The 144179-nt window shown below is 42.6% G+C and overlaps 3 protein-coding genes and 2 pseudogenes across 4 annotated transcripts; 3 read left to right on the top strand and 2 right to left on the bottom strand.

Moving 5' to 3' along the window:
* Positions 1-14477: 14477 nt before the first annotated feature.
* LOC122229472 (ATP synthase subunit ATP5MJ, mitochondrial-like) lies at positions 14478-14649 on the bottom strand. The gene is given in 2 exon segments (XM_042954627.1): positions 14478-14604; positions 14606-14649. Coding segments are annotated over 2 exon segments (171 nt in total).
* A 40613-nt stretch (positions 14650-55262) lies between these two features.
* Positions 55263-56778, bottom strand: LOC122229692 (annotated as a pseudogene).
* Positions 56779-59028: 2250 nt separating this feature from the next.
* On the top strand, positions 59029-61924 carry LOC122198411 (annotated as a pseudogene).
* Positions 61925-72109: 10185 nt separating this feature from the next.
* On the top strand, positions 72110-139555 carry MRPS6 (mitochondrial ribosomal protein S6). 2 transcript variants are annotated; one of them, XM_042903204.1, is made up of 3 exons: positions 72110-72269; positions 123744-123883; positions 138939-139555. In XM_042903204.1, exons 1-3 carry the CDS (start codon positions 72228-72230, stop codon positions 139126-139128), a joined length of 372 nt encoding a protein of 123 aa, XP_042759138.1. In that variant the 5' UTR covers positions 72110-72227; the 3' UTR covers positions 139129-139555. The 2 variants fall into 2 exon arrangements, with proteins under 2 accessions (XP_042759138.1, XP_042759137.1); XM_042903203.1 differs by lacking the exon at positions 72110-72269 and adding an exon at positions 72645-72718.
* On the top strand, positions 72643-110068 carry SLC5A3 (solute carrier family 5 member 3). Its single transcript, XM_042903202.1, has 2 exons — positions 72643-72718; positions 95677-110068. The coding sequence occupies exon 2, from the start codon at positions 96014-96016 to the stop codon at positions 98168-98170; it is 2157 nt and encodes a 718-aa protein (XP_042759136.1). The 5' UTR covers positions 72643-72718; positions 95677-96013; the 3' UTR covers positions 98171-110068.
* Positions 139556-144179: the final 4624 nt, after the last annotated feature.

Here is a 144179-nt window from a genome sequence, read left to right as displayed (position 1 = left end):
GAAATCCTTTGTCCACAGACCATTCTGGCTGACAGCAAGAAATTAAACATTGCCCTAATTGGGAAGGAAATTATTAATGGCTGCTACTTACTTGTCGCGATTTATTGCCAGTCTCTGGGGAGGAGTTGGGGTTGGGGGGAGACGCAGAGAGGTGCAGGTGCAATGGCTTTGACGAGCATCAGTGACACCCCGCCTTTCTCTTTTCTCTTCTCCCCTTGCCTTTTCCAAAGTGGACTGGAGAAACTAGACTCCACACCCAGGTGAGCTGAGGGAGGAGCAGGGAGCTGTGGGAGATGGGACAAGAAGAGCAGTTCAAATTCTTTATGTGAATTCTGTGTGTGTTGGTATAGTTTTACCCCCGTTTTACCTTTTTACACCTTTTGATTGAGTGAGCGTGGAGCCCGGAAGCCTCTGTGGGATATTGCCTCAGAGCCTTGGTTCTAGCTTCAGCAGCCATCAGAATCCCTCAAACAAGAGCTTGAAAATTGCACCTCCCTGGCCCCCTGCCACCCCCTGTCCTGGGCATTCTGTTTACCCACATGTGGAGGGGAAATACAAAATCTGTATTTTGTAAAGTTCCACAGGAGTTTCGGATGGCTCACCTGGGTTGAGGCGTTGACTTGGGGGCTCATGTGTGTTCTCTGGGCTTCTATTTTATTTATTTATTTCTTAAATGTTTATTTTTGAGAGAGAGAGAGAGAGAGAGACAGCGAGAGCACGCACACACCGGGTAAGGTCAGAGAGAGAGGGAGACAGAGGATCCCAAGCGGCTTTGTGCTGACAGCAGACACCCTGATGTGGGGCTTGAACTCACAAACTATGAGATTGTGAGCTGAGCCAAAGTCCAACCCTTAACCGACTGTCCAACACTTAACCGACAGAGCTACCCAGGTGCCCCTGGGGTTCTATTTTAAAGATTTTTTAATTTTATATTTTTTAAAGTGTTAAAAAAATGTTTAGTTTTGAGAGAGACAGAGAGATATGCAATGTGGGTGAGGGGCAGAGAGAGAGAGGGGGACAGAGGATAGGAAGCAGGCTCTGCACTGACAGCAGACGGCCCGACGTGGGGCTTGAACTCACACACTGTGAAATCATAACCTGGAGCCGAAGTTTGACAGAGACTGAGCCAACCAGGCACCCCTGGGGTTCTATCTTAAACTGTAAATAGCCCTGGGAAGGTCGAGTTGCTCTGGACTTTTCATGGCTTTGAGCGAACCGCTTTGAACAGGCTGCCTTTCCAGACATGCAGTACGATTGGTGTGCCTTTATGGTGTGGGGTGTGGGAGTTCAGGGGAAGGCTCTGAACGAATGTTCTAGAAGGGGGTTGGAGCATGGCCTCATTGGATGCCTTGAGGCAATTAAGAAGGGTACAAGGTAGAGAAGACCTAGGTGTTAAGAGAGGCTGCCAGGAGAGAGAAGAGAAGGCACGAACGCCTCCAGCTTCTGCGGCTTTGCTGTGCAGGACCACGCCCTGGCGTGGAGCTCGCTTATCTCCAGCCTCTCCCCTTCCCTGTGGTGGGTGGGGCATACCAGCCTGCTGAGGAAATACCTAGAAATGACCTATGGGGCAACTGTTAAGACTGGTACTTTTCCACTCCATATGTTGATGTGTGCTTCTAAGATCCCCAATATGTACTCCTGCATAGTCTTGAGGAGTGCTGGGGCTCCCCAGAGGGACGTTCAAGCTCGGGCTGCATCCCGTAATGGTGGTTCTTTGACTCTGTAGAGGTCACCACAGAAGGGTTTCTTTGTCATTTGCCATCGCCATTTCTCCTCAGTCTAGTGTCTGCCCCTCTTGGGCGATTTCTGATGGTGGGATATGTTTTCCACTGGGGCCTACGCTTACCACCTGCCTCCCAGTTTTCCCGTCGCCTTCAGAAGCTAGTTATTTTTACAAAGGAGCACTCCTCCCTCCAACCCAATCTTAAATACAGTTTTGGAACAAGGAGCCTGCCTCCTCTAAGGTAACGGCCGCTCTCCTGTACCAGCTGCTGTCACTTCCTTCACATGAGTGGACACGTGTTTCCTCTCCTGGTTCCTCTTTATTTCTCTGCCCTTCCCCCTCTGTGGGGATGAGGGCAGGCAGGGCTCCTCGCACCAGGTGCTGTGTATCTGATCAGTGCCCTAGAACCGACTGGCAGAAGATTCTGACCAGGTCTTCCTACAAAGTCTCCACCAGCATCTGGAGGTTTGGGCTGCAGGACAAAGGCTGGTTCCCCATCCATCAGCTTTCTCGATGTCTTCTCTTCCTGGGGTCAGACTGGAATGTACTGCTTTAGTTTTGGACAATTCCAGACGTAGCCTGTGCCAGGGGTCTGGAGGGAGACAAAAGGAAAAGGGACGCCCACTTCAGGAAGAGATTTAAACAAGATAAAATTTTCTCTTTCTCACGGAATTATCTGAGAATAAGCAGTCTAACGGCCCTTAGCGTCAGGGACGGAACCCAAGATGTGGCCTACACGAAGCCGGAGGTTTGGCCCTGCTGCAACACCGTCCCCTCAGGGAGCACCGTTGGCTGCTGTCTCGGCCTCAGTTTAAAGCTCTGTTGGCTCGCCCCGACCTGAGTCCTAGGTATTTTGTGCCTGCTCCTTCTCTAGACTGGGATGTCCTTGAAAGAGGCCACCACAGCCCTCTGCTTTCCTTCTGGCCCCTTCCCCCATCCATCCCCAGCAGAAGCCGTTGTGAACCTCGGAAAGCCTAAGCGACGTTACTCACAATTCACATTACTCCCCTGCTCTGTGCCCTCCCATGGCTTTGCCTGAGGCCTCGAGTAAAATCCATACTTGTCACCGTAGGGCCCCTAATGACTCCCAACATCATTCCTTCCTACTTTCCCCTCCCCTCACTCACCACTCTCCGGCCATGTTGGCCTCTCCCATCCCGCCAAGCTCACTCTGCCTTGGCTGTTCTTCTGCTTAACACGCTCTTCCCTGGACCTCCATGTGGCCTGCTGCTCCTTGTTATTCATTCCACAGTCCCAACGTTACCTCTTCTGAAAAGCCTTCCAGACCACCTTTCTAAGTGGACTTCCCCATCCCAGCATAATTCTGTGCCCTGTTACCCTGTTTGAATGTCTTCATAGCATTTAGGATTATTAGAATGATCTGTTTGATTTGTTTTCCTGTTTGCCTGCTGTCCGTTCATTACCCACCCCCACCTCCCACCCACTAGACTGTAAACTCTACAAGACACTCTATGATTGAGTCACCTTGTGTCTCCAGTACCTAGAACTCCAGCGTGCAGGGATGGGAGGCACTTGGCTATGAACCAGGTGAATCCTGAATGTTTCACAGCACTAAGCTCAGTTTGCTCATTTAACAAAGCTTTCGAAATGATTCTTATTTCAACCAAAATGTGAATACAGTTTTGGGTCTTCTCCAGAAAAACTAACTCACGGAGCAGCCTTACAAAAACATGACACGTTTGACAGAAATAGCTGGACCCCAGATTGCACGTGTAGGGGCGCAGGCGGGGTCCTGGGCTATGGGAATGTTTGCCAGTCCAATTTAAGGTGTGCGTAAAGAGTGCAGAATAAGCTTTTGCTTGTGCCCCCTGTACCAACGTCCTCTCTGGTGCCTAGTGGCAAGCTGGCAAGAAGCAGCCTATGAGGGCATGGGGCAGAAAAACGTCAGTCCTGGATTTTTGCCTTGCTCCAGCCTCCTAATACCCATGAGGAGATAGCAGCTCTCAGCACCTGGCCCAGGCTCTCCATGAAATCCTGGCATGGCAACCAGATGTGGGATGCCAGGCCGCCACACAGGGAGGCGAGAGAGCTTCAGTGAAGGAGACCGGTGCTGACAGAGGGGAACAGAAGCACGCCAGGGAACAGCTGGGGCCCGGGACGGAGGCAGCGGGGAACAGACCTTGGTCTCCATCAAGGTTTCAAGCCATCCACTGACATCGCTCGTCAGGGATTTTACCGCTCTCCCAGGTCTGTGTGATTCACCACGATCCAGCTGGCAAGGTGAAGGGGCAAGGGGGTGTTTCCCCCATACTACATCTTCACCAGGCTCACAAGGTGGTCCCGGGGCTCCTCTGGGTGGTCTTTGGCGGGTAGAGGTTAGTGTCCAAGTCCCAAGGCAGACCGAGTCTACTTTCAGGGCGCATTTTCCACCGATGGTGTACATTTCCATTAAAAAGCCCTAAGTGAGCATTGAAACAGAGCCATGATGAAGGTTATTCGCCCAGACACAAACTCCTAAGATATATTTTGTGTGCTGGGGAAGGAGCGGCCCCCAAAGGCTGAACAAATGCAACTCAGGAGCTCAGCATGTAGGTGGTTTTTGTGGTTTTGGCTTCACCGAAAGTTCCAGAGACGGAGAGGTTTGGCGATGACTATGAGGGCATCTGGTGTGGATCACTCTCTTGGTCCAGTTGAATTGAATCCACCAAGTAGGAGGCATGTACCTGCGCCGTGCCAAGCACCGTGTTAGGTGTTGTTGGTGGACAGGAGGCCTGTCAAAGTCTGTCCTCCTGGACCTTATTATTCGGTGCGGGATGCAAACAAGAGTTGCCCTGGTAGCGATGTGATCACAGAGGGCGGCAGCTGCCTCTTTCTCGTCCGGACCCAGAGATTTGGAGTCCCGAGGCCCAGTTCAAGTTCCCAACCCACCAACCTCTAGCTGTTGAACTTTGGGCCACTTACTTAATATTTTTAAGCCTTAGCTTGCTCGGCTATAATATTAGGAAATGACATCTGCCCTGTCCACGTCATGGGTTGTTAGGAGGGCCTGATGAGATAATTTATCTGCAAGTCTTTTTGAGCTCATAAGGAGACCTTTGAATTGTTATTGGGACGACCAAGAACTTGGTTTCGGGGGGCGCCTGGGTGGCGCAGTCGGTTAAGCGTCCGACTTCAGCCAGGTCACGATCTCGCGGTCCGTGAGTTCGAGCCCCGCGTCAGGCTCTGGGCTGATGGCTCGGCTGATGTGTCTCCCTCTCTCTCTGCCCCTCCCCCGTTCATGCTCTGTCTCTCTCTGTCCCAAAAATAAATAAAAAACATTGAAAAAAAAAAAAGAACTTGGTTTCGGAAGATTTCAACACTATTCTCTCACTGTTCACTGTTACGTTATTAACACTACTTATTATTAATAAGATGTGAAAATCTGAAAAAGCTATCAATATGCATTGTCCAGGATAGGAGCCACTGGCCACACGTGGCCTTTGAGCACCTGAAATAAGGCGAGTCTGAATGTGAACTTGGTTAAAAAAAAAAAAGAGAGAGAGAGAGAGAAGAATGTAAGCTATCTCATAATTTTTTATATTGATTACATGTTCACATGATAATATTTTGAATATATTGGGTTCAACTAAATAGGTGATTAGAATTAATTTAATTCCTTTTTTAGTGCAGCTACTAGAAAGTTTAAAAAAAATTTTTTTTTAATGTTTATTTATTTTTGAGACAGAGAGAGACAGAGCATGAACAAGGGAGGGGCAGAGAGAGAGAGAGAGAGAGGGAGACACAGAATCTGAAACAGGCTCCAGGCTCTGAGCTGTCAGCACAGAGCCCGACGCGGGGCTCGAACTCACGGACCGTGAGATCATGACCTGAGCCGAAGTTGGACGCTTAACCGACTGAGCCACCCAGGTGCCCCAAAAGTTTTAAATGACATACATGGCTCCCATTATATTTTTACAGGACGTGCAGCTATCGAGGCTCTCTTTGGAAACTTTGTTCTGCCCACAAGTACTCATGGACATTCACATGCTTTCAGAGGTCGTGTAGACGCCCTTAAAATCCCATTTGTGACTATTTTAAAGGTCGCTTTTTATTTACACCGAAAATACGTATAAGAACTGTTTCTGTGAAATTAGGTCACAGTCAGCGAGAACCAAGAGACTTACATTCCTCTGTGCAGGAAACAGTTTCATCATCACTGCCATCAAAGACGCTGCATGGAAGGTCAGCTCTGGACTGTGTGTAGAGCGCTCCGATCGAGATCGTTAGATCTCTGCAGATAGGCGGCGAACGCGTCACTACAAATGTGGGTAGAAGGAGGACACCCTAAAGTTTCACGAATGAAGAGGTTTTCTGAGGATCAAGCCAACGGCCACGCTTCCCTCCCATCCCCGGATCTGTCCCCGCCCACCGCAAAAAGGCAAAAGGAAAAGGAAGAGCCATCCTTTTGCTGTGCCTCTCTCGCTGAGTTCCCCTTCACATTCTCTGAGGAATTATCTATGCCTATTTTATCAGTGGAGAAAAGGAGGCTCAGAACGGCCCAGAAACTTGCCAGCCGTCACGTGGGTAGAAGCAAACTGAGAAGCAAATGCTTTCCAGAGTTGGGCCGCGTCTGGGAAGTACTACCTTTAAACATGGAGTCGACTGCGACCTAACGAGACCCAAGGAGTCTGCTGGCCGGCCTGGTCCCCAAGCAGAAGCAGATCACTGCCCAACTTCTACGTGTGGGACGACCCGTGGCAACATAAAGGGCAAACACACAAGGAAGTCTTTCTTTCTGAGAATGTTTCCACTGCAGTTAGGTTAGAAAATGATCCGGGGAAGATATAAACTAGCTCTTTCATTTAGCAAAATAAAATGCCTCTCCACTTGGTAATCTGGGTGGTGGAAGTCCCAGCCAGAGTCTTGGTTTTTAAAGGTTTTGTTTAATTTGCCACCCCCACACCTCTCCTCCCACCGCCTAGCATCAGGCTGGACAAGAAGAAAGGGGACAGTGGCCTGGCAGATGCCTCCATGTGGTATGTCCTTGCAGAATAGCTTCAGCAGCACTTTATATCAAATAACCAGGGGAAAAAAGGGAAGTGGAGGTGATGGGAAGTGTCTGCATTTCCTGGGGTTTTGTTCCAGTTTTAATGAATAAGGATAATGCATAGAGTGTCTCCATTTCCAGAGCTGTGTTTTTTCCTTAAACACTGCCGCTCTTCATGGGGAAAGAATGAGACATTCCTGACACATGATTTGGCAGGTCTCAATCATAAATGATCCAATATTGGCTTTCAGAATCCCGTTCCAGATTTGGCCCAGACTCCAAACCCTGTCCAGGCACCAGCTAGATGAGTACCTCTGGGCCTGGGCGGGGTGCCAGCCACACTTTGAATAACATTTGTGGAATCTCCCCAGGGGTTCTGGTGAGGAAGGCAGTGATTTGTTGTCCGGATAGCTTTTCCCTCCTTGGAAAAGAGCACACGGAATGAAAGTGCATGAAGGACATCAGGTGTCCCCACAAGAGTTTCATAAAAGCAAAGATGCGGAGGAGCCACCATGCAGGGACCAAGTGAGGAACGTTTTGTCCCCGCCCTAAGGTACTTGCCCTCAATCAGCTAATCCCACTATGGTACAGCTGGTGGCACCTGTCAAGTTAAAAAGTGAAATCTACCAAACTTATTTGTCTTTGGGGGTGGGGCTGTGTCTTTTCCTGAGTGGTGCCCCGTCCGGCATTTCTCGAAACATGATCTAGAGACTCTTCTGCATTAGAATCGAGGGGATCTAGTTCAACGGTGGATTTTTGGTCTCCTAATCACCTACCAAGTATGTGCGAACTAGAGCCAAGAATTTGCTTCACAGCAACCTTCCAGGCAATCCTGATACACCCCGAAGTTGTGAGCCATTGGCTATAAAAAATCCTTCACGTATTTTTAATCCATCGCAGCACCTCGTGGCGGTGGAGAGTAAGACTGGCTTCGTTTTGCTGATGGCCATGTGAATTTGTTTCACTGCGTGTCTATTTACTGTAGGGAAAGTTTGAACTGCTAAAGACAGGGGCTACTTTAAGCCTTTGCTCTTGCCAATTGATACATGTGTCTTGTCCTTTTGCAGTTATGGTTATCATCTGCCCACTAACAGTATTTCTAAGAAGCTGCTTCTCTGTGTCTTCTGGGAAGAATGTATCCTTCAATATATGTGATTGCAGCCTGTTGATAAAAGCAAAAGAAAAATAATAAAACCCACTTTGTTGAACTTCTCATTTTTCCGAGGCCAACAATTTTTAAGTGATAAAAAAGCAGTTTAGTGAAACTGTTTAAAATCTTCCATGAGTATATATGTACTTGTGTATTCATATACTGATTCCTGTGTATTTGATCACTCAAGAGTTGCCCGGTCCTCAATGATAATGCTTTCTGGAATTTACACTGTGCATAAATCTGGACTGATGTCTGTTGCTGAAAGGACACTGATATTAGATCAGTGTAGCAAGGAGTCAGAGTACTGATCATTTTTGGATAAATTTGGGTGGATCCAAATTGCTTTATTTTAGGATCAAGTGAAGTTTTTAGTTTTAAACTTCCTAGTTTAAAACTATCTGGTTAACTTAGGCAAAATCTATTACATTGGACAGCAGTAAAAGCAAACCCACTCCCAAAGTAACAAGTGGACCTTAAACCAAATAGTCCTTAGTTACTATAAAACCACCCTAGCTCTCTAAATGCCCTAAGCCACTGCATCTAGGGACCACATGGAGTCAGTTAGACCAGATGCAGATGCCAATATTAATTGACAGCCACAATATCTTTCTTTTTATGAACATTGGCATCTTTTAGCCATCAAGGAAGCTCTCTTTGTAGTTCATCTAGTTAACCTAGAGATACCAGGATGACCCATGACACATCATAGTGAGCAAAGGTCATTGCTTCTTTCACTGTGCGGGCATGGAGAGCCTTCAAAGTGTGTAGCCAAAAAATTTGTTTTAGAGGAGATTCATATAATGATTTTGCTGGTGCTGTCAGGCCTGAAGGTCATATGAAGTTCAGCTGAGCTTCTCTGGATCATTCTCTCAGGTCCCCTTAAGACTTCCCTACTCGATCACAGAAATAGGGATCCACCTTGCTCAGCAACTTGCTCCTAATAAACACTAACTGTTATGATATAAAATAAGGAGAAAATATGCAAAGCGCTTTCAAAGCATACGTGTGTGAGTGTGAGGGGATGCATGTGTGTGTCCTTTTCTTGATCTGGATGGGAATGAAAGCAACTCAGGTCTTAAGACATTGCAGGGTTTAATCCAGAAATCAAAATCCACTCAAAGTATTTTAAACAGAGGATATTTAATAGAGGAAATTGGTTAAGCAGCTGATGAAATCTCCAAGAAGCCAAACAGAGGGCAGCGAAGGAATCCAAAAGTCAGCAACAGTGGGAAGCCACTAATTCCTTAGACTGGGGAGTCGGAGGGAGGAGGGGTGTTACCAGAGCTGAGAGTTTGGTCACCCAACAACCCTGGTGGGCATGGCTGGTGGGCGCTGGGAGCCAGGCAGGAGATGGAGTCCTCGCTGAGATGCCCCGTGAGGCAGACAGAGAAGGGGAGAGATACTCTGGTTTCTCCCTTCTTCCCACTCTTCAATCTCCTGCCAATGCTGCCCCTTGGCTAAACTCGCCTGGAACCCTGGAAAACACAATCTGCAGGGGTCAGTTTCTCTGTGATCAGTGCAAGGCAAGGAGGAAGGATGGGTTTCACCCACACACTGCCTCATTAGAAATAGGACTGACTCCTTGCTGTCAAATATGGAACTCATGGAAGTATGGAAATTTTGGCTGATTGCCTTGACCACCTACTGTAGGGCATCTTTTCACCTGAACTCTATAGTTGCTTGAGTGTGATAAGCCATGATCATCAAAACACAGATAAGGCAGGGCGCCTGGGTGGCTGAGTCGGTTAAGCATCCGACTTCAGCTCAGGTCATGATCTAGTGGTCCATGAGTTCGAGCCCCACGTCAGGCTCTGTGCTGACAGCTCAGAGCCTGGAGCCTGTTTAGATTCTGTGTCTCCCTCTCTCTCTTACCCTCCCCTGTTCATGCTGTCTCTCCCTGTCTCAAAATAAATAAACATTAAAAAAAAATTTAAAAAAAAAACACAGATAAGGCAAGTGTAGACCTTTATTAGAAACCCTTGTGCTTGGCCATCTACCTGTTGTGACTGCCTGGGGCAGTGTAGGGATTCTGATAGAGGTTAGAAATGGAACTAGAAGCCCTTTGAAAGCCACGAAGAAGGGAACAATACCTTCCAGAATTCCTCCTCTGGAATGGTCTTGTGAAACTAGATGGAGACTCTTTATTAAGCTATCCTGGTTCCTTCTAAGGAAAAATCCATGTATTTGAATAGTTGTGCTATCCTATACCATGCAGCTAATAGATTGATTCACTATGGCCACGAGAATATAAACATCATTATTAGAATAACAATCCATGAATAAAATGCATCCTTAATGGGAAGACCATTCATGCTGAGAACTGTAAGTAGCTTTGTTGTGCTTTCCATTTTCTATATGGCTCCCCTCGTCTGCCTACATACAGTAATCAATCTGGAATCCCACCTACTTAATGGCATGATTTGGCCTTTTCAAAACATAAACTTTATGTTTTAAAGTAGTTTTAGATTTACAGAGAAATTGTAAAGGTTGGACAGAGAGGTCCCATATACCCCACACCCACTTCTGTCTCTTATTACATCTTTTGTTAATATGATACATTTGTTACAATTAATAAACCAATACGGATAGATTATTAATAATTAAAGTCTATACTTTATTAAGATTTTCTGGATTTTTTTCTGATGTCTTTTTTTTGTCTTCCAGGATTCAATCCAGGATACCACATTTAGTCATTGTGTCTCCCTAGGCTCTTCTTGGCTGTGACAGTTTCTCAAACTTCCTTGGTTTTTGATGACCTTGACAGTTTTGAGAATACTTGTCAGTTATTTTGTAGAATGCTCCTCAATTGGAATTTACCTGATGTTTTTTTCTCATGATTAGACTGGGACCGTGGGCTTTGGGGAGGAAGAACACAAAGGTGAAGTGTCATTTTTACCAAGTCGTATCCAGGGCACGTAGCATTGACTTGACTTATCTTGTTGGTGTTGACCTCAATCACCTGACTGGGAGAGTATTTGTCAGATTTCACCGTAAAAGTTATTTTTTCCCCTCTCTCTCCATGTTGTCCTCTCTGGAAGGAAGTCACTATGTAAAGCCCACTCTTAAGGAGGAGGAAGTTATGCCCTACAGCCTTGAGAGTTGGAATATCTACACAATTGATATGAGATTCTTCTGCTTTGGAGATTTGTCTGTTCTTTCTATTTATTTATTCAATCAGTTATTAATATCACAATGAGCTCATGGATATTGATTTTATTTTTTGGATTATAATCCAATACTACTTTATTTTGTTGCTCAAATTGCTCTAGTTTTAATCAATGGAAACTTTTCCCGTTGGATCCTGTGTCCCTTTGACAAACCCCCCTTCATTGTGAAGTTGTTTTTCTTCTTTTCTAGGGGAGCACTTCCTTAGTTTCTGGCACTACAATATGTCTCAGGTTCATCTTGTATATTTTCTGCTCCAGTCCTAGAATCAGCCATTTCTCCGAGCATCACTGGATCCTTATATTGGAGTACAGTTTAAGAAACCAAGATCTAGGTGCTAGATATGCTCAGTTTGACTGGTTTTCATCCATCCGCCCTTTTCCTAAACGTACGCTTTTTTCCCAGTGCCAACTTTGGACAAGACTGGATCAGATGAGACAAATGAAATACAAATAATTCTCTTAATCCATGGTCCAAGAGAGGTGCTGCCTAAGGGGTATGAATAGAGCTCCATGGTAACTTGAAGGTGGAAGGAGACTTCCAACTGGAGATATGTATCACAAACGTCTTTGTTCTTGATTCTAGACTTTATCTCCTGTCTTGTAGGTCCATATCTTAGTAGCTCTGCTCATATCTACCTTCCTATATGAGGGTCTGTAATATTAGCCTGACCTGAGTTTGAATTCTGGCTCTGCCACTTATTAGCTGTATGACCTGGAGTGAGTGTCTCAACTGCACTGAACCTCAACCTCAGTTTCTTCATCTGCAAATTGGGGATGGTGATGCTAACAGGAAGAGGCCTTTGGGAAGACTAAGGAGAAGACATGCGGCACAGTCAGGCCTAGAAAATGCTGGCAAACAAAATAGAAATGACAGCTAGTGTCTTCCTAGGGTAACATTGTCTTGGAATAGCAGCTGGTTCCTAGGCCAGAGGTGCAGAAGAGGCTGTATTTAATGTAACCTGTAAAGGGTAGAACCAAAGAAGGATCTGTGGAATGGCCTGGCTCTGGGGGTAATAGTCAGGCATGTCCTGCAGATGACATCGCTTTTGCGAAGTAAACCATAAACAATCAGGGTCTTGGGGCCACCTGGTATTTGGTAGCTCAGCACAAGCTCTAGCATGAGGAGGCATCTGCTGCTGCAAAAACAAAAACAAAAACAAACCAAAAAAAAAAAAAACCCCAACATGAGTCATGCTCATCAAAATGCATTAGCACAGCCTCTGACAACGACATCTGCCTGATGTTCCAGAAGGGATCCTCATGCTAGGCTTCCCCACTATAGAGCTGCTCCCTTAGTGACAATGCACCTAACAAATGGTTTTCTGTTCTGTTCTCCTATAGGAATTAAACTAAACCCCCTCAGAGAGGCTTGAGATCTTTTAAAGGCAGACGAAACACAGATGTCATGAACTTTCCCATGGGTTAGGTGCATCTCAGAAGTCCTAAAACAGAGCCTAATGTGAAGGTTGTAGTTGTCCCGTTTGGCAGGGTTTTTTCTGATGCCCAAGGTGGGTGTGGCAGTCCCATCTGACAGTTTTCTTCCACGTGAGAAGCAGTGATGCTCAAGGTGTGGTCCCTGGACCAACAGCAGCAGCAACAGCATCCAGAAACTTGTTAGGAACACAAATTCTTGGGTCCCATCCCAGATCTACTGAATCGGAAACTCTGGAGGTGAGCCCTGCCTCCCCCCTTTGCCCATTACAATCTATGTTTTAACAAGCTCTCCAAGTGATTCAGATGCCAACTAAAGTTTAAGAACTATTGATCAAAAGGAGGCGGAACTTTTCAAAACTTTCCACTTTCAACCTACAGGTATTCTGAACTCTAAGCAACTTAAGAGACTGAGTGTCTCTGTGTATGGCATTAATTAGGTGCAGATTGAATATTTATTGGATGAACCAGCTATAAACTACCGACATTGACAGGACCAAGTGCTGGCCAGAATGCGGAGCGATAGAAACTCTCATTTATTGCTGGTTGCAATGCAAAATGGTACGGCAGTTTTGGAAGTCAGTTTGACAGTTTCTTATAAAACTAATATACTCTTGCCATACAACCCAGCAATTGTGCTCCTTGGCGTTTCCCCAAAGTTGAAAACATGTTCATATAATAACCTGCACATGGGTGTTTATAGCAGCTTTATTCATAATTGCCAAAAAGTAGAAGCAAGCAAGATATCCTTCAGTAGTTGAATGGATAAGTAAACTGTGGTGCATATAGACAGTAGAATATATTCAGTGATAAAAAGAAATGAGCTATTAAGCCATGAAAAGACAGAAAAAACTTAAATGCATATTGCTAAGTCAAGAAAGTCAATCTGAGAAGGCTACATACTGACTCCAACTGTGTGACATTCTGGAAAAGGCAAAACTATGGAGGCAGTAAAACGGTTGTCAAGAGTTTGGGAGAGAGGGGAGGAGTCAGATGGAACACAGGGGATTTTTAGGGCAGTTAAACTACTTTGTATGATACTATATTGGTGGATATATGTCATTATACATTTGTTCAAACCCATAGAATGTACTACACAAAGAATGAATCCTAATGTAAAGTATGGACTTCAGTTAATAATAATGTGTAAATATTGGCTCATCAATCATAACAAATGTACCACCCCAATGCGAGATGCTACCACTCAGCCTTATTAACCCACACATTGGGGTCAGCCCACTAGGTACATGTGTAAACTGATTTAAAAGTATCTTGTTTCCTTGGAAGTGTAAGCTCTTCTGTCCCTTCTTGAAAGAAGAGGGGTCTTCTTTCCAAGAAGAAAGAGGAAGAAGAGGGGTCTTTCTAGCTCCTACATGTAGTGGTGCAAAGACCTCTGGATGGGATTGTTACTGTCCCTTTTGTGAAATTCCAGATCCTTGAGGAATGACTTGGGAAATTGGTGGATGCATTTTGATAGTTGGATTGTTTTGGCAGATGAAAGTCTTGGATACTGCTCCTCGTGGAGTGACTCAGCTGTCCTGAAGAAGTTTGGTGTTTCCCTTAAAACGACGAGGAGAAGCTTCTCTATGACATAACCACACTTCACATGCGTAGAAACCTTCCAAGAATATTAACCATGTGGCTCTTCTAATCTTTTTTCCCCCTGTTTAACAGATATTGATTGAATGTCAGAAGTGTGGCTGCCTAGCTCTGATCCCCAACACCTATGATAATCGAGATATTCATTCTTCAGTTCCTTAGGCTTTCCAATGAGGAGATGGCTCGGTGAGATTCTGACTGTACCTGCTATGTCACAAAGATCTATTCACAGTAGGACAGGCACACGGGGGGCGCTGACAGAGGAACATGGGCACAGGCAGTGGTGCCTCCCCCAGGTGCATGTATTCATGTCGCCTTCTACAAGTGTACCGCAATGCCCATTCCCATCTCACAGAGCTTGCGGAAATTTACAGCCAGGCTGACGGTCCGCCCGATGTGCGCTCCAGGGAAAGCTGGTTAATGACGACCTAGAGCAGGTGCATGACTCAAAGCTTTCAAAGCTTTACTTCTTTTATCAGCAGTCCTGATTTTAAAAACAACAAAGCCCGTCAACCCCATTCCTACCCAAATCTCCTCGCAAACTTGGCCTCGTGGGAGTCCAAACATTTTAAACAAGACTTTGAAGCATCTCGACACAAGACCGCTAGCTCAGGCCGCCCGGACCTGCCTGGCCAACGACTCGGAAAGCTGGCTCTTCTGATCTTAAAGAATGCATACTGCCTTAGCAGTTTTGGCAAAGAGGTTCGCTAGAGAAACAGTGGAAAGTGCGGCATCATTTTTTTTTTTTTTTTAGGATTGAAATGGATCCAGCCCAAATTCTATATTTTTAGCCCGAGTTGATCCTATGGCAGTTCTGGCTAATGAGATGAACGTAGATGTGGTGAGGTGGGGCTTCCAGGAAAGCTCTTTAAAAGGTGGAGTGAGGGGAATAAATTAGCATGTACCTTGGTCCTCTGTCCTTCCCTGTTTTCTGCTTGGAATGCCGATACAGTGCTGGAGGTAGCGTTGACATCTTGTAGCCACGAGGTAACAACGAACCAAGGATAGGGAAGCAGAAAGACAGAAGAAACTGCAGTTCTAGACGGTGTGGTGCAGTTATCTACCAGTCCTGAACTTCTCACCACTGGATTTTTCACACTAGAAAAAAAACCCCCACTTAATTTGTTTAAGTTGATATTTTGGGAGTTTCTGTTACTTGCAGTCAAATGAGACATCTAACTGAATCGCGGATATTTTCAGTCTCTCCCAGTGGTAGAGGTTTGGCAGCCCTAGTGATATTTTCTGCTCAGTGACCTTGGATATACTGCCTTACAAACTTTGGACACAACGATAATTCCTACCGATGTATTGTTTTAAGGATTACTTGAAATAATACATTTTAGCATAGTGCCTGGTACATATTAAGAACCGAAAACATGGTGATACAAAACTAGATTGCCTCTCACTACAGACACAGGGCTCATGGTCATGTGCAAGAACTTTTGAAAACAGAGTGGGATATGGCAATGTTGTGCCTTGGACGCTTTGAATATTATATTATACTCCTGGATTTCACTGTCACATCAAAGTCAAGGTCACTTCTGGCACCTAGGTGGCTCAGTCGGTTAAGCATCTGACTTCGGCTTGTGAGTTTGAGCCCCGCGTCAGTCTCTGTGCTGACAGCTCAGAGTCTAGAGCCTGCTTCGGATTCTCTCTCTGCCCCTCCCCCGCTCTCCCCCAACTCTCTCTCTCAAATATAAATAAACATTTAAAAAAAAAAAAAAAGTCATGGCCACCCGATACCAAGTGAATCTGCCCAGGCCTAACCACAGACCATTATTCAGTGCCTTGGCCCCCTTGTAGGGGATGATGCCCACAGGACACTCTAGGGAAACTACCCCCACCCAACATACAGCCCCTCACAGAGCCGGACTGTTATATGGACAGAATAGGCTATGATTCGTGCCCTGGAGGCCATCCCCTTGGACTCTGGCGATTGCACCAGAAGTAGACAAACAACCTGAAAGGACTCATTCCGTAGGCTGGCCAGAGGCCTAGCGAGGATCCTAGTGGGAAAACTCTTCCCAGGAGGGGCAGTGGCTGGAGAAACATGCCAGCCTGCTGGCTGGTCACCCCCCATAAGGGACCTCAGCACCGCTTGGCAAGCTGATTCTGTGTCGCAGATCCCTACAGTCTCCCACCCTTGGAGATGACCGTTCTGAATGTTCTTATCTCTCCTCAGAACTTCCTCCCCTTCTTGTTATCATCTGCAGATAGTGCTTCTGATTTGAGTGGGGGAAAAAAAAAAAGGACTGTATCATTCTCCCGGAACTGAATCTGTATCCTTTGCTCTGTCTTCCTTCCTGTTACCAGGGGTGAACCGCACCTGCTCCTGGCAGAGGCCCGCCCTCAGCTGGGTACTGGGGACCCTGCCCTCTTGCCAGTCTGGAACATCGCCCGAGAACACCACTTCTCCTTCTCACCTGTGTCATAACATCCCACTGTCCCTCTCTTCTGGATCATTCTCTGTGCAGGCATGCTTGGATCGCCTCATTTTTAGAACAGCAGCAGCAACAACAACCCCCTTCCTTGAGCCTGAGTCCGAGTCCCCTCCACCTACCACTTCGCTTCTGTGCTTCTCCTCCCCCCCTGTCCACATGGTTCCCACCCACTTGCCTCCTGTCCATCTTGAGTTCACTCCAGTCAGGCTTCTGTCCCCACCATTCCATGGAAACTGCTCTTATCACCTGATGACCTCTTTGTCGCCAAATCCAATGGCCAATTCCCAGTTCTCAGCTTATCCAAACGGTTAACAGCATCTTACACAAATGATCCCTCCCTTTTTGGAAAACTGTCTTTACTTGGTCGCTTCATTGTGGGAAATAGACAGTAACAAATGCTTTTTAAATATGACTTGAGCTCGGTTTTGGCAAGGGCTTTGTTTCATTGACAGCTGTATCCCCAGCACTTAGGACGGTGCCTGTCACATACGAGGTGCACAGTATGTATTTGCTGAGTGGCTAGATTAAGATCAGGGGGCCAGCAAAGTAACAGATCACAGGACAATTCCAGCCCACTGCCTGTCTTTTGTAAATAAAGTTTTATTGGAACGCAGCCATTTTCATGCATTTACAAATTGTCTAAGGCTGCTTTCATGCTATGACAGCAGAGTTGAGTAATCGTGACAGAGATCGTATGGCTGGCAAAGCCAAAAGTATTTACTACCTGGTATAGAAAAAGCTTTCGGACCCCTGATTTAGACAATTATTTTGACTTCTACTATGTGCTGTGTGTTTAAGACCCTGACCGCAAATGATCAAAGAGAGAAAGTCCATAGAGAGAGAACATAGCAACGTTTCTCGCCCGTAAGTATTATCAGGGTTTGCCTGTGGTCGAGGCTAAGGATTCTCCATGGTAAATAATGAAGTGGTGGTGGCTGGCGGTGGGGGGCAGGGGGGAGTGGAGGAGCTGAAAGTCAAGGAAAAAAGAAAATTAACCATTATTAATAAGAAAAACATTTCCTGAGCAATTATTTTACACCATGCACTTGGCATATTTTATTTCACTAACTCATAGAATCCCGTGAGGCAGGCACTGCTGTCTCCTTTTTACAGATGGGGAAACTGATGCACATACAAGTTCAGGATCTTGCTGAAGGTCACACAGAGCTATGAAGTATCAGAAGGGGGTTGTTGATGCCAGGAGCTGGGATGGACCCCGGCCCATGTAGCAGCAATGATAACTGCAAACACATACTTACGACATTCAGGCCCTGTTCTCAGTCCAACCCATCAGCTGGGGAAACTAAGGCAGGAGAAGACTGACTAGCCCAAGGCCCCATCACCCTGGTGAAGGGCAGGGCTGGACTTGACCTGGTAGTCTGGCTCTAGTCTCTGAATCTCACCACTTTACCATAATGCATAGTTGGCCCTCAATGAATAGTCACTGAGCTAATGAATTTGCCCCGGATCTCCTGAATCCCAGCCCGGTTCCTTTGCCGCTGTCCTACAGCATCCCCACTTTTGAGGGCTGTGCAGCAATTTGCTTAGGGTAGGGCTGGCAAAGAGGCAGAACCATGGCCATCAACCTCATTTCCGCAGAAATTACTAGAATGTCTCAGGATTTACTCATCCTCTGTCTACATTTTTATCTCTCTTGGGACACTGCCCACTCCCTGGGGAAATGATGTTAATAACTGATGATAACATCTGTCTTCAGACTTGTGAATCATTTGCAGAAATGCTTGTCAAGAGAGCACTGAACCTTCTAGTTTCAAGGAGTTTTTTGTTTTTGTTTTCGTTTTTTTTTTTTTTTTTCACAAAAGTCATTGACATAGATTTCTCACTTAAACCTGCCTAAAGGTTTGAATTGTGCAGCAAAACATGTTCCCCAACTAACTGGTGGGTGAAGCATGCCTCTCCAATGGGAGGTGAAGGTTTTTCCCCATTTGGAAGTTACTTACCCTGAAAAATAGGATTGGATGTATTTCTTTCAAAATGAGATGAAACCAATTCTTCGTTTTATGCACACTTGACCGTCTCTCAAGGCTAGGACAGGGCATTCTCTGTCCTTGAAGGCACATTTTTAAATTTTCTGGTCGCAGGGAAAGAAAAAAATGGCGTCTTATTCTCTGTCTTCATCATTTCAGGCTCCCACAACCAGGTACTACAGTTTGGGTGACTTAAATGACAACAAAAATTATTTCTCGGTTCTGGAGCCTGGGAATTCCAAGAGTCAGGTGCTGGCTGATTCTGTTTCCGGTGAGAACTCTCTTCCTGGCTTGTGGACGGCTGCCTTCTTGCTTTACCTTCACGTGGCTTTTCAAGTTCAAATTCCTTGGTGCCCTTGGAGAAAGAGACCTCTCTCTCCTCCTCTTCTTAGAAGACCACTGATCCTTATCATAATAGGATCCCACCCGTGTGACTTAATTTATTTTGCCTCCTAAAAGCCCTGTCTCCAAATATACTTACACTGGAGGGGTAGGGCTTCCACATATAAATTGGAGGATGGGCAAAATCCGGTCCATGGTACTCTCTCCCCATCCCTGAGCACTGTGCTATGTGAGCTGACACCATGAAAGTTTGCCAGCGGACTTTGCGAATACTGTTTCATCTGGGTTTTAGCCCAGGTTGAACACGCTTCCACACGGGAATACCTTGAACTGCGTCCTTTAGCATCAAGTCTTTGCACATACGGGGAAACGTTCATTGTGTGTGTTGTGCAACCGTTAGTCATTTTTCTGACGCTATACTAAGCAGTTTGTATCTCTAAGCATTTTATCTTTTAATCTGCTCAACACATTGTGATGGATGAGGCAGTACTATTACTATTCCCATTCTACAGAGGCGAGAACTCGGGGTAGAGAAGTTGAGTAATTTGTCCAAAGCATACTGGACTAGGAAATGACTCGGCCTGGATTTGAACCCAGCGCGCAAATCTGCGGCATTCTGCCCTCGCCCCTGCTCCCCCATTCCCGAGGTGAGGACACCTACACTTCCAGAGACTTTGTCCACAATCACCAGGAATGATGGTTCAGTACAACCCTTGAGATTCATCTCTAGCCAAGGTCAGTAATTCACTTTCGTCCACTTCTTTCTTTCACACAGATTTATCTTACTTGCATGTTTTTGGTTAGTCACACTTGAGGCAAAGGGATACTTTCCTGAAAAGCCACTCATAACTTAAAACATTTTGTTTTTATTAGATGTTTTAATAGTTTCTGGAAAAAAAAAAAAACCTCCTGAAAAGAGACAGCGGAGTATCGTAATGGTTTCTCATTCTCTAATTTATTTTATCTTAATGGCTGTCTTCCCTCATCTATGTTGAGTTCATCCTCAGACAACTTTATGGCTTTTTTTTTTTTCCTGAAAACTTTCCTCACTTTTCAGAAACCCAAAGGAAGAATGATCACAGAAAATGGTTTTTTTTTTTTTTTTCTCTCAGCTCTGTTTGCAAGTAATATGTTTTCGTCATGATGAAAGTCATTTTTTTCAAAGGCGTCCAGCTGTTGAAGCCATCTGCATCGGATGTGGGAGAGGGATTGAAGGGTTAACAATTTTCCTCCTTGAGAGGGAACAGGAGTAGAGCATAAGCAGCAGGAACCTTCCACAAGGGCAGGGGTGAAGGTGAGAACATGTGAGCCATTCAGTTCTCCCTAGTTACTAGAATTAGGGCACTTGTCTCTGTTCTCCCCTAAATGATTGCACTTACAGAAGAATTTTCCAGCTTTCCTAACAGAACCGTACTCCCCCTAGAAAGATGAGTGTTTATCCTTCTCACTATCTATTCAACTGCAAGGAAGTACTTCAGGGCGGAAATAAGCCCTTCGATGACAAAGCCCCTTCGATGACAAAGCGGCTCATTTCAAAGCATCCTGGCTCACTCTTGTGTGTGCCTACTCACCCTGGGAACCATGTCTCAAACAGTTAACTCTCCCCCACTCCCCACGGCCCTCAAGAATGAGAGGGAGCAAGGAAACCACCAGTACAAAGTCACATGGCAACGACAACCGTTCGGCCTGTTTCGAGGTGCTTAGGCAGAAAGAAGCACAAGAAAACAAAAGGGAAGGGTATGTGAACTTGTAACCCTCATCCCCACATGCCACTGGGTTGGTGGGTGGCATGAGCAAGCGTTCAAGTTCCCCGAAGTGGGCGTTTTTTTATGGGGCCAAGTGACAAAGAACCAAAGAGGGTAAGAACTTGTGAGCAGCAAGTGGAAAACTACCAAGAACTGTCCCACCCCGCCTGCAACTCACGTCACCACGTGGAAGGGAGGGAAACTTGCGTTCACTTCCCCATTAGGTGATCCTTCAGTCCTTGGAGACTCAATCACTGCTCTTTGGGGCCCACCCGCCTGCCCTTCTCCCAGTGTAGAGTTTTGGTTAAATGGTAATTTTTTTTTTTTTTTGCCCAATCCCCCTCTCTGTTCTTTGTGTCCAAATGGAGAGACACTTTATCAGTGGGGTGGCAGGCCATGAATAGAGGATATGAATTATTGCTAATTGACTCCTGCCTGCAATTCTGCCTGCAGCTTTTATGAACCCCACATGTTTTAATTAACACGTCAAAAAGGCAACGTCAGCTCCAAAGTGCCAGAGAAGAGAGTACTTCAATTGATCCCCGCTCTGTGGTTGTCCAAATGGATCTGCTTAATGTGTACTTGGAGAAGGACAGTAAACATTCTGGAAAACAGTGTGAGAATGGGGCATACCAGGCAGTGGCTACATAAAGGAATCCTAGAGGGTTTTACCTTTGGGTTGATGTGTTGGCTTTGGCCATTTGGCGAGCGTTTTCTCGGGAGATGGGAATATGGGAAGCCGGGGAGGAGCAGAGATCTTTTCATGATAAAAATTGAATGTACTTTGGCTGAGGATGGCTAATGCACTTGAATTAGTGGCTTGTGTTTTCACAGAACATGATTCAAGAATGCAGTGGTTTTTGTTTTTGTTTTTGTTTTTCTGGAAAGCCCATTGGTTCTAGAGATGTAAGAGGTCAGATTGAACTGGAGTTTCCTCTTATTGTGGCATCTTGGGCAAGAAACGTAATCTTTCCGAGTTGCTGCTAAAAGGGGACAAAGACAATGATAACTGCCTGTCTGAGGTGAGACGGCAGGTGAGAAACCACTCTGTCAAATGCAACATGACTATAAATACTATATAAATTCTTCACATGACTCGTAAATGATGTGACTGTCAATTCATCTATTGGCTCAAGACACATGTAATGAACATCCACAAGAAGCTGGTGAGATACAATATATACAGACTCATTCCCTGCCCCCACACTTTGCAGCTGATACTCCCAAATCGACTGGAAAATATAGCATGTTAAGTGCTGTGATGGAGCTAGAGACTGCATGGAAGCTCATAAAAATGGCACTTAACCTGGACTTGGAAAATTTCCAGAAGGCTTACTGGAGGAAGCAAGGTACGTGCAGAGCTTAAATGTCGTCTTCTCGGCGAGGACTCTCATGCCCACCTTATTGAAAAACCTAACCGCCACCCTCTCATACACCCTATCCCCAGAGCCTGCTGAATTTTTTTACAGCACGTACCACCATCTGACACACTCTACATGTTTGCTTGTTTATGCTTCATGTCTGCCCCCCTCAACCATAAATTTAGATTCTTTTCTCTTTTTTTTCCTACTCTGTCCTCAGTGCCTGAAATAGTTCATGGCACATGGTAGGTACTCGATAGATATTTACCGAATGAACAGGAAACATTAAGTGTGATGTGGGCAGCCAAAAGGGCAGGAGAGAATATTCCAGGCGAGGGATAAGCATAAACAAAGACCAGGGGGCAAAGTGCAGATGGTTTTGCAGTCTTTGTCCACTCAGGTTGCCATGACAGAATATCATAGGCTGGGTGGCACGCAAAAAACAGACATTTATTTTTCACAGTTCTGGTGGCTGGAAGTCCAAGGTCAAGGTGCTAGCACTTTTGGTGAATGGTGAGTACAGCTTCCTGGTTCAAGGCTGGCTGTCTTCTTTTGGTGTCCTCACATGGCAGCAAGGCAGGGAGCTCTCTGGGGTCCCTTTTATAAGGTCACCAATCCCATTCATGAGGGCTCCAGCTTCATGGCCTAATCACCTCCTAAAGACCTCATAGCCAAACACCATCACACTGGGGATGAGGTATAAACATATGACTTTGGTGTTGGGAGGGACACAAACATTCAGTCTGTGGCATTTGTATCAGCCAGAGTACACACATATGAGAGTAGAATATGGAGAGATGAGTCTAGGGGTAGGGAGAGCCGGATCATGGAGGGCCTTATAAGGCAAGTTAAAGAGTTTGGAATTTATTCTGAGGGTGATAAGGACAATCAAAGTATTTAATGTGAAAGTATTGATAAGAGCCGAGGACAGGGAGACTATGAGAAATCTCTTATAGAACCGTTGCCGTGTGGGGAGAGGTATTTGGGAGATAGACTCGACAGGCCTCGATGGCAGTGGGGAGTGATAGAGGGGGAAGGCTCAGTGATCAGGAATGGAGGCCCGTTCAGGAGACCGCATGCATGGTGGAGCCAGTTGGATGAAAACGATGGATCTTTGGTGTGGGACCTTCAACCGAACATGTTTTGGCTTTGTGAGCTTTTGTACGTGTGGGTCAGTCTGCAAGTGGTCATTGGAGCCACAGGATTGGTTGGGATTTTCCAGGTAAGTTAGAAAAGGAAGGGGCCTATGGAAAGCCCCGAGAGACACCAATGTCAGAAGGGTAGACAGAGGAAGAGAAGACCAAGAAGGAATGTGAGAAACAGATTTCACAGAGGTCCAAGGAAGACCAGGAATAGATGATGTCTCAAGGAGAGAAGAAACAGGGCCAGGTCAAGTTAGATATGAAAGTGCTGTGGGTTTGAATTGTGCCCCCCCCCGCCCCCCGCAAATATCTTGAGGACTTAACCCCCTGTGAATTGACCTTATTTGGAAGTAGAGTCTTTGTAGATATAGTCAGGTTAAGATGCCGTCCTACTAGATTTTAGGGTGGGCCCTAATCCAATGGCTAGTGTCCTTCTTTTTTTTTTTTTTTTAAATGTTTATTTATTTTTGAGACAGAGAGAGACAGAGCATGAATGGGGGAGGGGCAGAGAGAGAGGGAGACACAGAATCAGAAGCAGGCTCCAGGCTCTGGGCCATCAGCCCAGAGCCCGACGCGGGGCTTGAACTCACAGACCGCGAGATCGTGACCTGAGCTGAAGTCGGACGCTTAACTGACTGAGCCACCCAGGCGCCCCGGCTAGTGTCCTTCTAAGAAAAGGGAAATTTGTGTACCAAGAAACACAAGGAAGGCTATATGGATACGGAGACAGAGATTGGAGTGATGCAGCTACTAGCCAAGCACCAAAAAGTGCTGGCAACTACCAAAAGCTAGAAGAGACAAGGAAGGATCTTTTTCCAGAGCCTTCGGAAGAGCATGGCCCTGCTGACACTTTGATTTTGGACTTCTGGCCTCCAGAGCTGTGAGAGATTAAATTCCTGTTGTTTTAAGACACCCGTTATTCGTGGCAATTTGTTACGGCAGCCCTACAAAACTGATACAAGAAGGGGATGTGCCCACTGGATTTAGTGACAAGGCAATCATAAGAAATTGTAGTGACAGAGATCAGGTTGGGTATAACAATGATGAGGCCCCAGGCTACAGGGGGCAGTGGAGCTAATGACAGGAGGGAGTGGAGACTGAGCATAGGCAACTCTTTCAAAAAATCTGGTATGGAAGGAAGGGAAAAAGAGGGCAGTGGCTACACGTTGTTCAGGAGATTTTATTTTTAATATGAGAATGTGATCATGTTTAAGTGCTGATGGAAATAGTCAGTAGTGAGGAAAATCGTTTCTGAAACTACAGGAAAGGGAAGATTTTGTTAGAGCAGGGTCTCTAAAAGGGGGAGGTAGGGGATCCAGGATGGAGGGCCAGTGAGCTCAGGGAAGACATGGGTGGGGCTGGAGGTTTGGCTGCAGAAAGCCAAGTGAATCTGGTAGGCAGCCCCCTGCGGGCCAGAGTGCAGGGCCATCCTGAGGGTGGGCAGGCAGGGCCAATGGGAGGTTTGAGAAGTGAGAACAAGGCTGGCAACAGTCCGTGGGCAGACCCAGAGGACTGACGAGGGACACAGGGAATTCTTAGGTACCATAAAGAGTCCAGCTGGAAGTGGAGTCTAGCAGAGGTTGTGATTGCTTCTCCCACTCATCCCCTTTTCCTTGCTGACTGAGCCCCTATGTCAGGAACCCATCACTCAGGGAAGATACCCCCTCTCTCCTTCTGCTGGATATTACTAAGTCTGCAGGAAGGTCAGGATAGTTCCTATAATGAACCAGTCCAAGACTTCAGTGGCCTAGCCTCATATACCTTTACATCTTGTTTAGCAAGTCAGAGGCTCTCCTCAAGTGCAGACTCAGGGATCCAGGTTCCTTCCCACTTGTGATGCTGCCACATCTATTCCTTGGAGAAGGGGAAGCAAGAGGGTGGGCAGTTGCACAAACTCAGTCCTTTGGTCCATATCCCATTGGCCAGAATCTAGTCATATGCCCTCAACTAACAACATGGGAAACTGGGAAATGTAGTCTTTCTGTGTACCCAGGTAGAAGAATGCAACTGGTCCTCACGTAGCAAGTCTCTGCCCCAGTGTGTGATGCCTGGAATTATGGCAGCCATGCTACAACCATGAGGGCCATTAGTCTGACATGTTGAGGATAAAAGGGAGGAAGAGGTAAGGAATTTAGATGCTTGATGACATCATGAAGAGGCCAATTGAACCAGCCCGGGGCTGTGCTTTCTCTAGATATTTTTCTAAATGAGAGATAATAAATGTTTCCTATTATCAAACATTTTTGAATTGGTGATATGCATTTTTTGTTACTGGTAACCAAAAACTCCCCATTCAGAAATCATGAATTTAATTACGTTATTTAAACAAGTGATTACCCTTAGGTGATTATAATTCATTTTAGGCAAGGAGGTGGAACACAAACTGGTCTAGGTTTCAGGAAAGTCACCTTATTTAATCCTTTTCTTTTCTTTTCTTTTTTTTTTTTTGCAGCCCCATTGGGAAATGAGAATCAACATACTTTTTCATACTTTTTTTGTCTCAGATTTAGAGTAGGGTTGAATAGTTGCATGGAATTCACATTCTGTAAGAAACAATCAGGAACGTAACTATGCCGATTGGCATTTAAGCAGTCTATCATTGACGTAAGGATGTGAGCTTCCTCTCTAAGAGGATTCGTTCCCTCATTTATCAAATATTTATGTATGACCTACTATGTGTGATTGATCCTCCGTGCTAGAATGGTCTAATAATCACAAGTGATATTTCTTTTATTTATTTTCATGCCCTTGTTACCTAGCAAACACGATTTGATAAGTGGAAGGCACATAAATGAATATTTGTTGAATAAAATTTGATCTCATTTTCCTAGTAGAGTTGAAAACACGTGGGTTTCCACTTCAGGCCATGCTGGAATGGAATCTTGACTTTGATCTAATTGGGTGACCTTGGGAAAGTTACTTAATCCAGCCGAGCCTCAGATGCCTATTTAGTGGGGATAAAAACCCACGAGGGAGAATAGTGAAGTCTGGTTTATTGCCTGGCACGGAATAGGCACATTGTAAATAGCCATTCTCTCCTTCTTCCTCCTTCTTCTGGTATGATCAAGCCACTCTCTATGTTCCAATTGATAAATATTCTAGAAACAAGTTTTATGGTAAACAGAATTAAGAAGATGAATCCACTGCCAGAAAATTATGTAAAGCACTTGCAAATTATTTTTTGCATTAGTTTCTATTTTGTAGGATCTGTGACAGGGTTTTCTGCTATTAGTACAGTAACAGAGAGCCAACAACCTTGTATTTTAACGCCACGTGCCCAGAGCATCTCCCAAGCACACAAATGCAAAGAAAAGTACCTTCTCTCCATTTTTCAGGGGTATTTCTCTTTTTTTCGCTGAGTTAGAGTGGCTTAAATTCTGAGCTCAATGTAACATTACAGGCTTTGACCAACTGTTCTTTATTTGTTTGTTACTTCCGTCATGGTTGACCTGGGAGACAATTTTATGACAAGTTTAGACAGGAAAAAATTTGTCCCTGTTGGTGCTTGCTGTGTAGGCAGAGCAGAGTGGAGCTTGTACTTACTTGGTTTGAACTGAAAAGTGCTGCACACGGTCAGAAGCCCTGAGTTTGAGTCTCTGCTCTGTGACTTAGGTGCAACGTGGCATTGGCATTTCATTTGCCCTGGCCTCGCTCAGTTTCCCCTTCCGCAAAACTGGGATTTTAGATCAGATAATTCTGGAGGTTCCTTGAGCTCTAAATCCTGGGCTAGTGGTTTCTTTGCTGTTCCTCGCTCCTCTTCTTGATTTCTTATTTCAATATTCACTTCTTAAATAATTCAAAAGAAGAACAAAGGCAATCAGTGCTCTATTATTTTTCCGTAGGAAAAAAATGAAAAAGCCTAGATGTTCAATAAGAAAGAAAAGGCTAAGTGAATTCTTTGGTGAAAACTTAACCAACTCAGTGAACTATTATCATCCAATGATCAAAAGCTATGCTTATTGAAGTCTCTCTAGCAAAACGGGAACATGTTCTTGTATGATGTTAAATGAAAAAAGGCAGAAGATAAATGATCCCTCTGCTATGAGAACAACAATGTGAAAGGAATCTGTACAAATTCTAGAAGGGAGTGCAAAAAGTGAAAGCAGTTGATATGTAAAAAATAAGGTTACTTTCTCACTTCCTGTGAGAGGAAGGAAGGGTTCAACATATTTTCGGTTTTCCATTGGGTGTCTTGACTTACAAATTTTTCTAAAGTAGACTAATGGCTTTGGGTGTCATATATGCTTAGAAGGAGCTGGAGCGTGGCTGACCTTCCTCCTCTGTGTCCCAGCTCTTTCCGTGACAGGGAGCTTGTCCTGGGGATAATGAGGGAGGAAATGTGTTCCCTACTTAGACCAGGTTTTGTTTCTCTGTCCCTGTCCACCTTCTTTGTTTTTGTTCCTTGTTGTTATCTACTTTCCCTCAATACTACTTTCTTTTGAAGAACAATTTAGATACAATTAAATGCACAGATCTAAAGTATATAGTTCCATGCATTTTGATAAATGTGTACATCTGTGTAATCAACTCTCCAGTCAAGATATAGAACATTTTCATCACCTCCGAAAGTTCTCTGTGTCCATATCTCCTTGCTTCCCAGTGACCATTGTTCTGATATCTATTGACATAAGTTAGTTTTGTCTGTTCTGGAACTTCATGAAATGGAATCATACAGATGTCCTTTCTCTCTCTCTCTCTCTCTCTCTCTCTCTCTCTCTGTCTTGTTTCTTTTACCCAACAGATGTTTTTCAAGATTCATCCATGTTGTGTATATCAGCATCTCATCCCTTTTTGTTTCTAGGTGGTATAGCCCTGTGATAGACTGAGTAATGGCCTCCAACATATCCATGTCTTAATCTCCAAAACCTATGAATCTTACTTTATGTTGCAGAAGAGACTTTGTCATTGTGATTAAGCTAAGGATCTTGAGATGGGAGGATTAGCTTGGATGATCCAGGTGGATCCTAAATGTAATCACTGGAAAAGGGACAAGGAGGGAGATTTAACTACAGAGGAGGAGAAGGCAACATGATAGAGGCATAGATCAAAGTGGTGCCAAGGAATCATGAGCCAAGGGTCACGAGCCAAGGAATACAGGAGGCCACCAGAAACTGACAAAGGCAAGGAAACAGATTCCCTCCTGGAGCCTCTAGGAGGAACCAGCCCTACCCACATCTTGACTTTAGCCCAGGAGAACTGATTTTAGCCTTTTGCCCTCCAGAACGGTAAAAGGATAAATGTGTGCTGTTTTAAGCCACTACATTTGTGGTAGTTTGTTATAGTGACACTAGGCAACTCATGTAATTCCATCATATGGATATACCACCATTTGTTTATCCATTTACCTCTTGATGAATTTGGGGTGTTTGTTGTTTGAGGCTATTCTGGAAAAAGCTGCTAGGAAAATTCTTATATAAACCCTTGTGTGGACATATGTTTTTATTTATCTTGGGTAAATACACCTAGGCATGGAATTGCTGGGGCATAGAGTAGCTGTGTGTTTAACTATATAAGAAACTTCCAGTTTTCTCAAGTGATTTGTACCATTTTACACCAATAAAGCATGAGGCCTTGTCTTCTTAAAACAAATAAACAAGAAGGCTAAAGTCATTCACCCTAAATGGTAAGGGATTGGTGGGTGCAATTCGTGGGTCCTTTTTGGATGGTTCCAGACCCTGATTGTATTTCCAGAGTCCTCACAATGAGCTCTAATTCAGATTTATGCCTGCATTTTTTTCTTTATTGTCTTTTCTTGGAAAAGAAATAGTTCACCTGCCTAATTGCCCCCATTTTCTCTTCCATCTGTCCCTGTGCTCCCCATTAGCACACACTGTACTTTCTCTGTGGGTGGGAGTCACAACCCAGAGGCCTGGACAACCCAGGGAGCAGGAGCCAGCAAGTCTAGACCTCAGGGTCCTGAGAGGGACACAGGAAACAAGAACGCAGTATGCCGAATGCCTTTCCCATTGGGGCAGTCAACCATATTATTCTTCAGTTAATGGAATTTTCTTACTCCTGTAAGTAGAAAAACACCAGTAGCCCAGATGCCGCCCACTCCAGTAGTTGATAAAACACTCAAAGAAAAGGGATCAGGGAAGGGGAAGGGAAAAGGGAAAACCCTGCTGGATCTGTTGCCCTGTTTTATCTGGGGACGCAGTGGCGGGGGTGGGGGGCTATTTTGTTATTTTGTTCTTTGTTTTTTTAACCTAAGGAAAATGTGCCAGGCCCACTGCCAACCCCGATCCTTCTAGATTCCAGAAGGCTTCTGACGTTTAGCTCAAGAACAAAGAGGTGGTTGTTCTCCAGATATGGTCTCGATGAGCCAAATTTTGACACTTGAAAGAGGATCTGGAATTTGGGGGTCAGTTGGTTTATCCCCCACGATCTTCATACTTGTTCAGATCATGGATCTTTAAAAAATGGTTCGTCAGCTTGCCAAAACTCTTCTCTTGTCTCTTCTCATTTGTAATACCCACGTAGTGATACCTGCATAGCACATAAACTTCCAAACACACACCCTCCACGTGAGCCCATGTTGCATTCTAGCATATCGTTGGAATTGCTGAATTTATATCTGCATAAATCTTGGTCTGCTGGCCATACTGAAAATGTTGAGAACTCAAGATCTTGCCTATCATTTGTGACCCTTTGAGGGCCAAGGAGAGTCTTGTATATAATATCAGTAGGGTGGACCCATCCCAAACATTAGTCCTGGAGCTCAGAGATGGTCCCTTGGCAGTGACTGGTTATGATGCCAGGCTCAGCTAGATGTTGACCTGGGAGCCCTCTTTGCATATGGTGGTACAAGCCCTCTCCCTACCATGCAACTGTAATACCTCTGGAATGTGAGACCAGCGTATGGTATGGACATGAATTTGCATAGAAGCAGAAGCCCCATGGGAGGTGTGGTGCACAGCTTTGCCAAGGAAGGTATTTGGACAGGCCCCCAGTCTTAACGCCAAGGGAGAGGTGGAACCACTCAGCAAACTCACTTTGGTGTGGAAAATGCTACACGGGGTTTTGATGAGACTTTCCTCCCAGAGCATCTTCTATATTGGACTCATAACATCAGCCATTTGTTGTGCCGGATGTAACAATACACGCTTGACCTACATCATCTCTTTACCTTCTCACCCTACCTGGAAGTTAGGTTCAGAAACAGTTGAACGACTCCTTCCAGCTACCTTCATTTCACCATCTCCTTCCAAGCTAGGCATGCTGAGAACCTGCACCCTGTGGTCCTGGAATGTGAGAGCAGTGTGGATTATGGGTACATGCTTGTCCTCTTCAGGTTGAATGGAATCATATACTCTTGCTGAGTCCTCATGTCCTCATCTGTAAACTGGAGGATGCCATTCTCACCTCTTCCCAGTGTGGTGGTGAGGGGCAAAGGAGACTTTGTGAATGACAATGTTTGGTCACCTGTTGAGGCCATACCTGTAAGTGATTATTGTTCTTGGTGGGGGAGGGAAGGCTCACTTAGGCAACATGAGGGAGTACAGATCTTCCTTGACTTAAAAGGAGGTTTCATCCTGATAAACACATCGTACGTTGAAATCCTAAGTTGAAAATACATTTAATACATCCAACCTACCAAACATTTTAGCTTAGCCTGGCTACCTTACATGTACTCAGAATACTTACATTAGCCTGAAGTTGGCAAAAACATCTAGCACAAAGCCTATTTTATAACAGAGTGTTGACTACCTCATGCAATTTACTGACTATTTGCACCCAAAGTGAAAAAGTGGTTGTCAGTGTATCAGTTGATGACCCTTGGGATTGTGATCATGTGGCTGCTGTTGGCCAGCGTCATGAGAGATGATGGGCCTGCATATCCCTAGTCTGGAAAAAAGAGGATAATTCAAAATTTGACATATGACGTCTACTGAATGCATTTTGCTTTTGCGTCATCATAAAGTCAAAAAATCGGCAAGTCAAAACATCTAACTCTGAGACTGTCTGGACTTGTCTTTGGCAGAAAATGGCACCCAATGAGATTAGCACCTGGAAATCAGGATAGTACCCAGAGGGGAGGTTAGTACTCAGGGAGGATGGTGGACCTGGCCAAGTACTGAGAAGGTCCTTACTCAGAGAGGGGGATGATACCCAAGGGGAGGTGGGACCCAGAGGGGAGATTTTGGGCCTTGGAGATGCTCCTCACCTGATTTAGCCTATAAAGGGGCCTGATGGCCAAGGTCAGATGAGATGCAAAGAGACTGCTTGTGCACTTCTTTATTTCTTTTTGTATCGAAATAAGGAGCAACAGCACGTCCTAAACCTTTAGTGCTCTGCCCACAGTTAGGTGTTTTAGAACGTCCATTTGTCCACAATGGTTTTAGATTTCTGCCCAAGGAACACTAGTTAAAGTCAACATTACTGTGATCAAACTGATCTCATATTTCTCCTGCCTGGAAATACCTACAATTCCTTAAAACAATGTTTCAATTTACCACAAGTCCGGTGGCATTTTAAAGTGAAATAAAAAACCCACCCTCCTTTTCCTGTCTCCCACTCCTAGTGTTTTGGAGACAGCAGCACACACACGGACTTTCAATCAAGGGGAGGCTGTTTGTCGTTTATTCTGTGCACCTCTATCTTTGCTGAAGCGGAGGCTGTGATAATCCTACGGACACTGGTGACTCAGGTTGGACCATGGGAAGGAAGTGGGCGAGTCCTAGTTGAATGACTTTGCCGTGTGCTTTCACATCCACCCGACGTGTTCCGGAGCTTGAGTGAGAAGGATCATTAAGTCAGTTTGGGTTAGGAGCTCTTCATTCACCTAGTGAGCTCCGTGACCTGCCTTCCCTCCATTGTGCCTGCATTTGCACCTGTGGTCAGGTGCAATCTCAATTTGGCAGGTGCATCTCAATCTGTTAAATTAGTGAACTGCTTTCATGCTGGTTGCCACATAACCACTACCTGGACACTTCCCGACCTCCCCAAGGACCTGTGTCTAATTGGTAGATGCCTGTTATTGCATGGATCGTTTAATAGCTGTCACTTCCGCTTATAGGGCAATTAAAATAAATTCCCACCCACATAGGTGGTGGAAGGTGCCATGCCTTCCCTTGTCTGCAAAAGTCTCTGTGGTTTTTTCAGGATGAGAAGATTTTTGTTTAGGTGATTGAGAAAACCAGATTTAGAGAAGACACTCCATCCTCACGATGCAAGGATCTGAATTTATGTCTGCTGCTTTTTTCTTTTTTTGGTACCAAAAAAGTCACGGGAATAATTCAACCAGATAAAATAGCAGACATGTGGCCTAAAATAAGATGAAGTTTGCACAACAAGGCAGATGCCATCTGGCCTGGTAGCAATTCGATGAAGGTGGATTCATTCTCTTTAATGTCAGAACTACCTGGGGTTGTTGCCTATGTGTAGAATCTTGGGAAACGTTGGAGGCAAAATTGAGAAAGCAATTCTAATTGAGAGTTGAATCCTGTACTGCAGTTGATCACCATAAGGCACGCCCATACTGTAAATCTGTCCTTAATTTTCATATATTTATCCCTCCCATTCCCTGGTAATATGCAATCATTGTAAAAACAATTAGAATACTCGAAAGTACATATTTTCCCCCATTCCAGCTACTGCCAACCCTTCCCTTCTCCCCACAAAGAGTCTCAATGTTTTTTTTTAAACTTTTTTTATTTATTTGAGAGAAAAAGAGAGAGAGCGAGTGGGGGAGGGGCAGAGATTGAGATGGGGAGAGAGAGAATCCCAAGCAGGCTCCATGCTGCGAGCATAGAGCCCAATGTGGGGCTTGATCTTACGAACCATGAGATCATGAGCCGAGCCAAAATCAAGAGTCGGATCCTTAACTGACTGAGCCACCCAGGTGCCCCTCTCTTAATGGTTTGATGTGTACCTTTCCTAACCTTTCTTTTTTTTTCTTAAAGTTTACTTATTTTTGAGAGAAAGAGACAGAGCGTGTGCAGGAGATGGGCAGAGACAGAGGGAGTCACAGAACCGGAAGCAGGCTCCAGGCTCTGAGCTGTCAGCACAGAGCCCAACGCAGGGCTGGAACTCATGAGCGGTGAGATCATGACCTGAGCTGAAGTCAGACGCTTAACAAACTGAGCCACCCAGGTGCCCCTCTAATACCTGCATATAAACATGTATTTTTAATGTTTAGCATATCAAGCATACTATCTATAACCCACTTTTTTTCCACTTAATTTAGTGGATGGAAGGGCATGCTCCCCAGATCCTGTCTTAGAGTTGAGGCACTCATTTCCCCAGCTGTCAGGAAATGGATCGGTGACAGATCACAGGCTAGGCTTTGCCCTTGATCAAAATGACACCTTCTCCCAGGCGGCAGCTCCCATCCAGGGGTCCTTCAGTGCAGGGTACAGAGGCTCAGCTTTTACTCTGAAAAGCCTTCCCAGCTTCAGAGTTTCCTTTGGGATCAGCTAGGGCCCCTGTTCCAAACACATCTCCGTTCAACTTCTTCTGTCCCCTCCTACTTTGTTCATTCCTACGCAGGTGTTGTACCTGAGGGCATTTCCCAGTAAAACTCCAGCCTTCAAACCTCCATCCAAGCTGAGAGCTCTGAGGGACAACGCTTCATCTTTCCAATGTCTGTATTCTATTCAGATCTAACAAACAAATAGGCTTAGTCTCATTCTATTTCATCATGGTTTATATTTTCTGTTTATTATTCTTACTGCTTGCTTCTAATTTTTAATATATTTTATTTTACTAGCTTACTATGTGTTTTTTTGTACTTTTTTTCTTTCTAGACAAACACTGTCTGACAGAAATGTAATGAGAGCCACATATGTAATTTAAAATTTTCTAGCAGCCACAGAGGCATGATGCTGGGGGTCATCTAAGAATTCTGACAACCACACACATTAAAAAGGTAAAAAAAAAAGTGAAATTAATTTTAATAAAAATGTTATTTAATGCAAGATAGCTGAAATATTATCATATCAATATATTCAAAGTAAAAATTATTAGAAAATGTTTAAATTTTTTGTTGTTGTATTGTCTTTGAATTCCAGTATGTATTTTACAGGTACAACACATCTCAATTTGCAGTAGCCATATTTCAAAGGTTCAATAACCACATGTAGCTAGCACACTTCTAGAGGTTTGAAAATCTCCATCAAAATTATATTCTAGGACATTAGTAAAAATGAAGGACCTCCAAAAATTCCCTCTTCCAGAAACGCCACAAGAACCTTGGCAAATAATTTCAGAATTGACTTTTTCAGAACTCTGGAAACTAACCAAAGCCTTGCAGCAATCTGCAGAGCATCTATTCAAGAAAAATAGCTGAATCCTGGTAAGAACAATGAGCTTTGTGTCACTTTAACTTGCCCTCTTTCCATATCCCCTCCCCAGCACTGCCGCAGCCCGGAAAGCCAAGAGCCTGCAGTCACAGTGAAAATGGGCAGCCTGGTCGCCCCTGGGGAGTGGGGGGTACAGAATGGGGCTGGAGCTCCTTGAAAGCCCCATGCTTAGAGAATTGTCATTATTTGACCTGTCTGATGGTTCCTTGGAAGACCCCATTTGCAAAGCTGTCTTTATTTGATCTGACTCTGAGCTCATCTAGCACAAACAGCCTCTTCCCCAGGGGTGTGTGTTGAAAAGAATCAGAGGCAATTATTGAACATCACAGCTCCTTGAGGTGGCAGAAAACAGTTGGGACAAACAATAGGCTAACCAAAAGGCTTAAAAGGAAAAGCCGAAGAATGGATGTCCATAGGGGGCTTTGAAAATCTCCGAAGTATCCCTGGGAACTCAGAAGACCATGCAAATGTGTAGGACTCTGAGCCTGCGCAGGGCTGTTATGTGTGTTTAGGAAAGACCTGAGAAGTCCCTAGCTCTCCCCACTGGTTAGGATGGAGTTGTAGGTATTTGGCTAAATGTCTTGGCAAGGACTGGGAGCCTTATTGGTTCCAGTCATCTAAGGAAGTCTCTGTTGCATCATTAACAGACCACTAAGTTAACTGATCAGGGACTTCAGTGGCCTCATACAGTAAAGAATATACATTTTACAGAATCAGTGCAGAAAACTCAATAAACAAACAAACACAAAACAAACAAGAAGCCTGGGATGAGATTTGATTTCCAGAGCTGCTACATTATATTATTCAAAATGCCCAGTCTTCAACAAAAAATTATGAGACATGAAAAGAAAGTAGGTCCCATACACAACAAGAAAAGAGTCACTAGAAACAGTCTCTGAGGAGACACAAATTGAACTTCTTATACAAAGTAAATCAGCTTTGTTAAGTATGTTTAAAAAGATGCAACTAAAGGGAACCATGACAAAAGAAAGAAATGGGAAAAAAGTCATATATATAAAATCTTCAGGAATTCACAAAAAAGAAAAAATCAGTATAAAAAAAATCAGTTGCATTCCTACACACTAGCAATGGAAAATCCAAAAATGAAATTAAGAAAATAATCCCAGGTATAATAGCACCCACAAAATACCTAAGAATAAATTTAACAAAAAAAGCACAAGGCTTGCATGCTGAAAACTGTAAAACCTCGGTAGAAGAACCCACAGAAGACCTACACAAATGGGAAGACATCCTGCGTTCTGGATCAGAGAAAGGCAATATCACCTACATTGATTTTCAGGTTCACCACAATCCCTATCAAAATTCCAGCTGCTGCTCTTTGCAGAAGTTGACAAGTTGATCCTAAAATGCATATAGAAATACAAGGGATGAGTGAAAGCCAAAGCAATTCTGGAAAAAAAAAAAAAAGAAAGAAAAGAAAAGAAGAAAGTTTGAGGATTCACATTTTCCAATTTCAAAACTTAAAGCTGTGTAATCAAGATGGTGTGGTGCTGGCATACAGATAGACTAGACAATGGAACAGAACTGAAAATCCAAGGATAAACCCGTACATTTAGGGACATGCATTTATTTTCAACAAGACTGTGAAGACAATTCAATGAGGAAAAGTAATCTTTTTAACAAATGGTGCTGGGACAACTGGATATCCACATGTGTAAAAAATGAAAGTGGACGCTTTAGCTCACACCAGTTTTAAAATTTAACTCAAAATGGATCAAAGACCTAAATGTAAGAGCTAAAACTATAAAGCTCTTAGAAGAAAACATAGGTATGAAAGACTATCATACTGCATATTTCTAGTCCAGGAAAAGATTAAAATTAGAAATCTGAGGTTATGGTTTCTATTGGACGCATATCACTTTCATACCATTGTAAAGCCCAAAACTCATAAATCAAACCATTGTAAGTTGGGGACCATTTATACCCTGTCAGGAAAGTGAAAAGAGCCACAGAAGAGGAGAAAATATTTGTAGATAATTTATTTGATAAAGATATGGTATACAGAATATATAAAGAACTATCGTAATTCAACAATAAAAAGACAACCCAATTTAAAAATGGGCAAAGAATTGAACAGACATTTCCCCAATGCAGATATGCAAATGGGTAACAAGCACATGGAAATATGCTCAATACCATTAGTCACTAGGGAAATGCAAATCAAACACACAATAAAATACTTTACACTCACTAGGATGGCTATAATCAGAGACAGATAGTAATAGGTGTTGACAAGGATGTGGAAAAACTGACCCCTCATACATTACTGATAGGAATGTAAAATAAATTGTGCAGTCGCTCTGGAAAAAAGTTGGACAGTTTCTCAAAAAGTTAAACACAGCGTTTCCATATGACCCAGAAATTCCTCTCCCAGGTACATACCCAAGAAATGATAACGTATGTTCACACAAAGACTTGTACGTGAATGTTCATAGCAGCGTTATTCATAGTTTCCAGAAAAGTGAAAACAGCACAAATTCTATCAGTTGATGAGCTGAGAAACAAAATGTGGTATATCCATATAATGGACTATTACTCAGCCGTTAAATGGAGTGAAGTATTGATTTGAGGTACCACATGGATAAACCTTAACAACATCATGCTAAATGAAAGAGGTCAGATATCGAAGGCCACAAATTGTTTGATTCCATTAGTATGAAATGTCCAGAACAGGCAAATCTGTAGAGATAGAAAGTACAATTGTGGTTGCCGGGGGCTAGGGTTGGGGGAGGGAGAAATGGGGCATGATTGTCAATGGAAACGAAGGTTCTTTTTGTGGAAATTGTTACTCAACATTATGAATATACTAAAATATAATGAACACTTTAAAAAGGTGAATTTTATGCTGCTTTGTAAATTATGTCTCAATCTAAAAAATAAAAGTGATTTTTAAAAAAGAGATGCAAGAAAAAAATTCATTCTGTTAGATAGTCTTACATTTTCAACAAATCTATTTTAACCTACATTTATCTATCAACATCAAGAATTAAATAGCATTTATAACTCCTCTTCCTTTCTATTATCTCCACAACCTGAGAAATTTGCTTCACTCTTGCTCTCCCTACTCAACTCTGTACATCCTAGATTTTGTTGTTGATGATGATAATGGAAATCATATAATTATTGCTTGTTGAGTGCTGAGTGCTAAGTGCCAAGTACCATATTTGTTTCATATGCGTCGTCTCGTTTTTCCCAAGCTCTTAACTACTACCTCGAAGCACCCCTCAGACTGTTTAGGGATTTTTTTTAAACATTGTTTTCCTCCAACGTTTTGTAACATTATTTTAAGTCTCCTTTACAAAATTTTAAATTAAATGATATAAGAACACTGTAATTATTTTTTGCATTGGTTTCTTTTTTTAACATTTATTTATTTCTTTATTGTTTATTTATTTTAATATAATTTATTGTCAAATTGGCTAACATACAGTGTGTAAAGTGTGCTCTTGGTTTTTGGGGTAGATTCCCATAGTTGATCGCTTGTATACAACACCCAGGGCTCATCCCAACAAGTGCCCTCCTCAATGCCCATCACCCATTTTCCCCTCTCCCCCACCCCCTAATCCACCCTCAGTTTGTTCTCTTTATTTAAGAGTCTCTTATGATTAGCCTCCCCCCTCTCTATTTGTAACTATTTTTTCCCCTTCCCCTCCCCCATGGTCTTCTGTTTCTCAAAATCCACATGAGGGAAAACATATGCTATCTTTCTCTGACTGACTTATTTCATTCAGCATAATACCTTCCAGTTCCATCTACGTTGCTGCGAATGGCATAACATTTATTTATTTTTTGACAGAGACAGAGTGTGAGTGGGGGAGGGGCAGTGAGAGAGAGAGAGGGAGACACAGAATCCGAAGCAGGCTCCAAGCTGTCAGCACAGAGCCCGATGTGGGGCTGGAACCCACAAACCATGAGATCTGACCTGAGCCAAAGTCGGATGCTTAACTGACTGAGCCACCCAGGTGCCCCTGCATTGGTTTCTTTAAGCTACTTTCCTTCTGTGGCTTCTATGACACCACATACTCCCAGTATTCTCTTATCTCTAGAAGACTCCCTCTCATTCTCTTTTGCTTGATTCTCCTCTTTTTCCTGACTTCTACATAATGGAGTATGCCAAGACGGAGTCCTCAGACCTCTTCTGTCTTCACTTACCACATACTTGGGGTGATCTCACCTGGTCCCGTGTCTTTACACACCATCTTTCACAGATAATTCTCAAATCTGTGCCTCCAATCTTGACCTCTAAACTCCACTCGCCAATTTGACATCTCCCCCCTTGGATGTCCAGTAGGGATGTCAAAAACTAACATGTCCGAAACGAAACTCTTTGTTCTCTCCCCAGATTTGGTCTTCCTCGGGTATTCTCCACCTCTGTGAATGGCATCCTATTAACCCTCTTACTCAGGTCAAACATGCCCAAATCAAACTGGAACAGCCGCTTTCTCTCATACCCCTCACATTCAATCTCCTAGGAAATTCTGTTGGGTCTATCTTCAAAGCACATCTCCAGTTCCTCTACTAATGTCATTCTGGTCCAAAGCAACATCACATCTCTCCTGGGTTATCACAATAGATTCTTAACTGTCCTGATTCTTTCCCTTTGCCTTTCTACAATCTTGCCTCCAAACCAAAGAAAGAGTGATTTTTTCCCCCTATTGTTTATCATCACATTAGAATATAATCCAAAGTCCTTTCCATTGTACACAGACCTTAGGATACCTGGTTTCTTGGTACCTCCGCCCTTCCACCTCCCACTATTCTCCTTACATTCACTTGACTCCAGCCACACCTGCCTCCTATTGTTTCTTGAGTTTTCCAAGACTACATCTGCCTTTTCGGTGCTTGGAACACTTCCCCTCCACATCCTCATGGCAGCCTTCCTCACCTCATTTGGTCTTTGATCCAGTGTCTCCTCAGAGATGCCGTCTCTGACCACCATCATCAATAATAGCAGCTTTTTCCATTCACTCTTTATTCTACATTGTTTTTCTTCATAGCACATGTATGTTTGTTGACTTTGTGCTCACAAGAGTGCAGATATGATAAGGATAGGTCCTTTGTTTTATTTACACCTATATCTTTAGCACCTAGAATAACTTAATAGATGGTTTTATTGTTTATCATCAGAGTAAAAAAGATGAGTAAGAGCGGTGGCTGTGTAGTCAGTCTCACGGGTCCAAAGGTCAGCTTTGCCAAAAGGCTGTACAACCTTGGGCAAATTATTTGTGTGTCTTGTTTTCTTCATCTATATAATGGAGCTAATAAGAAGTCATACCCACGGTTATCGTGGGAAAATTAAATAAGATATAATCAGAAAGATTATGGGGTGACATGTAATTTGAATCTTTGTATGTCCAAACCTGCCTTCTTTTTCTGATCATACAAGAATCCTAGTTTGGCTGGGAATGGAGTTCTAGAATTCCCTCTGCATTCCGTCAGTGTGGTTTCTCTCTTCCAGCCTTTGAAAACTGCAGATGAGAATTTCAACGTGAGTCTTCCGTCAGTAGTCTTCTGTTTTTGTCTGGAAGGGTGTAGGATTTTTATCTTCAGCTTTGTGACAACAGAGATGGAACTGGAGAATGCTATGCTAAGTGAAATAAGCCAGACACAGAAAGACAAATACTGTATGATCTCACTTATAGGTGGAATTTTTTAGAAGTTGAATGCACAGAGAGAGTAGAATGGTGGTTGACAGGAGCCGGGCGGTGGGGAAAATGGGAGATGTTGGCCAAGGGGTACACAATTTCAGTTGTAAGATGAGTAAGTGCTGGGGACCTAATGCACAGCATGGTGACTGTAGAACTAATATAGTTAATAATACTGTACTGTTATAGTTGAAATGTGCTAAGAGAGTAGATCTTAAGTGTTCTCACCAAAAACAGGTGAACAGGAAAAGTTAACTGTGTGAGGTAGTGGATGGATGTGTTAATTAGCTTGATTGAGGTCATCACTTCACGATGTGTACACATATCAAATCATCCTGTTTTATACGTTAAATATATGGGGAAATACATTCTTCTTTATTATTTGGGGAATAAATATGGGGAAAATAAATCTCATCACGGCAGGGTTAGTTGACTGTTTTCTTTAATATTCCTGCTACATGTGTTTGGTGGGTTCCTTTGATATAAAAATCCAACTCTTTCTTTAGGGGAGGGGTTTTAAAAACTGTTTAATGGATTATGGTTCTCCTCCCAAGTGAATTATTGCCCTTTGGAACTCATTTAAGTGGATGGCTCTCTTAGATTTCTACCCATATTTCATATCCTAGTCTTAAAATGTCCATTTCCTGGTTTTCATTTTTTTTAGTTGTGCAAACACTGTGTTTGTCTTTGCTATTCAGCACCCCCAGTAAGGTTATTCTGATGTACGTTTCTTTTTTAACTTCCAAATATCTTCTCTATTTTTATAGTAGTTTGCCTCATGGATCTCAATTTTTCACAAGTATCAATGAATGCTATAGACTAAACGTGCATGTCACCCCACAATTCATATGTTGAAACCTAACCCCCCCCCATGTGATTGTATTGCAGGTGGGGCCTTTTAGATCACGAGGGTGGAGCTCCGGTGAATGGGATTAACGTTCTTGTAAGAGAGACCCCAGAGAACTTCCTTGGCCTTTTTACCATGTGACAATCGGGCAAGAAGTCAGCTTTTTGTGAACCAGGGAGAGTGCCTTCCTTAGGCACTGAATCTGTGGGCACCCTGATCTTGAACTTCCCAAGAGTTGTGAGAAATAATTCCTGTTGCTCTCAATCTACAGTACTTTTGTTATAGCAGCCTGAACAGGTTAAGAACAGACTAAAATCTCTTACAAAGTCCCCTCAAGTTTTTGTAGTTTTCCCAATGTCTTCATGACTTTCCTTCTCTGATGATTCTCCAAATGGGTTTACCTGTCCCATCGTCCTAGACTAATGCACTATGGAATTGTGTAGTGACTCCCAAAGTTGTCTTTCCATTTAATCCACATTGTATCATATCTGGATAAGATTAATCAGAGCGTGTAATAAACAGGGCTTTTTTTTAGTTCCAGTTAGAAGTAGTTTTCTTCCCCATTTTAGTTTTATTTTGCTTACTTGCTTCTTGACATTTAAAAAAATAAATTGTAACTTCATTGTTTAACTTTCACACGTAAGCTTATTAAGTTCAGACTTTACGTTTTGTGGGAATAGAGACAGTGGAGGCTGGTGTAAAAGGGTGATGCTCTTTTCCTACTGAAGAGTTGGCATATGAACAGTTTTAGTTGTGCTTTTATTTTTTCCTATCCTTAGTATGTTATTCTACTGTTTTATCAATCAAGCAGTGAGACTGTGAGATTGTGATTTTTTGGCAATATTTCTGTATTACTTTTTGTGATATTTCTGTAGCATTGAGTTTATAGGACTATAGGATTAGTCTCTCAGTCAGTATTCTTCTTTAACTGAGCCCTTCTGTGTAATTATCACCATCTGACTGCTATGGGAAATTTGAAAATGTCTTTGTTCTTACCTTCAGAACAGACAGTTTGATTAGAGGGGACAAAACAATAAAACAGAAAAAGTGTATGATTAGGAACGAATTGGAGATAAAAATAGAGATTAGAGATAAAAATATATAGATGTCCTGAGGAGAAAGAACCGAGTGCAGGATGAGATAGTCATCAAATTCTACATGAAACTTGTGTGGAGTCTTAATGGATGAGCATCATTTGAAAAGGCAGGGAAGTGAAGTCTGGCTTTCCAGATGAGAGGAACAACGAAGGAAATGGTGTTTGTGTGACAGTACAGATCCAGGCTTGATTATAGTATATGGCATATATAGATAGTATATATATATAGATTATAGTATATAGCATATAATATAGTATTATCTACATTAAAGTAGACCAAAGAGGCAAAAATTGAAAGAGGAACTTCGCTGCAGATCCCATCGGCCTCAAAAAGATAAGAGGTTTTTTTTTAAGAGGGGAGTTTGAAAAGACTGTGTGTAAAAAAGGAAGAAGGAAGTTCCTAGAAAATTTCCACATATCAAAATAGACTCGAGAAAAACATATTACCTGAATAGCTATTAGAGAAATTTAATTATTATTTAAAACCTCCTCTCAAGGAAAACTCTCGTCGCTGAAGTCTTCAATGGTGAATTTGCACAAATTTAGAGAATAACACCAATCTTACACAAATGGTCTCAGAAACTAGAAGAAGAAAAAATAATCTAACAGTCATTATATGAGGAAAGCATAACCTTGATGCCAAAACTTGAAAAGGAAGGAAAATTCAGGTCAATCTTACTACAGAATCCACAAGCAAAAGTCCCAAACAAACACCGGCCAACCAAATTTAGCATTAAGTAGAAGATAATTTCATGATGGAATTAAATCAGCTCCAAGAATAACATTTGAGAATCAGTAGAAGTTACCACAAGAACCAATAAAGCTGTGATTATCCCAGAGATGAAGAAAAATCTTTTGAGACATTTTATCATCCTTTTATTGTTTTATTATTATTATTTTTAATGTTTATTCATTTTTTTGATAGACAGAGCATGAGTAGGGGAGGGGCAGAGAGAGAGAGGGAGACACAGAATCCGAAGCAGGCTCCAAGCTCTAAGCTGTCAGTACAGAGCCCGATGCGGGGCTCAAGTTCACGAACCGTGAGATCATAACCTGAGCTGGAGTCGGATGCTTAACCGACTGAGCCACCCAGGCTCCCCTTTATTATCCTTTTAAAATACACTTATCATGATGAACACTGAGTAGTGTGTGCAATTGTTGAATCACTGTATTATGCACCTGAAGCTAATATAACACTCTACATTAACTGTACTGGGATTAAAATAAAAAGCTTAATACAATATTATCATCCATACAAAAGTATTCTTAGAAAATTGGGCATAGAGGAGAACTTCCTCAATCTGGTGAAACTTACCTTGAATAAAAAACAAAAGCTATAGCAAACATCTTACTCATTGGTGAAATGTTGAAAGATTTCACTCTGAAAGTGGGGAAAAAGGCAAAAATGTCCACTTTTATTCCTATTCAACATTGTACTGGAAGTCCTACCCAATGAAGAAAAGCAAGACATGGAAATGAAAGATATATTAATCGGAAAGAAAAATATACAACTCTCATTATATATAGATTATATCAGAGTATGTGTAAAATATCCAAAAGAACCTACAGGTATAGAAATGCAAAGGACCAAGAAGAGTAAAGCACTTTTTGAAATTCTCATTAAAAAATGTTTAATTCCAGGGTAATTAACATACAGTGATATATTAGCCTTAGGTGTAAAATATGGTGATGCAAAATTCCATACAGCACTCAGTGCTCATCAAGATAAGTGTGCTCTTTAATCCCCTTTATCTATCTCACCCACCCCCGACTCCCCTCCCCTCTGGTAACCGTCACTTTGTTCTCTATAGTGAAGAGTCAGTTTCTTGGGGCGCCTGGGTGGTTCAGCTGGTTAAGTGTCCAACTCTTGACTTCAGCTCAGGTCATGGTCTCACAGTTTGAGAATGAGCCCCATGTCAGGCTCTGTGCTGACAGCACAGAGGCTGCTTGGGATTCTCTCTCTCTCCCTCTCTCGGTGCCTCTCTCTCTCTCTCAAAATAAATAAATACACATTTTTTAAAAAATCAAAGTTAAAAAAAAAGTCTGTTTCTTGGTTTGTCTCTTTTGTTTCTTATGTTCATTTATTTTGTTTCTTACATTCCACATATGAGTGAAATCATGTAATATTTGTCTTTCTCTGACTAGCTTATTTTGCTTATCGTTACACTCTTTAGACCCATCTATGTTGTTGCAAATGGTAAGATCCCATTTTTTATGGCTAAATAATATTCCATTGTGTATATTTACCACACCTTCTTTATCCATTCATCCATTGGTGGGCACTTGGTCAACTTCCATAATTTGGTTATGGTAAATAATGCTGCAATAAACATTGGGTTGCATATATCCTTTTGAATTTGTGTTTTCAAATTCTTTGGGTAAGTACCCGGTAGTGCAATTACTGGATCATATTTTTAATTTTTTGAGGAGCCACCATACTGTCTTCCATGGTGGCTGCACAAGTTTACATTTCCACCAACAGTGCACTAGGGTTCCCCTTTCTCCACGTCCTCGCTAACACCTGTCGTTTCTTATGTTTTTGATTTTAGCCGTTCTGACAGGTGTGAAGTAATATCTCATCGTGGTTTTGATTTGCATTTTTCCCTAACGATGAGTGATGTTGAGCATCTTTTTATGTGTCTGTTGGCCATCTGGATCTCTTCTTTGGAGAAATATCTATTCATGTCTTCTGCCATTTTCTATTGATTTTTTTTTTTTTTTTTTTTTTTTTGGTGTGGAGTTGTATAAATTCTGTATGTATTTTGGATTCTAACCCTTTATCAGATGTGTCATTTGCAAGTATCTTCTCCCATTCAGTGGGTTGTCTGGTTTTGTTGACCATTTCCTTGTCTTGCAGAGCTCTTTATTTTGTAGTCCCCAAATTTTTGCTTTTTTGTTTTCCTTGCCTCAAGAGACATCTAGCGAAATGTTGTTACAGCCAATGTCAGAGACGTTACTGCCTGTGCTGTCTTCTAGGATTTTTATTGTTTCAGATCTCACATTTAGGTTCTTAATCTATTTTGAGTTTGTGTATGGTGTAAGAAAGTGGTCCATTTTCATTCTTTTGCGTGTTGCTGCCCAGTTTTCCCAGCACCATTTGTTGAAGAGACTGTCTTTTTCACATTGTGTATTCTTGCCTCCTTTGTCAAAGATTAATTGACCATACAATTGTGGGTTTATTTCTGGATTTCCTATCCTGTTCCATTGATCTATGTGTCTATTTTTGTACCAGTACCATATTGTTTTGATTACCACAGCTTTGTAATATAAATTGAAATCTGGAATTGTGATATATCTCCACTTTTGTTTTGCCTTTTCAAGATTGTTTTGGATATTCGGGTCTTTTGTGGTTCCATACAAATTTTGGAATTGTTTGTTCTAGTTCTGTGATAAATGCTTTTGATATTTTTATAGGGATTGAATGAAATCTGTAGGTTGTTATGGATGATATGGACATTTTAACAGCATTTATTCTTTTAGCAAAGCACTCGTAAGAAGAATAATAACACAGAAGGATTTGCTCTATTGGATAATGAGTCATTATAGAACCAAGTAACTAAATACAAAAAAGAATGATTAAATACACCAAGATACAGGCAAATTATGGCATGTTGAGATGCTAAGTAGCAGTTTTAAAAAAAAATAGATTTTTACATAGTGACAGTGGGGAGTTTTTGAAGACATATTATTACCTCCGAGAAAACTAAACAATTTGCAGGTTGCAGGATGATACACACAATGTAGTACATTCATACCAAAACAAGACAGTACCATATACTTTTAGATATATGGTCATATATACATACACATAAGGAATAATTTCAGAAGTATCCATACCTAAAAATGGTGGTTGCCTATAGGGAGAGGGTTGAGTGCTGTTGGGAGAAGTTATAGGTATGATTTTGTATAACTAAAACAAACCAAAAAGAAGGGAGGGAGGGAGGAAGGGAAAAAGGGAGGATGGGAGGAAGGAAGGAAGGAAGGAAGGGAAGGAGGGAAGGATAGAGAGAGGACCAAGCTGAGAATTTTGAGTCAAGCCACTCAAGATCTTGATGGAGATGGTCTAGAATGGCTTCATATGGAATATTTTCTAAACATTTTTTCCTACTTCCACTGTTCCGCTAAGTCTCAAGAATTAGTTCCCTCCTTCCTTTCCCACTAGAAGGAAGTTCCCACTAGAATACAAGCTCCATGAGGAGAGGGGTTTTGTCTAACTTTTTCACTGTCGTATCTCTAGTGTTAACATGATGTCTGGCACATAGTAGGCACCAAGCAAAAACTAGTTCGATGGGCACTGAATAGATGTACTTAATGCTACTCTCTCAATAGCTTATTAAATGTTGCATCCAAAGTGACCAAGATGGTTACCTGTATTTATTATGAATTATATAAATTTATATATCATATTAAATATGATACTAACTCAACAACAAGAATGGTGTGTTACTTTTATATGGTATATTTGCCAAAGGCTGACTATGTACCACACATTGCTGAGCCTGGGTGATAAAAAATATTCTTATCTTAAGGAGCAGGTGTGTGTGTGTGTGTGTGTGTGTGTGTGTGTGCGTGTGTGTGAAAGAGAATACAGGCCAGTAAATTATGTCACCACACTGCATAGTAAATACAATCACAGAGGTAAACACAGGTGCTGGGGCATAGAGGAAGGGCAGGTCAATCCGGAGGAGTTGGGGTGGGGTGTTAGGGAAAGCTTTCGAGGAGCTGAGAGAGCACAAGTGAGTTAGGAAGAACACGTTTATCCAAAGAAACGGAGAAGCCTAGACAAGTCTGGGAAGCAACTCATCAAAGGCAGGGACGTGCAAGGTCATGGATAGGACTACATGGTAAAAGGCAGGGATGCATTGAGAGATTAAACTGGATATGTATGGAAGAGCCATTCACAGGTGACCTTGAACTTCACTGAATATTATATCGCTGTGTTTGTTCTCTTTCTCAATGCATACCTACTGCTGGCACGGTGCCCGTCAGATAGTAGGACCTCAGTAAGTATCTGCCGAATGAGTAAATGAATCAAAGGATCTGGAATGTTACCTTGTAGCATCCCTTGCTCCAGGAGCCAGCTAGACTTTGAAATAGAGAAGTGACCTGATTAGATGGACATTTGAGAAGGAGCACTCTGGGAGCCACAGAGGGAAAGAAGGAAGACTTGGGTCAGTGAGGAGTGATCCCAGGAGTCAATTCGAGGACCCCGGAGGGAGGTGGGTCAGAAGGAAGGGCTGGATTTGAAAACTACTTGGCGACTGATTGGATGGGAGGGAAGAAGTAAGGGCACGCCTGGGAGGGTTGCCTTTCTGGCCTAAGACCTGGCTGTTTCGTGGTACCACTCACAGGACGAGGGGCTGGGGCGGGTGCAACCCAAAGGGGGAGATGCCGGGTTCACCTGGACTCCTGCGTCTGAACTGCATTTGGAATTCCAGACTGGAATGTGGGCCTGGAGCCCAACAGAAAAGTCTGGGCCGGGGGAAGATACAGATGCCAGCGGGGTCTGGGCCGTGGAACCCAACCGCACAAGGAGAGAGCTCAGGGAGGGAGGTGCGGTCGTCCTGATGGCATGGGAAAGGAAGAAGCGGAGAGGTGCCCCAAAGCCTGCTAGATGCTAGCAGGTGGTGCTGGAACCAGAATTATGGTTTGAAGGAACCAAATTCAAACATACAAGGACCTTGCCATTGGACATAATTGAAACATGAAAGAATGTCCAGTAAGACTGTACATCGAAAGGATGCAATCCAGGATGGCTGAGGCAGGCAGCCTGGAACCAAGCAGGGAGCAGGTGCTGGAACTCTCTTTTTATATGATGCTCTAAGTGAGGTGGGGGCGAGGTGGCTTCCAGGAGCCATCGGGGTGGGGTGCATTCTGTCCTTCAGTAACTTTCCATGCCACCTGCCAGGTGATTAGAGCTTCTCCTTTAAATGTTACACCCCTAGGATTGTGGCCTTCACCTGTCCTTCTCCTGTAATTCACTGCTATATAGCACTCGAGCAATCAGCTGCTCAGGGCGGTGCAGCTCTGGGGAGGCCTGGGAACACGACATCCGCACACGGGCAATTACACATCGACTTATTACTCACATTCTTTGGCACAGATTTTCACATAAATCAGGCGTTTCCCGTCATCCCCAGGTCCTCTTCCTAGAACCTCTGACCTCTCGCCCGAGCCCTGGGGAAGTCACGTTGCAGTTTCTGGGGTACTGAGAGCAGAGGGTCCTTGCTCTTTGGACCTCAGTTTCCCCTGCTTCCGATTCCAATCTGCTCCACACTGCCGGCACGCCCTTTGGAAAAAACAGTGGCAATAGACCTAAGGAGCCATAAATGATTCAAGGCGTCCTACTTTGGGATGCCAACCAAAGGAAGCATTCCTAACTGCAGAAAAATCCGATGCAGAAGGATGTTCATCTTGGAATTAGCTATAAGAACGAAGAGTGAAAAAGTGTGAACCAGAATGTCCAAAAGGGGATGATTCAGTGGACAACAGCATTTCCTTGGGTAGAATATAGTGTAACAGTGTTTAATACTAGTTACAAAGGTCAGTTAAGAACATGGAAACGAGGGGCGCCTGGGTGGCTCAGTCGGTTAAGCGTCCGACTTCGGCTCAGGTCATGACCTCGCAGTTTGTGGGTTCGAGCCCCACGTTGGGTTCTGTGCTGACGGCTCAGAGTCTGAAACCTGCTTCAGATTCTGTGTCTCCGTCTCTCTGACCCTCCCCCATTTGTGCTCTCTCTACCAAAAATAAATAAAATGTAAAAAAAATAAAAATTTAAAAAAAGAACATGGAAATGCTAACGATTACATACCAAGAAGAAAATAGAACACAGAAATATATATACAGCATGATTAAAACTATGTAAATAAAAACACACACATAGGAAGTTTAGAAACAAACCTCTAAAATGTCAACAGTGGCTGGGTTTGCACTGTGGGATTTGGGGCATTTTTTGTTCCTGTTTCCCAAATTTTCTGTAATGAGATTTTATTGATCTTACAATGGGAAAATGCATATAATAAAAATAACTTTTGGGGCGCCTGGGTAGCGCAGTCGGTTAGGCGTCCGACTTCAGCCAGGTCACGATCTCGCGGTCCGTGAGTTCGAGCCCCGCGTCAGGCTCTGGGCTGATGGCTCGGAGCCTGGAGCCTGCTTCCGATTCTGTGTCTCCCTCTCTCTCTCTGCCCCTCCCCCGTTCATGCTCTGTCTCTCTCCCAAAAATAAATAAAAAACGTTGAAAAAAAAAATTAAAAAAAAAAAAATAACTTTTTAAAACCCTGAAACCTAATTTGACAGCGACCTTGTTTCCTCAGGTTTTCAAGGACAAGACTGCCCTGGTCCTCCCTCTGCCCCTCTCTGTCCTCTGTGGCCTGGGCTCTATCTGCTGAGCTGGGGAAGTTCACGGAAGCAGGCTGGGGCTTTCTGGCAGGCCCTCCACTGGGAACCAGACCCTCTCCCTGCTCATTTCCACAGCCTGCCCTTGATACTGGTCATGAAGGCGTTGAGATGGGCTCACAAGTGTAGGCGCTCAGCCTCCTGTGGGCCCCTCTGGCTGAGTGCCCCACCCTGGCATGCCAAGAGTGAACTTGCAGGCCGTGGGGAAATAACACCATCAAAGACGGGGGAAATTGCCAGACAGCTGGCCCAGGGAGGCATATGAGCCATGACAGGGTGACCATCCTGAAAGAGTTCAGGGCCAGTCTCTGGCACCTGCGAGGTCTTCCAACAAGAGCAGAGGGAGGAAAGGGAGGGGGTGGGGGGGTGGCATACGGGACTTCGGCTGCAGGAACAGGACAGCCGGCATGGGTTACAGCTGACTCTCCACAGGATAGATTCGTAGGAAGAAAAACTCCAGTGGTGTTGCAATATTATTGTTCTGCCCAGCTGTGGATCCAGGAGTAGAAAATGCCACGTTTTCCCACCCCACACTAGGATGGAAAGGCCAGCATCCTTATCCTAAGGTTCAAGCTGTCTTCAAATAGTCCCTGGAATGTTTATGTTTCGGGATCCCTGGGGAGAATGAGGCTGAAAAGGCAAGGGGTGTGGGGGCAGAAATGGGAGACACCCATGTCCCAAATGGACCCCCTGGCCCCAGGTCTAAGGCTCCTCAAGCCCTCCAGCTCAGACCCTTTTCCCTCTATTCTCCCTCCCTAGGGACTCAACCTAGCCAAAGACTTCAGCTCCTACCCATACAGGGACTCATAGGTTGATATTCGCATTCCACCCTCTAGACAAAATCCTTACCTTGTCCTGCTAACAAATATTTGTTGGGTGCTCTCTATGTGTCAGCCGCTATACCAGGGGCCAGGATCCAAGAGCAATTTGACCACATCCCTGCTCTCGGGAGCTTGCATTCTGCTGATGGTTCAAAGGCACCTCAAACCCATCATGTGCCAAAGGCTGACACTTAGAGAGCCAGGCACAGTTGCAGACATTTTATGTGTACAGGCACACCTTGTAGATATCGTGGTTTCGGTTCCAGACCATCAAAATAAAGTGAATATTGCAATAAAGCAAGTCAATGGATTTTTTGGTTTTCCAGTGCACACAAAAGTTATGTTTATACTACACTGGGGTCTCTTAAGTAAGCAATAGCATTGTGTCTTAAAAAAAACGATGTATATACCGTCCTTAAAAATACTTTCATTTAGAAAATGCTAACCATCATCTTAGGTTTCAGCAAGATGCAATCAGCGAGCCCGTCACCGTAACAAATACCATGAAAAAGTTGGAAATATGGTGAGATTACCAAAATGTGACACAGAGACAGGAAGTGAGCAATTGCCGTTGGAAAAATGGTGCCAATAGACTCGCTCGATGCCAGGTTGCCACAAACCTTCAATTTGTAAGAAACGCAATATGTGCAGAGCACAATAAAGGGAAGCACAATAAAATGAGATACGCCTGTATAAATATGTTTTATCTTCACAACAGCCCTGTGACCTAAAGCTATTACTTTCCTCGTTTTCAGACATGAAAACCGACAGAGAGGTTAAGGGACTCGCCTGATGTTACAATGCTGCTGAGTGTGGGGCTGGGCTGGGGCTTGGCAGCCTGATTCTCGGTGCCCCACTCTCACTCCAAACATCCTGGCTTTTGCCCCAAACAAGAATTGTGACTTCCCTCTCACGTTGTCTCCTTAAATGTCATCAGTGTCTATCCAATGACATAAAACAAAAGCCCAGGCATGCTGTTGACCCCCTCCTCACGCTCACCCTCCACATCCATCCGATCACCAAGCCTTGCCGATTACACTTTTGAAGTTGTTCTTCCAGAGGCAGAAAGGTCACCATGGTGCTTTTGGTCACCATTGCATCCCCAGTCCTCAGCACATATAATGACCACTCCACAGTGAGTGAATCAATGAACTCACACTCATGTTGGCCTGGGGGGATGCAATCCTCTACCTCTGGATGCATCTCTTTGGTCTGGATGGAGAATGAGCATTCCAGAAGCAAGTCATGACTGAGATGGAATAGCTTGCTAGGTTTGGTAGATGGGAGCCAAAGCAGTTGATTTAGATAAACAAATAAACAAGCAGAGGCATAAATGCAAAGATTCCAGCACCTGAGGTGGAGAGCACATTCACACAACCTGCTTCTGTTTCCTGTCTCTGCCATCAGAATACATGGCAAACTAGTTATTGAATACTTCCCACGTGGCAGATTTCCCCATGTTTTCCACATACATCATGAAATCCTTGCCACAACCCTATGCCTCAGGTATGATTATGTTACAGATTATGTTACAGAAACTAAGGCTCTGAGCATTCAGTTACTTGGTCAAGGTCACACAGCCATGAAGCAGCAGGACCTGGGTTTGGATCCAGGCAGTCTGGCTTGGGCTCCATATCCTCAGCCACCAAACTCTACTCCCCCCAAGCAGCCATCTTTGGTGAGACCTGCCCTGTCTGCAGCTTCCGAGGACGGCTCTTTCCTGAGGACTAAGTGTTTGCATTTCATGGCTACACTGTTGTGGATTCAAGATGGATTTCATATGAAAGATGAGTGTCAGTGTTGTTGGTCACTTGAACTCAGCATGTTTGTCCTCAGGACATTCCGGCTATGGGCTAGCCATCTTCCAAGTGGGCACGGAGAACCAGACAGCACTTGTGTCCAGAGAGACAAGATGGGGTGGGGAGAAGGGGGAGGCAGGGTCAGATGGTTCATGAGCAGAGCAGAGACAGATACATGTAGTCCCAGAGAAACCAAAAATGTCACATCTAGCTCCTCAGGAGCCCCAGATCCTATCCCAGGATCTAGGAGATAGTCTGGAATCCTGCAATAAATCCCTGTTTTTGCCTGTTCACTGCCATGATTACAAAATGGTGGCCAATGAGATAGGCAAAAATATAAAATATAGAGTATTGCAGAAAGCATTCAAATAACCCTAATCTTACAGCTGCAATCTGCCATGTGTATGTATGGGTGTGAGTCTGTATGGGGTATGTCTACTCAAATCAAGCGATAAGAAGTTGAAAGAAGATGCAATTAAAATACGTTGAGGGAGAAACTTGAGAGCCACCCAGAAAACACAGAAGACCGTGTTACGAAATTAGATTCTGGGTTAAAGGTGTGGGCACAGAGCTTCCTTTGGACAGGACAAAGTCAAACTCCAGTATCCCAACTGGTATATCCAGCTTCTCAGGTAGAGTCATTCTGGACGTACCAAGCACCCACATCCAGGTCCTGCCTTCACTTCTCTACCAAGAACTTGAACCTGTAACTACTTCAAAATCCTGAATCTTCCACTGCTAGATTCAGATGGCCTACGGCAGCAAATCTTCTTCTCTTGGTTGGGTAAGTAAGTTTGTAACCTGAAGAAAATGCACAGATCAGTATAGATGGTGAGCTGAACTAGGACCAGAGTATTGCTACTTTTTCTGTTTTAACATCTTGGAATTTGGAATGCATTCTGCAATCTGTGGCATCAATTTTAAATGGTGATATTATTACAAATCGAAGACATCTTAGATCCCATGAAATATGGCATCCCTTTCGTGGTAACAGCAGAAACAAGTGTTGAATCATCATTATAATCTATGTGTTACTTAGAGAACTTGAAACATTGAAGAAAATCGAACATATGAGAAAACCGAGCTTTTGGACTTGCAATTTGAATTTGAAACGTTTAAGAAATTACAATTAATTGAGTTTGTAGGAAGTCTTTGAATGTTGTATTATTGGGGAACGATCTAACCCCAAAGTACAATTGCTCAAAGATGACAGAAGTTTGTTCACTCTCATGTAACAGTCAAGTAGTAAGGGGTCCAAAGCTGTAAGCCAAGCAGCTTTGCTGTGTGAGGTCTGGGGAATGGATTCCTTTTCTCCTTTGGCTCTGCCATTGCCTGTGTTCTCTTCGTCAGCATGGTTGATGTTTGCTCACCACCACATCCCAGGGAAGTGGGAAAGAAGTGGGTCCACGGCAAGTGTCTTAAGGGAGATGATCTGGTTGTAGTATATACCATATCTACTTGCATCCCATTGGTCCAGACTTAGTCACATGGCCACGGCTGTCTGCAAAATGTAGTCTATTGTTGGGTGGACATATGTCCAGCTAAAGCTCAGAGGTTTTAACTAAAGGCAAAGAGGGGAGCATTAATACTAGAAAACATTTGATAGTCATCCACCATGAATCTTAAGAAACTCCATTCCCTGGGTTTATGAAATTTTAATAATTACTTAAAGGCCTAGAAAAATTTTGCTTGTTAGTTTTATAAGTTTGCCACATCAGATGTTTGAAGTGTTTTAGAAAGCCTTATATTTTAATTTTAAATGCACTTAAAATGTTTCAGAGACTTAAATCATAAGCTTATAAATAGGGTTAATTACTTAGGACAACTTACTACTTAAATTTAGTTAATTCAACATTAATGAGAGAAAAAATGAAAGTGATTAATATTATTTCCATATAAAAATTACTAGACATAAATAAGGGTAGGAGTTGTGAATTAAACATAAAGCCTTTGGAAGAACCTAGGTTTTAAAATGTTACAACTTTTCAGAATGGCCTCTTTTACTTAGTAATATGCATTTAAATTTCTTTCATGTCTTTTCATGCCTTGATAGCTCATTTCTTTTCATTGCTGAATAATATTCCAGTCTTTGGATATACTATACTTTCTTTATCCACTCACCTGCTGAAGAACATCTTGGTTGTGTCCGAGGTTTGGCCATTATGAGTAAAACTGCTACGAACACCCACATGCAGGTGTATGTGTGTGGACATAAGTCTTTAACTCCTTTGGGTAAATACCAAAGAGCACGATTGCTGGATCATACAGTAAGAGTATGTTGAGTTGTGTAAGAAATTGCCAAACTGTCCTTCAAAATGACTGTACCATTTTGCATTCCTATAGCATTAAATGAGAGTTCCGGTGGTTCTAAATCCTCACCAGCATTGTGTGTTGTCAGTGTTCTGGATTTCGACCATTCTAATAAATGTGTAGCATACCTCATTGTTGTTTCAATTTGCATTTCCCTGATGATGTATGATGTGGAAAATCTTTTCATATGCTTATTTGCCGTGTGTGTATCTTCTTTGGTGAGGTATCTGTTAAAATCTTAACCCTGACCCCCCCCCCCTTTTTTTTGGTATCACCGAGTTTACCCAATATTGATAGAATACAAATTATATGCGACACACTGATTTTAGTATTACAGAATTTAACTTTTTATTTTATTTATTTATTTATTTATTTATTTATTTATACTGTTACTCTTTGCTTATCTCTTCTAAGCTATGATATGTTGCACCAACAGATCCCCTTTCCCCATAGCTTGTTACTATGTTCTTAAATAGATGACGTCTCTCCCTCAGACAAGGTGAAAAGAATTCCCATCCAGAAAAAAAATGTTAACCCAAATTCTGAGTTTTGACATAAGGTAACACCAGAAATAGGTTATGGGCAACTCTTAATCTTTTACCTGAAGAGTACTGCATGAAGTTACAGTGTTGACCAAAAGAAGACACAGTTTTCTCATTAAACCTTTGTTTTAATGGGTCTTGAAGTTCAGGGACAGATTTTTGATCAAGTTGTTTCCATTAAAAAGTACTCATTAAAAAAAAAAACTAATAACTGAAAACTGCCACATTTACACACAAAACAAATGGTCCGCAGAACATTTTCCTTTCCTTCTGAAGGTTTTACGATGCATTGTTATCATTCACCAGTCTTTTACTATTAAAATTAAATGGATAATGGACATAAAGGGTTCTGAGACCATTCTTTCACCACTGATTAAGACTGGGGTGGCAGGTATTGAGAATAATATTCATTCAGGCCTCTGAGCTTTCTGGGCAGACGTGGTGACCTTGCCAGTTCCAGCTGCCTTCTTGTCCACTGCTTTGATGACACCCACAGCAACCGTCTGTCTCCTGTCAGGAACAGCAAAATGGCCCCAAAGAGGCTAACCAGAGAAGCTCCCAACACACTAGGCTTGCCAGCAACCATATCAACGATGCCAGCATCACCAGATTTCAAGGACATGGAGCCACCTTCCAGCCTTTTTCCAGAACAACGATCAATCTTCTCCTTCAGCACAGCAAACTTGTAGGCAACGTGAGCCGTGTGACCATCCAGCACAGGTGCGTATCCAGAAATGATTTGGCCTGGATGGTTCAGGATAATCACCTGAGCTGTGAAGACAGCTGCTTCCATTGGTGGGTCATTTTTACTGACTCCAGCCACATTGCCATGACAAACATCTCTGGCAGATACGTTCTGGGTGTTGAAACCCACAATGTTCCCAGGAAGAGCCTCACTCAAAGCTTCGTGGTACATTTCAACAGGCTTTCCTTCAGCTGTAGCATTGATTGGATCCAAGGTGACCACCATGCCGGGTTTAAGAGCACCAGTTTCCACTTGGCCCACATGGACAGTACCAATACCACCAATTTTGTATATATCCTAGAGAGGCAGATGCAAGGGCTTGTCAGTTAGATGAATTGATGGCAGAATGCAATCCAGAACTTCAAGCAGTGTGGTTCCACTGGCAGTGTCATCTTTACAGGTGACTTACCATCCCCTTGAACCAAGGCATGTTAGCACATGACTCCAGCACATTGTCGCCATTCCAACCAGAAGCTGACACAAACGCTACTGTGTTGGGTTTGTAGCCAATTAAAAAAAAATTTTTTTTTAACATCTATTTATTTTTGAGAGACAGAGCATGGGTGGGGGAAGGACAGAGAGAGAGAGAAGGAGACGCAGAATCTGAAGCAGGCTGCAGGCTCTGAGCAAGCTGTCAGCACAGAGCCCGATGCGGGGCTTGAACCCACAAAGTGTGAGATCGTAACCTGAGCAGAAGTCGGACGCTCAACCGACTGAGCCGCCCGGGCGCCCCTGCCAGTTTTATTAATGTAGGTGCTGACTTCCTTAATGATTTCCTCGTATCTCTTCTGGCTATAGGGTGGCTCAGCGGAATCCACTTCGCTAACATCAACAATTAGTTGTTTCACACCTATGTGTAAGCCAGAAGGGCATACTCACAGGTTTGCCCTTTCTTGGAGACACCTGCTTCAAATTCACCAACACCAGCAGCAACAATCAGGACAGCACAGTCAGCCTGAGATGTGCCTATAATCACATTTTTTATACATGTATTTTATAAAGTCTCTGTGTGCTGAGACATCAGTGATGCCCACATAATACTTGCTGGTTTCGAATTTCCACAGGGAGCTATGAACGGTGATACCCCGTTCATGTTCAGCTTTCAGTTTCTCCAAGACCCAGGCATACATGAAGGAGCCCTTTCCCATCTCAGCAGGCTCCATCTCAAATTTTTCGAGAGTTCTTTTGTCAGTCCCACCACATCTGTAGATCAGATGACTGGCAGTGGCAGCCTTAAATCGACGTGTCCAATGACGATGACGTTGATATGAGCCTTTTCCTTTCCCACTTTGGTTCAGGTTTAGTGGTGGTTTTCACGACACCTGTGTTCTTGCGAAAAAGATTTTGGCCTATTTTTAAATCGGGTTGTTCTTTCTTTCATGGATTGTGCTTTTCGGGTTGTAACTACAAAGGCTACATCCTGTATCATTCCACTTACGTTACATTCTGGAAAAGGCAAAATCGTGAAGGTAGTTAAAAGACCAATGATTGCCAGAAGTTAGCGAGGACAGAAGGATGAATAAGTAGAGAACAAAAGATGTTTAGGGAAGTGAAAATACTCTGTACGATACTGTAACAGGTAATACCTGTCATTATACATTTGTCCAAACCCGCAGAATATACAACCCCAGGAGTGAACTATATCCATGAAAACTACGGACTTGGGGTGATGATGTGTCAATGTGGGTTCATCAACGGTAACAAACGTACTACTCTCTGGTGTGGGACTTTGATCATGGGGGAGGCCATACAAATGTGGGGGTAGGAGGGTTTATGGGCAACCTCACTACCTTCTGCTTAATTTTGTTGTGAACCTGAAACTACTCTAAAAAATAAAGTATTTTAAAAAATAATACAACTTTGACAACTTGAGTAATAGTTAAAACAAGTAACTAGAGGCGACCCTCTGTACATCAAAGCCTTCTTCAGGTATTAAATATCTCGAGTGATACGCTTAAGAGCTTTTGGATGGGTTTCGGTTACAACCAAAACAGTCTTGAGGCAGACATAGTTTCTTCCCCAGACGCATTGCATCATGCTGCTAACTTGAGTGTCACCGACCTCATAGCTACATTTTTAAACTTCATTTCGCTCGTGACAATCCTCCACGTATGAATGGGTGGGTGGAGGGTATGCCTGTTGAGATGCCTGTCTAGCCTTCCCTTCGCTGGAAGCTATTTTTCCCTGCCTGTAACCCTCTAAACCTACAGGGCTCAGAGGTAGCTGCTGGCTGTCATAAAGATAAGATTTGACCTATTCTTTTTTAAAAAAATTAAAAACAATATTTATTTTAGAGAGAGCAGGGGAGAGGGGCAGAGAGAGAGAGAGAGAGAGAGAGAGAGAGAGAGAGAGAGAGAATTACAAGCAGATTCCATTCTCAGTTCAGGGCCCCAGGCAGGGCTTGATCCCACAACCCGGGCATCATGACCTGAGCCTAATTCAAGAGCTGGACGCCTAACTCACTGAGCTACTTAGGAGCCCCTTGGCCTACTCTTTAGACCTGGCCGATTGGCCCAAGGTGGACCACTAACCCAACCAAGGCTAATAAACATGGCAATTGAAGGAGAGCCTCAGATATCTCTGGGTGGGTTGAGGGATTACATGTAGACCAAGAAGCTAGGAATAGCCGTTGTCTACTGTGCAGACTGGAGAGCAGAGAAAAAGGGTCTTTTAAGACAAAGAAGAATAAAGCTTCTGGGCAGAAGGACAGAAATAAGAGATGGAGAGCATTTTAATTATAGTCTGTTCCAGAGGCCCAGTCAGCTGCACATTGCCTTGAGTACTGTGATACATCTGGTGCGCTTATAATGATTCATCCCTCCCTTCTAAACAAACTACAGTCAGTTTGTATTACTTGTAACCAAAAGAATACTATCTAATATGTGTGAACACATATTAAACTCATTGTGTGAAGCAAATTTGTGGGTTTTGTTTTCAAAAGAAATAGCTGTTTGATTGTCTCAGTTGGAGGAACTTTACAGTGTAGACCTGACCTTTGGGTTATAAGTACAGGGACTAGTCCAAGGCATGTGTTGGTAAATCCATGAATCCAATTTACCTAAAGCTCAATTCTTAGCATAACTCTAGCCTGATAACCACTTGCAAAATATCCAACATTGAATATAAGAAAGTTACAGCCAATAAGCTACTTGTGACTTGTGTAGCATCTCCTTATACTTGGGAGTGTTTTATTGGAAGATACCCAAATTGCATTATATGGTCTATGGTAGAAACTGCTGGTTTACCATCCTCTTTCAGCTAAACCTACATTTCCCAGCCCTTCTTAGAAGGCAAGGCAAAGCTCTAGGATTAAGTTCCAACTCATGGAAGATAAGTAGAGGTGATGGGTAAAACTTCTGGAACATCCCTTAAAAGGAATGCCGCAAGACTTTTCTTCTCCCTTTCTTTCCTGCTTCTGGAATGTGAACATGGTGCTAGAAGCAGGAATGGCCATGGTAGACCGCAAGATGAAGCCATGTGTTATAAATGAATATAAATGGGTATAAATGGATAATAACAAGCTGGAAAAAGCCTGGATCCCCAGCCCTACTTAAATTTAGATCTTTCCATGTAATAAACCATCTTATTTAAGTCAATGTTACTTTGATATTTATTTCAGTAGTTGAACCAATACCCCAACTATAACATAGCCTTTGCATGGAAAACCAAAAACGAATGACTGTTCCCTACAAGAGGAATTGTAGCCATCATTCAACAAATGTTTATCAAGTCACCAAGGTCTGAATGTGAACAGCTGAGCAGCCTTGGAAAAACTGTTTAGGCTGGTGAAGCAATCCAGCCCATGTGAGTTGATGCATGCCCAATGGAACACAGGGCATACAGCCCAGGGAAAGAAAGGTTCAGGATAGGCCAGAGAGCTGTCTTCGGACATAAGAATTCATGTGAAAGAGGGGATAGACTTGTTCTGTATGGACCTAAGGGGCTGAACTAAGGCCAACAGGTTTATGCAGGGCCTGAAGTGCTAAGATGTAAAGAGTTCTACGTTGACCCAGTTGTTAGCTTCAAGTAACATAAACAGACTCTACAGTCTTAGGCAAAAATGAAATTTATAGGAATAATATTTGGGGGAATCTCAGAATTGACCAGAGACTAGAGAACTGGTTAGGAACCAAGAGTACTTTGGAGTGCTGGTTAGCAAGAAGTATAACCACAGCCATTGAGAAGGAAGGGTCTGGTGAGCATGACGAGTGACCTCTAACTGTTCCTCATGTCACTGAGTCATTTACTCAGGACTCAAAATCATGAGAGAGAGTCTGATGGTTGTACATGGATCATTTTCCATTCGCTGGCTGAACTTGGTGGAATAGGGGAAAATCTGTCCCTGTTGACCCTGGCATGGAAGTTAGGCACCACCTCCAAGAGGAACCCAGATATGATCAAACAAATATCCAGTGCTACCTCTTTGACGCTTTCAAAGCCGATGAATCTGTGACCAGTGTCTCAGGATTGGGAGGGACTAGTCCATTCAGACAAGTTATCTCCTTTCCACCTTCCTCATATACGCTCATACGCTCTTTGCTGAATGATTCTGACAACGAAAAGCTCCCTTCCTTCTTGTTGTTAAGATGAAATAAAGGCTGAGAGTTTAGACTCTCTACTTGGTACTCAAGACCCTCCAACTCTGGTCTCACTTTTGTAGAGTTAAGTCCTGTGAGTCTTCTGCAGACACCTTTCCTCCTGTCAGACTTATTCACTCAATGTCACCATTTTCTGACCCCACCAAAACATCTTGTGTTTATTCTCTTTTCTCCTCCCATCTATCTAAATGTTATCCATTCTTCACATTCCAGCTCAAATCCCACATCCTACATGAAACATTCCCAAGCCATCCCAGCCCGAAGTCATGTGTCTTTGGAAATTTTTGCCTCGACTCTTCATTAGGCAGTTAATCACTCCCCTTTTAGATGTTTTCTATTTCTTAGAATTGACACTTAAACCCCGTTAGACAATTTAGTTTTAAACATACTTATAGCTTCTCTCTCTGCGTAGATTACAATTTCTTAGAGACGTGGAGTATTTCTTATCCATCTTTGCATGTCCTGTAAAACTTAAAATTCTTTCCATATGGACCTATTTTTTTTTTTTTTTTCTTAATTGACGGGAACACCAGAGGTGAGTGTGGTCTTCACCTCTTATTCAGGAATTTGGGGAAGGGGAAGCAGGGTAAGAAGAGAGCAGAGATATATCAGAACAATGACTTAGAATGGCTTTCCTGAGTATAATAATGATGTGAATGATTTAGATTTTTGTAGCTTTTTTGAGGTTTAATTGATACATAATAAATCACACATATTTGAAGTACATAATTTGGTAAGTTTTGACCTAGGTATACATGCACGATAATATTGCTCTAATCAAGATAATAAAAATATCCATCATCCCTAAACATTTCCTCATTCACCTTTATAATCCCTCTTCTTCACTTCTGCCTCAAGCAGCCACTGATTTGTTTTGTGTCACGGTAGTTTGAATTTTCTAGAATATCATATGAAAGGAATCACTTGGTATGGGTTCTTTTGCGGGGGAGGGGTCTGGCTTCTTTCATTCGGCCTAACTGAGGTCCGTCCATGTTGCTGAACGTGTGACTAGCTCTCTTCTTTTTACTGCTTGAGTTGTATGAAAAGATGGCTGCGTTCAGGCTAGTCGAGCAAAGGTTGGCGTGAACCCCAGCGTGCCAAGGAGGGTTGTGAGCAGAGCATAGGGCTCAAGCTGAAATGTCATGAACCAGATGATACTGTCAAGGAAGACTTAATTTTCGATACCGTAACCAGAAAAATTAACCACCTCCCAGAAGCAGAAAGGAATCTATTTGAACATGGATCAGTATATATTACACTTAATGCTGCTCTCCGTGGTCTAATAGCAAATAGTCTTTTTTGACGCATCTTAAATGTGATACAGGCTCGTACAGCTGCTGGCTTACCGATGGTCAGTGATCACATTTTTGACTGCGCATGCACCTTACAAAGGTTTTGTAAATCTACCTTTGAATGCAGGTGATTTGAATTGTGAAACCTGTACCATAACACAGCGTGGACTGGTTGGTCTTGTTTTTGGTGGTCTATACCCTGTTTTCTTGGCTATACCTGTGAATGGTGGCCTAGCAGCCAGTTATGAGTCAGCCTTGCTACCAGAAAAAGGAAACATCTTAACTTGCTGGACTAGATTTCTAAGCCTGCCTTTAGAAAGATGTTATTTCCCAATTTGCTCCAGACCCTGTTTGCAGCATACCTTGGATCTAGACAATATAAATTAGTTATAAAGGCTCTTCAGGTACCTGAACCTGGCCTAGAAATTCAGTGATTGTTAAACAACTTTTTACACAAAAATAAAATTGTGTATGGATAAATGTCTAATGTATGAATAGAAAAAAAAAGAAATGAGGATGATAACAGGATGGTAACAGGATAACAGGATGAAACTCACCCATGGAAGTCTATATATATATATAAAGTCTATATATATATATATATATATATATATATATATATATATATATATGCCAACTTATATAAAAGTTGGCTTTTATATAATTTCCCACATAAACTAATCATAATTAGTTAGGTATTACTTAATGCATTTAACGGATAAAGAACCTAAGACATAAAGAGATGAAAATGACTTGCCCAGGGGGTGCCTGGGTAGCTCAGTAGGTTAAGCACCCAACTCTTGATTTCAGCTCAGATCACGCTCCCAGGGTTTGTGGGGTTCGAGCCCTGCCTGCATCAGACTCCGCGTGGACAGTGCTGAGTCTGTTTGGGATTCTCTCTCTGCCCCTCCCCCACTTGTGAGCGTGTGAGCATGCTCTCTTTCTCTCAAAATAAGTAAACTTAAAAAAAGAGTTTAAAAAAGAAAATAACTTGGCCAGTGCCCTGTAAAGATAAAGGTTACACTTAGGTCTTCTGACTCTCAACCCATGGAAGCTCCAGTCTTTTTATAATGTAAACTCAGAAGGCAGATCCTATCACTTCCGCTGTATACAATTCCTTAGGGTTTTTAAATGTGGACCACAGTCAAGGACAGGGAATTATATAAAGTGTAATACCGGTAGGCAGAGATCATAGGAGACCATCCTAAAGGCCACTTACCACAGTCCCCTTCTCTTTGCCACGTGGCAGTGACACAAGTCTGGTAGGTTGGGGTTGTGATCAGAAGCTTCTGAAATATGGAATGAGGTGCCAAAGAGAGTGTTCCCAAGCCAATGACCTAATGGGAGACTTTGCCCTTCCCTCATGGAGAGAAAGTGAGATCTTAGTTCCTTGTCCGTCATTGCACACTGACAGCACCTTTTAAGTAGGAAGCACAGTCTGTGGGTAGGCCCACGGAAAGAAGGGAGGTGGGGTGCCTGGGTGGCCCTCTTAAGCTTTTGACTCTTGGTTTGTGAGTTCAAGCCCTGCATCATCGGGCTCTGTGCTGACAGTGCGGAGCCTGCTTGGGATTTCTCTCTCCCTCTCTCTCTGCCCTCCCCTGCTCATGCTCTCTCTCTCTGTCTCTCTCAAGGAGGGTAGGAAGGAAGAAAGAGAGAAAGAAAGAGAGAAAGAAAGAAAGAAAGAAAGAAAGAGAAAGAAAGAAAGCAAGCAAGCAAGCAAGCAAGCAGGCACTAGAGTTGGGCCAAGTAGTTTTCTTCTGCCTTCAAGATGACACCAGAAACATGTTCATATGGGGGCGCCTGAGTGGCTCAGTCGGTTAACTGTCCAACTTCTGCTCAGGTCATGATCTCATGGTCCGTGAGTTCAAGCCCCGCATTGGGCTCTGTGCTGACAGCTCAGAGCCTGGAGCCTGTTTCAGGTTCTGTGTCTCCCTCTCTCTGACCCTCCCCCGTTCATGCTCTGTGTCTCTCTGTCTCAAAAATAAATAAAACATTAAAAAAATTTTTTTTAATAAATAAATAAATAAATAAATAAATAAATAAAACATGTTCATATGGAGTAGGCATCTCATTTATTTATTTATATTCACTTATCCTCCAATATTTACTCAGCATCTATCACATATCAGTCCCTCCGGTTGGCACTGCGGGCACAAGAGTTTCTTTTTTGAGAATTTACGTATTAATTGTTAAGGCCACAGGGTAGTGAAGAGATAGACACGGTGTTAGATCGGGCTCTCTAAGAAGCAGACACCAAGACGGGATTAGACAGGTAAGAGATTTCTTGGAGGAAATGCCTGTGAAGGACAAAGGGAGGGAAGCAGAGAAGGCTGGGGGAAGACATCGCAGGTCTGACATCTGTGCAGGAAAGCGGGAAGGCCAGAGGGGAGAGGACTGTCGTACAATTCCAAGAAGGGTTTGTTCAGGTCACTGCGAAGTCTTTGAGCCCAAGTCACCTATCAGAGGAGTACTGTGTATAATAGAAATGAACCTGGGAGCAGCCGGAGGGACATGTGGCCTCAGAACTAATAGAGCAATGGATCCCGAGGGACAGCAGCTGGGGATCTCAGCAGTATCTTTTCGCTTCTGTCCTGTGCATGCTGTAACGCGGTGTGGTTCATGTGATGATGGAGTAAGCATAGGTGCTAAAAAGAGCACAGATGAGGTGCACCTGATCCAGACTTTCAAGTTTAGAGTAGCATTCCACTCTGCACATGTACCTATACGCACCCGTCTATGCGTACAAGATGTTCCCAGTGTTATTATTGGTTAAAGCCGCCCACGAAGGAAACAACCATGTCTGTCAACCCAACGGATACACAGCGGTTTAGCTGGACAATAGAGTAGTTTCGGCGATGAAAATAAATGAGCCACAACTACACTCAGCAACTTGGGGAAGGGCCTGGAGTGTGTTCCAGGCAGAAGACAAAGGACAGAAGGGGAAGTGTGTACAGGGCTCAGGGGTTGCAAACACCATGGAGTGACACTGAGGAGTGGCGAGAGGGATGGAGGTAGGTGTGTGTAGGTCGGGGTGGGGGGGTGGGGGGGGGCTACTGCAGAAGGAAGGGCCTTGTAACCAACTCCCTGTTGAGAGTTTGGACTTTACCTTCAGTGCAAAGGAAAAGCCACTGAAGTATTTAAGCTGCGGAGAAACTGAATCAGATGTACGTTCTCAGAAAGATCCTACGGCCTCAGTGTGGGGATATACCTCACAGTACCCAGATGGGTGGCAGTGAGGTGGGCAAAGAAAGGGTTCCTGGTTCTAGAGTGTTGCCTGTGGCACTTGTCCAGGGCTTGCAGCTGTTGGCTTCCAGCTGGAGTCAAATTTAATAGCACCGATTCCCAGGCTTGAAGGTGATCTTCCTGTCAGACCAAAGGCCCTCCTTTCTGCACGTAGGGCCTTTGCCTTAATCACTGAATCATTAACAATAGGAGGAGATTCTCCTATCTGGCTGCTCTCTAATGTCAACCAGGCATATTATGGATTGAAGATAAAGTGTCATCCTTGGTCCCAAAGGCCCTCTCATTTAGATGCTGAACATTTTGGGGGCAGAGGAAGAAAGAAAAAAAAAAAGAATTTGTAAATAACTGATCACTGCAAAAGCTAACCCCTTAGGAATTCCCTTTCAGGAATCATTTAATGATAGCACTATATGTAATGATTCTTTAATTACTAAAATGACTTGTTCCATTTGCAATATTATAGAGGAGCACTGGGTTAACATGGTTGTTTAATATTTTCTTAGTAATTATGTATTTAGTATTAAGTTGTGGACTTCTTTATTCAAGTTGGGAGCTAAATTCCCAAGATATTTCCTGCGTATTCTCTTCAGGTCTTGGTAACCCTAGGCTGAAAGTTCAAGATGATTTATTGTAGGAGGTATCATCGGATAGCTCCCAATTATCTTGTAATTTTAATTGCGCGTAGGATTTTTTTTTTCTTTTGGCAGCATAGATAGCTGCTGTTATTGTTGCCATTAAGTTTGTTTTTTTTTTTTTAATATGGGCAATTTGAAAAAAAAATAGAGATTATCTAATACTAAAATATTACATCCTGACTTGGTACGCTCTAAAGTATAAAATCTTCCTGATAGCTGCTTTTGAGGGGTTTGACTTCCTCCCAGACAATTTCTCCATCGCAAAAGATCATTTCCTTCCCGAATATGTTGTCTTTTGGAATCCCCTCTGCCTCCCACACGCTCGTACCCGCCCGTCATCTGCCTTAGTAAAAGGAAAGTCCAAAGAATTTCGGATCAGATCAAGGACACAATTCTGTTTTGACCCTGAGTCAATGGGAGGGCTGCGTTAATAACTCTTGGATATAATTTAATGCCGATGGGCTTTGCTCCTTTTATCAAATCTGTGCAAGCCTTTCTTCTTATACTTAGGGCATTCTCCCCCACACGAATCAACAGAGCCCTAGCAGCACTGGCGAGATGATCCTCGCAGAGGGCTGGACTTTGAGATGATACTTGTATATTGATCTTCTTACCAGGAAGTGTTGACTAGCGTTGTCATGACACCCAGTTTTCAACATTCTTTGGGCGGCCAGATCATTCAGGTGGTGGATCCTCACAGGCTTTAGGACTATCACTTTCTTTCTTTGGGTTAAAGCCCTGAGTAGGGAGACTATTTAGAGCAATGAAAGATACCCTGTCAGTTTTTCAGAAGATTATAATCTCGCTGTGAAGGTTGATGAAGCTAAGACACCCTGAGACAAAAATACTAATACATTGAATTGTAATAGAAGTTTCATGAATTAGGAGCTGAGGAAATAGCACATGGAGGCGGGACCAGAACCAAGGAAAGTCAGTCCAGAATGTCTATTGAAGAGAAACCTGGGATCCATTGTTGCCTCACCGGCTACCGGGCAAGTATCCAATCAGTCACCAACTCCTACAGATTCTATCCCCTCACACCCCTTCCCTCAACTTCTGCCAGCCCCCATCCCCTCTTCGGCCTGTGCCACGCCCTCTGAGCTTGACACAGCTCCTGCACTTGCCCCCTCTGAATCCGTTAGGGTCTGATTACCTTCTGCCTGTTCATGTCCAGCCTTAAAACTGCTCTTTGCTGAGCAGGCCCGGCTTGCACATGTCTTGGGCCTCACCCTGAGCGACGGCCCCCTAGTTTATTTTGCCGGGTGCTCCCGCTCGCTTTATACAGCGCCTCCCCTGGGGAAGCCTCGTCCCCTGAAGACCCCTTCAGATGCTTCCTCGTCCCCCTGCACGTCTTCAGCTCACAGACTTTGTTCCTTTTACTGAATCTAAACTCCTTCCAGGTGCGTTCCGGATTTGGCACTTGCGGAGCAAGAACATAGAGCTGTTTCACACCTCCGACATTATCGACATTTAACATTAACGTCCCCCAACGTCGGCTGTTGAAGACATTGTAACAACGTCAGAAGAAAAACTAAGCTCTTCCCTAAGTGAAGATGCAGCAAGGATTTTGTTTTTTTAAAGTTCAAAAATATAGTATTTCTTCCTAAAAGAGATCTCACTTTTTTTTTTTTTTTTTTGCAGGGGAGGAGAGGCAGAGGAGAAAGTGAGGAAACATTCCATTGAGGCAACCTTTGCTTCACTTTTTTTTTCTTATAAAGTGGAGCCCAAATCTGAGCCGTCTCCCCCACCTAAAAACTTTCTTGATCAAAATTAGAAGAATGATTAGGAAATTAGTGGATCAAAAGAGCTCCAAAAATGCCTGACCTAATAACATATGTATGTTGCGCAAAGTGTTTCGCGCCGGAGGGCACTCTGCCAGTGTCATGTGGGAGATGACCCTATAACGGTCTACAAGGGTGGGTGACGGTGTGTGCAAGGGGGTTTGGAACTACCAGAGTTCAGGAGCGCCTGGGTGGCTCAGTCTGTTGGGCGACCCACTTGGGCTCAGGTCATGATCTTGTGCCTTGTGAGTTCGAGCCCCGCATGGGGCTCTGGGCTGACAGCTCAGAACCTGGAGCCTGCTTTGGATCCTGTGTCTCCCTCTCTCTGCTCCTCCCCCTCCTTGCTTGCTTTCTGTCTCTCAAAAATGAACATTTTTTTTCTTTTTAAAGAAACGCCAGTGAGTTCACTAGTAAGACATTAAACACAAAATAAGTTTGAAATGTGACTTGGGTCTGGGCCATCAGCTGAGGAACAAATATGGACGCTGAGCCGTCAGGCAGAGAAATGGCGGTGTCCTTTCCTCAGGGAGAAGATGATAGGCTGAGGAGAGTGATGACTGACAGCTTAAAATATGACTTGGCTGGACTGTGGGATTATTTTCTCCATTAATTGAACACATGCACATTTCTTCACTTTTTGAGAGTTGCCTTTAGGTGAAGGAGGCCTGTCTTTGACATATCTTTGAGAATTAACAACCTTGTGTGAGCTCAAGGTAAAGCCTTATTATACAGTAATATAAAATAAGAAGGTAAAAAAAATGATTAAACTGCCCCAGGGCATATGCTGAAGTTACTTTGTAGAAATAGGGTTGGATTTCAACTTCTGTCCTTATTTCTTCTTTTCTATTGTCTCTCATAAAGCCTTACTTGAAGATGAATCAAGATGTCTGGTTAACCAAATCTTAAATCTATACCATATACAATGTTTGGGAGACGCTATGTGGCGGAATAATTTTTTTCTTGTATAACTGAAGTTTTGGATTCTTTCACTAATATCACTCACCTCATTGCCCCTTTCTCCCAGCTCCTGGCTATTAGAATCTCTGCTTCTAGGAGTTCGACTATTTCAGATGCCTCATGTAAGTGATACGTAGCATTTGCCTTTTTGTGTCCGTATTTGTCCTTCAGTTTCACCCGCGTTATCTCAAATGGCAAGATTTCCTTCTTTTTTAAGTCTGACTACTATTCCATTGTACCCCATTTTCTTTATCTGCCCACAGACATTTAGGTTACTTTGATGGCTCAGTCAATGCGAATAATGCTGCAATGAACATAGGAGTACAGGTATCTCTTCAAGGTCTGATTTCAATTCCTTTATTTATTAAAAAAAATTTTTTAATGTTTATTTATTTTGGAGAGAGAGAGAGAGAGAGAGAGAGAGTGCAAATGGGGGGAGGGACAGAGAGAGAGGGAGACAGAATTTGAAGCAGGTTCCAGGCTCTGAGCTGTCAGCACAGAGCCCAACGCAGGGCTCGAATCCACGGACTGGACCGTGAGATCATGACCTGAGCCAAAGTTGGACATTCACCCGACTGAGCCACCCAGGCCGCCCTCAATTCCTCTATATACGTAACCAGAAGAGGGATTGCTGGATCATATGGGAGTTCTGTCTTTGATTTCTTGAGGAGTCTCCGTACTGTTTTCCATAGTGGTTGCGCCAATTTATATCCCCACCAACAACGTAGAAGGGTTTCCTTTTTCCCACATCCTCGCCAACACCTGATAACTCCTGACACCATTCTAACAGGTGTGAGGTGATAGGTCATTGTAGTTTTGATCTGCATTTCCCAGATGATTAGTGATATTGAGTACATTTTCACATACCTGGTGGTCCTCCTTTCTTTGCCCATTTTTAAACCAGGTAATTATTTTTGTTTGTTGCTGTTTTTGTTATTGACTTGTATGAGCTCCTTATATGTTTTGGATATTAACCCCTTATCAGACATATAGTTTGCAAATATTTTCTCCCAATCTGTAGGTTGCCTTATCATTCTGTTGATTATTTCCTTTGCTGTGCAGAAGCTTTACAATATCATGTAGTCCCATTTGTCTATTTTGCATTTGTTGCCCGTGCTCTTGGTGTCATGCAAAATATCATTACCAGGGCCAACATCAAGAAGTTTTTTTCAAGGAGTTTTATGGTTGCAGGTCTCATATTTAAGACTTTATCTTGAGTTGATTTTTGAGTGTGGTGTAAGATAAGGGTCTGATTTCATTCTTTTGCATGTAGATATCCAATTTTCCCAAAGCCATATATTAAAAAGACTGTCTTGGGGCGCCTGGATGGCTCAGTCAGTTAAGTGTCCGACTTTGGATTACAGCTCAGGTCATGATCTCACGGGTTCATGGGCTCGAGCCTCGTGTTGGGCTCTGTGCTGACAGTGTGGAGCCTGCTTGGGATTCTCTCATTCTCTCTCTCTCTGCCTGTCCCCCTCTCATGCTCTCTGTCTCAAGATAAATAAACTTAAAAATAAAATAAAATAAAATAAAATAAAATAAAATAAAATAAAATGACTGTCTTTTTTCCATTGTGTATTCTTAGGTCCTTGTCAAAATCAGATGACCATTGGTTGACCATATATGTGTGTTTATTTCTGGGTTCTCTATTCTGTTTGGTCTATATGTCTGTTTTTATGCCAGTACCCTACTGTTTTAATTACTATAGCTTTGTAACATAGTTAGAAATTAGGATGTATGATGCCTTCCACCTTTGTTCTTCTTGTTCAGATTTGCTTTCACTATTCTCTTGTGGTTCCATATGAATTTAAAATTTTTTTTCCCATTTCTCTAAAAATTGTCATTGGGCTTTGCTAGGGATTGCACTAAATCTGTAAATCACTTTGGGTAGTCTGGGCTTTTTAACATTACTTCTTCTAATCCATGAACATGGATATCTTTTCATCTGTGACTGCTTCAATTTCTTTCATCAGTGTTTTATAGTTTTAGCGTACAGATTTTTTTATCTTCTTGGTTAAGCTTATTCCTAAGTACCAGAGTAATTTTAATACATTAACTACTACAGTGATATTTTATAACTCTAAATGCTGACTTACATACATACTACAAAACTCAAAGAATCTTTTGGTGAATTTAAATTTGTACTTATAACAGGAAGACACTAAATTTGCATCAGCTTTCCTTGGGATTTTATCATTTTATAATGAACCCATGAGCATTCTGGTGCTGTGCTTTAAAAAAGAAGAAGTTGAAGGGGGCAAATCAGGGCAGCTGCCCTTCCTCTTCTTCTCCGAAGAAATGGAGTGAGCCTGTGGGCAGCCACCAGATCGGGAAGGCTGGGGGCGCTGTGTTGAGGCATTAAGTAATCAGGCTAATTTCCTTATGCCAATTGACCCCCCTCACTCATCCCTGGGTATTAGCTAGGAAAAACTATGGAGCTTCCAAGAGGAAATACTGAAAGTTGAAGTCAACTGGTGGTAGTGCCCTGGCCTTTGGTTTGGCCTATTACTTTGGGGTCTGTGTTTTCTCATTCCCAAAATGGGATATGTGGCTGATAACAGGAGGGACACCTGAAGTAGGGACCATCTTGGAACACCTGTATCTCACTTCTAGAGGTTCAAAAATTCTTTGCTTTCTTCTGTAATTTATTTATAATATTCTTTTTTTTTTTTTTAACCAAAAGTGAAATTAGTCAGCACTAACCAGGTGATTTGTATTAATGCCTGTGTAGTTTTTCTTTGGAAGAATACAGATTGTGGAGAAGCGCAAGAATAGAAAATGTTAAAACCCAAATATCACAGAGTAGGCGTGTTCAAATCATCTTTATCTTTGGTGGGAGCTGGGAGGTAAGCTACGGGAAATACTAAGGAAGGTCTCTGGATAAGGTGACAAAGGGACTCTAAGTTTACATGGGAATACCTGGTAAATAATATTATTATTAGCACCTTAGTCTGTGTGGTAGGAGACAGGCAGAGGCTGGACTAAGTATGGGCTCAGCCTTCCTATGTGGATCCAAATTTTCTCTATTACTGTTTGACCTGGGCCTAGTTACATAACCTTTGCGTGCCTGTATCTTTGAATCCCTAAAGTGGGAGTTAATAATAGTACGTGCCTCATAAAGCAAGAATTTTTGGAGAGGCATGTAAAAACCTTAGCGTGGTGCCTGACACACAGTAAGTGCTCAGTAAGTTTTACCTCGTGTCATTAAAGCACTTTGAAGGCAAACATTTCACCTACAGGCCCTTTTAATGGGACAAGCATGGGCAGGGGCGACAATGGCCACACGCTCAGTCTCTAAGGAGTGGCGCTGGAGAAAACGCACTTTATACAATGCCTGCCAGGGGAAGTACAGCCAATGGTTGGAGGGAAAGGTGAGCCCTGCGTGCCTGTTTTGGGGGGTAAAGGGAATGCACCACGAGACTCTCCTCCCTCCAGAGCACGCTCAGGCTCCCAGACGGTTACTAAACGGCTTTCCAAGTTCTCAGCTGGTCCTCTAAATGAACACTGAGCAAACATTTAAAGAATATCGGTTTGAGCCAAAGTATTAGTCTGCCCTTGGCAACAACACGTGGGTCAGACCGGGCTCACACAACAACAGATGCCTGTGTCGCGCCTCACTTTGTCTGTGCAGGCATCGTTGTCAGCGGTTTACGTGCATCAGCTCACTCAAAGGCATCGCGGTCCTGGGAAGTAGGTGCCCTTCACATCCCCTTTCCGCAGCAGCCTGCCAAGGTCAGGCTGCCGGCGAGGAAGGGGCCTGACCCGACCTCGCGCGCAGCGGCTCACAGTCTGCGCCTTGCGCCCACCTCGCAGGGGAAGGGACCTGGGAATCCGCGCCTGCAGCCGCGTGAGGTCGGCTGTGGGCAGGGGGCGCGAGGGGCAGGGTGCACCAAGCATTCCCTGCGCGCAGAACCGTAGTCCTTGGCCGGAACGTTCTGGAACTCCCCTGCGCAACCAGAGGCGGGGAGAGCCCAGGTCCAGCCGCGACCCCGCCCGGAGCAGCGTGGACGCCTAAAAGGTCCCCCGCGCCGAGAAGTCGCGGGAGAGGGGCGCGCGCACGGACGAGACCGCACTGTTTAGCGCACGCGCACACGAGGGCGCACGCTCGCCCGCCGCCCAGGATGAGACGGAAGGCATGGAAAGTTCCAGCTGGTTCGAGAACCGTAGGTAGCTGGAACGGCGGCGGCAGGGTCGGAGGCGGAGTGCGGCCCGTACTGGCCCCTCCTGGCTGGGCTCGCGGAGCCGCCCCCACGCGGGGGCTACGGGGCCGGGGGGTCCCGGCGGGGATGGCGAGCCTAGGGGGAAAGAGACTGTCGAGGGGGCGCGGCGCGGCCGCCTTAAGGAGGGGGCGGGGCGGGCGTGCGAGGGGGGGCGGGGCGCGCCGAGGGGGCGTGGCGGGCCGTCTGCGCAGCTGCCAGAGCCTTAAAGCCCGGGCTCGCGCGGCCGGAGCGTGCTTTCGCCGCCCGGGAGCCTTCCGGCCCAGCAGTCCGTCAGGCCCCCGCGGTTCCCTCCCCTCCTGCGTCCCGTGAACCGGCTCGGTCCGGAGCCGCGCGCGGAGCGTTCGGGCATGCCCCGCTACGAGCTGGCTTTGATCCTGAAAGCCATGCAGCGGGTAAGTGACCTTCCCCCCCCCACCCAGAGCCCGCCTTCCCGCGCGGGCGCCCCCCCCCCCCCCCCCCCAGCCGCTAGGCCGTCGCCCCCCGCCCTCCCCGCGCGGCCGGGGGGAGGCCGGGGCCGCGGGCGGGCTGCGGGCGGCGGGCGTCCGCGCTGACGGGGGGCGCGCGTGGGCCGGCCGGCGCGGCGAGGCCCCGTGCGCGCGGGAGGCGGGGGTGTGCCCGCGCGGGAGCGCGGCCGCGGGAGGGTGTGCCTCGCACGCGGCCGGCCGGCGGGGCGGGCGGGGGGCGGGGCGGCCGCGGGAGTCCCTGGAAGGTCCGCGGGAGGACACGCGCGAGCGTCCGGCCCCGCTCCCATCGTCGCCAAGCTGCCTCGTCGCCGGTCCCGCCGCCGCCGCCGCCGCCGCCCGCTCCGCCGCCCGCCTCCACACTAGCGCCCGCCGGCCGCCCCGGAGCCGTCCGCGCTCAATAAAACGTCCTCCACAGCGTGTTTGTGTAGTTATCTGGACCACGGGCGTTTGTAACCGGTCTCACGTTAAAAAAAAAAATCTTTGACTTTTCTTTTTCTGACTTCAGCGAAAATCCTGCTCCGGGTGCCCTTAGCCCGGTTTCATTCATCCAAGTTGTGGCCTTTTTTGCGCCTTCCGGAAGAAATTTTTTCTCCCCCTGCTTTTGATTGCTCTGGAGGTAGGGAATTTCAGGTCTGGAGGGATGCTAAGCGAACCTGCAGCCCGTTCATTGCAAGTGATGGTGTGGCCGAGGACAGGGCCCCGCGGCCGGAAGGCAGCTCTTCGTCCTCTGTTCTGGGTCAGGTACTCCACCAGCCTTCGCCGAAATCCCCATTCTTCCCGTGAATTCGGTAACGTAGAGTGTGGTGTGTGCCCCCCACCCCCACCCCCAAGCCCAGGTATAATAAAAAAAATAATGATAATAAAACCTGTACCACGTCTGAACTTGGGAAGCAGAGCTGTCTGCAGCTAGATAATCACGCTCTGGGTCAATTTTGAGGAGTAGCTATTCAATGAAGTTTGGTTCAGCTTATTTCAGGCTGGGATCATGGTCCAACCTCTGTAGAAAAACTGGCAGTCAGGGAGCGGTAGGAAGTTGTTACAGTCTTGGCACACTATAAGGTGGGAAAGGACACCAGTGCCTCTTGATCAGGTCCGGAGAGTCTGGTGAGGCATGCCATTGTGTCCCCAGCTTCGTTCTTCCAGAATTTGGAAGAAGATAGGATTGTGTTGTTTAACCTCTGGAGTATCTCCGACCCCCAACCCCGGGTCTTCTGTCTCCATGCTAAGACATTATGCCTAAAGAGAAGAGGAACGAGGGATGACAAAAAGCACATTTTTTAAAAGGAAACGTTTTTAACTATGTAGAAATTGGTTAGGCCCTGCCCTTTAATCTGTGCTTCTGAGGCGATACCATAGAGCTTGGGAAACGTGTTTTATTGACATTTATTTTACCTCGTTTTGGGACCAAACAGGTGATCGCTGAAGAGTCCGAGTATAGACCTAATGTTTGTTCATTCCATAAACCTTTGAAATGAAAACGCTGCACTTTGTCTTCAGCATAGCTGCCAAGTACATTGGGTAGTTCACATGGCTCCAAGTAGATTAGTTAAATGTTTTGCCTTTGCCATGTTCTATGTATTTTTTTGTGTTCTGTTTTTTGTATGCTCCTTTATGTGGCGCAGACATTTTTTACTTTAGTGCTAGTTTGGGGAAAATAATTCAATAGTTTCTTTGAAATTCAAGGGGGTGGGGCGACCCACTAGCAGATAATCAAGGTGAACTCCTCCCTGGAGGAGGAGGCCTCCGTGGCCTCTGATAGGACATTGTAACAGTGGTGAAGTTGTGTTGAATTCCTTGACCTGAATAAAAGTAAGATTAAACAACAGCAAAAACACCTTCCCCCCCCCCCCCCCCCCCCCCATAAAACTAGTTTTGGAGGAGGTTGTGAATGTGTAACAAACAGACTTCCTGGTTTTGAACAGTTTTGTTTTCAGTTTAGGAATTGGATTCTAAAATAGCATCAGTGCTTGGGAAAATGAATGAAAAAGTGAACGTTAGGTATGTCATGCAAAATGCCACTTGTGAGCTTGAACACCTTTGGCAGGCCTGGGAAACCTCCGTTCCAGTCTGTGGCAGTTTGTTTCTGCTGCAGGAAGCCTCTTGTAACTTCTCAATTCCAAGTTGCATGTTTTTCATATTTTTAGATTCTGAAACCCCCTCTAATGGTGATGGTTTATCCCCCCCCCGTCTCCCACAACCAACCATTTATGTGTCTTGGAATTGAGGAAATGGGTTTATGTTGACCGTTCTTAACAGGAGACATGGAAGTTGAGACTGTGTTTTTTCCAGCTTTTTGTTTTTTGGATTCCCAGAGAGGTCTTCCTCTTTGTTTCTTTTTTGTGGTACTCTGGAAGCCTGAAGAGCATTCCTAGTCTCTTTGGAGTATGTTACTCTCCCCTCCCCTATTTTATTTCCTTTGACTCCTAGCTGGGCTCCTTAAAAATGAGCAAACAAGAACTTTTAAAATTAAAACACACAATACCGTGTTGAGGCTCAGCATCTCGTGTAGCGGAGACCCAGTGCACTGTAGTACAGTCACTTGTGGGAGTTTCCGTTGACAGATTTCAGGGTGTAGCGTACAGCACGAGTCCTTATTCAGCTATACAATTTTGTGTTGATCAGTCCCTTAGAATTTCCAGTGCTGTGTTCTTTCTCAGTTTGCAACTGGAAGTTAAAGGAGTCTCTGTTTTGTTGCATTTCCCAGTTTATACATTCATGAATGTAGTTAGTTACCAGTCCTTCCAAGACCAAATTTATTTGGCAGGTGCCATTTAGCTTGAAGTTTGTTTTAATGTGTGTATATAAAAAAAAGTGGTCATATTTTTGTTTCTCCCCGACTTTTAATTTAGCATGAAAAGTAGGTGAAAGTGTGGCTAAATTCTGAAATTAGAAATGGTAAAGTAATGGATGTTGTGAAACCAGGCCTTTAAAGGTGATGACTAAAGCCATTTGAAAAGATGGTTGGTTGCTTAGATCATTCTTAGATTATATTTATAGAAGGGTTTCCAGAATAAAAAGATTGGAATCTTGATATACCTATATCAGGTAGCATCGGAGTTTTCTGACGACTGAGAAACTAACTGAGATGGAGAGTTCCTTCTTCACCTCCACCTTGTCCTCTTGCAGTGGGAACACTCAAGTAGAGAGAGGAGGGGTGATGCATTTCGGGTGAGGTCTGACACTGACTCCTGAGGACCTTTCTCTGGCGAGTTTGAGAAAATGGCTGATGTCCTTTCATTTCACCTTGAAATTAGATTTTAAAGATTGGTATTTAATTTCAGTTAGGCGGAAGACAGCTGCCAATATGTGAATGATAAAGCCACGTGCTGTGTAAGAAAAGCCTAGGAAAAGCTGTGTAAATTGTGTAAAATTTTTACTTTTAGGATGGGTTCAGGAAGAAGAATTTTGAGATGAAAAAATCTATGCAGAACATTTATATTCTGTGGTTGCTTTGCTTAGGAAGTTTTTTTTTTAAGTTTAGGAACATTTTAATTGTCATGTGTTAGTATGTTTCCCAGAGTTGGCATGTTTAAAGTTGTGAAAACCCTGAGCAAATATCTTTTCCTGAAGTTTTCCCATGGCTACTCAGGAATTTTTACATGAAGAATTAAAGATTAGTGGTTTAAATAACTAGTTTAATTGCTAAATGAATGCCCATGTGTACAACAGAATAGTGTTTATTTATCTTGTATATACTTTTCTAATAGGAATAAAATAGCAGATAGCTACTTTGGAAATCTTGAGTTCTTTTCCATTAAAACAAATTTCACTGGTCATTTTATGTTTAATACTCTCATTTTAAATTTCATTGGAAAGCAGATTATATTTTAAATTTTAAAATCAGTCATTGAAATAGTTCTTTGCGAAGAGTTTTATGTTGTAATCTGAGTTTAACTTACAACCTGGGTTTTACAAGTTTAGAAATAGAAGTGTAGTGATATTTCAATCCTTGAATATTTCTACAATTTCTGTAATTCCTATAGAAAGCAGTAGGCTTTCTGATTGTGCGGTGAAGAGTCTTCTATTTTTCTTTACTACAGTCTTTTTGATGAGAAAAACTGGCAACAGTTTTGTGTTTGTTCTAGAGTTGTTTCCACCATAGAATCCTCTGAAAGTAATATCTACAGAATGTTTGCATTTGAGATCCCTTTTGGAGACATAAAGTGCTAATGATAATGAACTTAAGTATGGGACTGGCCAAACCTAGGTCATTGCAGCTTGGCTTGTTGGCAACATTTGATCATGAGGAAATAGTGACATTTCTGCTCTCAGGTGGTGGCAGACAAAAGTTCAAAAGGAAACCTCTTTGTTCTAGCTGTCAGATGGAGAAGTTAGTCTTTTTCTTCTCTTGGGCCCTCCTTGAACAGCTTAGCTTGTATCTTTAATAATCACCCTTTGTGTTTTGTCTGCTTGAAACCAGACAACTGAAAATAGTTCTCCAGTAATGAAAGACTTGAGCCTTGTGGGCAATGTTATACTCTCATTTGGTATTAAAGTTTTCTTGGGTTACAGCTCATTCCCGCAGCAAGTGATTGAAGAAGGAGTCCTGTTCCTGCCCCTGAGCTACAGCTAAAGTACAAGGAGTGGCTTGGGGGTAAGGAATCCTTCCTCACCAGATGTGGTTTGTATTTGTTAAGACTGCTTGTCGGAAGTTGACATTTCTGCACTAATTTTTATTTTCTTAATTGTTACTCATGACCCGCACATTCGTTACTCATGTTTATAGGTTTTTAAAATCTGGGAATTTATGTGCAGACTGCTATTGAATCTTCTCACCTTTAGATCACAAAATCACTTTAAAGGAAACAAAGAGTTTGAGAGCAATGAGGGACAAATTCTAAGGTAATAATTTTCATTCAGTTGCCTTTGCTGTATTTGTAGTACAAGCATAATTTTTCTGTTCCTTATAAAGAATACCTCTTCTTAGTGCAAGGCAATGTTCTTACCCAACAGGGATGTCAACACATGTTCTCTCTTAGTGGAGCCAAATTTAAGGAAATCAACCAAATTTAAGGAATGTCTGGTAAGGTATTAATATATTTAAAGGAAAAACTGCCCTTAGGAGTTTGGAAAAGGACAGTTAATCCAATTCTCTTATCTTTGTTCTATGCTACAGCAGGGAGTCGGCAGACTGTGGCTCACAGGCCAGTTTAGCTGCCGCCTGTATTGTATGGTTTGTGAGCTTGGAAAGAATTTTACATTTTTAAGTAGTTGGGGAAAAAAATCAAAAGAAGGATAACTTATGATGTGAAAATTTTATGAAATTCAAATTTCAGTGTCCATAAATGTAGGTGTATTGGGACATAACCCTGTTTATTTTTTTATATTTGTTCTCACCCTTTACAGAAGAAGTTTGCTGACCCTTGATTTAGAGTATACAAACAAAATTTCCTAGGTTCAGTATTAGCTTTACGGTGCTGTTTTCTGACATTTCTGCATCAGTGCCTTCCATTTTCCTCCTCCTATTACTATACCTTTTACTTTCATATGGATGATTTGCCTTTTTTTGGTAACAAGCCAAGAACCCTGGCGTTTTGTGCTCTTCTGTGTGCTGGTTATATAGCCTCCTGGATGTCCCCTTGGCACTGCAAACTCAATATGGTTCAGACTTGAGTCGCCTACCCTAAAACTGGTCTAACTTACTCTGTGGCTTCTCTGTCTTCTGTCACCTGTGGCTGAGCAAATGCAACTCCTTATATTCCTGCAGTCCCAATCCCATGTGGTGTCTTCTCTGCTCAGGTTGAACCACTAATATTTCTATCTTGATTCTTGCAGTTTCTTAGCTGGTCTCTAACACACTGCTGAGGGGAGGATAATTAATGCCTGTAGTAAATATGTTTCTTGGAGTACAAAAATAGTTCTTGAGATGCTGTAAGACCATCAAATTCAGATTCAGTTGAGATTCATTTTTAAGTAGGAGATAATACAAAGCATTGTATAGTGGTGGCTTTCTGAGTACTTCATTGTCTTTCTGTAATAGTTGATTGTGTCAACACTTGCCAAATTCCAGCACACCTCTCTTTTTCAAGAGACATTCAGAATGAAGTCTGGCATCTAAGGCCACCTGTGATAGAATGCCCGACTTTTTTGTTTTTAGACTTCATATCAATTTCTTTCATTCCCCTTTCCATATATCAAGTAAACAGACCTGTTGTAGATCTCCATAAATACCATTACGTTTCATTTTCTTTGGTGCCTGTGTCATCCTGCTTTTCTTGGAATGCCCTCCCTTTCCATATTACCCATGATATACATGAAAACTTGCCTCAAATTCATTTTCACTTCGTTAGTACATTAAAAAAATATTGAGGGAGGGCCTGCACTGTTGGGGGAGTATAGACTGTAATTTTTCCTTTGGATTTGCATGGTGTTTTCCTGTGTCTTATCACACGGATCACTTTCTACTGCATATTGTAGTTACTTGGTGAATGTTTACCTTCTTTGCTAGATTACAAATTCTTGAGAGTCCAGCCTGTTTCATTTCTATCCTCTCCGCTGCTCTGCACTGCACATGTCTGTGTTCACTTAGCTACCTTATGGGATTCCTACTCTCATCTCTGAAACAGTTTTGGGTGATAGCATGCTGACCTCTTGTGTTAGTGAATTGCTTTCAAGTCAGTGCACTTGGCTTGCACTGGGCAAGATATATGCCTACCAGAAGTGGTGTTCGTTTTCAAGACTATTTGATGGCAGGTAATCTTGTTTTTATAATAATTAAATATCATGTAAACTGATAAAATGAGTGCAAAACTTTTTTTTCCCCTGAAAACCAAGTTGGATTCTTTGGAAAGACTTGATAAAGGTGAGTTCCTAAAATAATGGCTGTAGAATTAGATATGGCCGTAGTAACTAAAAGTTTGGGAGGAAGAACATTAGTCCCAAAGGATTCTGTGTGCTTTCCACTTTAATGAAACTGAAAATGGAAATTGTAGATGATGCATTAATAGGTGTGGTTTAGATCAAGCAGAAGGAACTTCAATCAGCAAGGCGCTCCTCCTCATCGATCCCATTCTCCAAGTGCTTTGACCCCATATTAAGATTGGCAAATGAATGTACATTTATGTGTTAAACTTAAATAAAATGTTTAAGGTACGTATGTATGATATTTTGACTTCCTGCTTTAGCGTTAATCCCTTTTTTTTTTTTTTACCTGTTACGTTTGGATATGATTGGGATATGAAAGCTTCTGCTTCAGTAAGTGTTCTGATTTTTGTTTTCTAAATGATTAGAAGAACATAAGACCCTCAATGAAGATACTGGTTGTATTATGTCGAAATAAAGAACTGGCACGGGGATACTAGAAAGAGCTAGAGACAGATCGACCTGGTTTTGGTTCCTGGCACCTATCTCCTAGGGATCTTAACCTTTTTGGATCTTCATTTCCTCGCTGTAAAATGGGAGTAATCTCTAAGTTGGAGAGTCTGAAGATAAAGTGGTAACATGACCTTGGAGGTAATAGGTGTTCAGTATGTCACCGAAGTAGCTTTGTGATATCAGGCAAGTTATTGAACTTTTATTACGTAGTTTTTCATTATGGCCGCTTTATTGATGAGAAGACTCCAAAAGGTAAATTTTTTTTATATGTAAGTTGTTTTATCAGAATCTGACAGTTAGTCAGACCTGGAATATGGTAGTTGCTCAGTAAGTATTTGAATTTATAACATGAGTCATACTGCATAATAGCTTGCATACAAATTAAGCAAGGGCAAGCTTTTGATTATAGGAGATGTAGCGTGTGAGTATGAGGGTTCCCACGAACCCCACCAGCTTAGAACAATCTGTCAGACCGATGTCCATCATTTATATTAACAACTGCTGGCTTTTGCCAGGCACTGTGCACTGGGACTCCTCATAAAGAACTACACTATTTGCATCTGGTCTTTGTGTTATCATTCCCATCCAACTTTATTATAACTAGTGCTTAGTAAGACAGTATTTTAGGTGAGAAGTTGGGAAAAGTGACAAATAGGGAAAATCTAAACAGAAGAATTACTTTGGATAGGCTCTTAATTATTAAGGTGACTTGAGGCAAGTGTAGGGGGAAACAGTATTTTGATTTATTCAGTGAGTATTCGATTGCTAATGTGACCAAATTGCTAAAGCTGTAAGGGTGAACTCTTGGGTACGAAAAACAGATGGAGCAGATAGATGATAGCCCAGTTGATTTCTCACACTCCATGGTATTTTCAGTTAGTATTCTATTTTTCATTTCTGATGCAGCATTGTATTATAAAACTAAATATTTCATTTTAATTGGTGATTTTAAGAGATTTGTTCCATTCCTGTTGGTACAGATTTTACTTTTATGAAAGAATTAAAACTATTTTACAGCCCCTGTTGCTGGAATGTACATATTTATTTTATTAATATGCTTTTATTTATTTTTTTTAGTAATTGTTTTGTGAGCCAGGAATACTCGTGATCTAACGAGTCCAAGATAAGATCTTCTACAAGAGAATGTGCATTTTTTTTGATGTTTACTTAACTGTCAATCTTTTAAATCCAACTTTATTTCAGACTTAATTTGTGACTTTGTACCTGATTATTTTATTTTGCTGAAGTTGCATAATGGGATTGGGGATGGTATGAGGTATTGGGCACCATTTGAAGCACACTTGAGAAATGTGTATATGTGAGTCTATAACGGAAGAAACCAGACTGTGACCAAGAGGAATAGCAATGCTGGTAACTTAAGTCCTTTTCATTCTGTTTGGGAGCCGGCAATGTGAATGTAAATGTATTCGTGAGTTAATAAAAGCTACTTAACAAAGTTGCCTGAGGAATAGCCAGGATGTGTGTTGGATTCTTTTAACTATTGTGTTTTAAAACCGGGTAAGTATGAACTGTCGTCCTCGGTTTAGATTAAATTTTGTCCTAGTTCGGAGTGTCTCAACTCAAGACTGCAAAGGGTTGGGAGGGCCTGTGGCAAAATGGAAGGGCTGCTGGGTGGAGGAGATTGTGTGTCCTGGTAGGGACGGTGCTTGTTAACCAAGTCTGTTGCCTGGGAACGTGGGTCTGGTTTTGCCAGCTTGTCCTTTTCTGCCCTAGTGTTCGCAGCCAGAAATCCAGATTTTATAGAAAATTTGATATTTAAGATGTTGGCAATTAACTCAAAAATATTTAAACACGATGAACCAAATGAAATCTATCTGTTGGTCAGATATGCTACCATCTTAGAATCTATGATTGAGATCATTGGCCTTAGACATTGTTTTAAAGGTGTCCCTGATGGTCTTTAGACTTCTTTTAGAATTTAGGTTTCAGAAATTGCTGCTCACATGTTGATAAACTCACTTTTTAACTGGTCATTGGTTTACGATAGGACTAACAGTTAATTACTATAAATGGCAAACATGTTTAATTCTTAAAAGTAGTATTGGTTTCTAGTTGGGGCTACTGTGTTAGGTATGCCCATTTAGGCTAAAGTGTACGTATAGACTTCAGAGACTTGCACAAGAACTGCAGTATGACTTAATGTAAATTGTCAGAAATTAGTATTTTTAGTACTACACTTTTTTTTTTTTGTATTTTGTATTTTAAGCATGCATTAGTGCAGTTTGGTTTATACCTATTGTACTAAGCTGTTTGGGGTTTGCAGTACTATTTTGAGCAGACAGCTTGTCGAGAAAATGAAATTTTTTGAAGTTTGCATTAGCTTATATGACCCATGAGCCTTGGAATATAATATTACCCTGAAAAAATGTAGGTGCTCTTCCAGTCACAGTTAGAACAAGGGGATGATATAGTATTTTTTTATTGTATTAAAAATTTTTTTTTTTTATTTTTGAGGGAGCAGAGAGCGCGAGTGAGCAAGCATAAGTGGGTGAGGGGCAGAGAGAGAGAGGGAGACACAGAATCCAAAGCAGGGTCCACGCTGTGAGCTGTCAGCACAGAGCCTGACGTGGGGCTGGAACTCAAGAACCGTGAGGTCATGACCTCAGCCGAAGTCGGATGCTGAACTGACTGAGCTACCCAGGCGCCCCTAGTATTTTTATTTTTTTAATGTGTATTTATTCTTGAGACAGAGACAGAGCATGAACAGGGGAGGGGCAGAGAGAGAGAGAGAGACATAGAATCCAAAACAGGCTCCAGGCTTTGAGCTGTCCGCACAGAGCCCAATGCGGGGCTTGAACCCATGAACTGTGAGATCATGACCTGAGCCGAAGTCGGACACCCAACCAACTGAGCCACCCAGGAGCCCCAGCTAGTATTTTTATTTTTGACCAGGGCTTCATGTTTCTGTAGATTGGAAGCCAAGTTATTATCTTGACTGACATTTTTTGTCTTTGTTACTTCCCCACTCTCACTTCATATACATAATAGCAAATTAAAAATCTCAGGTCCATCTCAGGTTCTTTCCTGCCTTTCTAGTCCTGCTTCTCCCCGCCCCCCCCCCCCCCCCCCCCAAATTCATTTTTACCATGATTGCAGCGTCCTGGTTAAGGCAATCCCTACCCACTTTGGGGGACATTTCAGGAGTGGTTGGTGTGGGTGAGAGCTTAAAAACAGAATTGCACGTGAAGAGTGTGGATTTAACAAAACCATAATCTGAACCTCTTCAACTTGGAGCCCTCAGTGCTTGAAAACTGGCTTCGGTTGCTTCTGCCCCAGAATCCAGAAGTGCTGGTGTTGTCTTCATTTGGACTTTAGTTTTTAAATGTTCTTGTTGACACCCACCCTTACTGTTAAGATGCTGGAGTTTTCGTCAAGAGACCCAAGTGCAGCTATCATATAGCCAGACTGCTGTGGAGTAGTCCAGTGTGGGAACATTCTCAGGGTGGTGATCAAGACCTTAGCTGCACTTGGATTTCAGGTGCTGAGAAGGTCCTGGACTTGAAACCCATGTGTAGCCTTTGCTTTAGTTAGATGGGTAGATTATGAATATAAAATACCGTTCAGTTCTGGTTTTGATTCAGTGTTAAGGTGAGTGTTGGTGAATGAAAGGCTAAATTTGAGAGTAGGGTCTGTGCCAGGTGTATGTTACATATAGAAAAGATGTACTTTTAAAAAAATCGGTTGAACCTGTTAAGTAAATGTATGATCCAGTGATCCGTTGTTTTGATTCTCATTCTTTTGCTGGTATGCTATTTGCCTTCTGTTTTGTTAGCATACTTCACACAGTTGCTTTCTCATATACAGTAATTGCGGTTTTGAAAACCTTAGACACCACCTTTCCATTAGGATGAGCTTAAGTCCATAGTAGCTGTAGTAGCGGTGTCGGTCTCAGGAACCATTCTCGTGTGGGCTAAGGGCCAGGAGTGCTTGCCAGGTCAGTTTAAGAAGACTGAGGTGAAGAAAAAGTCGTCCTGATAAAGTTTTTTAAATTAAATATTTTATCTGATTAGGCTGAAATAATTGGAAGCTGTAACTTAAGCATCTTCGAATTTCTGGCATTCATGGAAAGCAGTTGTGATCCTATTTTTCCGGATTTTTTAGACCAGTCTCCTTTCCTATCTTTGAAATACAAGGGGAAAATCTAGCTGCATTCGTAGTCTGTAACACCATACCCCAGTTGTATGTTCACTTTTTACATTCAATTCAAGCCATGATTTCTACCAATCCTTCCAAATAGAAGTAAAGTTATCCTGTTTTGTGGTCTTACTTTTTACTTCTTGAAAATCTTGTATACCCCAACCTTTGAAGAAAATTAGAAAGTTAAAGAGTTTTCCAACCAAATGTATCTGCTTGAGGAAACATCCCAGTTTCAGGATCTTCTATTTATGCCTTGGCCTCCTGGGAGAATTAGAATCTGGTCTACAAGAAGGCTTGTGTTTATATTTTCTGGCCCTTGTTACATGGAAAAAGAAAATTTTGGCATGTGTTCCTTCTAGGAATCTTTTTTCCAGGAATATAAGACATCAAGTTGGATGAGCACAGAAAACATGAAGGTGAACCACAGAGTTGACATGGTGGATGTTCTCCTTCTGAACCTTCTGTTTGATACTACCTAGTCCTTAGTGGGTAGTTCAAGCAGGGGTGTGTGTGTGTGTGTGTGTGTGTGTGTGTGTGTGTATTTTCTCCTTCAGTACTCGGCCATCTTAAGGGTGAGGTGGTGTGATCTCCATTTTCCAAGTGAAAAAACCTGAAGCAGAAAGGTGCCGAGGGTCACACAGCTCAGTGGCTGGGCCAGCATCTCACGAGCAGTCTCAACCTAGAAGCAAGCTCTGCTTTTCATCACTGTATCTGTAAAAGGAGTTTACAACATCATGGTGGTACAGTTAAAGTCCCTTTAGATTGAAAGAAGTAGTTCACATCTATTTTGAGTGCCTGCAGAGAGGACTGGCAGTACCATGTTTTGGGGGAATATAGTGGTAAACTGGAAGACAAAGTTCCAGCTTTCTTGGAGCTTACATTCTAGTAAGGGAGACAAACCAGCAGATGCTAGAGAAAGCGTGATGAGAGACAAATGTGGCAAATTGCATTTTTGTTAGAGTGCTCAGGCAAGGCGGAAACTTCAGTGAGGAGTCTTAAGTACACTGCTGCCGGTAACTGGGGGCAGAAGAGATGAACAAGTGCAGATATGTCGGAGTTCTGTGTTAGCTTTGCATTCAGTTCAGTAGGCTTTTGTTTTGTCGGTTGCCTTCAAACCTTTCCTGAAAGAATTGACAGTGCATAACAATTGTTTATTGCTTATTTTTTGTCCACAGGGCCTTTTCATTTAGTAATCTAGACATTGCCTTAAGGTACATCTTTTTCCCCATTTTGTAGAAGTGAAAATTAAGATCCAGAATTGAGCACACATAAAAGGAAATAGTGCAGTGAATCTCCATACTATGCCCATCACCCAGCTTCAGCAACCAATCAACGCTTACCAATCTTGCTTCATCTACACTCTGCCCCTTTGGTTTTGTTTTCGGAAGTATTTTATCTTATTTTAACTTTATCTTAAAATTTTAAATCTTCGGAAGAGTTACAAGACCCAGGGGTGCTTGGGTGGCTCAGTCAGTTAAGCGTCTTGACTCGATTTTGGCTCAGGTTGATCTCACGGTTTGTGAGATCGAGCCCTGCTTTGGGCTCTGCACTGACAGGGCGGAACGTGCTTGGGATTCTTTCTCTGCTCCCCACTCCCCCCCACCCCCCCAATGAATAAACATTAAAAAAAAAAAAAAAAGACCAGTTCAATTAACACCTGCAGGCTTTTCACCTAGATCACTGGCTTTTAGAGTTTGCCATATTTGCCGTTTTGTTTTGTTTTTGTTTTAATCTGCACTGTTGGAGAGATGCAGACATCTTGACGTGGCCTTTTTTTTTTTCTTAAGGAATAAGGGCTTTACTTCCTAACTACAACATAACCATTGCACAATTCTGACATTGCTACTGTATTATAAAATGTTCAGTACACGTTCAAATTTATTCCATTAATATCTTTTAACTTTTTAATCCAGTATTTAATCGAGAATCAATCAAGGATTTAGTTGTTTAGTCTCCTTGATCTAGAACAATTCTCTGGTCCTTGTCGTTAATGACAGTAGCACTTTGAAGAGTCCAGGCCCACTGGTCTTCAGAATCCCTCGATTTGGATTTGTCTAGTTGGTTTTCTCATGACTAGAGATAGGTTAAACATTGTTGGCATAATTATTAAAGAGGGATGTCAGTGTATTGTATCAAGAGGCATGTCAGTTTGTCTCACTATTGATGTTAAGCATTCAGTTGGTGTAGGTGATAGCCATTAGATTGCCCTAATGTAAATGTATCTTCCTTTTGTAATCCGTGACCTCTAGGGTGACAAACTTGAGACTGAGTATTCTCTTCAGTCTTCCACTGGGGTTAGCATCTGTTGATGATTCTGAATCATTTGTTGCTGGACTACGTTAAAGCAAAGTACAGATATAAGATTTCACCTGTGAGTGTTTCGTATGCATCCAAAAGTTAAGGGCTTTAAAGAAAAACAAAAGCCAACCACAGTGCTTTTATGACATCAAATGAATTCCATAACAGCTTCATGTTCAAATTCTCCAAATTGTCTCAAATGTTTTTCCCCAGTTGGTTTGCTTGAATCTGAGTCCAAACAAGGTCCACAGGCTACATTTACCAGATGGCCTGTTGAGTCTTTTACTCTAACAGATTCCCCACCCTTCTTTTCTGAATTTGATAATTTCCCGGTGTTTTATGTGTTCATCTCTTCCGGGTATTTTCGGTAAACTGGCAGGTAGAAATTTGATTGTTTCGTTTTGCAAGAGGACATAAGTATTCTGGGTGTGGCATTATATGTCTGCCTTTTAGAGAAGATTGATTCTTTTTTTTTTTTTTTTTTAATTTATTTTTGGGACAGAGAGAGACAGAGCATGAATGGGGGAGGGGCAGAGAGAGAGGGAGACACAGAATCGGAAACAGGCTCCAGGCTCCGAGCCATCAGCCCAGAGCCCGACGCGGGGCTTGAACTCACAGACCGCGAGATCGTGACCTGGCTGAAGTTGGACGCTTAACCGACTGCGCCACCCAGGCGCCCCGAGAAGATTGATTCTTGATAGTGTCAGCCTCATCCATCCAGTTTAAATTTCCCCATCAACCTTTCACCTAAGGATTCTAGCATCCATTGTAACCATTGCGTAGGATTTGTATAGTTGCTTTCTCATGATTAGAGATAAGGTTAGACTTTGATTCATCAGGGACTATAAAGGGTGACTTTCTAATTGCATTTTTCCTTTTGTATCAGTGAGGTTTTTTTCTGACTTGTGTTTATTCCTGTTATGTGTATCTTCCTGGGGAACGTTATAAAAGGGTACATTCTTCATCTTCATTTCATCCAAGAGGATGTTCTTGGACTTCCTTAATGATACGTCCTCAATTTTCTCATCTGTAGATTGAGGATAATTATCGTGCCTTCCTCCTGGGGTTTTTGTGAAGATTGGATGAGCTGGTACATGTAGTGTAGAAATGGTGCCTGGCACTAGTGTTTGTAAGTGTAGTTAACAAAGTAACTCTCAGTTCTTTGGAAACATTTCAACCGTCAGGTGTAACGAAGAGGCGGAGAAGGGAGAGAGTCTTCATAAGCTGAAGGGAGAGAGTCTTCATAAGCTGACGTTAGCGAGAGGCTTGGGCTTGTATTGAGTGGGCTAAAGGAAGGTGCTGCTTGCCCACACTGACGTGCCTTTTGCATAGAAATGACTGCAGTACAAGAAGCACTTGGATATCACTGCGCGCTACGAGGCGGATGTTGCTAATACCTGGAGCACGTTCTGAAGTGGAGTGAGCACAATGAAGTATGTAGACCACTCTTACGGTGGGCAGGTAGGATGAGATCGTGTCTCCGGACACAGATTTTTATTACCTCATGGCGCATTGAGATTTTCCCCCCGATGGAGATTTTTATCTGAGCAGAAGGCTTCTTGCCTAGTTGGATTTGCCTGGTCGTTCCACACACCTTCCAAACTTTGTGATAGCTGATGTTTTTGTCATGGGAGCAAATGCTGTACTCCCTTTTGGCCTTTTAATAATCTGCCATCATTTATTGCCTAAAAAGACCCACCGTTGATGATCGTGTAGGATATTAAAAGTATCGGGTAGCTCGGTTGGGTACTTGATCATTAATATTTGATTCTTGTACTTAACAAACGCTTGGCCTGCCTGCTGTGTGCCAGACTGTTCTAGACAGAGATTACATCACTGAACAGCACAGACAAGAATCTCTACCCTGATGGAGTTTACGTTCTGGTAGTGAGGAGACAGCAAACATAAACAAGTTTACGGTATGGTAGAAGGTATCGAGTGCTGTGGAAAGAAAGAAAGCAGGATAGGGTGCCTGGCTAGCTGAGTCAGTAGAGCATCAGACTCTTGGTCTGAGGGTCGTGAGTTCAAGCCCCACGGTGTGTGTAGAAATTACTTTTCAAAGTAAATAAAGCAGGATGAGAGACTGAGATGGCTAGGGCAGTTACTTTTGAGCAAAGACGTAAATGAGAAAAAAGCAAGTTTTGTGAAAACCTGGGAGTGCTGAGTGTACCCTGCAGAGGGAACAGCAAATGTCAGGGCCCGTAGGTGTGTTTGGTGCGTTGTGAATAAAGGGGTGGCTGCTTCCTGTGTTTGTTGATATCGTGCAGTGGGCCAAGGGCCAAACTTTGGAGGTGGGTGAAGAGGTGAGGGCATTTCGTGAACTAGATGAGATTAAATGGTGATTGGGATCAGAGTTCTAGCATTTGAAATTGTTAAGTGGATTGATTTTAGATACATTTTTTTGAGGTAGACCCAACAGACCAGTGGACTGATGTGTGTGGCTTGAGAGAGACCGTGCAGCAGCAGTCAGTCAAGGATGACTGTTACTGACATCATAGGACTTGGGCAGTAGTGAGGATGGGTTCCCCATTCCTTGAGATGGGGAGGACTGACAGGAAGACAGGTCTGAGGGATATGAGCCAAGTTATTCACACTCCCAAACAAGGATAGGTGGCCTCCAAACTCCAGTCAGAACTGTGCCGCACAGATTTTACTAGGAGAACTCTTCCGTCCGATAGACGACCAGGTGTTGCCAGTTCTTTTAACCTGATGTCTTAAGGATGGAGGGTTTGGCAGGTGAAGGAAGCCTGGCTTGGGTAGTAGCTTGATAGAGCCCACGGTGACAAAGTCAGGTGGAGAAGGGACTAGATTTAATTTTTTATTCTCTGGTGAAAGGACTGATTAACAGTGCAGAGAGAATGAAGGCAGAAGCCTTGGCTCTGGATGGTGAGGAGGAGGATGAGCCCTGGTCTTACAGCTGACTCCATCTGCTCTAATTGTTTACTTACCTCCGTTTCTCCTTTCACGTATCCGTTTACATGTGATCGTACATAAAGAGTTCAGTTGAATTTTTATCCTGTGTTGTTGTTGTCCATTTTGTAAACATTTGTCGTACGTACATATATACATCTCAGGTATTTTCTCTGCAGGCACAGATTTTTAAACATGGTCGATATGGAATGATCTTTTATTAATTGATACGGTTTATGTTTCTTCTATGAGTAAAGAAATGTTCTTGTCATTAAAGTTGGTATTGCCTAGTGATGACAAGGGCAGAAACTATTTCGACAGATGAATGTGAGTGCAGATCTTGATGTAAATACAAATAATAACTAACATGAGGCAAGTTATGCTACTTTTTGGATTCCGGTTTCTCATCTGTGAAACGGTCATTAATAACTGCTTGTCCCGTGATTGTTGTGAGGAGCACAGCCATGCACACAGCACTCTGGGTACAGTGTCTATATAAGGTGTTAGGACTTAGGTCAGTTAGTGTCATTTATCACTCACTTGTCTTTGACCGTCACCTCTTACAAGCAAACATAGGCGCTGCTGCTGTCTTATTTCATATTCTCATTTCTCTCAAGATTATTGGAGTTTGTTCCATATACGTGATGCGGTATCACCCACATAAACGTTGAGATTGGTGGTAATTTGAAAGTTGTCCCCATACCCAAAAGGTTTTCATCCTCTTGAGACTTTTAAAACAACAACGACAACAACAACAGTACAAAACATTGTGAGCCAGACTTCTGTAGCGATAGAAGCAGGTTACAATGAGTATATCTTGGGGAATGTGTGTATATGGATAAAATGATAAATCTGGTAGTTTATGATTTTTCTTAGGTGAATAAGATTTTATCTGAAGAAATGGTTTACTTACATGGGAAACCGTCCTCCTAAACCAATTCCCTCCCCCATACTTCGCTAAAAGTGGAGCTGTTCCCATCGGTAGGGGGTTGCTCGAGTGGGGCTCAGATCCCTGCCCACTCTGCCTCTCCTTCCATCCCTGGGATGATACACTGGGACTAGAAATCCCTAGAATACACTTTAAATGCCATTTGAATTCAGAATTTCATGCATTTCTTAGGTACTTTTAAAAATTTGAATAGGTAAGGTTGTAGGTATAATGGAAATGTTTTGCGGAGAGATTTTAAGGGCAAACTCCTTACGTGTTTTAGGGACTGTTCTATCATATGATTACATGTAGAGTTATCTTTAGCTCCACTTGTAATTTGAAATTGGCTGGAATTCATATCAGTTGTGTTAGGAACGCTTCTTTTGCTTTTCAAGTGTCACTGATAAACTGCTGCCAATACTCATTTCTACGTTTTTAGAAGAAGTGTGGGTTGAAGAAGGTCCTGTATGAGTACTCACATACTCTGTACCATGCACCTTTAGTCTACTGGGCTAGTGGAGTTTGCTTTACTGAACCTTGAGTCAAGGTGACAAAAGTGAAAATGAGTTACGAAAAGTCCCTAAGAATTTTGTATAAATTTAGTTTGTGTTTTACTTGAAGTGATGTAAATAGGAACTAATTATTCATGATATGGTTGAGAGCCTCCTTGAAATATTTGTGGGAGAACTGCATATTTAATATATTACTTTACCTAGTTCTTTTCTTTGTAAATAACTTTTGTGAAGAACCTAATATGCCTGTATTATAGTTGACAATTTAAAAGGAGTTGATATCATTTTTAGTCCACACAAGTTGTAGAAGGTAAAGAGACACTTACTGAGTGCCTGTTTGTTGTAGTGGGCAATATTCTGTTCTTTCTGTGTTAATTATTCCTTATCAAATCATTAGGAGCTAGTTGGTGATTTGATTTTACAGAGGAGACACTTGAGGCTGATAGAGATTACTTGCCTCCATCCTGCGTTTAGGAAGAAACAGCTTGGGCTCCAGCCCTTCAGTTTGTCTGCTTTCTTGATTACGCCGCTTATATACATGTAAGTTTTCAGAAGTGTCTGTGTTCTCTAACCCTGAATTTACTAGCTGTTACAGTGAGCATTTTTCCTTGGATCAGAATGTAAGCAAGACCCGGCAAGAGTACTATTAGTAGTGCTGGACTGGCCTGTTCAGGTGGTCCTTTGTGTGGTTTTTAAAGTGACTCCAAAGCTAAAATGATTGTTGTTTGGTCACTTTTAGTGTCACTGTATTCTACCCTTTGTTAGGCCCTTTGCTTCATTGAATTTGTTGTGATGTGGAGCCCTGATAGCTTTAGGAATTGTTTTTCTTGTTCTCTGTTGGTGACTTTATTTCTAGAGTGACTATATGTCCTGGATTTTATAGATTGTCCCAGAATAATTTCCTAGTTTGGAAGATAAATTATCTGGTCACCCTAGATACTAGGAAAGAGATGTTGGATTTGCTTATTATAATAATTATATTTTTATTCTATTACCTAATGGGAGGTTAATAGCTGATTTGATTTAATTTGGTGTTACCTGTTTTCCTCTTTTTAGTTCAAACACAGCAAATATTTAGGTATGCTTCTCTATTTAGATTAATTCTTCGGTTGTAATTTAATTCATCTAAACAGTACCAAAATGGTATTCTAATTTTGTGCAAAACTATCAACAAAACACTTTCTGAGAAAGAAGCTCTTTCCTCTGTGGGGGCTTCTGCTCTGTTTTACACTGACTCCCCTTGTGTTTTGAGATTTGGCTAAATTCATTATACTGCCCATCACCACTAGGGGACCACTTTATACATTCTACAAATAATACTCCTAGGATAGAAATACTTGTTTCCTTAAAAATTTACTACCAGGGAACCAACCCATATATTTATCATTCATGTACCTGTTTTATTACTTGTCTCACTTGATGGGATTTACCTGAACCAAGTAGCAGCTTTGTTCTAATAATATAAAAACATAAAAAGCTTCTTTTTGGCTGGTGAAAAAATTTCTGCATGTATATTTTTTCTGAAAATAAAGGAATTCTGGTTAGTGTTCATTGTGTTTTTGTCATAGAAATATTTACTTCAAAGGAAAGAGAAAAATACGAAGAACTTATATTGTATATTCTATTTGGAACCATTTTTAAGGAAGGCACAGTTTATTTCCTAACAGAGTAAAGTTCAAGGCTGTGGCCATCTGTATTCATGACTGGACTGTAAAATTTAGCTGCATTGCATTATAGTATTTTATATCGTTCTACAAACTAAGTTGACCTATTTTTGGTTTTGTTTGTTTTTCCTTTTCCAGTCTACTGGGTACTGGTCTCTGGATGTTTTTTGTTTAAATTGGAAAAATCTTAAGCCTGCCCACAGGCTGGTATGGTATCCGGTGAGATGGGGACTTGTTGGCAATGGCTTTTGAATGGTCTGAGGAGGCATAGGCAGACAGAGTTGAGCTAGTGTTTGGCCATTCTCTGCTACCTCTCCTGTGGGCAGAACATCTTTTCTCTAGCTTACTTGCTGTTGTAGAGAAGTTAGGGGTTAGACCAGGGTGAACATTTCCCCCTTCATCAGGGAGCAGAATGTGGTTCGGGTATCTGACTTGTATAGATTGTATTTGACAAGAAGAACAAGGATACTGCTATTAGCAGTGCTTACTAGTGATTTAGTGATTGTTCTGTTTCTGAGCACTTGGTTCTCTGAGCAAATAAGCTACTGGTGGGGGCTGCTACAGCACGTATTCTCCCCTCCCCTCCCAGCAAAAACCCCTGGATGTTTTGTTTGTCCCTTCTTGGGGGAAACACATGGTTGGTTGGTCAGCTACCGCCACGGAGAAGAGCAACACCTGAAAGGGCTGTTCTGATTTGTGAGTTAGGCTTTTCTGTGTAAGTTGAAACAGGCGGCTCGGTAGTTGAATGGTGGGGAGAGCTTTGTTGAAGGCAGGATTTCATAGCTACCAGCAACTATTTTCTTTGTAATTAAGGACCTGCCCCTTATACTGAAACCTTAAAGGTGCCCCCCGCCCTTTTAGAGAGAGAGCCTGCGTGAGCATGAGAGAGGGGTGGAGGGAGGTGGCGGGGTGGTGTGTGTGTGGAGAGAATCTTATTGACCTTGGGATCGTGACCTGAGCCAAAATCAAGAGTCAGACGCTTAACCGACTGAGCCACCGAGGCGCCCCTAAAGGTGCTCTTTTAAATAGTTAATGCTTATTAGTCATCTGATTATATTTTATAAAAAATTTAGGTCATTCTTCTTACATAATGTCCAAGGGTTCCTTTAGAAAGTTTTTGAGGTCACAGAACTAATGACCAGCTTCAAGATTTGGCAAGTATGAAGTGATACAAATCCCAACTGTTAGTGTATTTTATGCTTTTGTATGTGGGAGTTTTATTCAGTCATTATTGACACTGGCTTTTAGGAGGAAGGATTTTAATCAGTTTTCTAAGTATAATTATTATAGTGCTTCACGCTTAAAAAGGCATAAAGATGGGTTTAAGTAAGACATGTCTGTCTAGGCAGCACTATGAATAAGGCCTGATAACCTAACTTGGTAGAACATTTCTGTTTAGGCATTGTTTCCAGCTCCTTTCCTTGCCAGTGAGAGGTGTGTTTTTAAAAGTTTTTAAAGGGGCGCCTGGGTGGCTCAGTCGGTTAGGCGTCTGACTTCGGCTTGGGTCATGATCTCACGGTTCATGAGTTCAAGCCCCACGTTGGGCTCTGTGCTGACAGCTCAGACAGAGCCTGGAGCCTGCTTTGGATTCCGTGTCTCCCTCTCTCTCTGCTCCTCCCCCTGCCCATGCACGTGCATGCGCGCGCTCTCACAAAAATAAACACACATTAAAAGGAAAAAAAAAGTTTTTAATACTGTGGTCTGTTTTGAACAGTTTTGGAAAGAAGTGGCTTTAGTATCATTAATAGGGTTTAAGTTTACTACTGATTTTTAAAGGAAGTTGCCTAGATTCATCAAAAAGCAACCTACTTTGTTGAGTATAGAAAAACATTTCACTTTGCGGTTGCTTTATCACAAAAGGAGAAATCACATTAGAAGTTGATGTGTGGAAGGCATTAGGTTGAATAACAAATTGTTCTTTATATTGCTCTTTCAGCTACAGTTATAATTAACTTTGTAGATTTAGAATTTGTCTCTTTTTCCAGGAGAAAAATCGTCAGAGTCATGAACTTGATTTTAGGTGGATTTAAATGTCTGTTTTCCAGAGTGATTTTTTTTCTTAATCCGGGACTGAAAAGTTATCTGATTGACTTAATTGAAGATAATTTATTATCTAATGGTTGATAAATGTTTGTTTTATTGAGGTTTGGAAGATATAATAATACTTTATTTTTTGGACTTTCAGAAATTTTTTCTTCCCCTCTCTATTCTCCTAGCTTTCTATACCCTTTAACGAGAAAGCATTATTAAAAGGAAAAAAAATACTCAACAAAATCATACCTTATGTCTGTGTGCCTTTATCTTCTCAGATTCTCTTGGAAATAATGCCTGATGAAAAAGAAGGCAAGGAAATTACCTTTTTGAACATTTTTCAAAAATCTTCTGATGTCCTCCTTTTAGCTAGCAAAAATAGTAAAATTTTAGGGTTTTTAAGTTGTATGTTCCTAATTTTTTTGCGTGGAATGTTTTGTTTTCCTTTAGGGCAGGAGTCCTTTCACAATTTCTACATTGCTGTATAACTACCACAGATAGACATTTGTGGGGATTTAGGAAAATTTTATTATAATAAATTTGCATAGACGAAGTGATACTTAATTTGGGGGTAGATGATAACATCCAGTAAACTCTACCTGCCTGTTCCATCCTGGACCGTAACTGGCTGTAAGAAGTGCATTGTTCAGGATGTAAAGCATTTGAAGATTTATTCTGGTGCCCTTATGAATAATTAGTGTTTTTCTCCCTTGCTCCTTTAAGGTGCTTTAATTAAGATCTTGGTGTCTCTTCCAGTCTGAGACGATCACAGTAAGACAAGAAAAGGCAATGTCATGGTAGGCAGTTCTTAGTTGCTAGAGAAGTTAGGCCACTTAGTTATCAGGTTGATGAATTTTTGTTCTTAGTTCAAAATGATAAATATTCTCATGACTTTTAAGTATCAGATGTGCTAGTATAGTTCTTTCCTCTGGAACTGAAGTATATTTTAAAAGTTTTTCTTTTTATAAAGAATGTCTTGTTGCGCCGTTTTGCTAGACTGAAAGTTTCCTCATCACTTGGTGAGACCCTCCTCTAATTCAATCTTTGTCTTTTGTCTTTGCTGCCTTGCAGGGTTGGTACAGTAGGCTTCACTAACTTAGCTGCAACTCAGAATTTCTCCTCCAGCACCTGAGTAAATGCTGATGGTCTTGTGGAGAGTGGATTAAGAGTACGAGCTAAGTTCTCAATCCCAATTAAGAAGCGGAGGAAAATTTAAACTGTCTCCTTCAAAGTTTATCACAACCACCACCATCAAGACAGCAAACCAAAGGACAAAGACTTTGACCTGCTGTGTTGCTCTGTGTAGTCCAGTTCACGTATGGTTTACAGACTTGGCTGGGGTTACTAATGAGTAAATAAAAAGTTGGACACTTCCTGTCGTTGGACACTTATTCACAAAGTTACCAAAATGAGGGCTGTACTGGAGACAGCAGACATTGCCATAGTGGCCCTGTATTTTATCCTGGTCATGTGCATTGGTTTTTTTGCCATGTGGAAATCTAATAGAAGCACCGTGAGTGGATACTTCCTGGCGGGGCGCTCTATGACCTGGGTAGCAATTGGTGCCTCTCTGTTTGTGAGCAATATTGGGAGTGAGCACTTCATTGGGCTGGCAGGATCTGGAGCTGCAAGTGGATTTGCAGTGGGCGCATGGGAGTTCAATGCCTTACTGCTTTTGCAACTTCTGGGATGGGTTTTCATCCCGATTTACATCCGGTCAGGGGTATACACCATGCCTGAATACTTGTCCAAGCGATTTGGTGGCCATAGGATTCAGGTCTATTTCGCAGCCTTGTCTCTGATTCTTTATATCTTCACCAAGCTCTCAGTGGATCTGTATTCGGGTGCCCTCTTTATCCAGGAGTCTTTGGGTTGGAACCTCTATGTGTCTGTCATCCTGCTCATTGGCATGACTGCTTTGCTGACTGTCACCGGAGGCCTTGTTGCAGTGATCTACACAGACACTCTACAGGCTCTGCTTATGATCGTTGGGGCACTCACACTTATGATTATTAGCATGATGGAGATTGGCGGGTTTGAGGAAGTTAAGAGAAGGTACATGTTGGCCTCGCCCAATGTTACTTCCATCTTGCTGACATACAACCTTTCCAACACAAATTCTTGTAATGTCCACCCTAAGAAAGATGCGCTGAAAATGTTACGGAATCCGACAGATGAAGATGTTCCTTGGCCTGGATTCGTTCTTGGGCAGACCCCAGCTTCGGTATGGTACTGGTGTGCTGACCAAGTCATCGTGCAGAGAGTCTTAGCAGCTAAAAACATTGCTCATGCCAAAGGCTCTACTCTTATGGCTGGCTTTTTGAAGCTTCTGCCAATGTTTATCATAGTTGTCCCAGGAATGATTTCCAGGATACTGTTTGCTGATGATATAGCTTGCATCAACCCAGAGCACTGCATGCAAGTATGTGGAAGCAGAGCTGGGTGCTCTAATATTGCTTACCCACGCCTGGTGATGAAGCTGGTTCCTGTGGGCCTCCGGGGCTTAATGATGGCAGTGATGATTGCGGCTTTGATGAGCGACTTGGACTCTATCTTTAACAGTGCCAGTACCATATTCACCCTCGATGTGTATAAACTCATCCGCAGGAGCGCAAGCTCCCGAGAACTAATGATTGTGGGGAGGATATTTGTGGCTTTTATGGTGGTGATCAGCATTGCATGGGTGCCAATCATCGTGGAGATGCAAGGAGGCCAGATGTACCTTTACATTCAGGAGGTAGCAGATTACCTGACACCCCCAGTTGCGGCCCTGTTCCTTCTGGCAATTTTCTGGAAGCGCTGCAATGAACAAGGGGCTTTCTATGGTGGAATGGCTGGCTTTGTTCTTGGAGCAGTCCGTTTGACGCTGGCCTTTGCGTACCGTGCCCCAGAATGTGACCAACCTGATAACAGGCCAGGCTTCATCAAAGACATCCATTACATGTATGTGGCCACAGCATTGTTTTGGGTCACAGGACTTATTACTGTCATTGTTAGCCTTCTCACACCACCTCCCACAAAGGAACAGATTCGTACCACCACCTTTTGGTCTAAGAAGAGCTTGGTGGTGAAGGAGAGCTGCTCCCCGAAAGATGAACCATACAAAATGCAAGAGAAGAGCATTCTGAGATGCAATGAGAATAGTGAGGCCATCAACCACATCATTCCCAATGGGAAATCTGAAGATAGCATCAAGGGCCTTCAGCCTGAAGATGTTAATCTTTTGGTGACCTGCAGAGAAGAAGGCAATCCAGTGGCTTCATTAGGTCATTCAGAGGCAGAAACACCAGTAGATGCTTATTCCAATGGGCAAGCAGCTCTCATGGGTGAGAAAGAGAGAAAGAAAGAAACAGAGGATGGAGGCCGGTACTGGAAGTTCATAGATTGGTTCTGTGGCTTTAAAAGTAAGAGCCTCAGCAAGAGGAGTCTCAGAGACCTGATGGAGGAGGAGGCTGTTTGTTTACAAATGTTGGAAGAGCCTCCACAAGTTAAACTAATACTAAATATTGGACTTTTTGCTGTGTGTTCACTTGGAATTTTCATGTTTGTTTATTTTTCCTTATGAACTTTTAAGGATATGATGAGACACTAACTTAAGAAAATACTGGTCTTTGGAAAGAAAAAAAAAGAAAACATGTAACTGTTGCATCTCTCAGGCATTGTTTACGCTGTAGGTTTTAGCCAAATTTTACTTAGCAGAAAATCATCTATTTGCAAGACTTTATTTTCCCAGAGATGGATGAAAGCAAATTTTCAACCTAAAGGAAGTAAAACTTGTTTAACAGACTGAATTGTGCAAATGTGGTTTAAAATTTTCCATACCAAAGTAAGGAGAGAGACCAATTATTCTCATAGAACATGTAGAGCAGAATATATGCTAAGATATTACAAATAAGGTATACTGTCTGCACTGCCAAATCTTGGTAGGCCTTCTTAACCTGAAGTAGAAGACTTGCTCATTTCAAAGTTTTTTTCTGTCTTTGTAATCCCTACTACCATTTAAAACTGAATTTGTAGACATTGTATAATCAGTTGTGTACTGAAAACCTAACTCATGTTCTTGTGGGGTACTTGTGTCGGGACAAGTTAGTTCATTTGCCAGGCTCATTTTGCTAGCATGAGCCTATGGATTCTGAATGCCAAAAGAAAGGAAGAAGAATGTTCTCCTGTAGCTGTTCTTGTACCACCAATATATGGAATGTTGAGCAAAAGTTGTTCCAGTTCCTTTTTTTTTTTTCTTTTTTTCCTGCTTTGACTGAAGTTTAAGTGAACCATACTCAAATGACCATCAAGTCTATCTTGATACATTTATGTCATGACTGTATTGTCAGATGATTAGGGGAGAAAATGAAGTAAACATTGCTGATGATCCCCAGATTTATTGACCAAGTTCAGGTTGTTTATACAGTTTGGGAATTAGCAGTCCTCAAGCAGTGTTTGGTCAGCTTATGCTAAACAGGTGACTACTCGTACTCCACTAATTCTCTAGCTTTGTTCTTTGTTCTTGTCATTTGGTAACATTTTTTATTAGCCACATATCTTTCCAAGTGGATTCAGTCAGAAGATATGTCCAGAAATTTGAAGAAAAAAAAAAAATTGTCACTGCCTTTTTGCTGGGTTGCCCCATGATATATTGAAGTTGAGCTTTTGGAGGGAAAATTTAATTCTGAGATCATATTGTGTCCTTGAGAAGTTCCCCCCGCCCCCCGATTTACTTTTTTTCGAAAGACTTGCCATCTGTACACAGCCTCTACATTTTTGTTTAAAAAGTTATATTGACCTAGAGCATGAGGAGGTTTCAGTGCAAACTGGGCATCAGTAACAGAAAAGTCAGAGTGCATGCTTTGCCATTGGTAGATTGTCAGTATTGTCTTTCTGTAGAACAGATAGCATGTTAAAGAGGTGTCAAGAATAAGAACTTCTGGGCTTAATAGTATGTCTTGTGGAGGGTATTGTAGGACTTGTGTAAATTATAGGACCCTCGATCTTCACATGGCATGGCACTCCGTTGTAACCTTCATGGATGGGAATCTTTTTCACAGTCTGATTCCCCTTCGTGAGGGCAGGGTACAAAAGATGTTGGGGGAAAGCTCTATATAGATCATGTAGTTATGTGTCTGTGTGCTCAACATGGTCCTTTTTCCTTTGTGACATATGAAGGAAACTAATTGTGTATCTACTTTCTTTGACTTTCCTGTAATCTCTGATACTTTTTAAATTGCATGATTTTATTAAGCTTGTATTCTTTAGGGAAAAGTATTACTTTTTTAGATACTTTTGTAGATTTTGAATCAAAACTCAGTCCTAATAACTTTCAATTTTTTGTATTCTGTAAACTAGTTTCATTATGATGGACTTGATTAGTCCAAAGTTGATTTTAGAAATTATCAGGTAGCATAATGTCTTCCCATCTCCAGGAGGCTTTCTGATGGACTGAGTCTGTAGATGAAAAAGTAATTTATGTATGAATAGCATGATTTCTGAGAGCTTAGAGTGCCTTGTAGAATTTTTTTTCCCAATTTCATTCTTAAGATTTAGAAGTTGGGGGCCAAATAAATAGGGACCATCCTTTTCTTGTATGGAGGAGGCTGTGGCTGTGACATATCTAAGGTTACAAAAAGTCTGTTGGGGAGAACAGAGAACCATGTATCCAAAGCTGGACTCATGGTTAGTCCTTTTCTCAAAGGAACTATTTTCCTTTGAGACAACCTTTTTGGTATTTGGGGAAATAATAGGACCTTAGATTTTTCAAATTGGCTTTTAAGTCATAGGGATTAAAATTTTCTTTGAACACATTGCTGTGTAACTCTCCACAAAGAGGATTGACACATTGGCTGGGCAGCCTTCTTAACCCTTCTTTTTACGGCATAAATTAATAGGTGGTGTTTATGTAGGTTTTTTTCCCCCTTTGTTTAATGTCGAGTCCTAATAGTTTGGAGTATTAGGATCCCCCTACTTTCTCTTTGCTGCTGTCTTAGTACGATACGTGAAATACATCATCTTGTGTCTATTTGTGTGTATATAGCAGTAGGTCAAGTTTAGAGTACTAATGTCTGTAAATAAGGAATGACTATTAGCATATCCATTAGGATGTTTATTCTTGTCAGTATAAACATCACTGTGTTGAGACTGAAGTCCCTGAAGCTTGCCCTTCGTATTGCTTTCCAGTAATAGATAATGTGCTTGAATAAGTATGTGGATTGCCGATTGCAACTTCATTCAGGGGACCATTGTTCAGTCTAGATTTCATTAGAATGATTGTTCATGGAATGATACATGGTCTGTTTTAAGCTAGCAAAATGTTCATACTTTACACTAAATGGGTCCTAAATGATGACATTTGCTCTGTAGACATATGTATATATTTTTATATTGGCTCAAGCTAAGGTTCAGAATTGAGTAAGAGTGATATTGACTAGAATAGTTACCTAAGAGTCCAAATGAAAAGTGAGAACACTGGTCTTCAAAAAGTAGAGACAAATACTGTCTTATCTGTTCTTTATGGTATCCCCAGTTCTTAGATTTTTGTCCTTCCACACAATCTCAGTCTTAAGATCTGATGAGAAGAGCTTATTACTCGGGCATGCAGAATAATTATTGGCTCCAAAAATACTATATCCTTTTGCCCCGAGATAGTATGTGGCTTTAGAAATAGCTGAGCCGAGCTTTTTCTGCAGCCATTCTTTTCCTGGTGAGGTTATCACTCATATCTTTAGGTTAGAGAAGCATCAAGCAATAGTGGTGGTACTGTGTCCTTTAGCCTAAATTCAGCAGATCTGCTCTCCCAAGGCTTCCATTTCCCTTGCCTCAAAGGATCCATTGTCTTTTTGTACAAAGAGGCTGGCCAGGGTCATAGTTCTTAGCATGTCAAGTAATTAGCAGAGACCTATCATATGTGAAACTTCACATTTTAAGAATTGATTGGGAGGTTGTCACTCAGTTCTCTAACCTGAGGCTAATTGGGAGTGGGGGACTGAAGTCTTGTCCAGGGCGCTTAGAGTCTATAAGTGTCTCCGTTTCTCAGTCTGCTGTTTTCTTCCCTATACTTCCAGGGTGAGTGGATCTTCTCCTCTGTCTTCGAATATCATTTAGTGTAGCCTGTGGGCTATTCTCATTCTTTACCGTCCTGAAGACTGGCCATATTATTAGACCCGTCAGTGTTCCCACTTGGCAGTATTTGGCTTACTTACTTTGCTTATACTTTTTACTCTGCTGTGTCATTTTCATCTGAGGTATGATGGCTGGAAAGGACCATGTGGGTATGGAGTAGTTACACCTTACCATTCCCCAGGTTTAGATTGAGAGATATATGTAGACCATTCCTGTTACATTTTGTGACCACGGAGACATGCCAGGACAATTGTTCTAAGAAGTCCGAAAAACTATAAATGAGATGCTGAGAAGAAATACCTGGGTGATAAAAACACAAACTTAACAAATTAGGTAACAGACAAACATTAGGTTAAAATGTGCAGACGTAGAATTCTATTCAGTGAATTCCAGAACTTGAAGCATCTTGGCTATCAGTTTATTTAAGCCTTTCCTCATATAGATGCGTATATCAACGAATAAGATCCAGCCTGTTAAAAACCCTGGTTTGATGTTAAATATTGTGAAGTAGGAGTTTTTAAGCCTGTTTGAGGTTAAATGACTGATATTTGATAGTGACACTTTAGTAGAAAAAAATGCTTTTAGGCTTGTATTCCTAAGATTTCTCATTAGCAAAATGTTACATTGCATAAGTCATTCTGATGTTAGCTTGAACAGACTTTACAAATAGGGTATACTCCTATTTGTGTGTATACTCACCTACCATTCAGAGAGACTGGTCTTTCCCTTTGTCTTCCCTCACATTGCTTTGATTTTTCACCTATTCTTTCTTTTAACATTTCTCAGATTCCTGTTTTGATCTTTTATCAGCTTAATTCACTTTCAGGTTTATTGCTGTGATGTGCAAAAGTGCTGCTTTGCCCCAGTTTTGAATACTTGGATCCAAATAATGATTCATTAAGTATAGTCGTGTTTAAATATACGAAATTTCTATAAGCTTAAACTGTTAATTCTCCAGAATGATCTTCTCAGGCTAATGTTCACTAGTGTTCACTAATAAATGCCCTAATAATCCATCAGTATTTTATTCTGAAAACTCTTTTCTTCAAAAATTAGGGAGACAACAATAGTTAAACTTCATACCGATCCCTTTGAAATGGTGGTATCACAATGCAGAGAGGAATGGAGTTTGTTTTGATGCCAAAAAGCCTTGTTCTTTCAGTACTTTAAAGGTGCGAAGTTGGAACTAGTCAGTTGGCATATAGAGAAACCCTTTTGTACTAGTAAGGTGTGAAGCTGGATTATATAAGAAGTAATCTTTCGATTACTACATTCGGTTAGCTTATTAACTCAGGGCGGCAAACCCCTTTTCCTCCATTAAGGTCACTTCTCTTCATTTGGTATCCTTTTTCTCAGACTCTCCCCTCTGTTGGAAGACTTGGTATTCAGCTACTCTGACTCCTAGAATTGGATTTAGCTAAGGTTCAAACTATATAATAGGCTTTGCCAGTGCTGAGTCCCACACCATCAGTCACATAGTCATATAAATGTTTTTATTTAAACTTCTCTCTCCAATGCCGGGAATAAGGCTTTCAACTACTGATTCACCTTTAAAGGAATGTTATGAGAATGGATATAATTTATGTTTGTTTCCATCTCAAATCCTTTAGAAAAGATAGGACTTTGGCTTAAGCACTCTTGTTTCTCTGGTAACTAACAGCCTTAACCATTGATATATTGCCTTTTATTCAGAAATAGACGAGAAAGATTTGATGTATTTGTATCGTTACTCATTTCATGTACTTTACTTTTAAGGGGAGGACCATAATTGGAAGCTGTTGGTTTAAACCAAATAACCTTACTTTATGTAATAATTTTTCAGTGTGGTTTGGTTACCTGGATTCATACTATGTGTGAAGAGAGGGATGCTAGAACAAATAAGCAAATGAAGAGCAAGTCAAGACAAAAAGCACAGCGGTCTCAGATTTTTCTTAGTGTAGGAGCAATGGCTTTACTCGCAGAAAAGCACTAGATCATAATTGTTGCCCATGATCCTAAAGCCCCTCCAATCCTTTCCTACCCCTACCCCCAGTTAAAAATAGTTTACAGTCCGTGAACTCTATCAATAGGGGAAATACATATTTCAGTGATTTCCGTAACAGCACAAGTTGACAGTAGATAACCACAACCTTATTGGAGACTTCTATTTATCTTAGTAAATTCACCTTGTACCCCAGTGCTGCTGGAGAAAGGAGTGTTTACTTTGTTTATCGCCTTTGGACAAACTAGTCTGGATAATTTTTCAGTATTTAATTGTAGCCTAGACTTCTGTAAGTGGAATTTTCCTTAATAACTCGCTTTTTGGTAATAATAGTTGGAAACTGAAATTAAGCTTATTGCTATTATTGAAATCCCAAATTGGCAAAGGCCAGTATATAGGGTATTTCATAATATAATCAGCTTCTGAAATTTCTGTTTTGATTAGTGCCTTCTGGTTGCCAATATTGACTCTGCTAGTTTACACATTTCCCTTTCTTGATAGAATATATTTATTTGTTACAATTCCTCTTTTTAAATTTTGTTATAACTAGTCAAGGAAATACACAAAATGCATTTATATTTACATACTTTATATGCAGCGTTTGTTTAGGTTCAAGGAAACCAAGTAGCTCTAATTCCTGTTGCAGTTTAAATGTTATTTATTCATCTATATTTGTTTTGTATCCTTCATTAAAACTATAAAGTTACTTATTCTGTGAGTATATTTTAACTGTTGTGTTTCCAGTGTAGGTTTAATAGGCATATCTGAGAACATACATGTGGCAACAGTTTCACATTCCATGTTAGATAAAGAGCTTAAAGTAAAGGTCCGTAGAAAGCACAAATCCTGTTCACGCAGGTGTGTATCTCCACACGTAGAAAGCACAAGACTCACAGTGTTTCTCAGTGTCCCGCAAGTGCCAGTCATAAAGCCCACCAGGCGTCTGTCTTGGGAGTTATGGAGGACCACCGTTTTGAAAGCCCTAGACAATGAGGTGATCTAAATTGTGGTCCTAAATGAGAAGTGATTCAAATGTAATAATCTGAATAAGTTGGTACTGCTGTGGTGGAGGGAGAGAAGACCAGTGTCAAGAATGTTGCAATTATACTTGGGGTTACAAGTGAAAATGGGGTTTATGGGTTCTTTCCTATAATCTGGAACTAACTGGGACAGACTTTTAAGCTTTTGGTGGGTGGGACAGTTTGGTAAACTTCTGCTTTAAGTTGTAGACCCATTTGAGTTGGTTTTTGATCTTAAGTCTTGAGGAAGTTTTACCTGCCATCGGTAGGTTCCTGAAAACATGGAGAAATTTCACATTTTGACAGGGCAAATACTTGTCTTTCATCTTTGTGTAGGTTTGTAAGAGGTAAACTTAGCTTTATTTTTTCGTGTGCTTTACTGCACTCATTTTAATAGAGCAGAATTTGGTCCAAGTATTCTGAGCATCAAACTAAGTCTGAGACAGCTCTGCCAAACGAGCTACTTTGCTTTTCACAGTGGTTGTAAGAGTCTAAAGGCTTCTTTTACCTGTACCATTCCCCCCGCTTCATGACCAGATGAGGTGAAATCTGTGGGTGCAGCAGAAGAAAATGTGTTTTTCTTGCACTCGGTTTTTGCCCTTGTTTTCTTTACCTGCATAGTCCCAGTCTATCAAGAATGCATAAATAATCTCTGTCTTGAATTTTGCCCATATGTCAAAAGCTGTAACTCTCAGAATGGGAGACAAGTGACTACCTTTGTTCCCACTCTCCTCTATTTTGTGTATTTATCTTCTTAGGGAAAGACTTGGTCAACTCGGATAATACATGGAATGAAGATTAAAGCTGGTGTAGACTGGTATCACATGTTTTAGAGGGGTTAACCAGAGCGCCTGAAGGGAGAGATTCATTCCCCCTCCAGCAAAAAGCAGTCAGGTGTGTTCCCTCAGTATTAGAATGTAAAACCTCAGGCTTGGGGTGGGGGTGTGTGTGGTGAGGGCAGAGGGGTGCCAGAAATACAGGAAAAAAAAGAGGTTTGAGGAGTATCTTTGGCTTAGCGATGTGTGATAAGGCAAAACAGTTATCTGTTAATCCTATATAGTATGCGTCTGTACCTTTAAATGTTTTTAAATTTAAAATCATTTGCAAGAACTTCATGCTTTTGAAGATTCCTTTGGCAGAATTTCTTTCGTTTAAAATTCCACGGAAAGTTGCTTTAATTATTCGTCTAGGTGAAAGTAGTCCTAGCAGTGTAAATATGTATAATTAGAATTTTCTAATTTCACTTTGAGATCTCTAACTTTTGAGTGGCAAAAACAGATCAACAAGTCTTTTGCTCATGGACTTTTCTGTGGCGTTGTTAAAATGCAAAAGCTTTATTTTTGTTAATAATGACATGTTACGTTAGTGTCAGATGATGATACGGCATCTGTTCCCTGCCTTTCCCCACCAGTACTGCTTTGGTTTATAGATTGCCAGCAGAGTTGAGAAATAGAGCAGGGATCTACCCATTCTTGGCTTGGACATCCCATTTTCTGTTGCCCAGACCTGTGTCGGCAATCATGTATGAACTATGTTATGCTTCTCAGTACTTATTATTTTTTTTTTGATAAGGTGGATATCAAAAATAGTTGCTGTGCAAAAGTTAGTAGTCTTCTTCAAGAAGAAAACCGATTCCTTTTCTAATATCCTGTGAAATTGCTTCATTCATTTCTTTATTTTTAAGCCAAATGTCAGCAGAGTACTGCTGCTTTTATCTAGTACTTTTGATATGTAAGTATTGCATTTTAAAAAGATGTCTACATTGAAAGCTGTTTTTCCCAGTGTCCTCCCTATTATACTCTGTTCATATTTTCTGTAAGAGACCAGTCTGTGCACTGGGGGTGTGTATTGTGTAAATGTACCATTTCGTCAGTTATGCATTGTAGACCAAATGTGATTATAAATGAAGCTGTTGAGTTGTTGGTGAGTTTTTTGAATTGTAAACTGATTTCCAGTGACCGTTTGTTGTCCACAGGTTTTTTTGTTTGTTTTGTTTTGTTTTGTCTTCAGGTTTGATCGGGGTCCATCTTCACATTGTACAATGTTTTAGTTGCAAGCAGAAAGTAGAATTTGGTATAAACCAGGTTATTTCTGTATTGAAAGGAATACCATTGAAATTGTAGATTTAGGATTGTTAACCATACATGACAAGTCTAACTTGACTATTATTCTAACCTACTGTATACAATCTGATTTTTAAAATTGTAGACATGTATGATCTTGGTTTCATGTGTTTTTAAAAGTGTTATTGTTGAAAAAATGGAAAAACAATGAAGCAAATCTGCTAAAGAGCTGTCAGTTTTCATTACTGACTCTGTAAAATACACTGTTCTTTGTGTACTGTGTGTTATTTTGCCAGCTGCTGCATTAGCCTTCAAAAGTATTTGGAAACTTCAGATGAACTACATTTCTTGAAAAGTATATTCCTTTCTGTGGTATCTTGTCCTGTAACTGAAGTATAGTAATTATTTTATGGAAATGTTATTAGCACTTCTGTACCAACTTTGAATAAAATGAAAAATTTACATTTCTGTGACTGAGTATTTTCAGTATGAACACGTATCTGCCCTCAAAACTTGACGAGGTTCTGTGTCTAGAGTTGAAGAGGTTGTACCTCAGTGCCTTTTCTCTTGGCTCACCACAGGCTTTCCCTACCAGTTAATGCTGTTCTTTACCATTGTAAACCAGGGCTTACGGGTGTTGATCCAGAATTGAGTGACATGGCAATCACCGAGTAAATAAAAATTCTCTTAGTTTATCACTTCTGTTTCGAAATAACTTCAGATCACAGGAAAGTTGTGAGAACAGTATGAAGAACTCCGGAATCATTTTCATCCAGATTCACCAGTAGGACACATTTTTGCCACGTTTGCTTTGTCATTCTTTTATCATACACACTTTTCTGAACCATTTGAGTGTTAAGTTGCAGACATCATTCCCCTCTACTCCTTCGGTAGTTGTAGTATATTTAAGACAAGGACAGTCCTCTAATCAGAATGTAATTATCAATATCTGCAACATGACAGTGATGCAGTATTTTAATCTGACGTCTTTATTCAAATGTTGCCGTTCCAGTAATGTCCTTTTGTAGCATTTTTTTTTTTTTTAAGTTTAGAAGCCAGTCCGTTGTATTTAGCTTTTATGTCTCTCTCCTTTAATTAGCAATTCCTCAGTTTTTCTTTGTCTTCCATGGTATTGATAGTTTTGAAATTTAGAGGCCATTTTGTGAATGCCCCTCATTTCCTCATGGTTAGATTCACACTATACATGTTTGGCAGGAGTAGGACATACGTGAAGCAATGATAATGTCCTCAAAGCTTCATGTTGGGAGGTACGTGATGTTGTTCCCTTAATGTTGACATTAACTTTGATACTTGGTTAAGACGGTGTCTGTCAGGTTTCTCCACTGTCAAGGTACTGTTTTTCCTTTAGCCAATAAATAATCTGTGGGAAAATAATAAGAGATTACGTAAATAACTTACTCCTCATCAGTCTTGAACCCCTGAATTCAGTGTCCATAGGTAATTTTTGCCTGAGCAAAGTTACTACAATGATGATGCAAAACTGATTTTTTTGTGTGTGAAGTTTTGTTGTTTGCTATACTCAAATGGAAAGCTTCCTCCTCTTCCCATTTATTTGTATGAACTCATTTAGTGGGTTATACTCCATTACTGTCATCATTTTGCTCAAATGTTTCCAGATTTAGCCATTGATACTCTCCTCAGACTAGTTTCTGTGTCCTTGATGCCCATTTGTATCATTTTTTCAGTGCTTCCTGATTTCCCAGCACAGCAAGGGGTTGCAGGCTTATCTTGTACTTTCCTTTCCCCATTGGGACCAGGCATTTAGTTAGGGAATGGAATTTAGAAATCAAGGTCTGGGTGTGCCCATTCTTTACAGGGGTGAACATGGCCCTTCTTCTGGGCCCTTTTCAGTATACAGAAGTAGGGTATTCATGTACATCTGAGGCCTCCTAATTCTACACCAGTGCTAGAAGGTTCTTTTAGCTTTCCCCATTACTCCCTTTTCCAGCTGCAAGAAATCAGATAATATTGACACATTAACTCATTTTTCAATCTTACAACTCTTTAGAATTAAAGTTTTTGCAGGTGTATAGATGTTTTTAAGAGTTTTGCTGAATATGGAATTGTAGATTGGGAAGTATTTTTCTTCAGTTTTTGTAAGCATAAGACTTTTTTTTTCCCCCTAGCTTCTAGTCTCAGTGTTCTGAAATTTCATTATTACATGCCTTGAAAGTTTTTCTTCCATTGTACTGGCCCTCAGTGGGCTCTTTTCAGTTTGGCAACCGAGTGTCTTTTATTTCTAGGATGATTACTCTCTGTTTTCTCCTTTTTGGAAAAAAGGAGTTTTTTGAACTTTGAATTTTGTTCAACTCTTTGGATCATGTGGACTGGTCCAGTTTCGTACAGTCTCTTGTTTTTTAATTTTCTTAATTGTCTTTGTCTTTTTGCTCTTTCTAAGGGTGTTTCTAACTTTATCTTCTAACCCTTCTGTTGAAAAAATTTCTCAGGTATTTACTTTATCAGTGCTGCTTTGTTCCCCGAATCTTCCTTTTTTCTAGTCTCTTGTTTCATGGTTGCCGTATCTTTTCATCTCTGAAGATAGTGTTTTCTCTTCCTGCAGTGTTTGTTTACTTCAGTTTTTTCTGTGTTGAGCTCTCCTGTTAAAGGCTTTTCTCAAATGTATGCGGTCTTTGGTTTAACTGAATGGACTACTGAATGCGTGGGTGGAGCTTGTCTGCTTCATTGTCTGGCCTTCATGGCCTGGCTGTTTGTTGCATGACTCCTGTGGTATCTTTTGAACAGGTCAGATTGCCCAAAGAATAGTCTTAAGAGTTTTTGACTGAAGGATGAAAGGCCTTGGGCCATCATTCTGGGAGCTAAGTGGGGAAAGAGCCCAGGGGTCTCATCATTCAGTATGTGTTTTTTTCCTCAGTCTCTTTTTGGTGTGGTGCCCCCACTTAGAGCTGTGCGAGTGTCTCCTGGTCCAGAGGTTTCTCTCTGTTTTGTCCACTCCAGAGAATAAACCTCCAGACATGCATCTAAGGATCCAGTTTCTCCTTACGCTTTTGACAGACTTTATTTTAGCCTCTTACTTCACCCCCACTTTCACAGGCATACCCCGTGTTGCCAATTCTTGGATCTTTGGAGGAATTCTCCATTGTTAAGTACGGTTGATTCTTGGTTTTCCCCATTGCTGCTTTCTTTCATATATTTTCTTTCTTCTCCAGATTGAATTGCTGTGTTCCCGTCTTGTCTTCCTCATTCTTTCAGAGTTGTACCTTAAAACACACACACACACACACACACACACACACACACACACACACACACACAATAAAAAGCTCTTTACTGTAGTTCTAGTAGGTTTTTCAGAAGGAGTATAATTAGATGCTTGTGTTGCAACTTCCAACTTACTGGGAAGTTTTGGTATCTGCTCTTTGCTTAGTATTTGAAAGTTGACATTTCTGAGTCTATAGCCCATTTCAGTCCTTCCCAAAAAGAACATGTTGACAACCAGAAGCACAGTTGGAGTTTTAAAATTCTGTTGGTCTCTGAAAGCGCAGAGCTAATGATGGTTCACATTTCAAAAGGGGCCTTAGGAGTTACGTGTGTTTGATTCTTCTGTACAATGCACGAAGCCCACCTACGAAAACATTTTTTGTGTGTGGAGTTTAACATACATACTCCGTCCCATGAAAATGAACTGGTATACAGCACAGTGAGTATGGTTGCTACTTGTTATTTGTGGCAGTTACTTTCTGTAAAGTGGCCTCTAACGCTGAATTCGTGAATACAAGTCATTGCCCCTTGAGGAGATGCAGGGTTGGGTTCCTGTGAGCCTCTGGCTGGTCACATTTTAATTAACTGACCGAGACATAACCTCATTTTTATGTGTGTTTCTGATGAAGTCTGATGAAGACATTATATTTAATATGTTTGATTCATAATCATTGAGCTCAAAGCCAACAGCATCCTAACCCATGCCACGAATGAAGCTTTACCTAATGCATTTTTCCTGTAAGGCACATCACATCCTTCTTACACCAAGGAACATTTAGGACAGCATGTCACTACACTCAGGGGACCATTTTAAACAGCATTGACGAAAAGCACAAGAATGCAGGAAAACATGGCACTACGTGGGCCGCAGAAAAGACACCTGCTTATTACCATGGGAGACCTGAAACAAGAAGGCAGAGCCTCGGTTGTTGGGCCTCAGCCGGGAATGTGCATGTCGGGTGGCACATTTTCCACCGGTGTCCACATGCGTGTGTCTGCAGATGACTGCAGAAGTTGGTGGGAGTGTCCACCTGGGCGGCACAAATAAGTTTTCGCTAGTACACGAATTGGCATGTATGGATTCCGCACGTAATGAGGATCCACTGTACCTGCGAAGCAAACACCCGTGTAACCACCGCCCGCAAGAACTAGAACTTTGTCAGCGGCTCTCCCAGAAGGTGCACTTCAGTTACGGGAAGTTCTGATTTTAAAGGGGTTTCTTACCTCCAGTCTGCCTCTTTCATTTGATAGCTCAAGTTCTGCCTCTGAAGTGTTACCTTTTTTCCCTTTGAGTATTTGAAGACAAATACTCAAGATAAGGGTACTCTTAAGTCTCAAAATCCAGCTTTATCTTTTTCATTCTCTTGGGTGTGCAAGAGACCCTTTACCTGTCTTTTTTTTTTTTTTCTAGACAACTTTGAGGCACTTTGACGTCCCTTTTTATATGTTTAAATCAGCAAATACAGTCTCCAGGGTACACACTACTGACGTTAGACTGTAGGGGTGGGAAGTAAACACAACAGTGAAGACTACCATTCCCTTGGTTTCACTGTCCTTCCGGTTGTAATAGGAAATTTCATTGTCACACCCTCTGGAAGACACTGTACAATGCTGTTGTCTCTACTTGGTATGTAGAGACAGCACGACCTGCTGACTCGGTTTCCAGAAGTTGTCCTAGCTTTTCAGAGTCCTGAAGTTGGATGCGTAATATTTCCTGTACACTCTAGGAGTAGAATGTCCATGATTCTTGATTATGTCCCAAGAATCCTTAGAAGTTTGGAAGCACCTTTATGAGTCTGGCTGTGTCTTTGTTTTGTATCAGTCTCTCACCTGTTTATTCCTTCTTCCTTGACTGTGCATCTGTTTTTGACTAACAGGATGTGCTTTAGCTTTATTATGCATATCTGTCTTTTGAAAACAAATGGTGCTGTTTTCCTCTTTGCAGTTGAATATCTTATTTCTCCTTGAATTTTCTGACTTGGCTTAGCATTTTCTTTCTCTTCAGTGAATTCAAGTGCAGTTAGCAACTTCCATCCCTTCATTTTTCCATTTATTCTTTGACTTATGCATTCATCAAATACTTAGCAAACACATTCTGTGTGCCAGTTGCGTTGCATCTCCAGCATGTAGTAAAGATGAATAGATGCAACCTTGAAGAAGCTTAGTTAAGGAAGGGGATGGTACTCGACATAATTGTACTTGCAAGATGTGTGTGGAATGGGAGCGGTCCGTGTAGGATCGCAGAGGAGAAGCACACTTCTAGGAAGTAACTGAATCTGGAAGGATGTTTTTATTTCTTTAATTCCACTGTGCCTTTATACCCTGCTCCTCCTGCTCTTCAGAGTAGTGCAATCCCTCAAATGCCTTCCTCTCACCTCCTAAGTTAAGCACCCCTGCAGTGGCCTGGTTGGTGGACACAGTTGCTCTGTAGGGTAATGCAGATCTGACTCTTGCCAAGGCCCAAGTTTCTCCATCAGGGCATATTTAAAAAAAATACTTCTCTTAACCCAGTCAACGAACACATTTTTTGCTCAACTCGTACACTGATGTTTAGAAGATTCACAGGATATAAAATAGGATTCTTTCTTTAATAACCCTGTTGTCTCTAGTCACTAAATCTTTTGCGGGTTCTTACCTCCCTTGGTCTCCCTGTCATTCCAGTGCTGCCCTCCTACTCCCTGCAGAGGCCGAACTGTAAGATGAAGGCAGGGAACTGAATTGTGCGTGAAGGAGAGCAGTCCACAAGACAGGTAGCTCAGTGATGTATACCTGATTCCTGCTCTCACTATCCGTTTCATGAGCTTTGGCATTTCATTTACTTGCTGCCATAGTAACCAGGATTCCTGCCAGTCTTCTTCCTCTTTCCCATCTTTTATTCATCTGTACAGGCATCTGGAGTGGGGATGGGGAAGACAGAAGTGGAAATCTCCCAGTAAAAGGGTGTGGATTTCAGAATGTCCTCAGAATAGCAAAGATGGACATCTTCGTTTTGGCATTGTTTCCAGCTGTTGAAGTACTATTAACCACAAGTAGTCACCTATTGGGGTTGTTATTTCTCTATTTCATGTCAGGGAGAGCTCTGTTATTGTGAAAAAAGAAGTGGAGCTTTTATGTTTATTAAATTAGAGTTGTAGGAGATCATTGTTGAAAGTCCTTTATAAACTACAGTTCGGCCAGAACCACTCATTTTTTGGCTGATGAGAAGCCAGCCAACTTCATACTAGAATGTGGTTCTCAGCTTTGTCTGTACCTGGAGAGTTTCAAAAATGCTAGTGCCCAGGATTCTTAAATTCCTAGGCCAATTGAATCAAAATATCTGAGGTGAGACATAAGCATCTCATTTTTCAAAGTTCCTAGGTTAGGGGTGCCTGGATGGCTCAGTTGATTGAGCATCTGACTCTTGATTTTGGCTCAGGTCATGATCCCAGGGTCATGGGATGGAGCCCCGCATCGGGCTCCGTGCTGGGTGTGGAGCCTGCTTGAGATAATTCTCTTCCTCTGCCCCTCTCCCTCTGTCGCTCGTTCTCTCTCTCACACACACACAAAAAAGTTCCTCAGATGATTCCACTGTGCTCTAGAGGATGCCTTGGTGATTCTGCCCTTTTCTTTCGGTGTACCCAAATCATGTACCCAAATCATGTACCCAAATCATGTACCCAAATCATGTACCCAAATCATGTACCCAAATCATGTACCCAAATCATGAAAGGAACTGTTGGTTGTATGCAATTGAACCTCCAAATTTGGCCTGAAATGGCATCTATCTGATTGATATTCTTTGACTTGAGACCTGGGAAACAAGTGGATTAATTAAGGAACAAAACTGCATTATAGTCGAACTACACGGATTTACTGTTAACCTGGGCCCGTAAGTAACTGACAAGTCATAAATTCATACAGAGTTGGATCTCATGTAATCATGACTTTCTTGTTCTGTGAGGTCTTGAAATTCATTCATTTATAATCTTTTGACACCAGAGCTGGTATTGGTGACTCACTGTGGGCTAGCTGCAGGGTCCCTTAGTAAGTCCAGTTTATGATTTAGAGGCAGTCTTGCCAACCTTGTAGCTGAAGTTACTGGTCATCCTACTAACTACCTTTACATTTGCAAACTCAGCCATGCTATGAAGTGTGACTGCTTTATTATTTTCAGTTTGTTATTGGCACACATTAATCTGTGCTGGACTCAGCAGTTATTGGACTCTTGCTCCTCTGATTTTTTTTTTTCTTCCATTCTTCCCTGGGTTCTTTTTATTTTTATCACATGCCCCAAAGAATAAATTTTTATGTTTGATTTCCCAGGTCTCAAGAATCTCAGTCCTGGTGCATGGCCATAGAATATGGTCAAGTTCCTCTTTTCTCATCACCTTGATTATTATTTCTTCTTCTTCTTCTTCTTCTTCTTCTTCTTCTTCTTCTTCTTCTTCTTCTTCTTAATGTTTATTTTGAGAGAGAGCGAGAGCATGTATGCACATGGTGGGAAGGACAGAGAGAGAGAGAGAGAGAATCCTAAGTAGGCTCCACACTGTTAACGCAGAGCCTTACTTGGGTCTTAATCCCATGAACCATGAGATCATGACATGAGTCGAAACTAAGAGTAGGATGCTTAACCCACCACTCATTACCTTGATATCATTGACCATTGTGTTCTCAGGGCCAGACTTGGTCTTGCCCTGTCACATGTCCTTAGTCGGCTCTGATTTTAGGACCAGTGATCTCTAGGCTCCTGACTTCTAGATTTCTGGTTTTTCTCTGATTGTCAAGAATCCGAGCAGCCAATGTAAACATAGCTCATGATATTAGAAGTACAGCTTGCAAGGCTCTCTCAGTAACCACTGAAAGCTTATCTATCAATACCTCTCTGATTCGTATTAAAAATGTATATGGATGTGGAAGTCTGTGAATGAGTTCTAAATGTTTGAGGCTTAGGTTTAGGACTTCAGTACAAAATTTGCAAATTATGGCATCCATAGTAAGATAGCAAGCAAGTCTCTGGCATAGACTTACGGGAAGAAATCCTCTTTAAATCAAAACAAAACTGAATTTTCCCCAAAAGCAGTTTGTTTCTAAAACAACTTTTTATTGCTCACTGTAAAAAGTCAGGTAATAAAGCAACATGAAAAGAAAACACAACAGAATATTCCTGTCATCTTACTACCTAGGGAAAAGTAGTAACATTTTGTTGTATATTCATCCAGACTTTTTTCCAATGTATGTGTACATAAGTACTTTTTTCTTTTAGAAAGAAATATGGATTGACCCTACCGGCTGATTTTTAGTTTCGTTAAAATATTTTTGCGTCTTACGTAAGGATCAACGTCCTTTTTTTAAATGGCTGTGTTACTATTCAGTGAAAATAATTTATTGAACCAGTGGTCTGTGATGGACAACTCCATTTCTATTTATGCACCATCCTAATAACTTTATGGTGAAGTTTTTCCGAGCTAAGTCCTTGTGCACGCGTATGGCAGTTTTCTCAGAGTAAATTCTTAGAAGTGGCTGTAGTATTGAAGGTATACACATTTGAGACTAATCTAGATTGCCATTTGCCCTCCAGAAAGTTTACATTTTTACCAGCAGTATAAGTGAGTGTTTGAACAGAACTCTTAATGTGCTAAGCAAAAAATTGCTCAGAATGGACAAAGGTGATGGCTTCTGCGTGTGCCAAACACAGTGCCCATGTTGATTCTATCCAAAAATAAATGCCAACTGACTCTCTCTGTCCTTCTTTCCTGCTGTTAGTCCAGACCTGCTCTGAAAGCACCCTAACGGACCCTCTCTCCACCTCTAGGAGAGGCGTTCAGCTGTCCTGGACCGGTTGCAGAGCTGTCTCTAACCCAGCAGTCAGAAGTAGCAGCTCCTTTGGAGTTCTTGTCACATTGATGCTTTTTGATTCAGTCTTGTTTAGGTTTAACTTCTGTTTTAATTAGTTTACTTACATGTGTCTGTCTTCATGTCTGTATCACAAACTTTGAAAGGGCTGGGACTTCGTGTTTCCCATCCTTGTGGCTACCCTTTTGGAGGTGGATTTCACAGTAAGCAACCCAGAAATACTTGGCTTGAAGAGGCCTTTGAGAGGAATGTTTCCAGATTAATACTAGGTGGAGCCTTAAGAAATGGTCACTATCTGACTATACTTAATCTCCCCCAATGGCGATCTCAACCTGTATTTCTGAACTCGCAGAATTTGGTATGCTTGTTCAGTTTTCTTTCCTTTTCCAGATGTCAGGAATATGCTTCCTCTTTTATAACTGATTTGTGTCATTAAAATTATTTTAAAGTTGTTCCCCAATAAAGATTTCTAGGTGGTCTCCTCTTACAACTGTTTCTCGTAAAGATGATCGTGTAAATTAAATCTCGTATTCATGGGTTCTTTTCACTTGTTATACATTTTAGCAGCTCTTAGGGCTCGTAACTTTGTTAAATGATCACTTGATATGTCTGAACTGTGAGTGTACAGTTTTTAACCTAAAATTGTTTTTAATATTTGAGGTACTTTTCTTTTTGCAGAGCACCTGATAGTTGCTTACAAAAAGGGTTTCACTGAATTCTAATCATTTGTTATTTTCCTAGTACACTTTATAGATGCTGGTTCTCTTACTGTCTCCTGTCCTTTCCCCCACTTTCGAAAACCTGTTAAGTCTTTCTTCAGTAGCTCGTCCATATTTGTTACAAATGGTCTTTTAAATAAGATTCATAGGCAAAGTAGTAGAGCAGTGCAGTTCTACTTATAGAAGCATTTTCTGTCTTTGACCTTTGAAAAGCCTTTGAAAGTTACTATGCTGGTCACTTACCCACAAGTTATACAGTGTACATATTATGTAATCACGTTTGACCATGTATTTATGTAGTTTTATTTTTTTAGTTTTCTGTACTTCTCTTTACTGAATCTTAGGCTAATTTTTAAAATTGCTTCTGTGCTTAATAATTTTTCATCTTTAAAGACTGCAACTCTTGATTCAAATTGTGGGGCAAAAGGGGTTCTCTGATCATAAAAATATTTTATGAAACAGTTCCCATGGAATCATTTTCAGAGTTGGGCTTTGTAGCTGTTGTTAGGCAGTGCTGGCACTTTACACATTTTGTACTAGATGGTTGTCCATTCTGTTCTTCTGAGGTCTGCCAGTGACAGAGACCTCCTTTAAATCCTGTTCTACTGTTGAAAGGCGCTCACAGATGGTCTTTTTTCAAATGGCTGTGAGAATCTCAATGCAGAATTTCCAGGGACATTCTCTCTGAAAATGCAGGTTTCAAGGGAATTTTTTTTAAGGACATAAATTCCAGAATTAAGATGTGGCAGAGAACGAGAAAGGCTTTCACTCTTACATGTTCACAGGTGTCGCCAGTTTTCTGGCCTGGCTCCGCCTTCCTTGAATCCTACCTGCTCCTGGGAGTTGCACACGTCTTTGTTATGTGAGAAAGGTGAGGGGTACGTGGGTGCTGCATGCTGTTAGATGTTGTGTATTCTGTGTGATTTTTATTTCCTGGTGGACCGTGGACCGTGAGGCTGTTGTAGCGATAGCTGAATGCATCTGAGGGCCACTGGCTTCAAAAACTTAATGGTTGGCAGAGAGTCTAATTGACAAGATAATTTTGTTCACAAGCTACTCTTACTGGGACGAACGTATGTTTAATTAGATAAAATGTTGGTATTGACCAATGGTGGTGGTAGAGTACTCCGACGAATTCTTAGCTTAAGTAACCTTACTGAATGGAGATTTTATTTTGCGGGCAAGTAGAGATGTCCTTCCTTTTATTTTTCTCATTTGTTTGCTCTCATCTTTATTGTAGAAACTTCGACCATTAGAATCTCTAGAACTGGGGTTTTCAAAATGTAGCCTAAGGAACCTGGGCTTCCTAGGGACCCTCTCAGGGAATCGTTACAAAAGCAGTAGAAGCAGTAGTGGGTAAAAGAGCTGTTGCCTTAATATAAAGCCAGGCAACAGCACCAAACCTGACTAGTCGTCATCGTATTCTTCACCACCATGCAGTTATAGTTTTTTTTAATGTTTCTTTATTTTTGAGAGAGACAGAGAGACAGAGCATGAGCAGGGGAGGGGCAAAGAGAGGGAGACACAGGATCTGAAGTAGGTTCCAGGCTCCAAGCTGTCAGCACAGAGCCTGATGCGGGGCTCAAACCCACGAACGGCGAGATCACGACCTGAGCCGAAGCTGGACACTTAACTGACTAAGCCACCCACTGGTGCCCCCCAGTTGTAGTTTTTTTAAAAACCCGCTTTCACTTCACAGTGTCCTTCAGGATGATGAGTGGTGCCAGAATAGTATTGGAATTTAATCTTGGCTGGGGCTTTAGAAGTTAGCAAGACCAGCTTCCCACCTAATGCAAAGATTGATTCAGTGGTCATCCTCTACCTGTGCATTTCTAGTGATGAGAGGGTCATGCCAGCCCATTTCACTTTCATACAGCTGTAATTTCAGAAATGTGTTGTTTACACATTGAGGCTCTCTTTCTCTAGAATTTTTACCCTCTGATTTCAGAGATTTTTATAGATTACCACAGTGCTAAACCTCAGTGATCAAAATATGACATACCTATGTTTTTTCAGAGTAGCCCTGCAAATATATGAAGTTCGCTGTTAGATTTTCCCTCAGTCGTCTTTTGTAGCCTGAATACCGGTAGTTTTAGTAATTAATAATAATGAGACCAAAATTGGTAATTTTGTCTAGTGTGATTTTTTTTAATTAATTTATTTTTTTACTTTTTTTAATGTTTATTTATTTTTGAGAGAGAGACAGCATGCGAGCAGGGGAGGGGCAGAGAGAGGGAGTCACAGAATCCGAAGCAGGCTCCAGGCTCCGAGCTGTCAGCACAGAGCCTGATGTGGGCCTCAAACTCATGAGCTGTGAGATCATGACCTGAGCTGAAGTCGGAAGCTTAACCAGCTGAGCCACCAGGCGCGCCCCCACAGTGTGAATTTTTTAAAGTATTGTTTAGTGTAAATTTTTTTAGTACTTTATCTTTTCAGCAAATAATTAGAGCAATCCAAGTTTAATTTATATTTGTATATGTATTTGAACTTGGTCTCTGAAATACATGACTGTTTAGTTTCACTTCCATTAGATGAGTTCTGGATTAAGACTACAATATTAGTATTAACATTTTGGCATTACATGAAATAAATAGAAAAAACACTATTGTCATTTTGCTTCAATATTGCAATTACTAACCGATGGTGAGCTACATTGAAAAGTGGCTTCAAATTGTAGTATAGATTGGAGGAAGCTTGGGGTTCCTCAAGAAAAAAAGGGAGTAAGCAAGTAAGGGAGGTAGAACTGATACATTAATGTACTTATTTAAGCACTATTTCTAGTGCCTGCTCCCTGATGTGTGGACTGGTTTAGACTTTGGGAATACAGCTGAGTCCATGATGGACTACAGTCCTTGCTCTCTTGCAACTTACATTCTAGAGATGAAAGAGTATTTACGGACTGCCACAAGTGCTGTATAGAGATAAACGGGAACGACACAGAGTAAGGCAGGGGGCACTTTTGGATGATGAGGACATCAGGATGAGCACAGAAGAAAAGAGGGGGAGACTTTTTTTTGTATGCCCCTAGGATATTTTGAGAATTACAGTATAAAAGTTGTCTGTGCAAAGGTCGTAGAGGCAGAAAATTTGTTGGGAACCATTGATTTTGCACAGGAGAAAACTGAGGCACGAGTTTAAAAATGGGCAGATTTTAACAATTCACCCAGGGTTGTAACTCATTTGTGAATGAGCTGGGACCGGAATCCAGTTTTCCTAGTTCCCATTCACATTCATTCATTGTTTCTTTTCCTTAGTTTTTTTCAACTGAGTGTTTTTAGCCCCTCAGTCTGTGCCTTGCCAAAATTGTGTTTCATTGCCATATGGTGGATTGAAGGAGAGTTTTAAGGAGTTGCTTTCAGATGGGATGGGAGAAGCCCATGAGAAGCACACACAACCTTTCTTAGAATGGTTGAAATTCAGTGGTTCAGAGACCTTGTGAATGAGAATTATGACACTAAGATCATTTACTTCCTGTAGACCATATGTTCTTACAGATTGAAAATTGTGCTGGATTGGATTAAGGAGAACTTTGGGTTTCTTTTGAAGCCTAAGAATTTTATTTTAATAGAGCTGTAGGTTTCACCAGATGAGGAAAGCTGCAGTTGGCACTCTGGGTTGATTAGGAAGTTAGGAGCTTGGAGGTTGGAATGGTGAATATTGTAGAGTCACTTCTGTGAATACTGTGGGGTGATTTGAACGGCCAGGCTAATGTTCAGTTAGGTTGGTGCCACGTCTGTCTACCTGATTACCCATCCCATGGGGAATTCTCTGTCTGCATACCTCTGGGCCAGGCTCATGGTTTCATTTGTGGCACATCTTAGGGTTAGTGGATTGAGGCCTTGCCGGCATCTGTCAGTCCATTACAGTATAGAGCAGAGGTTGGCCAGGGAGTAAATAATTTAAGCTTTGCAGGCCATGCAGCCTCAGATGTAATTACAGATCTGCCGTTAGCATAAAAGCAGCATGGACACTATTTAAATGTATGAGCTGCTCTGTTCCAATAAAACTTTATTTGCAGGAACAGGTACTGAGGCAGATGGCTCACAGGCCCTCGTTTGCTTGACCCCTGCTATAGAGTGATGAGGTAAGGGATATGGGACGAGTGGAGCTCCCCTAATAAACCAGAATTATTTTTGCTTCTTCATCTTTCTTTTAAAACTTTTGAAATTACCTATGAAATTACCATGAAGTGAATGTGGCTATTCCAGCAGTTTACAATTTGACTTGACATACCTAAGTCAAACAAAATAGGTTTTGATATTTTCCCGAGTTACATTCTTTTTAAGTAGCTTTACTCTATTTTTGGATAGAAGAAAATTTTTTATTTCAGAGGAGGGTGCTCCATGTTTCATACTGTAAACATTGCAGTTGGAATTTAAACAAGACAAGAGTTATTGAGATATATTCTTTTTTAATCAGGCAAAACTGAAATTAAAATTTATGATTTGGGTAGCTAATCAGAAGACTGCAATCCATCAATTTTTTTTTTTTTAACCTTACCCATTTCTTTATTTGGAAAGACTGTTTGTCTGCCAATTATCATAAGTTAATTGGTGCAATACCAGGTCAAGAAATGGCATTGTTAATGAAATGAATTATTACCCTGCTGTTAGTAATGAGGCTTCTGCAGAAATGCGGAAATGTCTGTGAACTCATGAAATGTGAGAAGAATTTAGTCTACGTGTTGATTAGAACTGTGTAAAAATATGTTTGTGTACAATCATAAGGAGAGATTGCCATAGATTTTTCACCTAGTTAGTGTTCCTGTGAAGGAATTTGGGCTCTTCTTTTTATTGTTTGCAGGAAATTTCTGTTTTATCATAAAGTTAAATACATAAATATAATTTTCAGCAGGAATTAAAAAAAAACCCCAGTGGGCTACAATGTGAAATGAAAGTAAAAATTTTGTTGGTAAACCTTAAACTAATACTCAGCGCATTCACAGCATTTTAACAGAATTCGTCAGAAAGGAAGATTGATAGGAATGGTGGTTTGGTTCCTAAAGTGCTCACTTAAAATTATTCTGCATTATTCTTTTCATTTGATCTGAAATGAGCCACTGGAAGGTAGCCTTTTCTGAAGTTCATTCCTGCACTTCGCGATCCCTTTACCTTCATCCCTTCAGTTCATGTCTTTGAGGAGAAGTGTCCCTTTTCCTTGCTGAGGTGTCCTCGGCCACCCTCTGCCCGCCCCCCGATTTTACTTCGCCGGCGTTCCTTCCCTTGCATCGGGCTCATCCACTTACTCGCGGCCATGGCATCTCAGAGTCCTGGCATCCCTCAGAGGCCCAGTTTCCAGATCTGTAAACCTTTTGTCTTTTTTATTCGGTGAACATTAACTGTGTCACAGTATGTAGTACGTACCAGGCCAGTGCTGGGCTCGCAGCAATTGCACAGTCATACTGGCCACTGCCACCGTTGTCGTTGAAAACCGCGTACGTTCCATCCTCTTCACTTGCTTCACTCCCCTTTACTAACTTGCTCATGTGTTCTGCCCCCTGAGACACTCTGCTCAGACTTGATGCCCCTCAGGCCCTGGCTCTGCTTCTCTCTCTTCCTTGCTGTCACACCTGTACCGCGGAAACTTGCCATCCAGCTTCTAGCCCCATCCCGCAGTGTGACCGTGCAGCCAGCACATGCTGGCCTTGCCTTCATTTTCGTCCTCTACCCTCTTGTTCTGGAGTCTGCCTCTTTCCTTTTAGTTTCTCTGACCAGGTGGGCCTGATTTTCCTCATACTGTCTGACTACCTTTTCCGTTTGCTTTTCTGACTTCAAGTTCCCCGGTCAGCCCCCAGATGGTTGTGTTCCCCAAGGTTCTGTTGGTTGATCTCTTTGCCCCCTCCCCCACCCTCTCTCCTCGTCTCCGCTATTCCTAGGGCTTCAGACAGCCCTCCTGTGCAGATGATTATTAAATGGGTAATTCTAACCCTCCCTGTTGTTTTGAGCTTAAGTTAACATTTTGAGAGGTCAACCTTGAGGAGCTGTAGGCATCTCAAACTCAGCATGTCTTAAACCAAATCCATCTTTTCTTGTCCCCAACCAGCTCCTCCAGATTTTCCGTTAGGTGTTAGCAACAGTACCGTTTTCCCAGCCACCGTATCTTGGCACCCCTCTTTTGCCACATCTCTGCCTCATTCTCCACATCACATTAGCTACATCTTCTCAGGTTTACCCTGTAAAGTATCTTTGCTTCCAGAATTCTTTTGTGTATACATATGTAAAGAGAGAGATCTGGAAAGAAATTCACCAGAATGTTTGAAGTTTTTTTATCTCTGGGTGGTGAGATTTTACGTTGTTTGAATTTTGTTTTTCTAACAGGTATTTAGTATTTGTATGCTTGTATCCAGCCTATCACCTCCCAGCCCTCCCGGGTCCTGGTCTTCATCCGGTGGAACTCCTAGCTATTTCCTCAGTGCGCCCGGACTTCTTTGCCTTTGCTCCTTCACTCAGCACCGGTTTCATTTGTTCTTTGCATCTCCCGTTGTCATTTTTCAGGGCTCCTCGCAAATGAGCTTTTCTTTAATGCAGTCGTTCTCACAACTGAATGTGCCTTCTTTCAGGAGCTCTCCAGCCCCTGTGTCACGTCCTGTGTTCTGCCCTCGTGTCTTCTTACCTGGGTTTTTTGTGTTAATCCCTTTATTAGATTGTAAGCTCCACGAGAGCAGAGATTGGCTCTTAATCATCCTTTTCCCCCCTTTTGGTTATAATCTGCCTGTTTTTCTTTGGGGACGACCCTTTTCCCCCTGGCTATGGTTCTGGTGGGACGGCCAATCAGAGTGTCCTGCCAAGAGGATGGGACGCTCTTCCCCTGGAATTTAGATTTTGAGTCATGGGATACGAGGACTGACCATGATTGGCGTGGATTCATCCTGGCCAAGGTGCTCTGAAGAAGCCATTTATTAGTTCCTGCCTCCCAGATCCCTGGAGCTGCTCTGGTTCCCGAACTCTCCGAGGCCTGGTTCTTCAGCTTTTCCTTCGTTATCTGTGAGCTATCTCCTATCCTTACACTAAATGTCTCTCTCTTTAAATTTTAAGTTAGCAAGACAGTTTCTGTTGCTTTTTTCCCTGCCAGTAGAGCTGTTATGATTGGAACTGACCAGACTTTATCATTCTAGTTCTTCTATTGATTCTGATATGTTTTTTTCTTTTCTTTAAAAATGAAAACAAAAAAACAGCCCGAGACCGCTGCTGCTTTGAAACGTACAATAGAAGCCCTGATGGACAGAGGGGCGGTAGTGAGGAGCTTGGAAAATCTGGGTGACCGAGCACTGCCTTATAAGATTTCTGCCCACAGTCAGCGGCACAGTAGAGGAGGGTAAGTGTCTACATGCATCTTGAAAAATGTCTTTGATAGGCTGTAAAGAATACTGGTTAGTTCATCTTAGAAATTATTATAATTTCTCCGTAGATCGCCTTTGTGCCAGGTGGGGTGCGGGTCCACACTCCAGCCATGTTGTGTGTCAAATGGGACTAGAGTAAAGCTGGCCCGTAATAAACCATAATCAGAGTACAAAAGCAAGTCATGCTGGGAGCAACAGGTATATAAGCTTTTGATTGTGGGAAACTGTTCTTGTCAACCTAAGCACGGTTTTCTGTTGACATTTCTTAAGTTTTGCCTTTAAAACACCTCAGTGAGCAATGTGCTGGGCACACACTCAGTGCATCCTTTGTAAATATGTGGCTTGCGGGTAAGAAGCAGAAGGGTGCTCCTTCTGACCAGTGCCTAACCCACAATAGAGAAATGGTTGTTTATGTACTCCAGACAATAATCACAATTTTCTGTTACGAAATTTTTTCTCGTAGCAGCTTCCTCAAACATGTCAAAGGTCTGACCCTGTAGGAATAACTATCCTTGTAGAAATTCTTTGATACCAGTTTGCTTGGTGAGTTGGTTCGAAGCCCCTCTGAGCCCTGATGGTGTTATTTTTACACTTGTGATTTCTGGTGCGGATGAGGAATTTTCTCATATTGTTGAGTTTCCCAAAAGTAGTGATAGAGAAGATGGGAATCGGTTTTCATTGTCGTGGAAAAGTGCAGGAGTTGAAGACTTGATTCTCCCTCTGATACTTGCCAGCCGTGTGGCCTTGAGCGAGTCTTCAGCGCTATTCTCTGGTTCTTGCTTCCTTGGATACTTGAACTCAGGTGGTCGTTCTCCCATCCACGTTGTCGTGGGGATCGAGTGACGCCATCTCTGGATGTCTCTGTGGACAGCACGGAGTGTGATCCACGTGGAGCCGGTGGGCCCGCGCAAGCGCCGTGCACGGGAGAGGCCTGCGTGCAGTCACGCTGCACGCTGAGGCTTTCCTGCCGCCTTTAAACCTGCTGCCAGGGCGTAGCACGTCCTGCGGATTTCATCTTTGGATCGCTTCACCTTGTTTTGTGCTAGTGTTCGGCTTCTCGAGAACACCTCTGAAGAGCGCCTGAGGTGTTGCTAGGCAACATGAAATGCACAGTGGCGATTTTCCTCTCCCACAATCATAACAGTGAGGGATGGAGATTGTGTATGTAACGTTTTTTTTTTAACCACAAAGGGGCTTCATTTTAACAGCAAGGCCGTGAATCCTTTTGCCTTTTTGCTTAGAGAGGAACATATAAAATTGAGCTAAGAATGACTAGTCAGGTTCTCTGATGGAAGGCACTGAGCAGGGACAGAAGCCCGTTGCCTCATTCAGGTGCTCTCAGGGATGGACACTAGGACTGTTTTCTTCTGCCCCTTTCCCAAGTAGCGGATTTGACTTTGTTGAGGGTTGGTGTGACCAGCATTGTAGATTTTGCACTTCTCCCAAGTACTTGGGTGGCGCTGATGCCTCTGTCCGAGGACCAGACTCTGAGATCCGCCGTCTGTGTGCGGTGCTGGGGTTGGGTGCTGCTGTTCCTCTTTTGTGGACGGAATAAGTTCAGACCCTGGAAGAACTTCCCTGGAACTAAGCCAGAACTGCTGACGATGTCTAGCCCTACGTTCCGGATTCCTGACGAGGTGCACGTGCCCCACCAAGGACTCTGTGGCATCTCTCGGTTCATTTACATTTAGCAGTTTTATTTCTGGTTCTTGTACTTCCAGACTCCTCAGCGAAGGAGGAGCAGCATTCTTAAAGTGTAATGTATGTGTGTGCTCTATGTAGACACAGAACCTCCCAGTTGGAGAGGTTCATGTTTTAAGCTTGTTTTTCTGGGATTAATCAATGTCTGGTATGTGTTTGTTTAAGGTGATGTTTCCCAAAGTGTGGTCTCTGAAATACTAGATATGCTCCACCAAAAAATGGTGTGTGTGTGTGTGTGTGTGTGTGTGTGTGTGTGTGTGTGAGAGAGAGAGAGAGAGAGAGAGAGAGAGAGAGAGAGCGAGCGAGAGTGAGCATTTAGATGTGGTCTGATGCCTTCTAGAGCTGTGTAGCACATATCAGTGTACTGATGGTGAGAGGCCCTTCAGTTAGATCCCTTCATTTGTCACCTTTATTTGACCATTATCTTTTATTTTGTAACACTCATTAATACTCTTCACAGTGATTTTTGGTAAAAGAGGAGATGAGGGGCTAATATATTTTGGAGTTACCTGGATAAAGATTTAAATCGAGTGGTGTGTCAGATGTCGGCAGCGTGGAGCTTGAGGGTGGTCTGATGTCCTGTTGACTTCAGCCGGTCCTCCCCCTAGGGTCACCACCCCCGGTGATGTTTGTACCAGGCATTTTGTTCATCTGCTAAGTTCTGTGTGTGCACTGCACGTAGCCACATAAGGTGTTACAAACATGTATTTAGTGGATTATGTGTCAGGATTAGGTACCAGGTGCTGGGAAGGCTCACTTTTTTGAGGTGATTAAGAAGAAACAGGGGACTTGTTTGTTACGAATTCAGCATTCAAAAGTTTTTTTTTTTTAATAATGTTTTTTTAAAACATTTTTTTTAATGTTTATTTTTGAGAGAGAGAGCATGAGCAGGGGGGAGGGACAGAGAGAGAGGGAGACACAGAATCTGAAGCAGGCTCCAGGCTCCGAGCTGTCAGCACAGAGCCTGACGCGGGGTCCGCATTCACAAACCATGAGATCATGACCTGAGCCAAAGTCGGATGCTCAACTGACTGAGCCACCCAGGTGCCCCAGTTTTTGTTTTTGTTTTTTAACTTTATTTGTTGTTGAGAGAGAGAGAGCAGGCATGAGTGGGGGAGGGGCAGAGAGAGAGGGAGACAGAGAATCCCAAGCAGGCTCCGAGCCGTCAGCACAGAGCCGGAAGAGGGGCTCGAACCCATGAACTGTGAGATCATGACCTGAGCTGAAATCAAGAGTAGGATGCTTCACTGACTGAACCATCCAGGCGCCCCTAGCATTCAAAAGCTTTTAACTCTTTGAACAACCCTGGAGGCCATGGCACATATCAGTTTTCGGTGAGGCGCTGATTTGAATCCTGAGGTTGGTATGTGAGAGCTAGTTTTTTAGCTGGCTAATGAGTGAGCCTAGATGCCCTCCAAGAATCCACATCACATTGTGGTGCTGTTGGTATTTTGTGTTTGTTGCTTTTGCATTTTATGGGACGAAATATACGTGCTGGTGGTATTCCTAGGTCTTAGGATGGTTCTTGTGGTTGTTGTGGTTCCTGGTCACAAGGAGTTGTCAGTCTAGTCGGGGACTTGCCAGCATATTGCTGACCTAGGCACCGGCCACAGACTGCTGTATACCACTGCTACACACGTGCCACCTAGACCCAAAAGAAGGATGTGTGGGTAGAAGAGTGCGTAGGTAGGGGAGATACCGCTACCTCAGGGTTATCTGGGGAGTCTCCCCAGAGAAGGAGACAGTGCCTGGCGTTCATTATTATACCAGTGTATGCCAGAAAGAAAGTACAGATGTACAGACGTATGGATGTACGGATTCCACGTGCTAGTTAAGTTGTCCCCCAGGTGACGTGACTTAGACAAGGAAGGAGTTAGCCAGATGCTCTGTTGCTCTTTGGGCCAGGTTGGGGTGGTTGGGAAGTTTGGGTCTTCTGGACCAGCTTTCCAGATAGATAGAGGCTTCTGGCCTCACCACCTGTTGTGTCCAGGCAGTGTCTAGAAACGATTGGAGCAGGACTCAGAGTTGTGGAAGGCATGGGGGGCGGCAGGTCTTACAAGTCTTGAGATTTATTCTCAGCTCTGGATTTGCTTTGGTCTCCTGGGGGCCACTAGATTTTCTCTGCTTTGTACCTTCAGATGTTCACCTTGGTACCTTCATCAACTCAGAAAGGGAAGGTGGGCGTTGGAAAAGATTCTTAACTGCATTCCTCAGAGTCTAAATGGGGACGATGTCACATAGGCAGAGGGGAGCAGCGGGAGTAGATGTTCCTTTAGACCCTTGCTAAAGAGGACAGGCATTTTCTGAGTCGTGGTGTCTGTCACTCTCGGCCACAACCACTCCAGTGTCAGGCTCCAGGACTGCGCATACTAGTTGAAGGCTCTCTTTCCACTAGATGGGGCTGGACGGAGACTGAGCAGGCTTTCTGGTGGAGGAGGGAGAACTGTAGAAGAGACTGTGGTCCATATTTCAGTGTTGGGCTTGTGCTTGTTTTTAAGAGGATGCCCCCGATTGGCTCTGACCATTTTTACCAGGTCCGATTTTACTGCGTTGAGATAGGACTTATTCCAGAAGGCGTGTGTAAAGACACTCTGGAGTAGTGAAGGAGATTTTTCTTGCCTGTTTCTTCCCTTCTTTCTCCATTCTCATTTGCATTAAAATGTGAATAAGTGCTTATAAGGTCTGCTGGCCTACATATAAGATGCCCTTCTATTTACGGGTAAGCAGAATGATAAAAATAACCGGCACTATGGTGAATCAGTGGAATTTTACTGACTCGCTCCCCAAATGTGTCTGCAGCTTACTCCAAGAGAGCTGGCACCCTCTCTAGAGGAGATTGATTCTTCTCTGTAGTTTTCCTGTTAGCTAACATTTCCATGTTCTCGTGCTTTCCTGCCAGCATTAAGTCCAGGCCAGCATCCTGACCCCATTCTTGTGTGAAGGTGCTCCACAACTGGGTTTCAAGGCAGGGCTGCTGTGGCCTTGGAGGTTTCTTTTTTAGTGGCAGCGCCCCAAGATTTGTAAGGATTCTGCTGTAGGTTTAGTGGTTTTAAAAATGTATGAGACCCAACAGATATAAAAGGAAATAGGGCTTTTCCACGCAGAGTGTTCCTTGGTTTTAAGGTGAAGAATTCACTGTCTCAGCGAAGCCTGAAGCCAGCAAGGTTTAGCTGATACAGTCTAGAAACTGGCATTCAGATGGATCTGTTTCCTATTCTCAAAAAGGCTCGAAGATGCTCCATGGTTTCAAATCCCTCCCATCCCCCTTCTCCACCCCCCACCCACCGTGAGCCACTCAGCGCTTCGGTGGAAATTTCCACTTGTCTGCCAGGGGGAAGGGGAGGCTGTGAGTGTGTGACTGTGTCTGAGAGAAACAGAGACAAAGAACATAACTCAAATTCAAGCGAGCGCTTTTACGGTAAACTTGTAAATAACAGGGTTAAAACAAAAGTGAAATAAAAAACAAATACGACCTTTAAACGTAGGAGCGTTGCCAGAAGACGCATATCTTCCTCAACAACCTGGGACAGGGAGGGGGCTGGTGACAGCTTGGGCACAAGGTGACTGAGGGAGACAAGGGGTAGGACCCCAGAGAGGAGGGGGGAAAGGATAGTGAGAAGAGATGCTGCTGCTGCCTCCCCTCCGCGCCCCATGGAGACACTGCTGTGGATGGAGTGTTCCTAGTGGCATCATTTTCCAGTATCGGGCTCAGTCTATCCTGGGGAACCCATTTCTCTGCATCTTCTCAGATCCCTGGGGTTTCCAGTCACAGTAGCGGAGAGATTTGTAGTGCTGAGAGTGTCTTAAGAAATACCGAGGAAGGTAAATTACCACCCTGAATATGGGGGCAGGTTCTATCCATGAAATAGTTCCCTCCAGCTTTTGAACACTGGAACCTGCAGTGAGAATTGCATTTGTGTACTGAACCTCTTTCTGTCCTTTCTCTCCTCACCTGGTGTCAGTCACCACTTCACTCGTGCTTCTGCAGAGTTGGTGCTGCATAGAAGGTCAGTGCTTTTCTGTAGCAAAGAGAGATGCCTGGGTAAAGCTGATTTCTACCTTGTAGGTGAAGTGATTCATTAGAACCACACGTGGGAGAACCCCCATTTAAATGTAAACACTGCTGGGCTTCGTGTTTAAGGCAGTGGCGATGCTTCCATCAGCCCTGGCCGCCTGGTGCGCAGAACCAGCTCGCCGGTGCCACCGAGCAGCACAGGGTTGAAGGTGCTGGGAGTGTATAATGTAATTAGACTTTAGATCACTAAGCTGGGTTCTCCAAAATGATCTGTCCACTCGCTGACTTAAACACTGTTTGGGGAATGGGGGGCTAGCTGAAGAACTATTTTTCCTTATTGGAATGCCAGCTTTTGGGGATGTCTAGGCAGTGGCAGTTGTAGTCCTACTTCTCTGCTCTTTTCTAGCTCAAATCGTGAGGATGGAGGTAAGAGAGAGTCCACATGTGTTGCGACTTTGGTCTTGTGTTTTGGTTCTGGCTTGCTTGGTTAGGGGAAGAAGGAAAAATTGGTATTTAATTGTGGTTATTGAATCCTCTTGATCCTCCCCTCCCTGAGGGCCGGGCTGAAGGGGAGGGCAGGGCCTCTCGGATTCCTCTGGAGACACTGAGACATTCCTCTTTTGGCTCCCTTGCCTTGAACAGCAACTTATCTGGGTTTCAGAATGGTTTCTCCCGGGTAGCCTTTGGGATGTAAGGAGTGGGTATCAGGGGAGTTCAAGGTCATTTTTTTTAGCCTAACTCCCACTTTTTCAGTTCTGTTATGGACCTGTGTGGTCACAGGAAAGGGATCCTTGCAGGCATCAGGAGCTGCCCAACCCCCTATTCTAAGTAGGCTGTTTCTAGGCTTCACTTTGTTTGTGTGCAAAACTGGAAATGCAGGGCTGCGCTTGGTACTGTCTCCTGCCCCTGTCATTCCTCGGGTCATCCTTCTGTAGTGAGAAAAGCCCAGCCGCCAGGAGGCGGATGTCCATGACCACCTCACCATCGCCACAGTCTCCTCCAGAACTGGCAGACCAGTGTAAATAGTGGGAGCCCAGGTTTCTGCCAGCCCAGTAGCCCTGTGACCTCTCTCCCTGCCTGGACTACATGTTCTGGGTGGTCCAGGCCATTATGTTCCTCCTTTTTAGCCTCCCTCTGAGGTGTGCCCGTAGCAGACGTTCACGGACCAGTTCAGTTTGTCCACTTACGTGAAAAAAGAATATATACTGGCAACAACCAGGAACTGGTCATAGTCTTTTCTGTGTGGGGAAGCCATAACGGACCATTGACCCGTGGGCTTGGGCCACTGAGGGTAGATGGAGATTGAGTTTGTTCTGGACTTATGCTTGGTTCCCTCATGGTGGGGTGAGACCACTTAATGCCCTACCTAAGTGGGAGCAGGGGAGGTAGGAGGTTCAGCTTTCACCCAGGACTGGTGAACACAGTAACATCTGCCCCTCTCTGAGCCACTTCCCCTCTTTTCTGTTTTGGTGGTGTTTCATTTTTGTGGAAATTTCCACGGTATAATAAGGAGCATGGGAGTAGAAGCAGTCTTTGCCCACACGAACCCTAGGCCCAGATCAGCAGGGTGATGAGCACGAAATGACTGTCACAGCTGTGGTGGTGGGCACAAACCTATTTGCATTTTGGCCAGTTCTCTTGTTTAGGTTTGGTTGCTAGAGGAGTGTCAGGACTGGTAGGGGGAAGGCAGAGTAGGTAAAAGGTAAAGGCTGTAAGCGTTTTTACAGTATGGGCAATCTTGCAGAAGCCAAGTTGCAGCCCAGTCTTAGGACTTCCAGGCTTTTCTAGCACTTCTCCTTATCCTTGAGAAACCTCCAGAATTCTGGCTGCAGGAAGCAAGAGATGTGGTTGATACAGTGAGGAACTATGGGGCCTGAAGTCTGGAACTTGCTTTTTGACCCTGTGACCTGGAGCAGATCAGTTCCCCAGTTCCCGCATAAGTGACGTGAAGGGGTTGAACTGCATTGCCTTCGTGGTCCCCTCCGGCACTTAACGTTCTGTGATTCTGTAACCCACTGGTCCCAGAGCAGCGTGTGGCTTCTTGTATGCTGGAGTCAGAAGATCTGCTCTGTTAGCACCCTGGCTGTGGCCACTCAGTAGCTGAGTGACCTTGAGCTGGTGACTTAATCATTCTGAAACTCAAAGGAGGCCATCTCTAGGAGGCCCACTTTGAAAACTGCTAAAGCAGTAGTGTTGCTAAGAGAGGGCTCCGGGACCAAAATAACACCCAGAGGAACTTCCTCTTGCGTTTTCTGAATGGGCCACGTGGGGTGGAGCTTCTACTTCCTGCTTATCCTCTTCCTCAGAAGCTATCTAAAAGATGTGAAAGCACTTTGAAAATTAGAAAGTTCTATGTGAGACCCTTTCCTTTTAATTTCTGGAATAGGAGGTTTCTGATAATGTCTGGCATCTAGCTTCCTTCCATCCTTGGGTATTTTTATCCTTATCACAAAATGGTATCCAGAAGCTTTGGGTGTCTTAGGATTATTTGGTGAGTGCGAGTGGATGGGTAATGTTGTTCGGGAAGACTGCACGAGAGTTGAGCTGTGGGCAGTTGAGTTGGTCGTTGGCAACCGTACACCCGCTTTCTTTTAGAAACATGTTTGGTAGACGCTGAGGCTAGCCCACAAAAATGCCTCTGGTACACTTGAAAGGAAAATGGAAGAAAACAATGGCTGCTGAACCCCAGATGCGGTGTTTGAATAACTTGAATACTGGACTGTAAAGAAAGCCAGGCTTAACTCTAGAGCAGGAGATGTCTGTGGACCTTCTGGAGGTAGTGGGCACTTGGAATACTCCAAGGGCTGCCAGTAGTGATTGCCTGGGTTATTGAGTGCCCAGAGCATGCCCAGCCCTTGCTTTAGCACGGTCTTCCATATTACCCTATGTGTGATATGTGGCATTTCACCAGCGCACTGCCTCAGGCTATCAGCACAGGGCTTTAAGTGTAATAAAGCAAAAGAGGAAGACTAGTCTAGGGAAACTAGATGAAAAGCAAGGGAAGAGGAAGGAACTGTAGAATTAAGTATGGTGGGAATGTTGGCAAACAGAGGGTGAGGTCCTAAGTTGTCTGTGGTAGTTTGGAGGGACATTTTGATGAATACAGAACGAAAGAACAAATGAATGAAATAGGAAGAAGGAAATGCTGGGGCAGTGTTGAGTGAGAGAGTTCCCTGCCCTGCCCACCAGGCCACCATAGTTACTGGGGCTTGGGGGAGTTGGATAAAGGGCTGGGGATTGGCAAAGAGAAGGTAATTTATGATTGATCACGGTAACTTCTTAGGCTCTATATTAGAGCCTTACTCGAGGTAAGTAATCAATAACTAAATATCGAACAAATGAGCAGTTCTTAAGTTTGATGATTTGCAAACCTCGTGCCTTCCATGTGGTGCAGAAATAACACAGTGGAATTACACCTTGGAGAATTTGGCCAGGTCGGTGTGTGATTTTCACGGTAAGTACGAATGGTAATATCATCAGTGAGCAGAGGTAAAAGTCACTTCCTAGAAGTTTGCCTGATGATAGAGGACTTTACACCATTTTTATTTCATTTCTTTTTTTTTCTTTTTTGATTTTTTTTTTAACGTTTTATTTTATGTTTTGAGAGACAGAGCACAAGGGAAGGGCAGAGAGAGAGGGAGACACAGAAACCAAAGCAGGTTCCAGGATGTGAGCTGTCAGCACAGAGCCCAATGGGGTGGGGGGTGGGGGGCCTCAAAACCATGAACGTGAGATCATGACCTGAGCCAAAATCAGAGTCTCAACTGACTGAGCCACCCAGGCACGCCTGTTTCATTTCTTGAGAAATTCTGGGCGGCTTCATTATCTGTAATTGCTCCCTCATCGCTACCACCCATATCAAATCATTCACCAAGTCCTGCCCTTTCAGCTTTCTATGTACCATGATTAAATCAACAGCCTTACAGAGGTATAATTGACAACACAGTAAACTACATGCTTTTATTAATACATATTACATAAGGTAATACATATACATAATACATTCACATATGTACCATATGTAGATATACCCACAATATATGTTTGACATATGTATATATACCCATGAAATCACTACAAGCAAGACAATAAGCAGACTGGTCACCCCAGAAGTTCCCTCCTGCCTCTTGTGATCCTTCCCTCCACTTGTTTCCCGTCTATGACAACCACTGGTCTGCTTTCTTTCACTATAGATTAGTTTCTATTTTCTAGAATCTTACTTAGATACAATCAGACAGCATGTACCCCCCCCCCCCCCGCCTTTTTTTTAACCATAGTTTCTTTCAATCAGCCAAATTATTCTGAGATTCATCAATAGTGTGTATCAATAGCTTATTCCTTTTTATAGCTGAGTACTATTCCATCGTATACCATAGTTTGTTTATTGGTTTACATGTTGTTGGATATTTTCTGTTTCCAGTTTGGGATTGTAAGTGTTGCTGCTGTGAGCACTCCTGTACAAATTGTTGTAAGGACTAATGTTTTAATTTTCTTGGATAAATACCTGGGAGTAGAATGGCTTGATCATAATGGCAAGTGTGTATGTTTAACTTTTAAGAAAATGCCAAAAAACTTGTATCATTTTGCAATCCCACCAGCAGTGTGTGAGAATGCCAGTTCCTGTCTTTCCTCACCAACACTTGGTATTGTTCAGTCTTCTTAATTTTAGCTTATATAGTAGGTATCTCTTTGTGGTTTTAATTTGCATTTCTCTAGTGACTAGTCCTATTAAGCATCTTTCTCATGTGCTTCTTTGCCAGAATATATCTTTGGTGAAAAGGCCATTCACATTTTATGCCCCATTAAAAATTTTTTTTAAAATTAAGTTTTGAGAGTTCTTTATATTCTAGAAACAAGTCCTTTATCAGACATGGGATTTGCAGATCCCAGCCTGTCACTTGTCTTTTTTATTAGCAGTATCTTTCAAAGAGCAATTTTTAATTTTGATGAAGTCTAGTTTATCACATTTTTCTTTATGGATTTTGCTTTTAGTGTCATGTCTAAAGAATCTTTGCTTAACTCAAGGCCACAGAGGTTTTCTCTTGTGTTTTCTTCCAGTTTTATAGTTTTGTGTTTTATATTTCAGATCTGTGTCCCATTTGAGTTAATTTTTGTATCTGGTACAAGTATGGATCGAAGTTCCTTTTTTGCATACATATATAGAATTGTTGGCCACCATTTGTTGAAAAGACACTTTACTGAATTGCCTTTGGTCAAAAATCAGCTGTGCGTATATGGATCTGTTTCTGGACTCTGTTCTACTGATCTGTTTGTGTATCTTTATACAAATACCATAGTGCCTTGATTACCATAGCTTTATAATGAGTCTTGAAATCAGATAGTGTTGGTTCTTCAACTTTATTCTTTATCAGAGTTGTTTTGGCTGTTCTAGATCCTTTGAATTTCTCTGTGTACCTTAAAATCAGTTCATCAATATCTAATAAAAGTGTCTTTTAGGGATTTTGATTGGGATCCTTTTGAATTTATAGATCAGTTTTAGAGAATTGACATCTACATAAACCTCCATTTAGGTGGGTTTTCTTTAATTTCTTTCAGTAATGTTTTATGGTTTTTGGTGTAGAGGTCTTGCATACCTTTTGTCAGATTTATCCTTAAGTACTTCATATTTCATTTCAGGGTGTTATTATTTGTTGCTAATATATAGAAATATAGTTGACTTTGTATACTGATCTTGTATCTTGCAGCCTTGCTAAACTCACATATTCTAGTGTCTTTTTTATAAATTTCTTTAGATTCTCTTGTATACACAGTCATTTCATGTGTAAATATAGACAAGTTTACTACTTATCAATCTGGATACCTTTTCTTTTTTTTCTTGCCTTGTTGCACTGGCAAGAGTCTCTAGTAAAATACTGAATAGAAATGGTGAGAACAGACACCCTTGTTTATTCCCAGTCTCAGGAGAAAAGATTCAGACTTTCACCAGTTGATATGATGTTAGTTAGTTCTAGGTTTTGCAGAGATGCCTTTTGTAAGGTTGAAGAAGTTCCTTTGTAGTCTTACTTTGCAGAGAGTTTATCAGAAATGGATATGAAATTTTGTTAAATGCTGCTGCTTTTTTTTTTTTTTTTTTTTTGCTATTATTGGAATGATCACATGATTTTTCTTTTTTAGTTTGCTAATAGGATTTACATTGATTTAAAATGTTGAACCAGGGGCGCCTGGGTGGCTCAGTCGGCTAAGCGTCTGACTTCAGCTCAGGTCACGATCTCACGGTCTGTGAGTTCGAGCCCCGCGTCGGGCTCTGGGCTGATGGCCCGGAGCCTGGAGCCTGCTTCCGATTCTGTGTCTCCCTCTCTCTCTGCCCCTCCCCCATTCATGCTCTGTCTCTCTCTGTCTCAAAAATAAACAAACATTAAAAAAAAAAATGTTAAACCAGTCTTGCTTTCTGTGATAAACTCTGCCTGATCATGATACATTATTCTTTTCATATATTTTAGTAGTCAGTTTGCTAAATTTTTTTTTCATTTATGTTCATGAGAGATATTGATCAGTTTTTTCTTTTCTTGTAATGTCTTTGTCTTGTTTTGCCATAAGGGTAATGCTGGCTTCATAGAACACATTGAGAAGTGTTTTCTTATTTTCTGGACCAGTTTGTGCCAAAACTGGCACAAAATTTCCCCCTCAGACGTTTGGTGGAATTCATTGGTGAAACCATGTGGGTCTTTGGTTTCCTTTGTGGAAACGCTTATAACTACAAATTTAATTTCTTTAATAGATATAGGGCTATCCAGGTTATCTATTTCTTTTGGAGTGAGTTTTGGTAGTTTGCATTTTTTCAAGGAATTTCATCTAAGTTGTCAAATTTATTGCAAAATTTGTTTATAATAATAGTCTGTCATATCCTGTTATCATTTCACCTCTCCCATTCCTGAATATTAGTAATTTGTCTCTTTATTTTTTTCTGCTGATCAGTCTGACTAGAGATGTATCAATTTTACTGATCTCGGTGAACTAGTATTTATTTGGTTTTGTTGATGTTTTCTTGTTTTTCTGTTTTCTGCTTCAGAGATTTCTGCTCTGATCTTTATTTTCCCTTCCTTCCTTCCTTCCTTCCTTCCTTCTTTCCTTCATTTTCTTCTCTCTTCTCCTCTCTTCTTTTTTTTTTTGTCTTAGTTTGTGCTTAATTTGCTCTTCTTTTTCTGTTTTTTTTTAAGGTAGAAATTTTGAGGCTTTTCCTCTTTTCTTACATAAGTGTTTAGTGCTACAAATTTCCTGCTTTAGTGGCATTCTGATATGTTGCTTTCATTTTCATTCAATTCACATTTCCTTTTGACTTCTTATTTGACCTGTAGGCTATTTAGATGTATGTTTAGTTTTCAAGTATTTGGAGATTTTCCCGAGTTTTTTCTGTGTGATTCAAGTCCTTTTAGATTTATTGAGACTTGTTTTATGGCCCAGAATATGGTTGACCTTGGTAAATGTGCTGTTTGCAGTTGAGAACAACGTGTATCCTGCTCTTTTTGTTTGGAGGGTCTATAAAGATCAGACCTAGTTGGTTGATGGTGGTGCTCATTTTTTGTATATCCTTGCTGGTTTTCTGTATAGTAGTTTTATTGATTACTGAGAGGAATATTAAAAGTCACCAACTATAGTTGTGAATTTCTCTTGTCAGTTCTGTTAGTTTTCTTCCTGTATGAAGAAGTTCTGTTGTTTGATACATACGCATTTAGGATTGCTGTGTCTTCTTGGTGAACTGATTGTTACATACTATCTTTTTCTATCCCTCGTAATTTTCTTTGCTCTGAGATCTACTTTAATATTATTGCAGCCACTGGAGCTTTCTTTTGATTAGTGTTTTTGCATAGTATATGTTTTTCTTCCATTCCACTTTGAATAATTACTTACTTGAAAAACTTTCCCACTAGGCTTGGCTAAGGGTGAACGATCACCTGGCAAGTTGTTTTGTGAGTTTGAACCCTCTTTGTATGGAATTACACAAAACGTCATCCTTTTTCCTGTAACTTCCTTCCTTGCTGCATTTGTCCATTTTCAGTTTGGTCTCTCCTGCTTTCCGTGAGAATTCCACCTTTCAAGCTAACATAACACTACTGCTGTCAGATACTTACTGTGGACCTGCTGTGTGTTAGTCTCTGTTCAGGGTGCTGGGGAGAGATTAACAAAGTCCTTCTTACGGCAACTATGTTTTGGTGGAGTGAGATAGACAGTAGACAACCATATGCTGTATCGGTGGTGATAAGCTCTGTGGGAAAAAATAGAGAGTAAGAGAGAGTAATGAGGCTTGGTACGTGGAGCAAGGAGGATGTTGCATTAGGAGAAGTGATCAAAGAGGTCCTCTCTACAAGGTGACATTTGGACAGAGACATGACAGAGGTGAGGGGTGAGCTATGGGGAACTCGAGCGAAGAACATTTCTGGCAGAAGGAACAGTGAGAATGAAGACCTAGGATGGGAATATGTTCGGGGAGGAGAGTGTGGCTGCAACAAAGTAAGTGATGTCAAAGGTCACCTTAGCCAGATGGAACACTGCAGAATTCTGAATGACTGCACTGAAAACTGGCCTTTTGCAGCACTGTGGTTCAAACCAAACGGTACAAGGGAGGCTTAAACTTTTAGAACTGAGAGGAGGGCGTGGGCAGGGAGAAGGGCTGCTGCTGCTTTTGTGACATCAACCAGCTGAGCCCATCAAGTTGTTGATGTGATGAAGCCAGTGAGCTGTAGGAGATGCCCTTCTGCGTTATTCTGCTGTGAGTGGAGGAACGTTACATTCTTTCTCTTGCTCAGGATTCACAGAATTTTCTTTCTGGTCTTTGTCAGTTCTTGAACATGGAGGGTAGTCTTAGACAAGTCCCAGGCCTTTCAGAATGTTTTTCCTTATTTGTGAAGTGTGGCTGGTGGTCTGCACTGTCTCTGGTGCACTGAGTTACTTGTGTAACCCTTTGGAAAACTATAAGGCCTTCCCTAATAAGATGTTTTCTCAAAAATAGTTTGCAAAATCCAGCCTTGTTGAATAGTAAATTCTGCTCTTAAACCCATCATTTTACCATATTGTCTCTATTTCCCTCTCTATGTAAAGTCACGGCACTTTTTGCTACCACAGAGTTTGGATTCGGATTTTCCTAAGAGTGTTAATGAGAAGAGCCATAGGAAGGGTGGGGGGTGGGCAAACACTTCTGTTTAGCTGGTCAGCTGGTACTTTCTATTTTGACAAAGGTGTGTATGTGTTTTTGTGTAGTTGATCTTTATCTGGGCAGGAGTAGAAAACATTGTCCAAAATAGTGGAAGTGTTATATTTCAGAATGCAGGAATTCACACATTTTTATTTTATTGCAGGTATTTCTTGGTGGATTTTTATGCACCAACAACCGCTGTGGAAAGCATAATGGAACATTTGTCTCGAGACATTGATGTGATTAGACCGAATGTTGTAAAACACCCTCTGACCCAGGAAGTAAAAGCGTGTGAAGGGATTGTCCCAGTCCCACTTGAAGAAAAACTATATTCCACGAAGAAGAGGAAGTGAGAAGATTTACCAGATTATAGCTTTATATTTAATTCTATCACTTTTGAGTACCATGGATTAATAATTTACAGACTTGACCCTTATATAAGAGTGTGTTACAGGTGCCATTTGATTTTTCGAAGGTATTTTTTAGCTCTTGATCTCCCTTGCCCTAAGAGGTTGGGGAAGGGCTCGGCTTAGAGCCACTTTGTAATCTGTGGTACCAGCACGTTGTTCTTGACGTCATTTCTTGCGTCTGATTTTTTTGTTGGTGAGGACTTTGCCCTACAACAACGCTAACACCATTTTGAAGAGCAAAGCTTCTGAAAACTGCCTCAGACTGCAAACTCGTTATTCAGGCTAGTCAACCATGCAAAATAAAAATTTAAGACCACTGCATTTATACGAGTAACTTTTGACCAGAATAATAAACATAATTTCAGAAAAACTCGGGGAGGTCTTTTGTCTCTTCACCTGCCCTAGCACAGCGAACTGCCGGAGGCCCTGAGCGCCGTCTGCCCAGAAGCCCGGAATGCCCTCAGTGCGTGGGAGGGTTACCTGGTTACCAGCCCAAGTGCAGAGACTAGGAGAAGTCAGGGGCGAGGGTGGGGCAGGGATGTGTGTGTCCCTCCACTACCGGGCATTCTATAAAATCAGTGACTTTTTCTCTTATCTCACAGTTAACTTGACCATAGGTGGGTGTTGCTGTCTGTAGAGGGACGTGAAGTGCTGTGGCTTGAGCTCTCGCGCTGCTTCCTCTCATTCTTCTGCACTCCCCCCGCCCCCGCCCACACCTGCCTCCTCCCCTCTCCCCCTACCCTGACCAGTTGGAAGCTGGTGGGGTTGCCCAAAGAGCTGGCTGGCACCAGTGCCTGTGGCCAGTGGTGGCACTCTGAGCTCTTAACTTAGGGAGACTTCCAAGGAGCTACATCTCTTTTTTTCTGCATTTTATTTGATACTTACAGACCTGCTTTTTAAAACCACATCTTGAAATAAAAAGACAAGTTTTGTATTGAGCGTTTTTTGTTTTGGCAGGGGAGAGGTTGGTTGTAGGATGTTGTTACGCTTTTGAGACTAAGAACCAACTGGTCTTTGCTTGAACTGGGTGCAATTAAGGTTACCATATTTAGCAAATAGAAATGCAGGGTGCCCAGTTAAATTGGAATTGCAGATAAACAACGAATCTTTTTTTCCTCGTAAGCATGCCCCAATGTTGCATGGAACACACTTAGAGCAAAAAGCGATGTGCCGTTTGTTTGAAATTCAGATTTACCTGGGTGTTCTGTATTTTACGTGGCAGGCAACGTTGCTATGACGCCTGCCCAGAGACGGGATGTGCTCTGCCTCGCCGAGCTTTGGGGAGCGGAAGCCGGCCTCGGGCAGCCTGGCTTTGCAGCCAAGGCGTCGCACCGAGGCGAGTTTGAAGAGCATCAGGAGCTAACAGAAGAGAACGCAGCTGGCATGCTCGTTTGCCTCCAACTCTGATTCCCTCAGCCCGCCAGAAAACCCATCTGGAAACTAAAATTTCATCCCTGGTCAGTTCCAGATCATCTGTTCTGTGAGCCTTAAGTCACACTGCAGTCTTAGAATCAGTAAGTGCCACCGGCCTTTAGCGAGAAACAAATTCTCCTTTAAGGAAAGTCCATCTGTGGGCTCTGCCTGAGGCCTAGCAAGCGGAGGACCCGGTGTCTCTGGCAGCCGGATGGCTTCTGTGGCGGGTGAGGAGGCGGCTTCTTCCCCGAAACGGTCACTGGCGTCTCCTCCTCGGTCTCCTCAGAGCCGGTGAACCGGAAGAAATTAACCAGCCTGTCCGCCTTCCCAAAGGGGTGCCCTGCACGGGGTGTCCGTAGTGACAGAGCTTCTGTGCATTAATTGTTGGGGGCAGCGCCAGCTCCTGAGTACAATCTCTGGTCGTTGTAGCTTGTGCAGTCAGATCATGTTAAAGCAGGAAGGGGCCCAGAGATTAGGCCTCTGCCTCTTTTAAATCACGAGACGGAGACACAGATGTGCAAGCCCGGTGTCCCCAAGAATCAGGAGGAGCCCAGCTCCTAACTAATCCCGGGCTTCCTCCCTCTGTAATGCTGCCCGTCTCTGCCTTGTCCCTTTGCTTAATTCTTTGTCTTCAGTTGATGTATAATTGACCCACTACAGTATTATATTAGTTTCAGGTAGCCAACGTAGTGTTTTGGTATTTTTATACATTACAGATGTACAAAATGATTGCTCAGAGAGGCCTGGTTACTCTGTCACCATATGGAGTTATTATGTATTGTTGACTGTATTCCCCATGTGTAAATGACATCCCCATGACTGATTGTATAACTGGAAGGCTGTACTTCTTCATCCCCTTCCCCTATTTTGCCCACCCTCCTCCCACCCTTCCTCTCTTCTGGCAACCACCAGCGCTCTGTATTTATGAGTCCGTTTCTGTTTTGTTTGTTTTATTCTTTAGAGTCCGCAAAGAAGTGAAATCGTTCAGTGATGGTCTTTCCCTGTGTGAGTTACTTCACTTAGCATAATACCCTCTAGGCCCATCCAGGTTGTTGCAGATGGCGAGATTTCACCCTTTTCCTTAAGAGCTCAGACAGCACCGAGCTTCAACTTCCTCACTGTAAAATAAGTCTCTTTGAAGAGCAGTAGTTCAGCAAAGAGGGTCATTAAAAACTGTAGCCTGGAAATAAAAGGGATAAAGTGGAGGTTATCTGGGAAAATATGCTACTTCCTGTCTCATTAGGAATTTCCTGAAAGTTTGGGCTTTCAGCCAGGGCGCGTGAGAGCGCTAACTCTTCTTCCGAATGGCTTGCAAGTGTGTGTACTTTCGCTCAGGTGCCGTCCGACGCATTTTCGCTTCTCCTAAAGTTCAGTATGTGCACACTGCGTGCCATATTTGGGGGCCACACACGTCTTCTCTGGAACCTCATCTTAGTCTTTTCGGCAGCGTTACTAGGAAGCATTGTCGTCCCTGGTGTTTGGATGAGGAAACAGGCTCAGAGCGATTTGACCTTGACCTTGCAACTACCAACTGACAGCTGGAATCTTGAACTGGGGACCCTGAGGCCATCCAGTCTTTTCCCTTCAGTCACAGCAAACTTGTCTTTATTCTCTCCGGTTAAACTAGGCACCTGGATGTCTGGGGTGAATGATGACTGCTCAGATGAGTAGTAGTGGTTCTCATGGCCTGACAGTGGTGCTGGCACATTGTTTTCCTGCACTTGCTAGTCCCGGGGAAGTTGATTGACGTTCTTGAGCATTCCAGGTCATGCCAGTGTTCAGAATCCTGTGGCACAGTTTAGAGAGAGGAAGGAGGCTGGCTAAGTAGGGCAGCCATGCAGTGTGCCACTTGCCCTCCTTGGAAGCTCCAGAATGAAGGCACAGTCTCTCCTCTCCGAGCTGCTGATTCATAGCTAGACCGTCAGCCACTAAGGGGCCCTTGTCCCCTTGCAAAATACCTGGTGTCTGAGCAGGGCCTGTGTGGGGGTCCTTTCCAGGCTGCGTGTTTGCCATCGGAGCCAAGAGTGTCTGGTCCTCCTGCCCAGGTTGGCGGTGGTCTGCTCCTTCAGGGGGTGATTAGGAGCAGGGTTCTGGAAGGAAAGCAGTCAAAAGACAGCCCCTGTCCTCATGGGCTCCTAGCAGAGAAGGCAGGAAAGTGAGTGTGGCGCCCAGCATGGGGAGGGCTGCAGAAGTGACAGGCTGAGGTCTGGGGGGTGAGCCAGCCCTGTGCATGCAGCCGCCCTGGGACCCTGAGCTAGAGAGCTGAGCGGCCCCTGTGGAGGGGAAGAGAGATCCCTGACAAAGAATCCCGTCAGATCTGGGGGACCCACAGGGATAAATTTGGAGGACTGGAGTCTGCCAAAATGCACTGAGCCTCAGAAGCACAGGAGGCCAGGGCTGAAGGTTGAAGCAGTGATTCCAGAGCGTTCCCTTTGGGCTCACTTCTTGAAATGATGTGTCTTCCTCAGTTTTGTTACCTTGACTATACTTGTGGTTCACTTTGAACAGGAACAAGCTTCTGGAAGTACTTTTTCACATGGGTTGGGCTCAGGAGGCAGGTAGAGAGTGCAATGGAGGCTGTGGGCCCAAGAAGCTAGTTTCAGATGTGTCTCAGAAACTGCTTCCTGGAGACGTTTGTAAGTGATGGCGGTATTCAGCAGGCATCTGAGTCGGAGGACTAGGTCCTGTACTATGGAATGTCAAGGAAGGACCGTTAAGCACAGGTGAGCCCCTTAGATTTTTGCTGAAAGGCAACATTTTTCTTGATCGAGATGAAATATTTGTTTGAAGGATTAGGAGGACTGAAAGCATGAGCTGTGCTTCCCTCCTTGTAGGCGAGTCCAGAAGAGTCATGGTCTACCCCACACAGCCAGGGGATGCATGACAGCACATCTGAGGGACACTTTCAGCAAGTGCTCATGTGAACAGTAGTCTTTTATGCTTCCTTAACATTCTACAGATGGGGCACCCAAGGCTCAGAGAAGATAAGTGACTCGTCCAAGGCGGCAACGGGAGGATTTGGATTGGGATTTGAAAGTCCAATTTTGGCTCACTGCATCCTTCTGGAGGTGGACACCAGCAATCCCTGCTGAATCAGCCGTGCTCCGGGGGGCTGGTTCCAGGATTTGATGCCCTGGTCCCTTCCTACCCCACACCTAGGCCAAGGACCCAGGCTTTATCATTTTAAGAGGGGAGAGGGTGGATCTGGGACTTCTTGGGAGTGTTTTTATCTCCGGTCTTTGAAGAGAAGTCATGAGAACGACAATAAAAACGTTAGCATGCCCTGGAGACCAGGCCTCCTTTCTGCACATTTTTTTTTCTCTGTAATTTCCCGTAGTTTTTCTTTTTTTTTTTTTTTCCCCTCCATACTCCAGGGGTATGTGTATGAAGCGCACACATGGCAGGTGATGCCCTGGGCAGGATACAAAGATGAGTGGGCAGTGACCCTGACCTCAAAGTCCTAGACAGGGGAGGTGGAAATACTCCGCTATCTAAAAACAGGCCATAATAAAAATGGTAATTGAGATTTAAACTAAGTGCAATGGAAAACGCAGAACTGGATTCATTAGCACTTGGAGCCG

The sequence above is a fragment of the Panthera leo genome, chromosome C2 (genome assembly GCF_018350215.1).
Source record: "Panthera leo isolate Ple1 chromosome C2, P.leo_Ple1_pat1.1, whole genome shotgun sequence".
Taxonomy (NCBI): Eukaryota; Metazoa; Chordata; class Mammalia; order Carnivora; family Felidae; genus Panthera; species Panthera leo.
Note: the sequence above shows the minus strand (reverse complement) of the source record. Positions and strands in the feature narration are given on the sequence as shown.

Excerpts from the sequence above, each read along its gene's own strand:
- MRPS6 (XM_042903203.1), top strand. The coding sequence starts at position 72,674 with ATGCCCCGCTACGAGCTGGCTTTGATCCTGAAAGCCATGCAGCGG. Across the intron at positions 72,719-123,743 it reads TCCTGAAAGCCATGCAGCGG|CCCGAGACCGCTGCTGCTTT; the intron begins GTAAGTGACCTT and ends ACAAAAAAACAG. Across the intron at positions 123,884-138,938 it reads CAGCGGCACAGTAGAGGAGG|GTATTTCTTGGTGGATTTTT; the intron begins GTAAGTGTCTAC and ends ATTTTATTGCAG.
- SLC5A3 (XM_042903202.1), top strand. The coding sequence starts at position 96,014 with ATGAGGGCTGTACTGGAGACAGCAGACATTGCCATAGTGGCCCTGTAT.